Below are 144,179 nucleotides of genomic sequence, written 5' to 3'. Positions count from 1 at the left end.
ATAAGCTAGGTATGAGATTGATGTTTTTTATTGTGTGTTTTTTAATTATGAAGAATTTTGTTTCAAAATCAATGTTTTATCAAACGCATTGTCCTCCAAGTTGCACCTTTTCTCAGTCAACAAAATACGCAAAGCAGAAAATGCTCTTTCAACAGAAAGCCGTTTAGCCGGCAGTGCATAGACAATATGAACTAATTTATTTAAAAATTGCAAAAGTATCCTTTTTCTCTTCCTAATATTGCAACAAATTGGCTTCTACGTCCAGTCTCATAGGTTTAAAGCTCTCTATTTCAGCTATAGCTGCTAATAACTCTCGCGATGTATTGCCTTTGTCATCTTCTGAAGATAAATCCACTTCAAGTTCTCTAATTGATGTTCCGAACAACGATGACGTATTTAGATTCGTCGATTCGTCAATCAGAAAATCGGATATTGGTTGAAGTGGAGATACTTCAGGTGAAGTTAAATCGAAAATAAAAGTTATGAGTAACGAAAAAAAATATTTATTATAAATAACTCTTATTAGGCAACGTAAAAAAATATAAATCAAAAATAAAAGTTATGAGTAACGTAAAAAAAAATATTTATTATGAATAACACTTATTGAAAAGCAAAACTTATTTTCATTCAAAATAACTATTATTTAAAGAAACAAAAAATTATTTCTACAATATAACAGTTATGGCTAAATTTTTTTAGATATTTCTTATAACAGTTATGTCTCTGTTATAAAGGAATGGTGTACAATTGCTCAATTATTTTCCTTAGTTTTATTTGATGTTTTTTGAACTTGACTTTCTCTAAAAGATGCTTAAAGCTCTAAAACAAGTGCAGAATATTCATACAACAAAAAACATTTAACCCAAATAGACTAATAAATTATTCCAAAAACACGTAAATGTTCAGGGCTGTCACAGAATTATATTCCGATCGAAAGTGGATTTATTTTAGTATTTAGCTTTTTCACAAAGAGTAAAACTTTAAATTTCCCGGGATTCCGGGAATACTCGCATAGAACAAATTATTAAATTTTAAGAACGTAGTGCGGGAAACGAAAAACTCTACTAAAAATTTAGAATTTTATTTTAAGAATAATGTTTGTAAAATATTTAGATATCCTAGGATATATAAAATGGGATATCCTTTGTTCAAGGACTATTTTCTATGGTATATCATGAAATCACTTTCGAGAAGAAAACCTTAAAATTAACGATACATTACCAACAGATTCTAAAATGTAACTAACAGTTTATAAGTTATTAAGAGCATCTACTAAGAAATATGAACTTTGAATTTCGAAATTCTGGAGATCTTTACATTTTGTGTGGCAGTGGAAAACATGCTCCTTTATATGAGGAGCCGCAGAACAAAAGGTACTTTTGGTGTTGTACGTTTTGTTAAGCACCAATTTGTTCAGACCCCATTTCCATAGTAAACAAATTTTGCTAAATTGATTGTTTCTAGAAGATTTCAAAACCAATTTGTCAAAAAATGCGAAAAAGTACCTTTTGTTTTGCGGTTCCTCAATATAGAGTTAGTCATTATTAGTATTAATTGCGGACTTTTGCAATGATCTGTTCAAAACAAATTCAAAAATTTTACAACAAATTTATCAGATAAAGCTAATTTTATTTCAAATACAGCAATTAATGCCCCTTAAACTTATTAACTGTGATTTAATTTGCTCTGATAGACTGTCAATTTGAATTTCTTAATTAATTTCTACATTTTTAATTCATGTTTCTAAAATTTTCTACGATTTTCTGCACATCTGCTAATGTGGTAACGAAACAATAAAACACAAATGCCAACAAACTTTAGTATATTTTTTTTGAATTTCATTCAATTTGTGTGCTTTTTTTCTTGTTTGTTGGAAAAAGTAGGTGAAGGTAAGCAGTTGCCAATAGCAGCAGCAGCAGCAGCGGTAGCAGCAACATACAACAGTCATAAAACGCAGCGAAAGCAGTACTCTAAAGAAAAGAAGAGCTGCAAATGAAGGAAGACAAAGTGCCGATGCTCTTGGATAGTTTCACTGCTGCGAGTACTATAGTAATGAAAACAAACGAAAAAAAAATGAAATACAATTTTACACGAAAAACAAAGGTCATTGAGCTTTTATGCAGCAATGTCAGCGAATGACAATGTGTGATATTTCATTCACTCAATGTACGAGCGAGTAGTAGGTACTTACTTGTATCTAAGTCCAAATGTATAATAGTAATATTATGGTTATGGTATGGTCTATGAATGCTTAAATAACCATTGTTAGTTAGCATCTATAGACATGTCCGATGTACATACGTACTAAAATGAAATAAAACATTTAAGTATTCAAACGTACACATTCATATAACTACAACTCGTAAATAACCATAAGGTTCACTGACATTTATAAGCAGATATTTTAGTAGAGCACACATACATAATAAAAACAGCTAACAACTGCACTAGCAGTGGTCTAACAGACTGAGTGACTGACAGCAGCACAAGCAGCGCCAGCAACATGAATAGCACCATCAACAAAGCTGCCGTTTTGGTGTAGTAAAGCTTCAAATTGAGTTTGTTAATGAAAATCATGCAGTATTCAGATATTTGAATTGTTAAATATTATTTTATTGTTTAAATACAAATTATATACATATTTTTATAAGTTTTAGAAATGCTTTTGTTATTGGGAGTCTTTGTAGAAAAGTCATTGTCATTGCTGGCAATGTTGTTTGTATTATTATTGCTGCCTTTGCCGTTGCTGCTGCTGCCATAGTGTTGGCAATTGTTATTGCACGTGATTAGCAGAGAAATTCTTATTTCAATTTTTCATTATGTTTTGAATGTTAATAATAAATTTCTTTTGCAGTGGAAGATTTATTGATATTTGATGGAATATTTTTTTGTCTCAAAAATTTCTCTATGTTTATATTACAGCAAGAAAAGTTTTAAGATGTCAATGCAGCACATTTTATTATTAATGTAATCTGCTACTATTAGTATATAGCGTATTGTTTGGTATATTATTATTATTATCATATTTTCATTAAATTTTATAACTGAAAAATGTATTTGAAGTTCATAAAACAAAAGTCTTAAGCAACAAACTTGTTTTTATGAATTACTGAACGTAATGTTACACGGTCATACAATCGTCCACGCCCATACAATCCAAATCGATTTTTTCGCATAAAATTTTTAGTAGTCTAGAAATTTGGTACTTACATTTTCTGAAACAAAAAAGGAACGCATGCTAAGTTTTATTGAAATCGGCCATGCCCACCGCCCATGAAACCCATACATAGATAAGAATTTGTTGATATTTCGTTTATCATTCGACAAAAATTTTTGAGAACAACTTTTGTTGTTTGAAACAAAACACTCCTTTCACTTTATTAAAACAACCGCTTGGGGGAAGGTGGGGCTACATTATTTTTTTCCATGAAAAATCAAAAGTAAAATAATTTTTAGAGGCTTATAGATTTGGGTATATCTTCTTAACGGTTTATGATATCCCCATAATTTTTTTTATTTATGGAGGAATGCTATTATTTTTGAGATATGTTAAAGGTAAATGGTATTATCAGGAAAATTCTAGATATATAAACCACTGAATTGCGTGAAAATATAAGTAAATTTTTCATCTTTAAAAATTTCTATACAAAACTGCATCATTTGATTTTTTGAAAAATCAATTTTATGGGAAGTAAAATAAAATATTTTTTTAAATGTTTGATTTTTAAAGGCTTTTATGAATATTATTCCAAAAACGATTTAAAAAAATGTTTTTTTTTTAAATCTATTTTTAAATTTTTTCAACAAATTTTTTTTTGTAAAATATTTCAGAAAAAATTTAAATATTTTTTTTTATTTGTTTTTAAATTTTTTGTAAAATACTGCTCACAAAAAAAGAAGGTATATTTAATGGGTTTTCAGGTTATAGTATATCATAAATTGCCCAAAAATTCATGAAAACACATTTTTGGACCATGTATTTTTTAAAATTTGTTGGAAATTTTGGTAAAGAAATAATCAAATAACTTATTTTGAAAATATGACAAATATAGAAATTTTTTTTTTTTTTTTTTTTATTTTCCATCAAAGTTGAGAAATAAGTATTGAAAAAATATTGTATCTGAAAACGGACCAAATTACTTTTACGAGCAGCAGGATTCATCCAAAAATATGGATATGAGGTACCATACGAATTGAAGATTGAACGCTATAAAAGAAATCACGCTATTACGCATTACTAGCGATGAACAATTAATTCATTAATTCGATAACTCGAAGCGAAAGAGATCGTGGGTGAAGGTCGGCCAACCAGCCGACACCAAAACCAAATATTCATGCCGCTAAGGATTTTCTCTGTATTCGGTGAGAGCAAAAGTATCCTATCTACTATGAGCTGCTGAAATCTGATCAGAGCACCAAAGGGAACCACCAAACTGATTGGTTTGAAGCATGAGAAACTCGTCCACATGTTGCAATACCTGTTAAAAATTATTTAGAAAGAAGTGGTTGGGAAATTTTGCCCCACCCGCTTTATAGTCCAAATCGTGCCCCGTAAGACTACTATTTGTTTCGATCGATGCAGAACGCTCTATCTGGAATACGCATCACTTTGGAACAGGGTATCTGATACTGGCTTGATTCGTTCTTGGCCTGTAAATCTGAGCAGTTTTTTTTTAATCGGAATCCATATGTTGCCAAAAAGATGGGAAAAGGTAATAGCTAACAATGACCAATACTTTGAATAAATTTATTTTATATAACTGTTTCAAAATAAATCTAAATATTTGAGAAAATCTCGCGAAGTTTTCTGAACCTCTGTGCGGTCTTGGAGCAGACTAAGAACTTGTGACTTCAGTAATGGTAAAAGCAGATTCCTTCATGTTGTGTTATCGCAGAATATTGCATCTAGACATTGTATATGGTGGCCCATTTAGAGTATTTTTCTTGGAAAGACTCACACAGCAACAGCGTCTACAAATTATTCAGCATTATCTCGTGAAGTAATTGTCAGAGATAAAGATTCCGGCATCCAATTGTATTTTAAGTGTTTTATTTAAAATACTGTAACAAATCTTGTATAACCTTCACTAAATTATATTTTAAAATAATAATGTTCCACTAAATTAAAAAGAAAAATTTAATTTTAAATTTTTTTGTTTAATTTAGTGCAAAAATTTTACGAACCTTTTTTTTAATTTTTTAAAATTTTTTTTTTTTGGAATTAAGTAGTGAAAAAAATTGTATGACAAAAAAATTATTTTGGTGAAAAAAAATCGGGTTAAAAAATATTATTCCCTATTTTGACCCATTGTAGGTCCGACTTATATGGCCTTACATTCGCCGTTGCAAAGGTCTTTGAAAGTATGGTCTATATTAATGACTTTATAATCCAGATATATGTCGATCAAAAATAGGTCAAAAATCTTGGTTGTCCTGGTTTTGGACCGATTTTCTCGATTATAAATATCAACCGCTCCGGGTATATAGCGTATATATAGTAAAGGGTACAAAAACATCTTAATGGATAATCGTTTACATAGAGCATCAATATGTCGTGTTGATTGTGGACTACATTTCAAGAGTATCGTTAGAATACGTTGCATAGTTTATTCAATGAATTTTGATTATATCATAATAGGTAGATTACTAGATCACTGGGTCTTTAAGATTTTGTCAATTAAGGAAATTGTGGTAATTGTGGTTCGGGCGCTATTTGCGCTATTGCGGTTAATATATACTTCTGCATTTAAATTTACTGAAGATCGGTCATTATGAAAAAATTTATCACTTAATAGGAACCAAAATTTGACCAGCGAAATACTGGTGATCCAATAACAAAATACATGAATAAAAAGTTGCTGATGCTAAATAGGAAACAACTTTAATCAGGTGCGGATCCAGAGGGGGTGAAATAGGATTTCCCCCCCAAAATCAAAAAGTTTTCATATAAAAAAATAGAACAAATTTTGATGGATCTGCCAGATTTTAACAGATATATAATGTCATGACCATGAGACATTTAAAATAAACCATAATTTTAAAAAACACTGTACTATGATTTGCACATTATTTTGCAGCTAGAAAACCGAATATAATATTAAACCAATTTCTCCAAAAGAATTTCCTTTCCCAAAATAAAATAAAAAAAAATTTAACAACCGAACCAAAAACTAACAACTGCGTCTACACAAATTCCAGCCATTTTTTATTTTCTTTTTTTCAATTGACTGGCAAAAATAAACTAATAGAAAGGAATTTGTTTGATCAAAATAAATTAAGAACATAGAAACAGACAACAAACACATACTTGTACACACTCTTAGAAGACACAAAAATCCAATTCGATACTCGTACAAAAATACTATTCATTCCAACTGATTTGATGATTTACTTTAGCCAAAACATCAACTTAATTTGTTGGCAATGACTTTTATGGCTGCTATTTTCTCTCCTTCCTCTAGTTCTTCGTTTTCCACTTCTTCCTCATCATCTGCTTTAGCTAGAGATCTTCTAGTGCTGCTGCTGCTGCTGTTGTGGCTGCTCCTAATGCTTTTGACTTTAACATGCTGAGTTTAGCTTGTTAAACAAAAATGGTAACAAGCGTATAATGAATGTTGTACTCTTAGTTATTCATTCGTTACATTCGATAGATATGATGGCAGAATGTACAAAAAAAAAAAACATTTCAAATAACCAAACAAATCCAAAAAAAAAGTAATCAATGAGACACCATAAAATTTATGCAAACACTCTATGTTGTATTCCGAATCTGACTCAACCAAAATCAGAGCCTTAAATCAATGTTTTCATTACAAAACAAAATAAGTCAAATAATTGATTTTTCTTTTAAGGTTAAAACAATTTTTTCCGGAATTAATTTTAAAATTTTGAATGTTTTTCTTAACACTTCAAAATTTTCTTATTACTTTATAGGAAATTTACATTCTTTTAATGTTCTGCTGTAGTCTAATTCGTGTTTTTTTTAGGCGGATGTTGACGTCGCGTCTATATGCAGTTTCTGTTCCATTGCTGTGTGTCAACATTGTCTGTTTGTTTAATAAACTTTAACATTCAATTCAAATTTTAAGTGACTGTAGACGACTCTATACTACGAGTATTTGTTGTCTTATCTTAGTTGAGAGAGAAATTGCAAATAGTTTTTTTTTTTTTTTATTTTTTTGTATATTCTTTAAAAAGTCTATATTTATTTATGTACTTTTTGTTTGGATTTATACACTTACTAATAGTTCTTTTGGAGAAAAATAATTTTAATATTTGTAATACTCACAGTTTGGGAATTTTTATGAAATTGCTATCAGACGTTCTTAACAGCCCATATAATCCTCCGATTAAAAGTTCAGCTACAGTTCCTCTATTATGAAATGGCACCGATATACCAGGCTTTTGACAATTTGTATTATCATTGCCATCCCTTTTTATTTAAATCATGCAAATTATGTTTGCATGACTGTGAAGCCCTCAAGCCAACTCCATTTCCATTCAATAATTTGTTGGAGAAATGATCATTGCAATTGTTGTTCTTTAGAATTTATACGTTGGTGTCTCAAGTTGTAGAGTGTTGTTTTTATAAATATTTCTTTTTTTTTTAGTTATTTTGTATTCTATAAATAATTTGTTGGCTTTCTTTAATGCACAGAGATGGCTTGGACAAAAAAAAATCTAAATAAATAAACTAAACTTTCGCCAATTTGTACAAACTTCATATGTATGTATGTACATTTACAAAAATAACTTGATTTATTTAGGTACATTGTAAAAAAAAACTATAACACATGAAAATGTTTAGTTTAGAAGTGTTAAATCTGGTCCTTTGAATCAGTTTTTTTTTAATTTAATTTAAAATATATTTTTGGGTATTAAGGATTTTTCATATTCACTGAACGTTTGAAAGTAAGAAATTTTATTTATTTCTTTAAGTGTACTTTAACTAAAAATTTGCCTAAATCTATTTTCTTTGGTAAGAAATACAAAGTTAGTTTAAGAAGAAAAAAAAATAGATTAGTTATTTCAAATATAATGAAATTGATTTGGGTTACTTATAAATTAAATAAAAGTGTCACTTATAGTGTCTTTTGAGGCCAAGAAATAATCAAGCAAATATCGGATACTCTGTTCCAAAGTGAAGCGCATCCCAGAGAGAGTGTTCTGCATCGATCGAACAAAATAGTAGACGGACGGGGCATGGTGAGGTAAAACTACACAACCACTTCTTTAGAAATACTTTTTAACAGGTATTACAACATGTGGCAGAGCGTTGTCATGATGGAATAAACTGGAGAATTCCTCTCGACTCTCGAGCTGTCAACATACTAATAAAAGGTAAATCATTGGAGACTACTTTGAATGTGAACAATATACGATGATTGCTTTCCTAGATATACATATAAGATGCATTTAAAAACATAAATCACTGCAAGTCTGGGGAATAACGAGAATTCAAAACAAGTTTGGCTTGGAACAGTCCAAGGTGGAATGATCTGTCCTCTACTAAAACTGATTGTTGTTAATACGATTCATTTTCAACTGATAGTAAAGGCTTAAGAGGACGATTATGTGGTATAGATGGTTCCAGTAATGTTTCTAGATTTCATAAGCGAAATGTCAACTAGTGGATCACAGAGAGTGGGATATGAGTTAATCCATGCTCTGAATACAACACAGTATTAACAGAGCTATGATTGCTTTCTATAGCTGTCGCATAATGTTTAATGCAAAATTTTCCTTTATTATATCCACCTGTAGTGTGATAATACTATTTGTCTCTGGTTGCTGGAGATCTGGAATTTATGATCAAACACCAAGACTACATAACAGATAGTATTCCTGACGGGAGTGGAGATAAAATGAAGAATAAATATGCCATAATGTTGGTTCTAATGGCTTAAAGATGAAGAGTTGCTGTTATGATCTGGTGTCTTTTACGTTGAACTAGCTTAAAGTTCGCAATACGTCTTACTGCGCGAAATATTGACAATCGGGGAGTAACGAAAAGTTCTACGCTAAGTAAATATTCGTGGGAGCACTGGTATATTTGTCGACAGAAGGAAATCTGTCCAGAGTACTACAGAACGAAATCTTCATTATTATCGGAAGGCTGATAATTTTCTGAGCTAATGGGCTTGATCAAGTACTCATATATCATAGCGATCCCACTTGTCATGTGGTCTTCTCAAACTTAAATTATAGCAATTTTAGCGAAATGTACGATTTATTTACAGCACGTATTATGCAACAACCAATCACGAAGTCATCGACAACATTATTCATATCCAAATTCCAAAGGTTAATCACCTGAACATTTTAGAGTCACCTTTGTCGGCCTATTCATACGTATCTTAAATTTTGAGGAGCTAGCAGACATATAAAATAAAAATGCTAGCAGACATCCTTATATTCATCATATTGACGCACAAGTTTCCACTGCTAATTTTATTAAAGATTGCCGCTCAGAACTCTATTTTATTAGATTACTTGAGGGATAATAATAAATGATCCCCCAAACCTACATAATTTAATTTGATAGAATCACATCCACTCAATCAATTATACACGCACACTCAAATTCAAAAAGTGTGATAAATGTCTGCCAGTTAATAATGAAAACGACAAGCCTCTTTAAATAAATTTCCCTAATAAAAAAGTTATTAAAAACTATAAAAAAAAGAGTGACTACTGTTGAGATTTGAAAAATAAAACTACTACTAAGCGGTTGAATTTAATTTTCCATTAACACATTACTATAAACAAAGTCTTGTAATAAAGTCAAATAAAACACAGAAAGGAAAAAAGCAAGCAACAAACATTCAAAGCTCATTATGACCAACAGCATCTTTGTCATCATCGTCAACATTGGATACCATAAACTAACTTTAGCATCATCCGCAGCACGTAATAAATAGTGTATGAAAAAACTGAAACCAGCCAACCAGCCAACCAGCCAGCCAGTCAGCTAACAAACAAACCAAACAAACAGTCAGCTACTAAAAAGTCCACAATAATCAAAATTACTACTCTTTCCTTAGCCATTTCATTTCATAAATATAATATGTGTGTATTCGTATGTGTGTGTATCTGTGAGTCTTTCATTTAGTTGGAAGATTGTGAGTATGTGTGTAAAACATCATCATCATCATCACGATCGTCATCATTTCTTCTACATCTCTTTCACCAACCTACCAACTATCCTACCAAACAACCAACCAACTAACCAACCCATCCATACACTCTAAAAACTCACAAACGAAACTCTAATCGTCAGCAACGACAAAGAAACACATACACAGGCAATCATTTCCGATCAGCTGTCACCCCAGTGTTCCACTTTCATAATGAAAATATGGGTCAAATGGTTGGGGCATTGATTTAAAAAAGTTCAATGACCCATGATCGCGTACAATGAAACAAAAATACAAAAAATATATAAAAAAAAAATTACTACTACGTTCACTATAAAGCATTAGCAGCGTAAAGTTGACGACATCAGCAGCAACAATAACAACAACACTCTAACTAATACAAAACACAACAGCAACAACAGCAACAGCAATAAGCCGAAGAAAAAAAAAGCCGGCTTTGTTTATCGAAGTTTTACGGCTTGAAATTTACTTTTTATTCTGAGCTTAATTTCAATTTGTTTGTAAACAGAGAAATTTTTCCCAAAGCCGAGTGTGAATGCCAGAGAAGTAAAGAGCGTTAGCTTGAGAGAATACGAGATTTATCATTTGAGAGCAGGCAAAGCATTTGAGGAAAAGAGAGTAGTTAACTCAAGTTTGAGCTGAATTTGAAGATTCAACATGTTGTATTGTGTTTTAGGTTGTAGTTGCAATATTTCTCACTCTGTTTGGAGGGTTAAAGGCTTGAGTTTTTTTAACACATCTCTTGCTAAGTTTTGGGGGCCTGTGTTAAAATTTTTATTTTAAAATCTTTAACTTTATTTCATTGCAGACTTCGCTGGAGGAGGTTGTACTGGCAGCAGTAATAAGTGGTTGATTTTATAGTTTTTTTTTTATTGAAAAAAAACAGTTATTTTTTTAAAGTGTAAAGATTAGATTTTGGGCTTGTGCATAGAAATAGATTCAACTTGGTTTAATCAAACATATATTATTATTATTTGTTAATGATATTATGATTTATTTATCATTATTATTCGTGTTTGCTGGTTTTCAAGAATAGTGCTTTTCAATAACTAATTTTTCAATATAATAAAAAATGTCAGTTCTTAAATGTTTATTTATTTAGAGGGTATTTTCTAAAACAATTCACCTCACTTTCAAAATATTTCCATGGAAATAATAATTTACAAAATAATGAAGTTAGTCTTTTTTGGAAAATTGTAAAATAGAAATATAACGCGATCATATAATATTTGAATTTCAAGTATGAGATCAAGGCACTTCTACCGAATTATAAATTAATTTTTTGATTTTTTTTTTGATTCTCGGTTATTTTTTTCCCTCATCAAAAAACTTATGCTGATAATTTAAGTAATATCGAATTTTGGGTCATAGTAAAATATTTAATATTAATTAGAGACGAGATGAAAATTGTTCATTGTTTGAAAATTCGTTTAAAAAAATTTTAAAATATATAATATGGTATTTGAGAATTGAATGAACTATTATGATTATATAAGATATAATGGATTAAAAATGTCTAGCTATTTTATACTTTTAGCGATTTTTGTTAAAAATTTGAATTTTAAAGTAAATTTTTAATTTGGCTCAAGTTCATTTATTATTAATATGTACTCTGTAAGAATACCACTGTAAATTAATTTTAGACAATTGGCAAATTGGAATGCATTTTCTACTCTGCCAAGGGTGGCATCAAGAAACTTTTTGATTATATATTAAAACAACTTTAAATATTTTATATTTAAAGTTGTTTTAATTAGAAAATTTTTCACCTTTGAAATTTGTATTGAATACTGAAAAATTAATAAAAATGAGCAACCTCCAACATTTAGTATTTTGATGACGGAGAATAATTACAGTTTGGTAGTACCGATCAAGCCCATTTTAAGAATCGCTCTAAGTAAGATAGAGAAGATTTTTTCTAAAATTATTCCTTGTCATCTAAAAACCAAGTGCAAAAAAAAAATTTAACAAAGTCGGATAACGTTTAGTGGTGGCAAATTTTGTTTGACGTTTCGAATTTTGGCTTAAAGTGAAAAAATAAATATCTCATTTGCCCATAGATATTTAAATATAAAATATAACAATTTTCTGACATTTTTTTGAAAGAAATTTCAAAAAATTTAAATTTTTTTTTCAATTTAAATAAATGTGGATTAAATATTAATTTTAACGTTGCTACCAATTTTGGGTAAGCGTTGGGAACGATTTGAAAGAGGAAATTTTGAAGAAATTTATATTTTGTAACAAATAGTAGTCTATTTCCTAATATTTAATTTCAGATTATGACATTGGGTTGCTAATAGTGTTTTTAAAAAACCGGTTTTTCGGTTAACCGACATCGAAAAAACCGGTTAACCGGCATATGTGTGTAGAAAACATAAAATGTCCAATAAAGTATATACAGCTTTAAATTTTATAATTTTTATAAATATACAAAAGTGCCAAGTCCATTTATTTTGTAAAAATTTCAAAATTATTATCTCAGCCAAATGGAATTGAGCATAAATATGTTACTAAATACATAATACTTGTTTTATTTTAATTATTGGTTTATTCATTAAATTTCAACCAAAAAATGTAAATCACTTTTTTAATGAAATATTTGATAATTTTCATATTTAAAAAAAATTAAAATAGATAAAATTCATATTATATTTTTCAAATGCTCTAAGTCAACTTTGGCTAAATTTTCTCACGAGAAATACAATTTTAAATTAAATATATAAAATACCATCGTTCCTAAATAATAAAAATTTGATATTTGTTTAAAACTTAGCCATTTAAAAATTAGATTTTTTAGGATGGCTCTAATTAGTATCTAAAGGTAACTGATAATGTACTAAAGTTGTAAAATTGGGTTCAAATTTTGTTTTCATTTCTTTCTAATGTTTGAGAAAATATCCAAGTTATTAGCATTTTCTCACGCCATATATTCAGCAGTAATGGATTTTTTGTATTGTTTGCCCACTTTTTTAAGGGCAGGTATATTGTCTATATAAATTATTGGATAGATTCATTTAATGTAATGTTTTCTATGTTACACTACGTTCAGATTGATGAACTATTTGGTGAAAAATTCGTTATTCATCAAATACAAACCACATCAAGTTTTAATTAAAGATTGTTACATAAATATTTCTCTAAAGGTCTGTCAATGTTTGTTACTCAAAATTTGCATCAACCGGTTACATTTATTTGCATAAATATAATTATTCAGGAACAAAAAACCGTTTCCTTCTTTTTATAGATTTTAGATTTTTGTAGTGACGTCTACAAATTATAACATTAATAATACTGAGCTAGTTGAAAAAACTATCAAGCGGGGCTTTAAGCGGTGGGTTAACTCAATTCGGGCACGCTGGATCCAGTGGTGTTAACCGTTTTTTGAGGTTAGCTTTTGTTTTCGAGATATACCGTTATTACGAAAATGGAGGAGGTTGCACAATATATATTCGCTTAACTCAAAAATACTTCAATTTATTGAATATGCTTACGAAAAACTAAAACTTTTTTATCTGCGCAGTCGCTTTGGAAAAAAAAAATTTTTTAGCAAAATTTCGAAATTGGAAAATGCAGCTATGCTAAATTAACTATTAAACCGTACAACACTCAATATTAGACACGAACCCGATGATATACGTCTGAAACAATAAATTAAATGGAGCAAAACTGCGCTTTCAGTTTTTCATTTCCTTTTAAAAGGACTTCAAATTTTCAGAGGAGTACATTTTTAACAAAATGTTTTAAAACACTTCTGATCATCCTACTATGTCAAATTTAGTGTCAAATGATCAAGAAGAGTTGTAAAATATTTCGTATTATTTTTATTTTATCCTGTAAGTATCAAAATATGTCAAAAATGTCCTTTCAAATTTTTATCCTTGAATATCCTTTTAGATTTCCAATAATTTTTTTTTTAAAAAATAGTGAGTTAAAGATCCAAATATTGAATACCACATGCCAAAATTTCATCCTTCTATCTTAACTACTTAAGTGTTAAAAAATATTTTAAATTTTAATTATTTGATTTTTTATATTTTATTTTAATATTTCATTTGAAAAAAATATAACAAAATCCGTTGTGAAAAGCAACGAAGAAGACTTTTTAATAAACAAGTAAAATGGTATAGTAGGGCAAGCCCGACCTTATGAATCCCTACACCGGGTATATATTATAAAGAGTTTTCTTTTGATAAGAAACTTATTTGTGTTGAATCTTATTTGATTACACACATTTTCGGTAATGGGCCTTATATGGGAGCTATGACTAATTATGGACCAATTGTCACAAAATTTGGTGGGACGAATTGGGAATATATGAAACATATTTGTGTTGAATTTTGTTGGGATACTGACATATTTCAGAGATTTATGTATATTAATGACATATTCGAGAATGTTGCTTATATGGGAGCTATGGAATATTGTTGACCGATCGTCACGAAATTTGGTCGTGAGAGTTCGGCTGACATAAAACTTAATTGTGCTGAATTTTGTTTGAATATGTTTATAATTAAGATATTTATAAGAGCTGGGGGCTAGGATAAATAATGGGCTGATTCTAACCAAATTCAATAGCCTTTGTCCTTGGGGCAATGTAAAGGTTTGTGCCAAATTTTGACCTGTAGTTTGTGTACAAGGTTTACATGGATGGACGGACAGACGGACGGACATCGCTTAGTCGACTCAGAAAGTGATCCTGAGCAGATTGGTATACTTTAAGGATAGTGTTGGGACAATATTTTTGTATGTTGCAAACAACAGCCCTAACCCATTATACCTCCCCCACTATGGTGGTGTAGTTTATAAACATGTACTTTTCTTAATAAAACTTTTTTTAGTAATACATTTTTTTTTTATATTTTAATTTGACCTTTATATATAAAGGATGAAATTTTGACATTTAGTATAGCATATTTGGGTCTTTAACGCACTATTTTTTTAAAAGGAATTTATTGGCAATCTTAAAGGATATTAAAGGATAATCATTTTAAAGCACATTTTTGATATCTTTTGATCTTTACAGGATAAAATAAAGATAATACAAAATATTTTACATCTCTTCTTGTTCATTTGACATACAATTGGTCACTGTTGGAATAGTAGGAGTATTTTTAAATATTTTTTAGAAAATGTACTTCTTCGAAACTTTGAAGTCCTTAAAAAAGGACTCAGGATCACGAAATGAAAAACTGAAAACACAGTTTTTCTCCATTAAATTTATAGTTTCAGACGTATATCATCCGCTTCGTGTCTAACGAATTTTTTCTCTATTTGTCGGACGGTGTTGTAATAATAATAACACTATGCTACAAATATGCTGGGATTCTCACATAGCAATTATCTTATGTCCATAGAGTTCTGAAATACTTTTAGATTTTCTCGATCACTTCAACTACCATAGTGGGGAGGGTATATTGCGTTTGTGCTGATGTTTGTAAATTATTTTCCTGTATCGAAAGTATTTAACCAATACAGACTGACCAATTATATTAATCGTCTGTTATGAAGAAGTTAAAGCCGTAAGATACACTTGCAACTATATTTTACATAAAAAGTCTTTTAATGGTAGCATTGCATCTAAAAAAATCGTTAATGAAATTTCTTCTTTTCTGGCAACTGTCATAAAAATTAAATCATTATTTTTGTAAAAAATGATTACTTTTTATTGACACTATTTATTTATATTTTTATAAATTATTTATACAAAAATTACACATTTGTTTTCGTCTCTGTAGCAACTTAATTTGATTATTGCCAAACTTTTTACACATTACATTCCATCAGTTATGTAGCAGTTTTGTGGCTGTTGTTGTTTTAGCCATTTATTTAAACGATTTCTGACTGTTATAAAAAAATAAAAAAAATTAAAAACTTACAAAAACAAAAAACTCTCTTAAAGCATCTTGTTAAAAATAAGGTGTGTGTAAAAGGCGTGGAATTTTTGGGCTTGTATTAAACAAAAATTTGTTTATAACATTTATCTGTTTTTATTCATACATACATATGTACTACATATATATTGTATATTTATTTATTTATTATTTGTGTGTATTTCGATTTTTTTTTAATAAATGACACTGCATAATTCGTTTTTGTTTAAAATTGTTATAAAATGCAAATTATATGCATTAACTGTATTTTTATTTAAATTATTTATTGTACATACAAACAAACAAACTACATATGGAGAGACAAATTAAATAAACACATTAACAAAATATTTTAACTGCCATGCATGAATTTTATTATGAGAGCATGATAAAATGTAAAATTTAGTCAATTTGAATATCTATTTTTTTTATTTGATTATTTGTAATTAATTTTTACAGTAAATATTTAAATGATTAGGAACATTTGATTGTTAAATGTAAACCTTAGCAATAGCTTTCTAACAAACAGAGAATCTTCCATAAAATGCTGTGTTAGAAAGCATTTAAAATCATGATAATCTTAACTTTTGTACAATGTATAAATCATATGTATTTACACAATTTACTTGAATTTATTTATACATTATTTTATTGCCACGTACTGTAGTATCCGTGCAAATCTTGCATATTTTGTTATTAGATTAAAATCACAATTAAATGAAATTATCACGATAACATTGGGATTGCAACTATTGAAATTGCAAACAAAATAAGTTTCTAATCATGTCGAGAACTCAAAAATTCCAATGTATTACAATCAATCTAATATTTTCACTAATAAAAAAAATTTAAAAAATTTTCTAAAAATAGTCATTTTTTAAATTAATTTTTTAAAATAGTAAAAAAATAAAATTAAAATAATAAACATGTGGAATTATTGCCAACATAAAACATAACTGTTTCATAAAACATAAAAACCATGATTTACATGCAAATGCGGGACATCACATATGTGCAAACTTAACTGTTCGATATTTTGAACTGGCTTTTCTGGGAAAACGAAAAATCGGAAAATTTTTTTGATCAGATATTTGCAATCAGGTCATAATTACCCTAAAAAAGTTTTTTTTTGTTTAAAAAATAAATAAAAATTTTATCTCGGAGCGAAATGGGTTAATTTGAAAAAAAAACACTTCGATTACTTACCAAAGCTTATGACACGGAAGGCAAAGATCACCCTGGCCAGCCAAAAACGTTTGAAGACCAATAATTGGAGGCATTACTCCATGAATATTGTTGTCAAACTTAACAAGAGCTTGCAAAATCATTGGGAGCTACTCAAGCAGCAATTTCAAAATGTTTACCAGCAGCATGATTCATCCAAAAGCTGGGAAATTGGGTAACATACGAATTGAAACCGAGAGACCTTGAAATACGATTTTGCATGTCTGAAGTGATGCTTGAACGCTATAAAAGAACATAATTTTCACACCGAAACATTACTAGCGATGAAAACTGGATCCATTACGACAACCCGAAGCGTAAGAGATCGTATATGTGGCCCGGCCAACCAGCCGAATCGAAAATAAAGCCAAATACCCATGGCGTTAAGGTAATGCGATTTCAGCTGATATCTGACCAGACCATCACAGGCAACCTGTGATGGGAACCTGTTCGACATTGGCCGAAAAATGCCCAGAATGAAACCGTAATATTCCATCATGACAATGCTCGGTCACAAATGCAATACCTGTTAAAAACCTATTTAGAATGAAGTGGTTGGGAAGTTCTGTCTCATACTGCTTATAGTCCAGACCGTGCCCCGTCCGACTACTATTAGTTTCGACCGAAGCTGAACGCTCTCTCTGTGATACGCTTCACTTTGGAAATTGTCTTGATTCGTTTTTGGCCTCAGAAAATGAGCAGTTCTTTTAACTCGGAATATCATCGTATGTGTGGCCCGGCCAACCAGCCGAAACGAAACTAAAGACAAATACCCATGGCGCTAAGGTAAAGCTATGTATTTGATGGGACCAAAGGGGTCCTCTCTATTATGAACTGCTGAAATCTGACCAGACCATCACAGGCAACCTGTGATGGGAACCTGTCAGTCATGAAACCGTAATATTCCATCATGACAACGCTCGGTCACAAATGCAATACCTGTTAAAAGCTATTTAGAATGAAGTGGTTGCGAAGTTTTGCCTCACTTTCCTTATAGTCCAGACCGTGCCCCGTCGTAATACTATTTGTTTCGACTGATGCTGAACGCTCTCTCTGGGATACGCTTCACTTTGGAACAGAGTATCCAAAATTGTTTCGACCAATGCACTTTAGAACAGAGTATCCAAAATGGTTTTGATTCTCACAATCCATATGTTGCTAGAAAAATGGGAAAAAGTCATAGGTAACAATGGCCAAAAATTTTAATAAAATTATATTGCACAAATGTTTCAAAATAAAAGCTAAAAATTTGAAAAAATCACGCATTTTTAGTCATATACACTATAATCAATTTTTATTTAATATTTTCTAAACCGTGATCCCTCACAAAGTAATTCACCCCAAAGGATTTTACACTCTGAAGTAACTACTCCTTTTAATTTCGATGATTTTTGGTGCTCCCATGATTAAAAATAGTTTTGTGTCGTCAATATTACCTATACATATGTGGTCATTAAAGTGGATTTTTCGATTTTTGGTTCTCCCAAGGTCTAAAATTGTTGTCCCACATCTAGAATTACTTTAAACTTTTATTTTTTTTATACATATTTTTACTTTTGACCCAAAACTTGTAAGAAAATTGTAAATTCCAATTTATGAATTCAATATATGAGATTTTCTAAATAATGCATTCGAATATTAAACATAATCTCTCTCACATACTTTTAAGTTAATTAATTATACGATTTAATTAATCTTCTTATTCTAGTTAAGGTTGTAAGTTCTTATTCTTAATGGATAAGATTGAGTCCACTTGGTTAAATTTCGTATGTCTTTCATTTAGTTATAATCACTAACATAGTTAAAAACCAAAATCCACAACATAAGAAATTAAATTAAAAAAAAAATTTGAATACCAAACAGCACTAAAACACTGCCAACAACAGCAGCAGAAGCAGCAGCAGTAGTAGTAATATTATTTACCAGCTTACAACAGCAAGTAGGTGAAATGTCATTGAACTCGCAGCTGAAGTTTGTTTTATTTTTATTCAGTTTTTTTTTTTTGTAAGCAAATGTCGCACAATAGCGTTTCATAGTAGACGCCTTGGCGCAGTAGTGGTGCCACAACAGAACAACACCACACCAAACCATCTAAAGCAGTCAGCAACTCAGCCAGCCAGTCAGCCAGCCAGCGAACGATTAAAACAACATACTCAAGCTCATATTGCTATACGAAATTGTTGTATTATTTAACTTGCAGCAGCAAAAAGTTAACGAAAAATATTTAAAAACCAACAAGTTAATGATTAAAACTACAAATAAATAAAAAGAACATTACATTACAGCGGCCCAGAAAGAAGTGCTATTCTAATTGCCATGAATTAACAAAAACAACAGGAATTGGCTCCCTTGAAGAAATCCACAGCACAATCAATGTGGACAACAAAAAAAAGGTGGCCAACAACATTCAAGAATAAATTATGTTGGGTGAATTTGTGAAATGAATGAATGAATGTTATAAATTTTACATTTCAGCAACTTTGTTTCCTTTTGCCTGTTTCAGTTTTTTGTTTTGCTCTCTTGTGGCCTTAAATGATCGAAAAGGGAAAAAATGCAAAAAGGAAATCTTATCTTAAGCTGTATTTATATTTTACATTTGTTTGTTGTTGTTGTTTATTTGCGATTATTTGGAGTTTATTTATGTATTTTTTAAAAACGAGGGCGATCTGAAAATGTTATTTGTATGATGCAGAACTAAAAAATTCTTGCCTCCAGTGGTATCACCATGAAGTTTATTTAGTAACATCTTCCGTTTCAAACTTGATTCCAGTGATATCACCGTGAACTTCATTTAATAGCATCCTCACAGAAACCAAATAGTTAAAAATTCGATATTAAAAATATTTTAAAATGTTTAGCTTTTATTTTGACACATTTGTACAATATAAATTTATTCAAGGTATTGGCCATTTTAGCTATAATTTCATCTTTTTGGTAACATATGGATTTAGAGCAGTGGTGCCCAAAATCACAATTCCCTAGCACGTGTAATAGGGCAAGAAAATTCTGCTGACGTTACTTTGTTTTCATCTCAGAGAACAAAATCAAATAAAATTCTCCGCTGTTTTACCAACACAACCAAAGCTTCGATGGTATGTGTTTGGGCATCACTGATTTAGAGCCAAAATAACTGCCAAATTCGGATAATCTGTTCCAAAGGGAAGTGTACCTCAGACAGAGCGTTATGATTCGAACGAAACAAATAGTAGTCGGACGGGGCACGGTATGGACTGTAAAGTAAGTGAGGTACCACTTCATTCAAAATACTTTTTTACAGTTATTGCAACATGTGCTCGACTGTTGCCATGATGGAATATTACAGTTTAATGTCCGACCGCATATTCTGGGAGTTTTTCGGCAATGCTCGCTTCCAACGAATCAGTTGTATTCGGTACAGAGCATTACCTAAGCGCCACGCAAATAATGATTCAGTACATAAATTATTTTCTATTATAGCTTTCAAAAATCATTTCGGATATACAAAATAGTCTTTCAAGGTCTCTCGGCATTAATTCGTATGGTACCCAATTGTCCTGCTTTTGGATAAATTCTGCTACTCGCAAACGTCTTGAAATTGCTGATTGAGTAGCTCCCAATGATTTTGCAAGCTCTTGTTGAGCTTGACAACAATCTTCATGGAGTAATGCCTAAAATTCTTGATCTTCAAACTTGTTTGGTTGGCTTGGGCGATCTTTGTCTTCCGTGTCAAAATCGACACCGAAATCACTGAACCGAACAAACCATATCTCGCACGTTGAAACCGATGCACAGTGGTATAGAAAAAAGAGGCAAATAAATCAGTAATTTCTAAACCCTTAGTCCGATTTGAATATACGCAAAGAAGAAGTGTTGTCGAGTTTAAGTTTTGAATTTAAACTATCCTATTTCTTCGTCTGATGAGCCGTTCTTTAGAATCTTGTCATCGTAACTATCAATTATCTCTTAGAACTTAGGAGATATTCGCATTTGAAAATTCAATTTTTAACATCTTTATCCACCCTACTCCAGTTTTTTGATAACAGCGGGTCCATATATTTCCCGATTTTCTCCATTTTTCTTTTATTGGACTAACAAAAAATTTATGTGTTAAACAAAAGAATAATTGTTTTTATAAATCGAGACTGAGTCCAAAGTTATATGCATTTTAATTTAAAAAATGTGATTTTTCTAATTTTTTGGCAAAAAAATACTTTTCTGAAAAATAATTTGAAAATTGTTGATACCGAGGGGACCAGGTCCATCCAAAAAATGCCTATTTTTTATGTAAAATTAAACTTTAGGTCAAACTATACATTTTCGATTCAAGAAAAAACGTTGTTGTGTGAGAATAAATAAGTGAGAATAAATGACAGATATATACTAGGGTATTCAATCGATTAACCGTTAATCGGTTAACCGATTAATTTTGTACGGTTAACTGTTCGAATAATTTGAAATTGCCGATTTTCAAATAACAAATTAACCGATTAATTTGTGTAGATTAACCGATTAATCGAAATTCCTTTTTTTCCGTTTCAATTCAAATACAAATTTCATATTAAAATTAGATTTTTTTTGAAGATTGAACATCGTTTTGAATAAACATGATTAGTGAGTATGTATAATAACTGACATATTTAATTTACATGTATTTGAAACTTTGTATTTACATGTATAGACGAAACTTTTTTTTGAATTAGTCTTTTATCATAACTAAACGAAACTAATTAATTAATCAAAATCTAAAACAATCCAAAAGGAATATTCAGCTCGTATTTTGTAGTACTCAGTTCATAAAACACGGATTTTGGCGATTTTGGCACAAATAGGCGATATGTTTACAAAAATGATCTCAAATACCTTATTTGCTGTTTTTAATGTTTTTGGTACACAAAATTCGTTGTTGTATTTTCTATTTAAAATTAAAATATAAATTATTCGGTTAATCGAATAATTTTAAATTAACCGAATAAATCTAAACCTCGATTAATTATTTGCTCGATTAACCGATTAAACCAGAAACCCGATTAATTGAATACCCTAATATGTACCCTTCAAAATGACATATGAGTTATTCAAAACAAAAACGGCCTTCAAAAGATACGGCATTTATTGTACATCCCGTATTTTTAAGTCATATACCCAATATGTTTTATGGTTGAGCTCTAATCATAATGTGTTTGCGCTCATTAACCATGATATGATTGTACTACAACCACAATATGATCATAATCATATTATGATTGAGCTGCAATCATAATATGGTTAAGATACAATCATACAATATGATCCCAATCATAATATGATTGAGTTACAATCATATTATGGTTGAAATCAATCATATTATGATTGTGCTACAACCATAACATGATCACTCAGTTATTATGATTTTACATGACCATATTATGGTTGAGGTGGGTGGAATCATAATACGGTTGGTCATAATTATATTATGGTTGTGCTATTAACAAGGGATGGAACTATGTTTATACAATTTTGATAGCGCATCGAGCTCAACTATTTGGGTAGGGAACTAATTAAAATTTATTTATTTTAATATAGAAATGTTCGGTTTTGGGCGGGGGATGGAAAATTTAATGTTTCATCCTCCTGGATCCGAACGTGTTACATACCAAATATAATATAATTTGCCATGAACCAACAATCCATTTTAGCGATCCTCTTCTTATCAGCCTACATGTGAATCGCACTTGAACTGTGGTTCCTTCAGAGACGTTGTAACTGAGCCTAGCTGTGAATTCACAGCTTGTGCTCGAAAGTTCTTTGAAAATATATTAGAGTCAATTGAAATATTTTATTTCTTTGGTATGACAAAACAAAAAAGTATAACGAAGATCACTAGAAGAAATGTAATTTATGATTTAATTTAACGAAATATTTATTAAGTTTTCTTTTACTGTAAGTTAATTTTAGGACAGCTCTCGCGCATATTCGTTAAAACTTAAACTGTGTTGCACATGCACTTTGAATGAGACAGAAAATGAAAAAAATAAATAAAAACCAAAGTTGTACTGCAGTTGTATGTTTATTTTATTTATGCGTCCAACTGTGTGTGTGTGTATTGGTGCAGCAGTTGCATGTTTATGAGCGTGTTTGTGTTTTGTTTATGCTGCACTTGGGTTCAATGCACTCAATTTGGCATACATTTGACAATTTTGTTTTTTTTTTCTTGTTTTGTTTTTATTTTTGCATTTGTTTATTTATTTTTTTTTCGTTCATCTCAAGATGATAATATCGTTGTTGTTGTAACCTTTTTTTCTCACTGCTCTCTCGTATTGTTGTTGTTTTTGTTTTTTTTGGTTTGTTGTTGTTGTTTACATTTAATATTTACTTATTAATGTTGTTCGGCTTTGTTGTTTTTGTTACTTTGGCAAGTCGACAATGTGAGTTAATTGTATGACTTGTTTTTGCTGCTGCTGTTGTTGTTGTTGCTCCAATACAAAAACGAGAACGGAAACATAAAAACGTGTGCGATTTTAAGGTGAAAATATCAGATCAGTACAAATAAAATTGATGGTTCAAAGGTTTATTCTCGCTGTTAGGTTATGTTAAATGGATAGTTCACAAATCCACAACACCCTGAACTCCTTAGATTTTTAAGGAGTTTCTAAATATTTAAATAGTTCTTAGTTTGCTAAATATATTTTACTTTTGATTTGATTTTACAACTACAACGACCTCCATTAAACTGCCCATTTACCTATATGAGTTCTCATCTGAATTAAGATGTAAAAAGGATCATTCCTGTACACATCTTAGATTTGGGAAATGTAACTTTAACGCGTTATATATCTAGTGTTCCCCTTAATTACATTTCTGAATTATATTAGCTAGCAAGCAAGGAGGTATTTTTAGAATATTGTTGATTTAACCCTCTAACCCGCAAACTTTAAAAAGCTAAACAAAAAGTTGTCGAATAATTTTGTTTAGGTTATTATGACCCAATAAAATCAGAACAGCCATCAGAAACTAATTTTCAAATTAAGTTTAGGAACCAGGTGCAAAAAGGCCTCAGAGCATTGTTGCGGGTTTATGTGTTAAAAACAATAATTATGATACGATTTTATTCAAAAACTAATGAAAAAGAACTAATACAAAATATTTCGAATAGGTCGGGCAACTAAAGGTTAGTAAAACTTTGATATAAAATAAAATGACACACAAAATTTCACGTGATAAAATTATGACATCATTCACAAAACAGCTGATAGAACAAAAACTGAAAGTCAGAATGCATTTCGACCTTCGAGGGAAATGTTAACAAATCTGTAGCTAAAGTCACAGTTAAATTAAAAAAGAAACAAAAATTATAACTACTTTTTGAGATAATTGGAGTTTTGAGGCACTCTTGCGGGTTAGAGGTTTAACTCTTTATAATAATATTTGTTTAAATGCTCGTCTCAGTTGTTGATGCTGCATGCAAATTACGCATAAAACCTAAATATTTATCTAAAAGTATTATGGATTATAAAATTAAAAATATACTAATGAATGATGCTCTGATCTACTTTTTGGGTGAAATTTCATGTTGATAATTTATTTCTTATTTTTTTTTTCAATAATGTTTTTTCTGCTTGTGTTTAATGAAGTATAGAAAACTGAACAAGCATTAAAGTTCTTTTTCAGAAAGTTTAATTTATTAAAAAAAAGAAAAGAAATGCAAACAGTACTGGAATATTGGTGTTATTTACTTTTTATGTACCTGCAATACATAAGTATTTATGTGGCTTAATTTGAGTCAATATTTATGCTGTAACTGGAGTTTCTTAAAAGGTTTTTAAGTGCTTGACAAATATTGTTTATTTTTGTTTCAGTTGCTTTAAAATTTTGAAATATTTTTCAAGTATTTTCGTAATGTTTTTCTTATACCAGAAAAAAAATGTAGGGCTTGTTTAATGCACTTGTTGTTAATAAGACTAGTTTTTCTTAAAGCTTACACAAATTTATAAGCACATTAACGTGAAAGAATGAAATCATTTAATAAAGATTTATCTTCTTTTTCTCATTTCAGGTAAGGGCTATCAATAGACATTGAAATTTATTTGGCCAAGCTGTAAGTATGAATATTATTTGTAAGATTTGTATACTCCTATAGCAGGCGCGGATCCAGGTCAACCATTTGGGGGGGAATTAAAATTTGTTCTACATTTTTCTTTTTATTCCTTTTTTATATGAAAACGTTTCGGTTTGGGGGGAATTTCCTATTTCACCCCCCTGGATTCGCGCCTGTCCTATAGACTTAACTATGAATCTAGAACTATATATGTAAGTAATTATTCCTTTATGTATAAATGTATGCCTTAGACCTACTCAAACTCTCAGTATGAAATAGTACCTCCTGAAAAATTTGCCAAAGTCTGGCTTCCAAATCGATACTTGGAATTGATATTTTAGCAAAAGCGGTTATTTCTGGAATGATTTAAATTTTTGACATAATGATGATGATGCTGTACTCCTTTTTAACTGAACATTTCTTCCAAGGATGAGTGATATTTTGAAAATAATTTGGTAGCTCCTGAAATATTAGAGATATACATATTAGGGATATAACTATTGACAGTTTTTGAAAATATGCAAATTGGCATAGCATAGTCGAATAGAGCATTCAAAAATATGAAAAACCAAGGTATTATTTGTTCTCGGTTGTTAAAAACGTTCACTCACCAAACGCAATAAAGTTTTTCATTAAATATTTTCAATTATTTTGAAATACAATATATTTAATTTTAATAATAACTACGGACATACTTCAAAAGATAATTTTTAAATGAGGGAAGAATCCTTCACACTTGCAAAAAAAAAAATATGAAATTATTTACATAATTTTTTAGAGAAAAAAAAGTTGGGTTTATTTTAGAAATTGGTGTTGGTGCGTGATGGTTTTTATTCCAAATGACCTAAAAAAATGATTTTCATAACTTATACAACATTGGCCATCAGGTGGTGCTATGCAAAAATTTTCGCCAAAATTAGTTATATGCCTAATACATATATCTGGATGAAGTTTCACGTAGTCAGTACTGAACTGTTTTTGATGTTCGTAGTTGAAATGGGGGCTAGTTGGCGGTTCCCAAAGTTGCTCACCTCAGACCTACAAAATTAAAAAAAAATCACCGAAAATTCAGTTCTTATCCGAATGTCAAGAAATTGTATTGTATATTTAGATGGAACAGAAATGTTTTCTTGATACAATATATGGAAAATGTTTGTGTGTGTTTATTTAAATCAGTTTAAGTTTGAGTTCACAAATTACACAGGGCAACAAAAGCGAAAAAAAAATTTAGAGGCTTTTTAAACCACTACACAATTTTGATGTATTGTGGGTCCAGTAGTACAAATATGGTCCAAATTTAAAATTCTATGGAAAAGATTTTTTTCCGATATTATTAAAGTAAAATAAGAAAATTTTACTTCCTGTTCCACGATGTCGAAAGAAAAATGAGTCAAAAAAATGTTTATGAAAAACACTCAGTTTTTTAAATTCTTTCGAATAGTTTTCGTACAAATTTGTTCGAATCATTTTTCTTTCGACATCGTGAAAAAGGCCTTTAGATTTACATAATCTTTAATCCGTTTATATATTGCGTTTTAAACGGCTCAGTAGTTTTGGAGTTATAATAACAAATTGAAGCAAAAAATATATTTTTTACTTGAAAATAGCAAAATTTTGTCTTTTTGTCCAGATTTATTACTTTATTGCAAAGCCACATGTAATAGGAACAAAATGAGATATCGACCATAAAAATCGATGGATTATTTTCGAATTTATTCACAATTAAGTGAATTCGGTCATTTTCAGAAAATTATATATGCTTACAAGCTTATAATCTACCACGGCTTTTACTACATTCGTGGTAAAATTACTATGTATAGTAAATCTACCACGGATTTTATGTTCGTGGTAAATTTACTATACACTAATACCCCGGTTTGCGGCGCTAATTGGGACTGGAGAAACGCGACGCAAAACGAAGCACGATTTTCCATACATTTGTATTGATGTTAATTTAATTGGTTCCTAGATTCATAATTTTTGCTGAAAAAATAGATTTTTCAATTCATTGTATGTGCTTACAAGCTTGTACTTTGAGTGTAAATTTTACATGTGTTTTGTTTTTGTTAAAATTTTTGTTCCAACTTTTGTAAAATTTACACCAAAGTACACGCTTGTAAGCTTATACAATGAGCGAATTCACTTAATTGAAATTTGAAAGGAATCCATCGATTTTTATGGTCGATATCTGATTTTTTTCGTATTACATGTGGCTTTGCGATAAAGCAATAAATCTGAAAAAATTCTGCCGTTTTCGATTTTTCATGATTTTTTTAAATCACAAAAATTTGTAAATAACACATAAAATATATATATTTTTTGCTTCAATTTATTATTATAACTCAGAAACTACTAAGCCGATTAAAACGGAATATATAAACAGATTAAAGGTTATATAAATTTTAAATTTTCTAAGTTTACTTCATTAATATCGGACTAACCTTTTTTGAGGAGAAAAATCTACAAGAATTCGCAATTGTAGATACAATTTTTTAAAAAAAAAATCAAAAATTTTATCATTTTTGTACTTAGATGCATCAAATCTATATAGTGGTTAGTGAAACCTTTTTTGCTGTTGACCTGTGTTATGTTTTATAACTAGAAACTAGAACATTAAAAATTACAACAGAAGGCAAGTTTGTGAGTCTGCTGTACGATAAATATAAGAAGTATGTAAAAGCATTTGATGTTTTTGAAAACTTTAGGACTAGATGATTAACATTTTAGTGAAACAAATTTATCTTATTTACTTTCAGAATGACATTTACCATAAAAGCCTGAAATTTATAATTAGTGTAAAATTCAAACGGATTAAACGGATATCGTAATATAACATGGAACTTGTACATATAGATCGAATAGTCTTTTTATCAATGAATTGATAACTTTTGCCATTGTCTGCACTTTAATACCGAAATTCCTAAAATGGGAAAAATATGTTCCAAAAAATTAGTATTGTCATAAAAGATGCCGCTCTGTAGTTATTTACCGTGTGATAACTTAATAACTTTTGGTGAATTTAAATTACATATAGAAAACAACATGAAATAAATATTTTTTTTAAGAAATTTTTAGATGAATCTGATTTTTTTTTTTTCAAACTTGTCCATATTTGTCTGAGGTTCTACGCGCATTTACGTTAAGTTTTTTTTCGGAAAGATATACAATATACCGAAAAATATACTCTATTTTTGTTCCGAATAAGTATACAGGCGCAAAACTTTGTATAGGGACTAGGGTATTCAATCGATTGACCGTTAATCGGTTAACCGATTAATTTTTGTCGGTTAACTGTTCGAATAATTTAAAATTGACGATTTTCAAATAACAAATAAACCGATTAATTTGTGTCAATTAACCGATTAACCGAAATTTCGTTTTTTTTGCACTCTATAAGAAATTTAGCTTTAAACACACAAATTTTATTTCTTAACTCATGAACATTCCTAGCAATAGTTTTTTGAAGTATAGTACGAAAATTGAAACTAAGAAATTTGGAAATGACATTTTTTCTAGAATGTTTCTATGATGAACTTCGTCCTAATGAGGACATGATAATAAACGAAACTCAATACTGAAACGAATCTTTTATCAGAACTTAACGAAACTATTAAAGTATTCAAAATATAAAAAAAATCAAAAAGGACTACAAAAGTATGATGGAGGATTTTATATGCTTATCAAAAAATAAAAAAAAGAACTAAGAAATTGGATATTCTTCCTCATGCCTTAATTTCGATTTCTCCAACATCTACAATCAGGGAGAGAGTTTTATCAAGTCAAATTTTATTAAAACTAAAAAAATCGTTTAAAAGGAAAGCATTTAAGTTATAGTCTTTTTTAAAATATTATTTCAGAAGATTCCCTATTTTTTGTTAATTGTTTTGTTGAATTGTTTAGTTTGCTTTTTATGTTTTCTTCTTTTTATTAACAAAATGCTGTACACAAAATTCGTATTTTTCCTTTCAATATAAAATTAAAATACAAATTATTCGGTTAATCGAATAATTTAAAATTAACCGTTTAAATCTAAACCCCGATTAATTATTTGCTCGATTAACCGATTAAACCACAAACCCGATATACCCTAATAGGGACCAGATAACTATTATATTTTATATTCATATTTTTAATAAAATTTAGAGTCATTCGGATAAGAACTGAATTTTTGGAGATTTTCTTTTAAATGTTAGCAACTTTAGGCAGCCGCCCACTAGCCCACATTCCAACTACGACTCCATGTAAATAAAAATCAACTCAAACACCTCAGCATTCGATATGTGAAATTGTATTATGATAACTTCACGAATTATTTCCAAAATAAAAAGTTTCTAAATCGCAGTGCAGCCTATACTATCAGGGAACAATTCGGCGAAGGCTATTGATGAGTAAGTGTTGAATGAGATGGAATGCAGTTGGTTTTGGATTAACGCTAGAATAGATGCTCTCAGAAATGGAACAAAATCAGACCTCTCTTAGCACTTGGTAGCAACTTGATTAGACTTCTTATGAGTAAACTTACTTATTTACTGGTTACTGTATGGATATATGTCGGATCGTATGGGTTATTCATATCATTTGTCTGGATACAGCAGAGAATGAATATAATGAATAGAAATTAAATAATCTATGACCCGTTTTACAGGAATGTAGACTAAGATATCTTGGTACAGGCCTCATTAATGATCTGCACTGTCTCAAAAATATGTTATTGACGGACTTAGTCAAATTTGTCATGGAAACCAAAGGATCCACAATGTCGTCAGGAGGTTAGGAAGGACGATTTATTTTGTACTTTTAACCTACGCACTCCCGAAACTCCCGATTTTTGCAAAAGCAAAAAATCATTTTCGAATAACAGAATTGTTCTTCTAAAATTTTGTTCATCCTTTATTTTATTATTTTTACGTCGTGCACCGAAACCCACGTATGTCATTGTTTTACAGTGAGGCCTCGATTATCCGTGATTCGATTAACCGGCAACATCAATTATCCGGGAAAGAAAAAGAAAATATTTTTGGATCGATTTCAACTTTTTTTCATCGATTAACCGTAATTAACTCTATTATCCGGGATTATAAGCAACATTTTTTTCGATTATTTTTGAACAATCAAACACAATGTGAATAAATCGAAAAGTAGAAGTCCCTCGACTTTTAAAGTTTTGTGTAGAAAGTGATTCCGTTATTGGCTTTCAATGTTTCCTGAAAGAACGAACTCCAATTTCTGGATTAATAGTGAATGAAAAGGCTAAAATATTCCGCTCAAAATTAAACAAAAAAACGATAATGCTGCAGGAGAAAAACCTTAATGTTGCAGGAGAAAAATGATTATATAGCAGCCACAATTTTTGTGGAAAAATTAAATGAATTCATATCAATGGAAAAACTCAACAATAAAACATTATTGTGAAATTTTTCCCACCAAATGTGATGTCTTTGATCTATCCGATGGGTCAGGGTGCAATATATAGCTTTAAATGTCATTATCGAAGAACTCTAGTGTAAAAACTAGTTACATCAATCAACAGAGAAGAATTCAAGAAAGCACTGTTCTCAATTAATAATGCTTGGAATGCTATTACTTCTGCAGTTTTGAGAAATGTGTAGAATAACTTACTTTGTCCAGAAAATGAAGGGGTGTAGGCATATGTCCGAAATTTAATTAAATCCTTAAATAATTTTATTATTACTGATATAATTATGTAATTACAACAATATGTATTAAAAAACTACTCAAAATTGGTACTCAATTAACCGGGAAAATTGATTATACATGGTTCCGGTCGCGACCAATGCGGATAATCGAGGTCCCACTGTATTTGTTAATATTAATAAAAATCATATTTAATTGTAGATTACACTATACAACAAAATAAAATTTTTTCCAAAATTACAAGGTTCGACCAATTAATTTTGATAGAGGAGACAAAAAAAAAGACAAAAAGGTCACTGTTTCCCAACCATTTTTATACTCTGCCCCACTTTCCGTTTGGAAGGTATCACCACTACATTCAACAGAAACTAAGTCCTCGATCTAGTGTCGGCAATATAATACCGATTATCTCCAAGTTTATTAGCAAAACCCTGTCTATGAACTAGAAATATAGTATTTTGTTTTCTTAGAGTAACATCTATTATTTAGACACCCTTTACACCTGTCTTCTCTTCGTTTGGTTAGCTGTCCAGCTGTCTGTCCGGCTTTCAGTTTACATGAGTAGTTGTTGTAAGTAGTTTTGAGAAACTCAGAATTGTAAACGCCTTTAGCATAGTGTTAAACTTCTTTTTTTTATTTTTTATATTTTTTTTATTTTGACTGTCCGCATGTTGGCTTAAAATATTTCTTCTTCTTTTTCTGTGGAGTGTAGAGTTTTATTTTTAACTTTTACAGTTTATTTTACACTTTAGAAAGTTTTATTGATTTTTTTTTGTAGGCTTCTGTTTTTTTTTTTTGGATTTTTAAACTTTTCGTTTTTCTTTATGTATTTCTTATTTTGTGGTGTTAATAAGATTTTTTGATTGATTTTTTGTTGGTGAAATTTCTTTTAAGAGGCCTACTAAAAAATTAAGTGATTAAAATATGCATACATCTCTTTTTTTTAACTTTTTTTGTTGCTGCATTTTTGTGGATGTTGGCGAGTGATGTTGTTTGTTTTGTTTTCTTTATGAAGAGAAAATGGTTTATGGCTGTAGGGGAAGATGATTTAGATCATGGACTGACTTGTTGTGTCTTTGCTGTTTGTATTTAATTAAAAAGCTAGACTAAGCAAATAATCGGATCTTTTGTTAAACTATTTGCTGCTTGAAAAGTATTGATTTCAAACGAATTTCATAGAGAACCGAAGCATTTCAAGTTAAAGCGTTGCTTGTGGGAGAAGTTTTTAGGTAAAGTTAACGAGGTAAGGCAGTTATATGAATGTTTGTGGGATTGTATCAGCATTAGGGTTTTTAATTTCCCGACCTTTTTTGATTCCCGGGAATCGGGAAATTATTTTCTACCTTCCCGGGTACCCGGCTACTCCCGAGATTTATAATGATACTGTAAATTAGGAATATTATAGCCAAATCTTATATAAAAACTTAGTGTTATAAATATTATATATCAGAGCTTCGAATTAATTAATACAATTTGAGCTTAATTCACTAAAATCTTATTCCATAATTAAAAAATGTCAGCCTTTCATTTCATAAATCCATTCCCAATATTTAATTTTTTAGATTCATTCAAAAGCCTTTGTTTAAACTGAATTAATTTTGAAGTTAATTAATAACAGAATTTATTCAAACTTTGAATGATTAAATTTTTGTTAATTCAAATTAAGTTAACATTTTTTTCTTGATTCAGTTTTGTCTTTATCATTTACAAAATTAATTAAAAAAGTGTCTCAAGCCTTTTTGTAATAGATTTGAATGAAAGACAAATTTAATAATTTAATACATTTTTGAAGCTATTTTGTTATGGATTTGAAGAAGAAATTTTAAGAAATTAGAATGATTCAATAAGAAATAAATAATGAATTCTCTTTTTAAATTTTCCTACAAAAAAACTCCAAATAAATAATATTGCAGAGATGTAAGTAAAAAACTATAAAAAAACTTTCACGGTTTTTTTGGTGAAAAAAATTGAGTTCCAATATGTTTTCTTTGTATTTTCATCAGTTTTTTATTCCCGGGATTCCCGACTAAAAATCCTGGGAATCGGGTAGTAAAAAATTGGCAAAATTCCCGGGAAATTTGTACCGGGAATTCCAGGGATAAAAACCCTAATCAGCATGTATATTCCAGGCTTATTACTTCAAGTAAAATGTGGAACCTTTAAACGTTAAACGATTAATAACTTTCTAAAGTTGGAAGCTATTAATTTTTTACCACAAATTTCCACTTTAGGATTAAGCAATAAACCTGTACAATTTCTAAAAAATGTTCTTTCTAAGTTTATTTTAGTAACATCGGTCTAATCCTTTTTGAGTTACCATAAATTATGTGCAGAAATGCCTAACAAAATTATAATTTTATTTAAAAATTTTTTAAAAAAATCTATCCAAATTAAGTAAATTTCCCGAGGGAGTTTTTTCCCTTTTCACATTTATAACATAGAATTTTAATAGGAAAACGAAAAAAATTGCCTCAAATTGACTATTAGTAAATTTCAAACTCTTCAAAGTAATTTACCAAGAATTTGCTTAGCATAGTAAATTTACCATGGATATAGTAAAATTCGTGGTAAATTTACTATGCATAGTGCATCTATCACGGATATAGTAAAACCGTGGTAGATAGTGAATTTACCACGAACATAAAATCCGTGGTAGATTTACTATACTAAGTAATTTTACCACGAACGTAGTAAAATCCGTGGCAGATTATAAGCTTGTAAGCACATATAATTTTCTGAAAATGACCGAATTCACTTAATTGTGAATAAATTCGAAAATAATCCATCGATTTTTATGGTCGATATCTCATTTTGTTCCTATTATATGTGGCTTTGCGATAAAGCAATAAATCTGAAAACTTCATGCCAATTTCGATTTTTAATGATTTTTTTAAAACAAAAAAATGCTATTTTTACGTAAAAAGTATATTTATTGCTTCAATTTGTTATTATAACTCCGAAACTACTGATCCGATTGAAACGCAATAAATAGGTGAAAATTTGTAAATAGCGTGAGGAAAATGTTTACTCAATTTTTTACTCAATTTTATGTATATAAAAAAAAACTTAAATTTTGTGAAAATGAGCGAATTCACTTAATTGTGAATAAATTCGAAAAGAGTCAATCGATTTTTATGATCTATATCACATTTTGTTGCTATTATATGTGGGTTTATGATAAAGCAATAAACCTAAACAATTTCTGCCTTTTTCGATTTTTCATGAATTTTTTAAAACACAAAAATTGTTGTATTTTCATGTAAAAAATATATTGTTTGTTTCAATTTGTTATTATAACTCCGAAACTAATGATCCGATTGAAACACAATATATAGGTGAAAATTTTTACATAGCATGGGGAAAATGTTTTCACAATTCAATTAATCGAATGAAGAACATTATGTACTCAATTTTATGTATATCAAACAAAAAATTGTGAATACTTAATTGTGAATAAATTCGAAAAGGATGAATCGATTTTAATGATCTATATCTCATTTTGCTGCTATTTTATATGTGGGTTTACGATAAAGCAACAATCCTGAACAATTTCTGCCTTTTTCGATTTTTCATGAATTTTTTTAAACACAAAAATTTGCTATTTTCACATAAAAAATATATTTTTTGCTTCAATTTGTTATTATAACTCCGAAACTACTGAGCCGATTAAAACACAATATATAAACGGATTAAAGTTTATGTAAATTTTAACATTTTTAAGTTTACTTCAAAAATATCGGACTAACTATTTTTGAGTTATCATAAATTATGTGGAGAAACATTAAAAAAATTCACAATTTTAGAAAAAAAAATCTATCCATAGAATTTAAAAATTTTACCATAATTGTTCTTAGGTAACCATGATGCATCAAATCTATATAATGGTTAGTGAAGCCTTTTTTTCAAGAAATTTCGTTTTTACTCAAAACTTTGTTAAATTTGTTTCATAAAATAAACTTTTCATAGCCAATTTTCTAATAATTAATATCGATTGATTCTTTGAAGTGTTAATTTTAAATTTTAAATTTCTTGGACATTGTTATCGAAAATCGCAAAATAAGGTCCGCCCGTAATGTACACCCCTGTATTTTAATGTTTTACTTAACAACTGTTCAAAATTAACATTTCTACAAAGTATTAAATAAAAACTTAATTCCTAAAGACTAAAAATACATAAAGTAAAATAATTCATCATAAGTCAGTGGGAAGCAAAAGACACAAAAACAAAAAAGCCTCATAATACTAAAAATTATTTCTTTGGCCGGAATAATAAAAAAAAAATAAGTCTCGGTGACTGTGGCACTAAGTTAGTAGTGCGTTAAGTCAATGAACGCTAAAACAATATGAAGAAAAAAAGAGAAAAAATTAGTGGCAGGCAGCTTTTGCAGAAGCAAAAAAACAACAGCAATATAGTATGAATATGCTGCTGGTAGTGGTGCAGTTTTTGTTAGTGGACTACTGTTGCCACAACAACTTTGGTCAAAAGCAGAAAGCATAACTTTTAAAAGCAATGACCTAAACCACAAGACAACGACAAGAACAACAACATTCAAGCCATTAAAATCCGCCTAACAGTGATCATCACCATTATTATCATTATTCTTAAATACTGCAGCAACAAAACCAACAACACAACAACGACAATGACAACGAGAACAAGAACATCATGACCATCATTAGCGAGTGAAATAAATATCGCCAGAGATATAAATTTTAAGCAGTTAACAAAAGGAGTACTTAGGAGTTGTTAGCTGTTGTGGCAGCAGTTATACACTGACAGTAGCCGAAGAAATAAATCTTAACTCATACACATGGATATAAACATTGTACAAGTATGTATTTAGTACTCATACAGCTACTTTCTGCTAATTAGAAATTATGAAATATTTCATAATTGCACATTTGTATGACATTTATTATAGAACTTGAACAATTTCGATAGCCTAGGTAACGTTACCTTTTATATTTAATACTTGCTGCGTTTGATTTTTCATACATTTGCTTTTTATGCTAAAATAACCGATATACATTTCAAATTCCCTTCTTTCAGAATCTGTCTTCTTGGAAATACATGATTACGACATGGTTGCTGCAAATATGCTATGTTCTTCGCAGTCATAACTTCTTTTTTAATACTTTATGGTTAAATACATTTTATTTAATTAACAAGCTATTAACGGAATCTTATATACTCTTTACCAAATTATACATACTTTAAAAGAAAAATTGTAAATATTAGTCATATAGTCATGGTCTTTATATAATGTAAGAAGAACTGCTGCGAAAATTTAAAAAAATATGCTCCAAAAATGTGTTAAATCTGAAAAAGTATGTTTATTTTCAAATCAAATCAATTTCTTTATTAATAAATTCTGAATATTAAAAATTAAATTTTTCAAGAAATACAGTAAATTTAAAAATTTAGCTGTGATGTATAGTTGTTGTTTACCATAACCATTTCAACATTTTAAAATGTTGTTTAACATTATTAAGGTCACTTTAATTATGTATATGATTATAGATTAAAAAAATGTTTCAAGAAAATTCAAGAAAAATGCAAGAACAAATAGACAACAGTCCAAAATATGCCCTAAAAACGGCGAATATGCTCTAAAACGTCACAATATGACATAAATAAATGTAAAAATATGCTCTTAAGGGCAAAATATGCACTAATAAAGGTACCGTGAAATAGCTCCCAAATGAAATCCAATTTTCCAAATATTGCAAAATTTTACCTTTGACCTTCACAATTTAAGGGTTAACGTTGTGCAGTTTCCGTAAAACTTTCAGAGTATATTTGGAATTATCTGGCCTATAATATTCTGTATATGTTTTACATAAAATTTATAACAGTAAGGAAATTGGTATCATTTGCCAAAATATGTCCAACAAATTAGTTTTTCGCTAAATTTAAGTCGCAGGTACGGAAAAACTATAGGAGGTATGGACATATTTTTTTCAAATTTTTAATCCCTATTATATTCTCAATAAATCCCCATGTGATGATCAAAAAATTCTGAAATTTGTTTAACAAAATTTTTAAAATTTTAAAAATGCATTTTTGAAACTGTCGTTAAAAAAAATTAAATTTGTTTGGTCATACCTGTAAATAGGTTAACGTTATCCTACGATGACAAAAACTCATTTACAAGTAACTTTGGATATATATTTTAATTAAAAATTAGCTCTTATTTTAATATTTCTTAAAATATGTTAATTTTGTTCATCATTTCCTATTCCAGTGGCCTGAGACAATTTTTGTCCAATTTTTGTCTTTTACATCTCATTACACATTTCGATTCTTTAATATTAAATTGCAAAAGTAATTATTTAATGGCAACATTTGTACAAAAACTGAAAAATAGCAATTTTCCCCTTGTAAATGTTCTCACGAACTTTAACCCCTCGTGCGGCACACCAAATTTTAACCGATTGAGCTCAAACTTTTGTCAACATTTTTTTACCCTTACCTAACACAACATGCCCTTCGTTTTTGAAACAGATGAGTTTTAAATTTTTCCATACATTGAGGGTCCATCTTAAGCTCCATAAAGATATGCTCTTAAGGGCAAAATATGCACTAATAAATGCAAAAATTATGAATCGTATGCATAGATCCATAGGAAGTAGAGGCGCGACTCCTTTTTCCCTGGTTATAACAATAGCTTATTAAAAATTCCGATATAATAAATGATTATTGCAAAAGTAAAAATAATAAAATATTATTTGCAAATTAACCAAAGACCAAGATAACAACATTTCTAATTAGTTCGCAGCAGCTGCTCATATCAACAGAATATATTAAAAGTGGTCGTGGTTTATTTCATTTTGTGGGCAGTATATAAAAACATATATAGTTTTTTTTTTATTTTTTATTTTTATTATTGTAGCAAAAATCACCGCCTTTCTTTCATTTTGCTGTTTTGTTGGTAGCTTGCATTCATACAATACATAGTAAATGACACAGTAGGGCTTTCACATACAAGACATACAAGACATATGTAAATACATAGAAACATACATAAATATGAATGTATTCATATATTAATGAATACAAACATACCTACATACATATGTACGAATGTTCATTACGTGTTTTATTACACGACATGTCTGTTTGCATGAAGTACTCCTCTACCTTGTCTAAACTCCATTGAAACGTATGCGTAACATACAATTAACATAAGTTAAAATGGTAAATGTGGGTACGTTAATATGTATTTAATGGTAGAGTATGTGTCATTTTGGTAGCACATATACAAAGAAACCGTTAACGATATAACAGCTGTTTATTGCCACAGTTACATATTGTAAGCCAAAGAAGAAGAAGAAAAAACCAAACTTTACTTCATTGTGAAGTAGACTTTTTTTTTTTTTTTGTTTTTTGGCAAACCTTAAAAAGTTTATTGAACTCTTATTCTGGGGTCTGTTTAATCTGTTTAGTGTGCTGCCAACGTCTTTTTTTTAGGTTTTGCCAAGTCTACCAGTATCTGAGAGCTAAGCAACACTAGCAGACTTTCTCCAGCGTCATTATTACTACTACTACTACTGCTACTTCTTCTACCTACTTCTATGTCAGCTGGATGAATGTGTTTTTTTTTTAAATTTAATTTTTGCGTACAGATGAACAAATAAAACCAAACCAATTCTACATCATCAACAAACATTATCACCATCATCTACAACAGCATCGTTTCCGTCGTGATCTTGGTCGTCTTCGTCATCATTTAGGTCGTCATCGTTATCATCACTAACCAGCCAGAAGAGTAAGCAAAGATCGCCATCAGCTTGATGATGATGATGATCGCCTTTTCACATTTTATGTTTTATGTAAAGCACTTTCATTATAAATATACGTAAAATCAACTAAAGATGGCTTCAGTTTAGATCTTGCAAAAATAAAAAACAAAAAAAAAACAGCCAACCAACCAAAAATTGGGTGTTAAAAAATAAAGTTTAATTTAAAAATTATGCGGTCATAAATAAAATGTTTTTATGAGGGTTAAATTCTTTTTTTAGCAATTAAATTTTATGTAAATTTATGTTTTTATGTTAATTTTTGCATGTTTCTGCAATAATGCTGGTTTCCAAACAGAAATCCATATAAAAGATTAAATGCAAAATTGGATTTTGTTTTCTTTAAGAAAATTAAATAAAATAATGATCATAAATATATTAAAAAGTAAAATTTCCAAGTGCTTTTGCACTCATGCTTGGGGTGGACTATAAATAAATAATTTTTTAAAACTGACCCGGATACTAACACCGCTGCAGCGGTTAGTTGTTAGTGACTAATCATAGTTAACCTCTCAATATCCAGCCAGCCATCTAAACTTTAAAAGTTTGGCAAGGGGAAGAGGTGAAGAGAAAGCTTTTACGAAATATCTTTCAATTTCTCCTCATCCGAGATTTAATCCTCCACTTTTGTTATCTACATTTTCTTGGTTCATTCAGGAAGCAAAGCTTTAATGCTAAGAGGACAATATGACTCTGTTAAGGGCATGGCATGACAAACTCTTCCTCACTTACGATAAATTTAAAATAGCATCCGTACTTAGTTTTCCATAGGACCACGAACCACAATGATTTGTTTCCAATATAGAAAATCGGTAAAAATTGACTAAAAATCCAAGGATTGTTTTCTGTGGATGTTCTCATTTTTTGAGTAGCATTGAGCTATCGGATTGTGCCCTCTGTATGAGATCTATACTGGTATTGCTTGCTTGTTCCCATAATTGGATTCCGTATGTCCAAATTGGTTTTGAGACTGTTTTATACAGGATGACTTTGCAGTTAAGGCATAATTTCGATTGATGGTGGATTAGCCAGTATAAATTTAAAGCTTTTCGTTTCATGTGGAGCTGCTTGGCTGACGCTGATGCCAAGTAAGGCGTCTATCTAAATGAATACCTTTACCATGATCTTATCCTCATTTCCAGGGGGAGGGGTGGTCAGTGGTCTTCTTGGTTGGATTGTTTAGAGGGGGGTTAATTTTAAAAAACTCGAAAACAATGAAGAAAATTTTTCGGCTTCTGCCAGGGATCGGACTTGGGGTGCTTGGTTATGTAGGCAAGCACTTTAACCACTACACCAGGCCGCCACCGTTTTACTAAATCTTTCGCCTTTTGACTATTTGAGAATGTTAAAATTTGTCATTGAATTATTTTCTCAAACAAGTCAATAAGCTAATCGGTCTGTAGAATGATGCCAATGTCAAATCCTTTCCTGGCTTGGTTATCATTATAATTTGGGAGATTTTCCAATAATTCGGAAAAACTCATAGAGGAAAGATAGCATTGAATAATACTGTGAGCACAACAATTGCCACTTCTGGTAGGTTTCTAATTATGGAAGGTGTAATTGAAACATATCCTGAAGATTTGTTTTATGATTTTCGGAAAATCTTCTAGACTAACATTGATTAGTTCAGAGTTTGTTTCTATGCGAACAAAATTGTTTGTTTGGGGGTTTGGTTAGAACACATTACTTAAATGTTCAGCGAAAACTATGGCCTTAACCTTTGCACTACGTGCCCAGGTACCATCAGATTTTCTTAATGAACTTTGATCCTCTATCGGTGGCTTAATGTTCTTAGCTGCCTTTCAAAGGGAGAAACTGCACGCAGAGAAAAAATATAGTTGGGCATGGTTACTGTAACCATTTCAATATTGTTACAAGTTTTTTAAATATATTATAGTCACAGTAACCGTTTACATGATTGTGGTAACCATAATATGGTTAATTTACGATTCACATGATTGTATCAACCATATATATGGTTACAGTAAACATACATATGTTTGTGACAGTAACCATGCCCAATTATATTTTTTCTCTGCGTGTGGTTAAACTTTAAATATAGTTTCCATTTCTGCGATCCTCTTCCGAATGAAAGCCTCTTTTTTGTTTTTTACTTGCTGTGGACAATCTCTGCTTAGCAGCAGGAGATCTGTTATGTTGAAAATATCTTCTCTTCAAAATGATATATAAGTTATTAAAAACAAAACAGCGTTGAAAAGATACGCCATCTATATATATTGCACTAACAACAATTTCCATGTCAAAAACACAAGCTATAAAGTGTCCAAAAACCGTTTTAAAATTTTCATCAAACTAAAATTAAAAGAAATGTTTTATTAATGAGCAGCCACATTTGCCAAAAATAGGCCTAAAAGTTAAGCAAACTCTTTCTGTGTTACCAAGTTTACGAGAAATTTATGTAAAATTCATTTCTTCAATTTACAAAGTTGTCAAAAATTTATTTTTTTCTTTTGTTTAAATCAAATATACAAAATTTGCATGCTAAATTTATTGATATGAAATTCCCACAAAAACAATTTCAGACTTTTTTTCACTGAATAACTAAAATAAAAATTATAGGTCAAAATTTATTTATTAAATGGATTTTTGTTATTTATTTTTCGAATTTCTTCTTACCTAAATGTTTGTACAACCACATGAATAATATTAAAAATTCAGTTATAAAATCCATAAACATTTATTTATTATGTAATTTATACATTTATACATACTACTTGTTTAATATAGTTTTTTTTTTTAATTTTTTGGATTTCAAGTGTTTGTCAAATAAATATAAAACACAACATCCAAACTAAATTTTATAAAAACTAATATACATACATACAGATATTGCAAATAGTTTTATGCAAATTTGTATTTTCAAAAGACTTGTCAAACTAAAAATATCGTTAATTGTGCAGAAGATCGGTACTTATGATATTACTGAAGTGTTTAAACCATAGATAAATACACATAGATCGGAAACTCTACTCAGTTGTCAAAAACGAAAGTAGTGAGAATGTATTAGGAAAAAACGAAAACAACACTCGTATATGTGATAATTTTGAGTAATTATTTTGTTTGGTTTTTTTCTAGTTTCCGCTCTATGTGTGTTTCTCTGTGGAAAATCATTATGTAGCATATTCAAAAAAGAGTGACAAATAATATAATCTTAACTGCAGGGATTTTTAGACAATTTCCTGTTTAAATTGTGTAACACCAGTTTTTAACATTAGCTTCTTAAACTCCAACCACCGACTTAATCCCTTTTTAATTAAAACTGCCCCTTTATTTTCCTCATCATTTATTTTTTCTGTTACAACATACATACATGTCATCATCACCGTATTTTGTCGATATTTAAATATTTAGTTTTATAATTAAACGTACGAATTTTCACCTTGAACTCTTCCCATTCGTATGCCTGATTCCCTCATTCCGGTTATTCAGTAAAAGTTTTCCCCTTCTTTGTTTGCTATAAATACACAAATTTACAAAAACAGCCAAAAGGGTTTACCAAAATTACTATATAAAAATATAATTCATTTATGTAAGTACGTTATTTATTTATAAAAATTTCAATAAAAAATATATTACATGCAACAGCTGCGGTGAAATTTATTTCATTATCGTTTTGAACAAAACAAACAAAAAAAAAAAACAACTCCAAAACTTAACCACGCTAGACACTGGTCAATAATGGGAATTGGTTAAATTATTGTCATTCACTCACTCCGACTCAATCAGACATTCATTTAACACCCCACTAAATCCAGTTTATATGAATTTAAATAAAAGAAAAATAAATTAACATACCAAGAAAATTAATCATAAAATACTAAAGAGGGCCTGTAATGGACATGTTGTAATATAGACAGTAACAGTATGTGGTGATAATATTAGGGATAGAAGTTTGGCTACTTCAACCAGGGGCCTATTTCACTAAACTACAATTCTACAAGTTTACAAGTTACAATTACAAATCTAATTCTTACAAGTGCTGATGAATTGTGTTTCATTAAAATTTTCACATCACTTGTAGCTTTTTGCACTTGTAAACTACAATTTCTACAATTACAAGTTCTTGTACATATATATTGTTATATTAATTTTACAATTCTTATTTATTATTACTCAAAATGCTAAAATATCCTATAAAAACGCAATATAACATATTTCAATAATATTTCTCATATAAAAAATATTTTTTAACCAAAATTTTTTTTCACCAAAAAAAAATTTAAAAAACAAAAAAAAAATTTTAAATTTAAAAAACAAAATCGAAAAATATTTTTTTCCAAAAAATGTGCGGGGACTGATAAAAATAAATACTTTTGCAATTTTCGGTACTAATTTCGAATTGTCTATATATGTTTAGATTTCCAAAGTGGCTATTCCCAAAAGCAAAAAAAAAACAAGTAAGAAAGTATAGTCGTTAAAGCCCGACCATAAGATACCCTACATCAATCGGCATAACTTCTGTATATATGAAACCTATTTAAAAATAAACAAAATAAATAAATCGTTACTTTAATATTGAAAGGCCCTAATTCGTGTTTTTTATAAGCCCACATTTTCGATTATTTTGACAAATGGTCCACTCATACATATATCATATTTAGCAAAAAAAATTTCGACTTAAAAAAACACGAGTTAGGGCCTTTCTATATTAAGATAACTAAATGCTAATTAATATTAAAATTTTTGGATTTTGTGTTTATTTTAAATAATTTTTATTAAAAAATAGTTAAAAATCAAATTTTATTTAAATTTATAATTCACTTGTAACTTGTAAACATTTTTCTGAGGGTCTCTGTCGACCCTAAGCTTTTTTTCTACAATTCTACAAGTTTACAAGTGCAAATTTAGTTTAGTGAAACAAAACCACTTGTAGAAGTATGACTTGTAGACTTGTAACTTGTAAAATTCACTTGTAGCTACAAACTTGTAATTGTATTTTGATGAAACACAATTATTCACAATTTCATAATTTTGCAGGCAAAAACACTTGTAATTGTGAACTTGTAGCTTAGTGAAATAGGCCCCAGACATATGCAGCTAGAATATTACAAAATACTAGTCAATGGATACATACATATCAAGGACCGCCTTTTCATATTCCATTTAAATTGCAAAAGGCTATTAATGTTCCAGAAAGTCCAGAAATTCGTTTAGTAAGACCCCTTTCACAGTAGGCAATTTATTTGCGCAAGTCTCTTGTGTTTGTAGATACCAGAGGTAATGTCAGGTTGAGGATAAGACAATTTTGCATGCTGTTTTGTTGTTGGGCAAGAGACTTGCGCAACTAAATTGCCTAGTTGCGCAAGTCTCTTGCGCAATGGCGAATGGGTTTCTACAAAATAGAAACCCATTCGCCAACGATTTCACTGAAATATGTGAAAATTCAAATGATTTCAGCACATATTAGTAGTTCTAAATGTTTCAGTCATAGAGAAATACACATAGAGCGGAAACTAGAAAAAAACTCAAACAAAAAAAATTTACTCAAAATCATCACACATAAAAGTGTTGTTTTTGGATTCTCATAGTTTTTTTTACCAATACATTCTCACCACTTAGGTTTTTTACAACTGAGTTAGGTTTCAGTTCCTAATAAGTATGAGAGCTATATTAAACAAATTAATATTTTAAATTTGATCAATTTTCTGTTGATCCTATTTGGAAGATTGTGCGATATATGGTATTCATAGGCCAAATCCAATGTGATGGAAATCGATTTCGATAACAAAACTATTTGAAAACTAACAAGTAAGAAAGCTTCACCAAATTATACTTAAAAATATATTTATTTTAAATCAGAGACATAACTGTTATAAGAAATATCTAAAAAAATTTAGCCATAACTGTTATATTGTAGAAATAAATTTTTGTTTCTTTAAATAATAGTTATTCTCAATGAAAATAAGTTTTGCTTTTCAATAAGTGTTATTCATAATAAATATTTTTTTTCGTTGCTCATAACTTTTATTTTTGATTTTTATGTTTTTACGTTGCCAAATAAGAGTTATTTATAATAAATATTTTTTTTGTCGTTACTCATAACATTTATTTTCGATTTAACTTCACCTGAAGTATCTCCACTTCAACCAATATCCGCTTTTCTGATTGACGAATCGACGAATCTAAATACGTCATCGTTGTTCGGAACATCAATTAGAGAACTTGAAGTGGATTTATCTTCAGAATATGACAAAGGCAACTACATCGCGAGAGTTATTAGCAGCTATAGCTGAAATAGAGAGCTTTAAACCTATGAGACTGGACGTAGAAGCCGATTTGTTGCAATATTAGGAAGAGAAAAAGGATACTTTTGCAATTTTTAAATAAATTGGTTCATATTGTCTATGCACTGCCGGCTAAACGGCTTTCTGTTGAAAGAGCATTTCCTGCTTTGCGTATTTTGTTGACTGAGAATAGGTGCAACTTGGCGGACAATGCGTTTGCTAAAACATTGATTGTGAAACAAAATTCTTCATAATTAAAAAACACACAATAAAAAACATCAATCTCATACCAAGCTTATTTTTTGCGACTTTAAAGGTTAAATTCAATGTATGTACTAATAAAATGCAATCAAGGTGGCTAAAGAAACTTCTTTTGAGTTATGAGCAACGAAAAAAATATATTCTTTAGAATAACTCTTATTAGGCAACTTAAAAACATACAAATTGAAAATAAAAGTTATGAGCAACGAAAAAAAATATTTATTATGAATAACTCTTATTTGAAAACGTAAAAATTATTCATTGATTTATGCCTAACTTTTTCAGTCTCAAAAAATTTAATACCAATTATTTTTGGTCTCTGTTTTAAATACATATTATTATTTAAACAATATTATTTTTTTTAAAAAATTGTTTTTAATTTTTTTTTTCAAAATTTTGTTTTAATTTTTCTGGAAAATGAATTTATGACAAAATTGTTTGATGAAAAAAAAAATCTGGTTAAAAAATAATGTTCCCAAATTTGCTCCATTGTAGGTCCAACTTACTATAGCCTTATATACATCGTTGCAATGGACTTTGAAATATCTATCATTAGATATCCATATTGTTTATATTAATCACTTGGTAATCCAGATATAGATAAAAAATAGGGCAAAAATCTAGATTATCCCTAATTCCGCTGCAACACGTGTTATTCTTAGTTCAGTGACCCATTTATCAATGATATGAAATGTATGTATGTACTTTCTAATATGATTTCTATGTGACATTTAATTTGTGCTGCCAAAAAAGGAACTGAAGAAATGAACTTTGCCAATTTAATAATTTATTTCAGAGTATTTATGGTAACGGCAAGAACTTGGGAAATGTCTTTACAATATCAAACAGTTGTTAAATAAATTTGTATACTCTTCACCTTAAGTTTGACATTCCGTTTGGAATTTTAAATTAATTTTCGACACTATAAAAGGATCAAATAAATAATTGCCGAATAAAGAATATGGGCAATTCCATATCATAGTACGTGACATTTGTATGACTATAGAGTGGAATAGATTTTGCAAAAATAAGAGCATCTGAAAAATAATTTGGTCTTTATGTTCCATTCAGAGGGTACTATATTTGAAAATAATAAAAAGTTCTTTTGTAACATTGTTGTCCCAAATATCGAGCGAAATAAGGTTATATCGTACGTGACATAAAACGGAAGTCATTTTGAGGTACATGTAGAAATATGCGAAAATTTTCGAATCGTGAGAGGCGTTATGTTTTCTTTTAATTTCTTACACTAAACGGAATATTTTGCCTTTACAATCCGTTATATTTAAATAAAAACAATCTTTGGATGATTTTATAATAAATAAAATTTAATACCGTACGTGACGAATTTTTGTCTTATAATAAAACAATATATATTCTGTAAATATATGTATACAAAAACTAGTAGTATTGGAAAATATACATTCGGTTTCAATAAACAGTTTTATAATTATAATTTTATATAAATAAACAATCGGAGTCAAATGCATTTCCTACTATATGCTAATTCGGAACTTAGTTTTAACCGCATTTTTAGCCTAAACATGTCAATTAAATTAAAAAATTTAATACAGTCAGTTTAAACTATTATTTTTGCCAATAAAATTTTGTAATAAGCTCTAAATACTTACACATAGTAATATTTTAGTGTTTTCTCCTATTCAAATCATGTTAAAAAAAAGTTTCAATGTTTTTTGGGTTTTCGGTTGTGGTAGTCATTCTCGTGGAATTGCCCATATGATATTAATCCGAAATTATGCTTGAAAGCTACATATAAAAGAAATTTTTGCACCGAATCATTACTTGTGATGAAAGAGATCGTATGTGAAGCTCGGCCAATCAGCCGAATCGACACCAAAGCCAAATATCAATGTCGCTAAGGCCATTCTCTGTATTTGGTGGGCGCAAAAGGGTCCTACTTATTTTGCGCTACCTATCATACGTATGAAGCGAGAATTGACCGAAAAAACACCCAGAATATACGGCCATCATGACATCTTGCAATAAATGTTAAAAAGTATTTGGAATGAATTGGTTGGGAAGTTTAGTCTTAACTGCTTTATAGTCCGACAAATATTTGTTTATTTTTCAAAATAAAAGCTACAAAATTTGAAAAAATCCCCCATTTTTAAGTCAAACACGTCAAGATCTCATAATAATTTTAATTCATTTTCATACTCGTATATTATTCGGATTTTAGGAATTTGTACATTTGCTAAAATCAAAGATACAATAGATAAAATATTTCATTTCACACATTAACGGTTTATTGCTGTTATGCAAAATTCATTTGGGCATTAAATACTTACACTTACTACTGATACACTAAAATACCATTCTCAAACACTATTAAAATATTTCCAAGAATCTCACCTTTTTCATTTCATATTTGTGATGGGAATTAGGTTAAGTTTCCTCCTTTGAACAAACAAAGGTAGCGGATATTTTATGGCAATTTTTGTATGCCTTTTTTTGGAAATTCGATATTTAATAGCTCATTGAAACGCAACCCTTTTTTTGATCTTTACTCAAATGTCAATTGATTTATTAGTTGAGCTTAAAAATAGCTAACTTAAAAATAGGTCAAATCGTTATACACTCTAAAAAATAAGTTTGTTAAATAAGGTATTTTTTTTCTTTTGTGAAAATTATCCCTCAGGCCGGGCAATTTAATTTTTTTTTTTATCTTCAATTCAACAAAACTATTGCGTGTTCTTTAGGTATTGTTCTTAAGCAAAACCAACAAGAAATAAAACAACGAACATAATAAAATTCATATAAATTGTTGTAAACCATGAAAGTTGTCTACAGAACAATATGATTTGGATATGGGCTATTCCATAATACCATCATTGTTTGGCATACCACTGTGAATCACTGCAATCAGCTAATTTTCAATTGTTTGCAAATAGTTTTTTAATCATTAATCATAGAATAACCCATAGTTTTATGTTAAACCTTTTGTTTCTACATTTTAATCATTAAGGTCAGCTTACAATACATTGACCTAACGCTTTCTTTTTATATTTTTTTTTTGCTTGAAGGTTTAGAATTGTTCAACTGTTTAGAATTTAATGCAAAAATTTATGGATTTGAAAAATATGTTGCTATGTAAAATGAAGTTTATATATTTTTGTATTTATTTCATGTTACAATTATATTTTAAATTAGTAACACAAAGCAGAGGTAATAGTAACTATAGAACAAAGAACAAAACTATTTGAAAGATATGCTCAAATTTATGCTTTGATAGTAAATATAACAAAATATTGGGTGTATGACTTAAAAATGAGAGATTAACAATAAAGAGAAATGGCTTGTGCACCGAACCATTAAATTAATCATTAATCAAGTCAAAACAATATAAATTTACTAAAAGTATTGGCCATTGTTAGCCATGATCTTTTCCCATCTTTCTGGCAACATATGGCTTCCGAGCCAAAAGAACTGCTCATGTTTTGAAACCAAGAATGAATCAAGCCAATTTCGGATACTCTGTTCCAAAGTTAAGCGTATCTCAGAGAGATCATTCTGCGTCGATCGAAACAAATAGTAGTCGGACAGGGCACGTTCTGGACTATAAATCGGGCGAGGCAAAACTTCCCAATCATGTTCTTCTAAATAGTTTTTAAAAGGCATTACAAAATGTGGAATTTCGGTCAATTTCCCTGTGACGGTCAGATATCAGCAGCTCATACTATATGAGCTTTTGCTCAAACCAAATACAGGGCATTACCTTACCGCTATGGATATTTGACTTTATTGTCGATTTGGCTGGTCGGCCTGGTTTCATGTATGATTTTTTTTTTCGGCGTGTGAAAATCAAAACGAGAAAGAATTGATTTAAAGTTGCCTGCATTTTATCGTAATGGATCCATTTTTCATCAAATACTTTGTTCCATAGTGAAGAGTATCTCAGAGAGAGCGTTCTGCATCGATCAAAACAAATAGTTGTCGGACGGGGCACGGTCTGTACTACATATAAGGCGGGTGAGGCAAAACTTCCCACTAACATTATCTATATATGTATGTATATAAAAATGGATGCTTCAAAAACTGCTGAAGCGATTGTGATGAAATTTTCACGGAATCTTCAGAAAAGCGGGTAACACTATTAAGTTAGATTTTTGAATTTCGATCTGTGGGCGGAGGGGCGTATAAAAATCGGATCGATCAAGAGAAAGAATCGATTTAAAGTTGCCAGCATTTTATTACAATAAGTATGATGACTACAGGAATCACTGATTGGAGCAATGAACAAACATTGCTTATATTGACGCGTTTTGAAGTTCTCTAAGGAATCCCCGGGTAAAGTTATTCTGGCACCATTTATTGAGCCGCCTGAGCTGCTTTTAAGTTACATTTCCGGCGCCAATCCTAGCACTTCCTTCAAAACAGCCAAAAGTGCAAATCATGCTTTGAAATGACATCGTCTTCATGCCCACCTTTAAAGTTCAAGACCAACAAAATTGGATTATTGTTCCCGCTTCCCACTGATGATGCGAAGTTCCTTCAAATTTATTTCACCTGAAATGAAACTACAGAAGCCGAACTCTACCAACGAACATGCGTGTGCAGTTGCTGCAATACCCTTCTGCCGAAACATTCTCAAAACAATTGTTGGATATTCCAATGAATTTTTTCGTTCCCGAACTTCTGCCAAATTCTAATGAATATTCAAGCTGTTGTCGACAAGATATTCCCAAGTCTTACAACCAACTACAAAAATTCGGATTTTCTTTGGGAACATGCAATTTTGGCACCAAACAAATTATGATTTTAATAAGCTCAATTTGACCAAATTCAATTGAAACTGTCTGGCTGGTTAATGAATCCTACTGAATTTTTGAATTCATTGGAATCAGCCGGAATCAGCCACCCACCACATGTATTAACATTGAAGGTTGGATCACCGACTTTGTCCGAACAGATGTTTTCTAAGGGTCAGTAACGTGGACCGGGTTCAGGTAGTTTTTAACAAGTATTGCAACATGTGACCGAGCGTTGTCTTGATGGAATATTACGGTTTCATATTCTGGGCGTTTTTCGGCCAATGCTCGCTTCAAACGAAACAGTTGCGTTTGGTACAGGTTCCCTGTGATGGTTTGGTCAGATTTCAGAAGCCCAAATACAGAGAAGCGCTTTGGTGATGATTCGGCTGGTTGAATTAGTAGGCACTCAATTTCCCTGCTGTTGGATGAAACCTGCTACTCACAAACGTTTTAAGTAACTCCTAATGATTGTGCAAGCTCTTGTTGAGATTAGCAACAATCTTCATGGAGTAATGCCTCCCATTCATGGCCTTTAAACTTTTTTTGCTGGTCTTCTAGTTTTGCACGTAGAAACTGATGATAGACATTCACCATAGGCTTTGGTGAGCATTCCTTTTTGGAAATCCCCTTTACAGCCATTAACTGCTATTTGACAGGAAGTAAATATAAGTTTTTGACTCTTTGGAAAACAAAAAAAAAAAACGTTAACCCTACTTATTCATGATTTTTAAACAAGTTTTCTATTTCCTTTTTTCATCTTAACATATTTGCAATATGTTTTGTGATAATCTTATCAAATAATATCAGCAGTCATAAACAAGTTACAAATAATCTGATGACGTTGCCAAGTCGTTACCTTTCTCGTCCATACAGTTGATCAGCAAAGAAAAAGTTGAATACACTTTAGAATATAAAATGAATCTTTTCATTTCATTTATTTTTTTATTTTTTGTTTAATAAAATTACTAAATTGTCATTTTGAAGGCCATTGAGACGACGGTATCAAAGAATAGAATGGTTGGGTGAGTGACACGTAGAGTATAAGTAAGTAGTTGTTGCTGCAACAGCCACATAACAATGTTGTAAAGGGGGGACTGACTGACTGACTGATCGCTTAGTGATTGTGTTTAACAAGTGAATGAAATCTAGAGTGATCGTGAAGTTGAATAAACTTAAAGTGATGCTATTTTGCAATGGAAATAAAACAAGAACTTATTAACTGCTATATGTTGCTCATAATCGTTTATACAGAGTACAGCTCAATCAAGTGCATACAATCGTATTTCTTGAAATTTTGATTTCAGAAAATTAAAGAAAAAAAAAACAGTAATTCCATTCAACAGTTGTGAATGTTCATCATGGTTTTTCCCATTAACAGTGCAGATGATACAATTTTTATATTATTGTATAAAAAATTAAACAATTAAGGCTTGTTTCTTTACCCTGGCATTGTCATTGGAAGTAATGTCAACAATATAAAGTTATGTTGCCATGGTGTGTCACTGCTCTGGGCGGCTTGCTAACCGACCTTTGAAATTTGAGTTTTGTATATAACTGGGAACAATTATTGCCACTTATTATTTTAAATTATTTCTCAAATTCAGTTATTAAAATCTCTAAACATTTGGATTTGCATTGTATCTATCGCTTGCCTCTTTTGTTTTCCTAATAACCAACTTGATCACGGCCTAGACATTGTTATAAATATTTTTTTAATTACCTCTTAAATATCATTAAATTAACTAATTTTTCTTATAACGTATTTTTGCTTTTCACTTTTCAATATGAATAAATTAATCAAATCTCTTTAAGTTTGACAATAGAAATGTTTTTTAAACATTTTGTTGGGTTTGTACATGTTTTATCAAACCATGTTTCGTAACATTTGTGTTTGAAAGTTCAAAATTCCATGATATTCATGATTATGATTACACACTTACATCCATAGTAATAAAGTGCCTATTTGCATAAGACAAAAAAAAAAAAAAAAAAAAAAACGAAAAAAGGCACCAGCCTAAAATTTTAATTATTAACAATTTAAATCAAACGTGTGGTGTACACTGCCCACCACCATAAGAAAGTAGCCAATGTCTGGCACGTGAAACTAAAAATGCTTATCATGTTAAATTTATAGGCATAATTTAATAATACAATATAATTGGTATGTAATAAAATTATAAAAAGCTCTGCTTCTGGAATTATAATTAAAAATTTCCCGCCAAATTTAAATTCGTTTCAAAATCGAGTTTTTCAAATTGGGAAGTACTATGTATGTAATTAGGAAATAAGTTAAACTAATAAAATCAAATTGGAAAAATTAAACATACTAGATCGTTAAGGGACATAGTGTGAGATAAAAAACTAGTTTGGCTTTGGAAATGATTTATAGAGCATGAAAAAGAATTGATTAATAGTGTGGCGGGTATTACACGTTTGTGCTGATGTTTGTAACGCCCAAAAATATTAGTCTAACACCCACCTTAAAGTATACCTATCGTCCCGGAATCACTTTCTAAATCGACAAAATTATGTCCGTTCGTCAGTCTGGCTACCCATGTAAACCTTGTTCTTCTGAATTATATGTATACAAATTTCGTACAAAATACATTTTATATATAGGAAAATCATGTCACCTAATTGTATGATGTTCAGTCCATGATTAGTCATAGCTGCCAAATAATGCCCACTTCCGAAAATCAGTCACGAATATAAATTATTGAAATTTTAAAACAAAATCATTTTTTTGCTTATTTACTCAATGTAATACCCTCCCTCTATGGCATTTAATTTTCTTCTTATTTATCCTAATTTTTCTTGTTCTTTGACCAGCAACCGTAGTCATTTAATTTGAATTTTTCTACGTTGAAAGTGACAGGAAAGACATATGCAGAAAATTTATTCCACATACGGACAGTGTGTATAAATAATGCATTTTTATACCCTATAAAGTATGTATAATAGGGTGGCCCTTAATAAACGAAAGTTGGATTTTGGCCATTCTCACCCTCCAGTTTGGTGAACATTAGTAAAAAAATCATCCTGAAAATTTTTTAGGTAAATCGGTTGGGGTTAAGACGTGCCGCAAGCCCTCTGAAGTTTTGAGATGCATTTACAAGGGGAAAAAATGCATTTTTTTAAGTTTTTGTAAAAATTTTGCCATTAAAAAATTACTTTTGTAATTTAATTTAAAAGAATCGAAATGTGTACGTAATTGTCGTTCTAATGAGATATAAAAAACAGAAATCGGTCGATAAATGTTAAAGTTATTAAAAATTCGCCAGGCCTTTAACGTGTCTCAGGCCACTAGAACAAGAAATGTAGGAACAAAATTAACATATTTTGATAAATATTAAAATAAAAGCTCATTTTTACTTAAAATATGTCCATATATACTTGTATATGAGTTTTTGTCTTCGTAGGATACCGTTAACCTATTCTTAGGTTTGATCAAAAAAATAAAAATTTTTTAACGGCAGTTTCAAAACTCCATTTTCAAATTTTTAAAAATTTTGTTAAACAAATTTCAGAATTTTTTGATCATCTCATTGGGATTTATTAAGAGTATAATAGGGAATAAAAATGTGAAAAAATTATGAAAATATCTCTTATAGTTTTTCCGTACCTGCGATTTAAATTTTGAAATTTTCGAGAAAAACCAATTATTTGGCAATTTTTAGGTCAATGAGCTCTATTTCCTTACTCTTATGAATTTTAAGCAAAACTTATACAGAATATTATAGTCGATATAATTTTAAATATACTCTGAAACTTTTACTAAAATCGGAAAACGTTAACCCTTAAATCGTGAAGGTCAAAGGTAAAATTTTTCAATATTTGGAATTTTTCATAGAGAGATAGCGAAATGTTCGAAATTTTGTATATTTTTGGGCCGATTTTGATGAAATTTAACAAAACTATAACATAAACTCTGGGGTTTATAGTAACAGCACAAGAATGGAAATTAACGCTTAATGGCACTTGGGGTTAAAATGACACCAAACTTTTAAAATCATAATTTTTTATGGTTTTAGAAGTTTGGGGTCATTTTAACACCAAGAGCTATATAGGGTTAATTTTAAGTTTTCTGCTGTTTTTGTAAATACTAGGCTTTGTGTTATATTTTTGTTAAATTTCATCAAAATCGGCCCAAAAATATACAAAATTTCGAACATTTCGCTATCTCTCTATGAAAAATTCCAAATATTGAAAAATTTTACCTTTGACCTTCACGATTTAAGGGTTAACGTTTTCCGATTTTAGTAAAAGTTTCAGAGTATATTTAAAATTATCTGGACTATAATATTCTGTATAAATTTTGCTTAAAATTCATAAGAGTAAGGAAATAGAGCTCATTGGCCTAAAAATTGCCAAATAATTGGTTTTTCTCGAAAATTTCAAAATTTAAATCGCAGGTACGGAAAAACAATAAGAGATATTTTCATAATTTTTTCACATTTTTATTCCCTATTATACTCTTAATAAATCCCAATGAGATGATCAAAAAATTCTGAAAGTTGTTTAACAAAATTTTTAAAAATTTGAAAATGGAGTTTTGAAACTGCCGTTAAAAAAATTTAATTTTTTTGATCATACCTAAGAATAGGTTAACGGTATCCTACGAAGACAAAAACTCATACACAAGTATATATGGACATATTTTAAGTAAAAATGAGCTTTTATTTTAATATTTATCAAAATATGTTAATTTTGTTCCTAGAGGGCTTGCGGCACGTCTTAACCCCAACCGATTTACCTAAAATTTTTTCAGGATGATTTTTTTACTAATGTTCACCAAACTGAGGGGTGAGAATGGCCAAAATCCAACTTTCGTTTATTAAGGGCCACCCTAATGTATATATATTCTGGATCCTTATAGATAGCGGAGTCGATTAAACCATGTGCGTCTGTCTGCAGTCTGTCTGTTGAAACAACTTATATACACGATTCATACATCAATATATCCGGAATTCTTCCCGCTCAGTTGATATTTAAAATCGAGAAAAACGGAACAACCTCGATTTTTGGCTATATATCTGGATTACTAAGTCATTAATATAGACAATATGGATATCTAATGATAGATATTTCAAAGTCCATTGCAACGATGTATAATATGGCTATAGTAATTTAGAACTACAATGGGTCAAAATCGGGAAAAAAATTATAACCCGATTTTTTTTTACCAACAAAATTTTTTGTCGTAAATTTGTTTTCATTAATTAATTGAAAAAAAAAAATTGGAAAAAACTTAAAAAAAATTTCGAAAAAACTTTAAAAATTTTTTTTTATAAATTTTTATATTTTTTTTAATTTTCAAAAACATTTTTGAAAAAAAAAAATTAAATTCTGTTTACCTAAAAATATTTAAAATTTGTGTTTTAAAGTATAATTGGTGATGGGTATATAAGGTTCGGCACAGAAGAATATAGCTCTTTTACTTGTTTTATCTGTAATGTTACGGAGAATATTTTTGTAGAATATGTTAACCCTCTAAATCTTCAATGCATGGGTCTTTTTTGTCCTTCTTTTAAAAAAGGACAAAATCCCATTAAAACTGGGATTTAAGGGGTTAAAATGTTACGCAAAAATATTATCCGTGAAATTTTACTATAAGTCCCTGAATACACCAAAGCGGAAAATTCAACCAGAAAGACAAAAATAAGACACAACAAAAGACGGCTTAGGGTTAATTTCGCACTTATTAATTATTTTATTTTAAAGTACCCCAAAAATTTAACATGCGCACCCATTGAAGAACGCTTATAGCTGAAATATGCTGGACATCGTATGGTAAAGAAGTGAAATTGCCTAGAGCTAAAAAAAATGTAATTAATGAAGGCTTCCTATCCAAATTCTTAATAAATACGAAATTAACCGTAAGCTCTCTTTTGTTGTGTCTTATTTCTGACTTTCTGGTTGAATTTTCCGTTTTGGTGTACTTTGAGTAAAATTTCACGGATAATATTTTTGCGGAACATTTTAACCCCTTAAATCCGTGTTTTAATGGTGGTTTTTGTACTTTTTTAAAAGAAGGACAAAAAAGACCCATGTCTTGAGGATTTAGAGGATTAACATATTCTACAAAAATATTCTCCGTAACATTTTAAATAACTTTGCATTTTATACCTAAAATGTAAGGATCACATGATTTTTTATGAAGATTTACAATAAGAATGTGCCAAAGTTAAGAAATTCAGATGTAAACTTTCAAGACGCCGATACACGTGTCTTTTTTTTGTCTCTATCAAAATTTATTGGTCGGACCTTGTAATTTTGGAAAAAATTTGATTTTGTTGTATAGTGTTATCTTTAAAATTCCCTTTTTTCCAGATAAAATGTAGGTTTAAAGTAGTGTTGAACCTACAATAAATATTTCAGATTTATGAATGGTTTATAACAGACTTAAAACACTATAAAACGTTTATGAATACTGTTAAAGCTGTTTTAAGTTATTATGAATTAGACCATTAAAAATTCAACTTAAAAACTATATTCGCTTAGCCATAAGAAATATCATAAAAACCTCTTAAAATAAAAAAATAAAAACGCATTTAATTTTCTCCCCTTTCCTGGTTTGTAAACCAACAAATTTAAACTTAAAGTCTTGAATATTCACAATATGATGCAGAATTTTGTTGTCTATCGAACTGCATATTAAATTTTTTGTAAATTTCTTTAAATGAATGTTTGCCTTTTTGGCCAGGTTTTCTGGTTAAATGCTTCTCATTTTAACCTAGTATGACGGTCAGTCGTTCGTCTTTTAATCGGCTTACCTACCTATAAGATTTATATACTTTATAGGGTCGCAAATGAATGTTGCTACATATAGAATCACAAGTTTGTCGAAATATTTTGATTTATGTTACCGTATGAGTAATATGTATTAAAAATAACTCATACGTTATTTTTGCTCTATTTTCTATTGAGTACATGGGAGTACATTCGTAAGACTTTTTTCTGTTCTGCTTGTAGCTTATATCTCTAATTGACTGATTTTAAAATTTTTTAAGGTAAATATTATTCTGATTTTTAATAGCAAAATTGTTTATTAGATTTTCTTCACCCGATTTTTTATAGCAAAATTTTCGAGACCCTACCCATTATATTGATTTTTGATTCATCTTCGTAAGTTATTTGGTAGCTTCAGAAAGTTGAAGTTCAGATTCGTATCATGGAAAACTGTGAAACTTTTAAAAGTTGTTATTTAAAAACATACGAAAATTAAAAGAAAAAAACTGCTCCAAACGGTTTCTTTCTGCTTTAACAACGATTGCGTATTTTAACTTTTGTGGTACTTTGTGTACTTAAGTAATTTAAGGAATCATTAGTAACCATAATGCATTATTATTACTTATTTTTTTTTTGTTTAAATTGTTTGTGTGATTACTTCACAACTCCAAAAACACTCACGTAAAGAGAAAATATTCATAATTTAATTTCTTGTTCATGTTGTTATTGTGGGATTTGGTTAAAGTTAACTTACATAAGTCTTCCATTTAGTAGATCAACAATATAAACAAACAAATACTCAGCTCAAAGTACTCGTACCCAAAATCCAACAAACAAACAAACATCTCTGCAGTCAATGGGCATGTAATTTGAATTAAAATAAAAATGTTTAGTTTAACGATTGGTTTATATTTTTATTTCTTTATTTATGGATGGTTTGTGTTTGTCTGGTCTGCTGGAATGGGCTGGGCTCGCATACAAACTCCCAAAAATTAAAAAAAAAGAAAAAAACAACAACAGCAAATAAGATTATTTATTTAAATAATGTCGCCAATATATGCGCTATGCCACCATCACCACCTTCATTTCTTCTTCAGTATTTTTAATTGTTTAATATCGAAATTATAATAAAATAAAACTTAAGCATACAATCGAGACTGACAGACATTATTGTTGTAGAAACCACAGCAACCCAACCTGCATTGTTGTTGCAGCTAAAAAGGCCACAAATAACAGATACAATAAACAACAACAAAACGTGATATCAACCGTCAACAAAATAAATAAATCGATGATATACGAACTTTGAACACCAACAATTTTGTAGTTTTAAATTTTTGTTTAACAAAAGCCAGCCAGCCACATAAACAAACCAACCAACCAACCAACTAAGAAATACTCGTAACCCGAAAATAAATATTGAAAAATTTAATAAACAAAAAAAAAACAGAAAGAAATGCTACGACGAGATATTCACTCGCACGTTACATATCTACTTCACATGTACTTTCACCAACTAAAAAAAAGTTGAATGATTTCGGATGTTTTTCGATACTGTGCAATGCAGCACTTGATAATTTGTCTGCTAATCATTCACTACGACGGTTATTATTTTAGATAAAACTATGAAAACTTAAAAAGTGAAGCAAACAAATTGTTGCATTTTAATTTTGAAAAGTTCTTTTTATTATTATTATGGATTATCTAAAACAGGGGTTCTCACAAGCTAATGCTTCACGGACCCACTGACTCATTTCACTGAAAGCATGGCCCACTTTTTTTTATTTTCTTATATATGTATAATCTTATATATAATCTCTTCAATTGCAACTTCGATTTCATTTTTCAACGCTTCAATTGTCCCTGGATGGTTTGCGTAACATTTATCCTTAATGGCTCCCCACAGAAAATAATTAAATTACATCGAAAATTAATAAAATATCGATGGTTGCGTTGATGAGGTACTGTTCCATTATTAAATGACAAAGTACAAACTTTCCAATAAAAACAGAAAATTGAAGGAAATTCAGTACTTTTTTTAATAGAGCTGATTTAAATTTTAATTCTTTTAAAAAATTAAGAAATTTCAAAATTTCTATTTCCCTAACTTACAAAAGTAAGAAAAATTAAAATAAAATTTTATCGACTTTGATAATTTTTTTAAGAAATTTCATACAATATGAACTAATATCAACATCTAAATAGATTTTCTTTTCAAATTGTTCAATATTTCAAAATAAAAAATTTTCGATTTTTTCAAAAATTTTATTATTTTATGAAATATTTCCTTAAATTGTAAAAATTTGTATGAAAAATATACTTTTCTTTATTATTTTTGGGATTTTGTATGAAAATCATTATAGATTTTAGTCCACATTTTTTTCCATTTATAACATTTAACTAATAAATAGTATTATTTTCATAAATTTAACAAATTTGTATAAAAATTTAACTTTCTTTATTGAGAAAATATAAATTGAAATAAAGAAATTCAAAAACAAAATTTAAAATTTTTTTTAATTAATTTATTTAATTTAATTATTTAATTTTTTTTTTTAATACTTTAAATTTTTTTTTTTTTAAGTTATTAGTGATTAAAACAAAAAAATTATGACAAAAATATTTGGAATAAAAAATATTATTCCCGATTTTGACCCATTGTAGGTCCAAAAATGTTTTCCATTTTTTTATACTTTAAAATACAAATTTAAATTAGGAAGGTATTAGTAATAAAAAAAATCTGGTTAAAAAAATATTTTTCCCGACTTTGACAAATTGTAGGTCCAAACATTTTTCATTTGAATATGAACATGTAAAAGAGCTAAATTCGGCTGTGCCGAATCTTATATACCCTTCACCAAATTATACTTTAAAACACAAATTTTAATTAATTTTAAGCAAACAAAATTTAAAAAAAAATTTTTTTACTAAGTTTTTCCAAATTTATTTTTTAAAATTTTTTTAAATTTATTAGTGACAAAAAATTTATGACAAAAAAAATTTTTTGGGTGGAAAAAAAATTCGATTTAAAAAATATTTTTCCCGACTTTGACCCATTTTCGGTCCAGCCTTATATAATCGTTGCAATGGACTTCGATATTTATCATTAGATATCGACATTGGCTAGTAGTATCTAGATATAGATAAAAAATAGGGCAAAAATCGAGGTTGTCCCGGTTGCTATTTAAAATCGAGAAAATCGGCCCACAAATGGCTGAGATATAAGGAAAAAAGCAGGAAAACTTCGATTATCACCTATTTTTTATCTACATATGTCTGGATTACTAAGTCATTAATATAGACAATACGGATATTTAATGATAAACGACATAATAATTTGGGTCAAAATCGGGAAAAATATTTTTTAACCCGAATTTTTTTTCACCAAATTTTGTTCACTTATAAATTTAAAAAAAAATATTTTTTCACTCTGAGCCGGTTAAGCAGTGTAAATTTTGCACATACTTTTATATTACCCCAAGGGCGAAGTCTATTGAATTTATTTAGAATTGGTCCATTATTTCTCCTAGCACCCATACAACTGCCATATCTGAAAATAGTTAAGTTCTCATAAATATCTTAATTATATACTTATCCAAATTAAATTCAGTATTGGTCCAAATATTTTCCATAGCTCCCATATAAGCCACTCAAAAATTTCATTAATGTGCATAAATCTCTTAAATATGTTAGTATCCGCATAAAATTTAACACATTTAACAATTTAACGCAAATCATTTCACCAAATTTTGTGACGATTTGTTCATAAGTAGTCATATCTCCTATATATGGCCCATTTCTGAAAATCACTTAAACGAGCATAAATATGTTAACATTTTTCATATTCAGATACAATTCAATACAAATAAGTTTTATATATGGGGGATTTCATGTCAAGTTTTTTTTAATTACTATTGGATAGTAATCCAGACACAATTTTTCAACAAGATCGGTCAAAAACTCTCTGAATTAGAGGGTGTCAAAATTTGTCATTTTGCACAAACAGGTGTTTTATCTCATCCATGTAACTTATTACCTATTGTTTTTAGCAAACAGTTTATATATATGCAATTTTTCAATGCCAATTTCAATCTTTCGATTTCAAATGTCAGTTCACATGAAATCCCCCGTACATGTACAAAAGCCATGTCACCAAATTGTATAACGATTGGTTTATAATTAGTCATAGATCCCATAAAAGGCCCACTTTCGAAAATCATTTTAAAAAGTATAGATTTTTCAAAAATTTTGGTATCCAAATAAAATTCAACATAAATAATTTTATGGCGACCATAATTAGTCCATTAGTCCATAATGAGCCATAACTCCCATATAAATTTTAAAACAAAACTGTTTATAATCATATACTCGGCTGGTCGGTTGGCTGACAGTCCATGTAAGCGCAGAGTACAGATCGCAATTTTGAATATATTTCGATTAAATTTGGTACATATAGTTTTTTTGGCTCAAGGACCAAGCCTATTGAAACTGGCTGATATCGGTCCATTATTTCACCTAACCCCCATACAAATGTCCTTCCGAAATTGAACTTTATCGGTCATAAATGTTTAATTTATATATGTATCTCCACAAATTCCGCTTTATATATACAAAATTCATGTCACCAAATTTTGTTACGATCGGTCCATAATTAGTCATAGCTCCCATAAATCGCTTAAAAATGTTGGTATACACACATAGTTAACTTTCATATAGACATAAATTACCCGACCAAATTTCATGGTGATCGGTCCATAATTGGTCATAGCTCCATATAAGGCCCCCTTCCGAAAATCACTCAAAAATATAAATTATTGAAAATTTTAATGAAAAATGTTTTTGCTCTTTTCTTAGTGTAGGGTATTATATGGTCGGGCTTGACCGACCATACTTTCTTATTTGTTTTTTTTTTAAATTTAACTGTGACTTTAGTTTCAGATTTGTTAACATTTCCCTCGAAGGTCGAAATGCTTTCTGACTTTTAGTTTTTGTTCTGTCAGCTGTTTTGTGAGTGAAGTCATAATTTTAGCACGTGAAATTTTGTGTGTAATTTTTTTTTTTTAAATCAAAGTTTTACCAATTTTTAGTCGCTCGATCTATTCGAGATATTTTTTATTAGTTCCTTTTCATTATTTTTTCAATAAAATCGTATCATTGTTATTTACACCTAAACCGGCAACAATGCCCTGAGGCACTCTTCAGCTGTTTGCACCTGGTTCCTAAACTAAATTTGAAAATTAGTTTCTGATGGCTGTTCTGAGTTTATTTTATTTATTTTTATTAAATTATCCGACAACTTTATTTTAACTAGATATCTAGTTGTTGATATTACGGGCATTAAAAGTAAAACCACCACAATCATGTTTTTTCTTTGCGTGTAATGTTTCCAAGTTTCGTCTACAAGTCCTGCTTATAAAATTATCAGATAATAAAAATAAAATTTCAATTCATGCAAGTGATTGATTCAATAAATAATTTAATTGAGAATTTTTCAAATAATAAAAAATGAATGCACCATTTAATGCTCTAAATCAGTGATGTTCAAAAATAAAAATGAAGATGTATTGGTGAGAGAGCTACCCAGCAAACATAATGTCAAACACTTAAAATAAGAACAAAATAAAGAATGTTTAGATTTAGAATTTTTGCCAGATATAAACAATTTATTAAATGAATGTAATTTAAATTTTAAGGATATAAAAGAATATACATTATACGGCCGAAATTCTCTCAATTTTTTTATTTATTTCTGACTTTGTTGTTTTGTGTTCAATTGTAATTGAAACGCGTGTGTTTGCTATGCTTCGTCCAAAAACCAACCAACAACAATGCTTAATGAATTTCTGAAAAAATGAGATATTTGTTACGCTCTTTTAAAGAGAATAAGAATATGTGTGTTGTTACTCAGCGCGAAAGCACAATGAAATGAACATCATTGCTCTAAATATAAATAAAATATCATTATAATTTTGAGGCAATTGAGATGAGTTATTCTTTTTTTAAGTACAAAGAATTGATATTTATTCAATTAGTGCCTTTGACTTCTAAATGAACTGGAATGTATTGTAATTATTAAACTCCTTAATAATAATAATAATAATTTAAAGCCATGTAAAGCCCAGTTATCATCCATCATCATGTAAAATTAAGCACCAAGTTTTGTTTATTAAAGTAAGAGAAAAATGTAAAAGCGCGGAAGTAATCCTTTTTGTTTTCTTGTTATTTGTCTTTTAAGTTTTTAGTTAAGATCTACAGCAAAAAAGCCGCCTTTACTAAAAATAAAACAAACAAACAAATAAATAAATAAAATACTTAAATACAAGTGAGTAAATAAAGAAAACCTGAAGCAAATAATAAACATACAAACAAACAATTTGGCATTATGTTGTTGGCTTTTTTATGCAACACTGTTGCAGTTGTTGGTTTTGCGAGATCCGCCGCCGCTGTGTAGTTCGCGGTTGCGGCTGTTATTGTGTTTATTGTTATTGTTTTCATTTCTGTTAATGTTTTTTTTTGTTATTATTATTGTGTTACGTCGAAAAAGAAAGGTGAAATGAGTTTGTTTTGTAATTAAACATGATCGTATTTAGTTTTTTTTGGTTTTATTTTCTTTCCATTTTGTTACTTTTTTTGTTGCTGATGGTGGGGGTTTTGACTTGATCTTTTCTTTTAAGAAACATTTTTGGCTAAAATGCAAAAAAGCCCAATTTTGTATGCCGTCATTTTTTTTTTATATTTGCAGTTGTAAAAAGACAAAAAGAAACGTGTTTGTGAAAAATAAAACGGCGGAAGTATTTTGAAAATTATAAATGTTCGGTGCAATGGGGAGTGCTGCAGTCTGGTGGTTGCCGCAAGATCTTATCGTTTCAGGAAAGTTTTCGTTAAGGAAAAGTTTATTTGTTATAATAACATAAAATGGTTTTTAAATGAAGCATCATCGCAAAGTCTATTACAATTGCATATTATAAAATAAAAGGGATGCTTTTAATACCTTAAAATGCAAAAAGACTTGGCTCAATTTAGAGTTTTTTATATATTTATAGCAACTGAACGTGAAGATGGTTAACATTTTCACGAAAATTCATAACAAATTGAATTATGCAATGGATTTAAAGGTAGAAAATTCATTTATGTTTGAGTTCTCTTTCAGTAGATTTAATGTTAATTTGAGCACTCAATTGTGTCCCATTTTTAACAATATTATGGGCACTTTAATTATGTATATGATTGCGGTAACCATAATATGGTAAAGTTTCGATTCACATGATTGCAGCAATCATATATATGATTGTAGTAAATACATATACATATGTATGTTTGAATTATATAATAATATGTTGTTCTCAGATTATGATATCCATAGGTAAATCCTTCATCATAAAAATGGTTGTCACAAACATATCTTTAATTACTACAATCATATATGTGATTACTACAATGATGTGAATCGTATATTTACCATATTATGGTTACCACAAACATATACATAATTATAGTGGCCATAATATTGTTAAAAAATTTTAAATGTAAGTCAATTGAGTGCTAAAATTAACCTTAAATCTACATTTAAAAATCAGTGTGAACTCGACTGAAAGAGAACTTTAAATCCGTTGCATAATTCAAAAATCTTGATCTACTTTTTCATACCAAAAATCGATTTTTATCAAGTTTTCATATGATCTCAGACTAAAAATATCTCCTCAAACACAGTAGCTAAAGAATTGTATAGGTTTGAGTTTTTAATAAGAGTTTTAACCGTTATTCTAACCGTTACTTAAATGACATAAAATACCGTTACCGAAGTAGCGCAAAGAATCGGTTGCCAAGCTTTATCATCCAACTCAGATAATGAAAATATTAGCGTAAATTACTCAGTGTTAATGTTCTTTTAAAATCAAACTACATATTTTAAAATGTCATAATTTACTTCATCAAATTTTCAAGCTTTCCTAATTCAAAATTTTGTATTAATAAATTCTATACGAATATTTATGAATTTCAAGATTTCTTTTCAAACAGTATGTTAATCAACTGCATTGGCTGTAAAGACAGTAAAATCAATATATATGTATAACAAAAGAATTTATTTAAATTTAAAATCTTTAATGTCATTGTTTGTGACAATAAAACGATGGTCAACGTTGTTACGGCTTTCTACACTAGACGCCACAAACACAAAATACAGCGATGGTCAATAAAACGATGGTCACAAACCACAAAAAAAATTTAAAATTTATTCAAAAATATTTCGACAACAAACTGATTTAAATGATAATTTTTGTAAAAATTATTTAAATTAAGATCTATCATCTATTTTTTGTACTTTTCTACTATCAAAGAAATTTCAAAAAAGAGGTTGAAAACCCGAAGAAGAAAAAAAGAAGAGTAAATGTTTGAACCAAAAACCAAATTGTATGTGAATTTAATGTTACGGTCAATGACCGTATGACCGCGTTCATTTCAATATGCCAAATATGCAACCAGGAACTTAAAATAAACTTAAAAACTAAAAATTATAAAAAATACTCTACTCGTAACACACAAAAATTATTTGGTTGTATCAATTTAGAGCCACCAATTTAAATAATCAATTCATATTAAAGCCAAAACTAAATAAATTTTTCTGTTTAAATTATTGTGTGATTTTTTCGCTCTCTTTTTTTTTGGGTTCGAACAGCAACACCGCTACCACGAAGAAAATAAAATATTTTCTTTCAAAATTTTATTCTTTTTAGCAATTATTGGACTGAGTGAGTGAGTGTATGAGTTGTATTGGCAAGAAAGCGTGTTTTTTTGGTAGATGATTTTGTTTTTTGCAGCTAAAGAAAAAACAAAACAATTTAATCACGTTTAAAACGTGATTAAATTGTGTTTCACATTTCAGTTCGCCTTTTTGTTAACTTCTTTTTCTTTCAGTTGCTTTGCAAAAGACACAAAAATTTAAATAAACTCGCCGTACTTGTAAACACAAAGCTAAACGAAGAAATTTCATTTATAAGATTAAAAAAACAACAACAACATAAATAAATTCAGAATTAACTCGAATAATCATTAAAAAAAACTACTTAATTCGTGATTGTATGCAAACAATGTACAAAAGTTAATGCTCCAACAACGCACAATAATGCAACGCAATCTAAATGACCATTTATTAATTTTTTTTATGTATTTCTTAGCCATAAGTAGTGGGATTCTTTGTGCACTTTTAACCCTACTGGGAGCTAAGTTTTATAGAAAACCATATTGTGAGCATTAACGTTTGTGTTAAAAATATAATTTATATTGAAGTCTGAGTAAAAAATACCATACGTAGTTTTCGCCCTGCTGGTTATATTTATCGTAAATCAACTGCTAAGGCTCAGGACTCTACGATTTACGGATTTGCCGGGAATACTAATTTTCAAGCAAACATTTAGATAAGGCCGCTTGTCGAACTTTACTAACATTAGAATCGTTCATCTAAGGAAATTTGTTTCGCTTTGGATAGCTCGGCATTTCACCAATTTGTTAATTAGTAGATATATGGGCATTTCCAAGGTTAAGAATGCGACATTTTTTAAGTGCAAAGAGTATAACAAGCGTCAGTTCAGGTCCCTAGAGGCAAAATTTTTCACAATTATCACAAATTGCTGGGATTTGCGGGTAAAAATTTAGATGAGGTTTTGCTTTGGAAATGTCGTGTCAAGATTCTTTAAATTGTTAGTGCAAAAGCTAGAATTTATTGTTTTATTCTTTCCAATACATATGTATATTATCAAAGACGCGACAAAAGGGAATATACAATATTATTTTTCATAGAAGAAATACATTGAAGGGCATGACAGAGAAATGTCAATGAAAATAATTTATTGGGTGTATGAATTTAAAATATATTGGTCATTGTTAGCTATGACCTTTTCCAATCATTCTGGTAATATATGGATTCCGAGCCGAAAGAACTGATCATCTTTTGAGGCCAAGAACGATTCCAATATCGGATAATCTGTTTCAAAGTGAAGCATATCCCAGAAAGAGCATTCTTCACCGATCGAGGCAAAACTTCCAAAACTTCGTCTTTAAAGGTCGGCTTCAATTCCGCTGCTTTTGATTGAATCCTGCTGCTCGCAAACTGGAGCGATTTGATGAAATTTCCAGAGAATCTTCAGAATAGCTTAGCGGTAACACTGTATAGTCAGATTTTTGATATTCGGTCTGTGGGCGGAGGGGTGTGTAAAAACCAAATTTTCACATTATACCGCTAATGCCATATACTGGACCATTTTTATGAAATTTTCTCGGAATCTTCAGAAAAGTCTTGTGGGTAACAGTGTAAAGTCAGATGAAATTTGCACCAAGGATAGACCTAGTGGATAGTAATTCAGACACAATTTTTCAACAAGATCGTCAAAATTTTACATTTTGGCCAAACATGTGATTTTTCTCATCCATGTAACTTATTACCTATTGTTCTTAGCAAAATGTGTCCCAAATAGTTTAGATAGCTATTTCTTCAATCTTTCGAGAAAAAAATATTTAAAAAAAAATAAAAAAATTTTAATATTTTTTTCCGAAATCAAAACTTTTTTTCACTCCGAGAGTTCTTGACGATCTTGTTGAAAAATTGTGTCTGAATTACTATCCAATAGGTCTAACCTTGGTGCAAATTTCATCCCGATCGGAAGACATCGATTCACTTGTCGTGAAATCCCCAATATACAAAATTCATGTCACTAAATTTTATTATGATCGGTCCATAATTAGTCATAGCTCCCATATAAGACCCGCTTCCGAAAATCACTTAAAAGTGCATAAATCTCTTAAAAATGTTGGTATAATAGATTTCATATGGAAATTTCTTATTCATGCATCTAATATGCAACAGTAAACAAAATTGTTTATCAAGGACCGAAAATCAAAAATCTGACTTTACACTGATTACATACCCTAATCCGGATTATCAAATTATCCGGACTACCGAATTTAAAAGCATTTATCTTGTATTAAAAATGGGTTTAAAACTCATATCTAATGATATATTATAGACCTCGAATAGTAAATCTCTTATAAACGGTACTTTTCTATGTTTTAGAAAAACATGGAATTGCGTAAAAAAAAACACTATGTTTTTGTAGTAAAAATTAATAGAGATTAACAAACACTACACAAAAAAACTTTGTACATATGCAATCCGGATTATTACGTTATAAAGATGCAATCAAATTGGATTATAGAGTACACACTGTAATGAAAACTGATGTCCCGATTACCGAATAATCCTGATTAACGGCGTCAGGATTATCAAGGTTTTACTGTATATTTATCCCTGACGTAACAGTCTGTGACATAAATACTATAATGCAATTATGTATTTGGATTTTTCATATGAAACTCCTAGATTTAACTATTTTTAGTTATTTCGATGGCCTCATGGTTCTGAAAAGACTTACGCTTAAAACGAAGCACCTTGGCTTGATGGCCATTGAAACCATATTAGATTACAGCAAATATATAAAACTAATCAATTGGCAATCAAAATTTGAACTCAATAGTCTAAACTGAACCAAAACCTACAATAATTAACCAACATTTTAGTACAGTTTAGTTCCAACAAATCCATTTAAATACATAAAATTGAGATTTACTATAGAAGAAATTTATCTCACTCAACATTTAAATTAATATTTATAATCATATGAATACGACTTCAGTAAACATTTTTATTTTTACAAATCTCAATCATTTCCTACTTTCTTAATTTCTCCAAACACTTCAAACTTTCTTAACGGTTTTACAAAAAAAAAAAAGCTGAAACATTTATAAAAAAGCCGCTACAACAAATAAAATTCATATATTAATTTACACCTCACAATCAACCAGCAACAACAAAAGCAACGAAGGCATTATGAAATGATAAATCAACACAAAAAGAAAAAAAATTATAATAACCATTACCCACCCTAACAAAGCCAGATTTAACAAAAAGTCAATGATCTCCAGAAATAAAAAAATATTGTATATGAAAAAGAAAGAAAAAAAAATACTTTCAAGTTTCACAACAATAACAACGAAAACGCTGTTGCAAGGGTCACAAAACTTTCAAAAAAAAAAAATCACACACAAAAAGTCAATCAACTTTAAAAAATAAACACATACATACACATTTACACACACACAGATACTCAGCCACGCACTCATATCCATATGTATTCATGAATACACAGTTACACAAACGAACAAACAATTTATGATGATCTACATCTTCAACATAATTATTAAGTATGTATGTATTTGTTTAACCAAAAAACTATAAACTTCCAAAAAATCAGCTGAAATAAAATACATACCACTAGTTGTTGCTGTTGTTGTTGGTGGTGGTGGTGGTGGTGTTCGTCATAAGCTCATTTACTTATGTTATGTAATAAGGAGTGAGATCGAAAAATTCTTAACATACATATATGTTTATAAAAAAGAAACCACTAAACTTACAGCTTTAATTTTTTTTTTATTTGATTGAAATTATTATTACAATTTACAAAAAAAATTATTTTTATAGTTTTAATCACTAGTGATGAAATTTTGAACCTTTTTCGGAAACCCTTCCATTAACGTTTTTATAGTGCTTTCTGTCACTTTGCTCGAACATGTAGTCCATCTCCGTTTAAAATCTACCACACTTTTGGACACCTTTTTTGTACTCTTCAATTCTCTTTTAACAAGAGCCCAATATCTCTCCACTGGCCTTAGCTCCGGGCAGTTTGGAGGATTTGCCTCTCTTGGTACAAATACCACATTATTGTTCTTGTACCACTCAAGGGCTTGTTTGCCATAGTGACAGGATGCCAAGTCAGGCCAAAAATAAGTGGACACATTATGAAGTCTTATGAATGGAAGCAGCCTTTTTTGTAAACATTCCTTGATGTAAATTTCGGTATTTATAGAGCCCGTTGTAACAAATGAGTGGCTTCTTTTGCCGCAACTGCATATTGCTTGCCATACCAAGAACTTTCTGGGAAATTTTGTCTGCTTTTGGGTCCTAAACTTTTCTTCAACATTCCCTCGAGCATCAGCAACATAAAATTTTTGACCTGGAAGTTGCGAAAAATCTGCCAGAACATACGTTTCGTCATCCATTATGCAGCAAGAATATTTTTTTATAAAACTTGACTTCAATTTCCGTGCTCTGTTTTTGGCCTCTAAATTTTTAGTAGCGTTCCTGTCAGGAACTTTTTGAGCCTTGTATGTTTTTAAACCTGCATTAGCTTTAACTTTTCGTACCAAATAGTCCGAGCACTGAGCTAACCGGGCTGCTTTCCTACCGGATGTGTTGGGAGCTCTTTTGAAAATGCGTTCTATTTTTTTGGCTTTAGAAACATCATGTGGACCATTCCTTCTACCTGAACCAGGTTTTCTATCAACTGACAAGTTCTCCCGGTACTGTTTAATAACATTGGAAACAGTTTGACGGCAGACCTTTGTATGCTTGGCCAACTTTTTGTAAGACCAAGTTGGGTTTTGTTGAAAATATTTAATAATTTCAGTACGCACTTTTTTCTGGTCACTCATTTTAATCAGATTAACAAAAAAATTAATATAATTGACATTACACATAATAACTGACATGTTTTTCAAAGGTAACTTGATCAAAAAAAAATTCAAATAATACTTGGGTTAAAAAATGTAATGAAAAACGTGTGTTAAGAATTTTTCGATCTCACTCCTTAATAACGCTCCTCATGACGAACGGAAAACATTCACACAAATACAGCAAAAACGGCGACGACATCAACAAAATATGCGAAAAAAAACCCTCAACTACATACGATCACAACTCAAAACAGCTGATCGCTAAAAACCGCCTCGCCGTACAATTGATTTAAGTTTGTCAACCCCACTTAACTTGACGATCATACCACAACATACCTACCTACCAGCCATACCGGCCAACCAACAAATAACCACAACAACAAAAAGAATTCACTCAGAATTCCATCACAGGCAGTAGTCATTCAGGCAGGCAGGCACAACTTGAATGGCAAAGATATTCTTGAGAATCTCAATAAAACGGTCATTGATTCATTTTTTTTATTTTATTATTATTATTATTTATTTTTTTTTTGTTTTGTTTCGTTTGTTGTGTTTCAATTTCATTTCGTTACCGGACATTGATCGTATTTTAAGAGCTGCTTAATAAATTCCGGAAGAGTTATTTCTTTTTGACTTTATCGCTGACAAAAATATCTTCATGATGATTGTTCATGTATTAAATTTAGAATAACCAGCGACCAGACCCAACCAACAATCACACTGATCAGACCAGACCAGACACGTTTTTCGAATGAAAACAAACCAAACCAAATGTAAACAAATCGCTGACAGCGTTCATTGATCTTTGACAGTTAATCGAGTTTGGGAGGCAAAAATAATACTAAAACAAAAATTACAATATAATATAATATCGATGAGAAAACAATTCGAGCACATGCAATTATTATTTTTTATTATCAAAACATCTTAATAAATCTGTAAATGACAAGTGATAATTTTGTTAAAAATATCTTGAGCATATCCAGGAAATATGTTTTTGAGGGAATCCCTCATGAGATTGTCGTTATCAGGGAAAACATAAAAATCGTCATAACATTTGACATATGCAGATCTAAAATGATTAATTCTTGCAATATTTATGTCCTTCAAAATATTTTATTGTAAATGGACTCAAATTTAGAAATATTTGGTCAATTCACAAGGTCTCTTATCATGTCATAATGTCCTAATATGTGAAATATTTTTATTGTTTTTCAAGCAAAAAATGTCCTAAAATAATACTATTCTGTATGCTATGTTTATTTTGTTATCGTAACCAACCAGCTGAGACCTGTGCCGAATGCCTAAGAGTCGGTTAAGCCGAGCTGCCGAGTCATGATATATTAGGACATTATGACAATATGACTGATAAGAGACCTTGTGAATTGACCAATTGTATAAATATACGATCGACTAACGTCTATGCAGTTGAGTAAAGGCATCTTTATAACGTTGCATTATTCATGTCTTAATCAATAATATCCATGTAACATGCTCTCTTTATTTATGAAATAAAAAATTATTCTACATTAGTTTTTTTGATTAAAATGCTCAAAAATATTAGTCCAACACCCACCTAAAATTATATGTATTACGCCGTCCGACAAATAGAGAAAAAATTCGTTAGACACGAACCGGATGATATACGTCTGAAACTATAAATGGAGAAAAACTGTGTTTTCAGTTTTTCATTTCGTGATCCTGTGTCATTTTTTAAGGACTTCAAGTACATTTTTCTAAAAAATATTTGAAAATACTCCTGCTATTCCAACAATGACAAATTGTATGTCAAAAGAACAAGAAGAGTTGTAAAATATTTTGTATTATCTTTATTTTATCCTGTAAGGATCAGAAGATGTCAAAAATGTCCTTTAAAATGTTTATCATTTAATATCCTTTAAGATTGCCAATAAATTCCTTTTAAGAAAATAGTGCGTTAAAGACCCAAATATTCTATACTAAATGTCAAAATTTCATCCTTTATATATATAAAGATCAACAATATAAATTTATAAGTATTGGCCATTTTTAGCTCTAACCTTTTCCCCTTTTTCTGACAACATATGGACTCCGAGCCAAAATAACTGCTCATCTTTTGAGGCCAAGAACGAATCAAGCCAATATCGGATACTCCAAAGTGAAGCGTATCCCAGAGAGAGCGTTCTGCATTGATTGAATAGTCGGGACTAAATACTTTCCAACAGGTATTGCAACATATGGTCGATTGTTGTCATATTACGGTTTCATGTCTGGCAACATATTCGGGTCATTTTTTGGCCAATGGTCTTTTCAGATTTCAGCAGCTCACCTTAGTGCTTTGGATATTTGGCTTTGGTGTCGATTCGGCTATATTGCTGGGCTTCACGTACGATCTCTTATGCTTCGGGTAATCGTAATGGATCCATTTTCAATCGCATGTAATGATTCGGTGCAAAAATGATTTTCTTTTATTGGTTCTAACATCATCTCGGGAATGCAAACTCCTCTTTCAATGTCTGTGTGGTACCCAATTTCCTCGATTTCGGATGAAACCTGCAGCTCAATAAAAGTTTGACAACAATCTTCATGGAGTTATGCCTCCAATTCTTGGTCTTTACATATTTTTGGCTGGCCTGGGCGTTCTTTGTCTTCCATGTCATAAGTATCTTTCGCCAATGAAATCGATGAAACGCATTGGTGACCAATCGGCGTGCTTCAGCGACACATTTTTCAAATTAAAGAAGTAACCTAGCGTTTGCACATGCAAGTAACAGTTGCAAAAACTCAACACATTCATACTTTTGCACTAACACAATTGTGTAAGTGCAAACGTATAAATGTGTTCAGTTACTTGCATATACCCTTCATCAATTGTAAATCCCGCATTTTTAAGTCCAACCTAAGTTCGGCGAAATATCGATGAAGACAAATCTTTAACAAATAAAGCATTATTTAAACTCAAGTAAAAGAGATATATTAATCTAATTATACTCTAAAATAAAAATTAATTTTTTTTTCAAAATTTTTTTTTTAAATTTTTCAAAATTTTTTTTTTAAATTTTTTTTTTCAAAATTTCATTTTGTTTAATTTTTTATTTTTAAATTTATTAGTGAAAAATATTTTATGATCAAATTTTTTTTGGTGAAAAAATCAGGTTAAAAAATAAATTTCCTGATTTTGAGCCATTGTAAGTCGGACTTACTTTGGCCTTTTATACGACATTACAAAGGTCTTGGAAATATCTTTAATTGGATATCCATATTGTCTTTATTAATGACTTAGTAATCCAGATATAGATAAAAAATTGGTCAAAAACCGAGGTTGTCCTGGTTTTTTTGTTATATATCAGCCATTTGTGGGTCGATTGTGTCGATTTTAAATAGCAACCGAGTCGGAAGAATTTCCGATATATTGATGTGTATATCAAGTATGAAAGTTATTTGGGCCCTACGGAAATTTGATTCTGATCAATATGCAGACGGACAAAAGGACATGACTATATCGAATCCGCTATATACATATAACGATCCAATACATATACTTTGCGGGGTCGCAAATGAAAAATGTAGAAATTACAAACGGAATGAAGGTGCTCGAAACTTCAAACAAAATTTGCAACCTCTAAACGTTATCAGATTTTGGTGAAATTTTCAACATTTGGCTTACGGAGACGGATTGTAGACCTTGGGAGACCGAAAAGTTAGGGCCACCCTAGTGTAAACCTTAAAGTATTTCAAAATAAATATAAGATTATAATAATTTTTTATATGATACTCAATAATTCCCATTTTAAAGCCACTCTTGGAAAACATCAAAATAATAAAAATCAAAGAACATTAAATGTGCGAGTAACAAGAAAATACATACATATACTATGTATATGGTTTAAGCTTCTGACGTAGCAAATTTAAACAAGTTAAGGCGAACGAACGAATCTTCAGCCATCCAGCCTGCCTGCCAGCCAGAATTAGAAGAAATAATGAAAGAAGCAGAAGAGAAATGTACAGAAAAGAAGAATCATTTGAAAGGTAAATAAATAAATAAATGTTCAAATGAATGGCGTATAAAAGTATAAAAATACAAAAAGTTCGTAAACCTTTGAAAGTGAAAGTAAATACGGACCTACATATACAAACAAAGAATTAAAATACTGAAACACATGTACTTGGAAGCACAAACCCGACTAAAATTGAAATGAGAGAAGAACGATTATGGCCAACACGTACACACACTCTTGCAAAATGCTGTAAAATACACCAACACCAGCTGCGATTTATTGTATGTGTGAATACATGAGAGAGAGATTAAGAGAGAATTAAGAATACAAAGCACATTGATTGTTGTTATTATTTATGGAGGGGGTTTTGTTAAGAAAATATACAGTTAACAGAGGTGTGTTTCACACAATAACCACACAGATACTCACAAATATACATACAATGTTGCAGCCAAGGTAGTGTAAATATAAGAATTTTAAGTTTTTCTGTGTGTGAATTTTTATTTTTATTTTTTTCTTCTTTTTTTGTCTTTTCTTATTAAAGAACAACGAACCTTGCTGGTATTTTCTTGCTTTTATTTCGAATTTAAGATTTTACAATATTTCTGTTGTTTTAAATCTTTTGAAATAAAGCTTCAAACTGATTGTTCTCTTGATTTGTGTGTTTGATTGAAATCCAAATAATTGTTTGTTTGGTCAAGAATGCTTGATTGGCATTATGGGTTTTTGTAACTGCTATTGTTTTATTTTACAACAAAAAAAAACTTCAACATTTGTATCGTGTTGAAAAAGAATTGAAAAACTGATTGCCGTTAAGTACAGAAATCACGTTTTTCTATTTATTGTTTAAATTATTATAGTTTGAAATGTTTGTTCATTAAAGGCATATTGAGCAGAATGCTTTAGTTTTTTTATGTTGTTAAACTTTGATATACATAATTTTATTGTTGTGATCTTTGTTACCGTTAGATGTCAAATAATTTTCAAATGTTTGAAAATTTAAATAAAAAATGGTATGTTATTCAGAATAGCTTTATTGACTGTAAAATATGTTGGCTTAAACGTTGAATATATATATGAACTGTTTATATTTAAACTACAAAATCGGAAAGGATTATAAGGAAAAGATATCTGGTACTGGTACGGAATTTCTAAAATTTTGTAGCCACAACTTTAAAATTCGGCTATAAAGGCGGAATAGTTCCATTGACAACACATTCATGAATCTGTTTTCACTGTGTACAATTAAATTATGAAATCAATGCCCCTGATCAAGAGTGTAAAAAAACGGAAAATTTAAGAAACCGGTTTCCGGTTTAACCGTTGTTTTTGAAAAAAACCGGTTTTGATTATTCTCTTTTAAAAAAACCGGTGAACCGGTTCTTAAATTTATTTTCATTTGTGGACGATAATAAGAAACATGTAAAGAATTGTGTATTAAATCTTCGGATTTAACATTTTTGTATTCTTAAGGCTCTATCTTTATGCAATTATTGTATATCTTTTACGAAATATTGTCAAATGCTATTATAACTTTCTATAAAATACAAAAATATTTTTAAAAATGGTTTCAACGTTTTTCATAAATATGTTTGAATGAGCTTTAGAAAATATATTTCATTAAAACCAGTATGTCAAAAAACCGAAAACTTAAAAAAAAAACCGAAACCGGTGGAGTTTACAAAGATGAAAAAACCGGTTAAACGCTTTTCGGTTTTGGATACTCTACCCTGATCAGAACTCGTATATAGAATATAAGTTCTAGATGTCCCAACAATTTTTCATAAAAATTTTTATTTCGATTTTTTCCACTTTCCGGGAAATACATCAATTACATATCGTTATGAAATTATACCCTTTTTTTGGTTAAAAGCCTCAGAGGAGCGGGAATTTCATGTCTGGCCGCATATTCTGTTAATTTTTCGGCCAATGTTCGATACAAACGAATCAGTTGCTTTCGATACAGGTTCTGGCTAGATTTTAGCAGCTCATAATAAATATAACCCTTTCGGTCTCACCAAGTACAGACTATAAATTTAGCTCCACGGATATTTGGCTTTGGTGTCGATTAGGCTGCTCGGCCGGGCTTCATATACAATTAGAGTCAAACCGGTTTTCGAATTATTCGAAAAACCGTTTTTTTTTTCCAATTTTCCGGTTTTTTTAAACCGGTTTTTACAGAGGGACGGTTTTCGAGGTATTCGACAAACCGATTTTTTTGTCTCGAATTATTCGACAAAATCGAATATTTTTAAAATTTATTTTAAAATTTTTTTTTTTTAAAGTTTTTTGCAATTTTTTTTTAATTTTTTATTTTTAAAAAATCTTTTTTGGGGAAAAATAATTTATGACAAAAAAAAAATTTTTTGGATGAAAAAAAATTCCAAAAAAAATGTTTCCTGATTTTGACCCATTGTAGCTCCATCTTACTATAGCCTTATATTAATCGTTGCAATGGAATTTGAAATATGTATCATAAGATATCCACACGCAGAGAAAAAATATAATTGGATGGTTACTGTAACCATTTATATAGTGTTACAAGTTTTTTAACGATATTATAGTCACAGTAACCATTTACATGATTGTGGTAACCATAATATGGTTAACTTACGATTCACATGATTGTCTCAACCATATATATGGTTACAGTAAACATATATATGTTTGTGGCAACCATATTTATGATGAATAATTTTATCATAATATGTTGTTCTCAGATTATGATAAGCCTTAAGCCGAGAGCACCATAATATGATAAGTCCTTCATCATATAAATGGTTGTCACAAACATATATATGTTTACTGTAACCATATATATGGTTGAGACAATCATGTGAATCGTAAGTTAACCATATTATGGTTACCACAATCATGTAAATGGTTACTGTGACTATAATATAGTTAAAAAACTTGTAACAATATTGAAATGGTTACAGTAACCATGCCCAACTATATTTTTTCTCTGCGTGCATATTGTCTATTTTAATGACTTAGTAATCCAGATATATAGATGAAAAATAGGACAAAAATCTAGGTTGTCCCGGTTTTTTCCTTATATCTCAGCCATTTGTGGGCCGATTTTTCGATTTTCAATAGCAACCGAGCCGGAAGAATTCCCGATATATTGATGTATGAATCATGTATGTAAGTTATTTGGGGGCCACGGAAAGTTGATTTCAACATACAGGCTGACAGACGGACATGTAGAAATTACAAACGGAATGACAAACTTATATATACACTTGCCACTCAATTCTTAAATTGACAAAAAAGGCTAAAAACCGGTTATTCAAACCGGTTTTTGATAGAAAAAACCGAAAACAGGTTTTTAGAAATTACGCTTTTTCGAATTATTCGAAAACCGGTTTTTAGAATATGTCGAATATTTGACAACTCTATATACAATCTCTTACGCTTCGGTTTATTGTAATGGATACATTTTGCATTGCAAGTAATGATTCGTTGCAAAAATAATCTTCTTTTGTAACTTTGAAGCAGCATTTCAGACATACAAAATCATCTTTCAAGGTCTTTCGGATTCAATTCAAAATGGTACCAATTTCTCTGCTTTTGGATGAATCCTGTTGCTTGAAAACGTTTTGAAAATGCTGCTTGAGTAGCTCCCAATGATTTTGCAAGCTATTGTTGAGTTTTTAGCTGGCCTGTGAGATCTTTGTCTTTCCACATATGGCGCTTTGTACAAAATTCGACATTTTCGAAACACAAAAGTAATTGTTGTTTACACTGTAGGGTCCAATGACTAAGTGAGAATAAATGACAGATATGTCCCCTTCAGAATAACACGCCATCTATTGCAAATCCCTAATTTTTAAGTAATTGGAAATGTTTAGTATTGGAAAAAGGCAAAATCGGTCCAACCAAAAGTTAAGAAATTGTTGAACAAAATGTCTATCCTAGCTATGTGCGTCAATCTGTCCTTCTGTCTGTTAAATTCGTAAAAGAAAATTTCCTACGTCCGAAGTTTTGATATACCCTTCACCATGAGTGGCAAGGGTATATATAAGTTTGTCATTCCGTTTGTAATTTCTACATTTTTCATTTGGGACCCCACAAAGTATATATATTCTGAATCGTTATAAATAGCGGAGTCGATATAGCCATGTCCGTCTGTGTGTTGAAATCAACTTTCTGAAGCCCCCAAATAACTTACATACACGAATGATACATCAATATCTCCACAAATTCTTCCGGCTTGGTTGCTATTTAAAATCGAGAAAATCGGTCCACAAATGGCTGAGATATCTGGATTACTAAATCATTATTATAGACAATATGGATATCTAATGATAGATATTTCAAAGACCTGTGCAACGACGTATATAAGACCATAGTAAGTTGGACCTACAATGGGTCAAAATCGGAAAAAATATTTTTTAATCCGAATTTTTTTTTCACCAACATTTTTTTTCACTAAATATTAAAAAAAATTTAAAAACTAAAAAATTTTTTTTTTAAATTAAAAAAAAAATTATAAAATTTAAAAAAAAAATTTAAGAAACAATTTCGAAAAAACAACTGGAAAAAAATTTAAGTTTTGTTTACCTAAAAATATTTAAATTTGTTATTTTAAAGTATAATTTGGTGAAGGGTATATAAGATTCGGCACAGCCGAATATAGCTCTCTTACTTGTTTTTTTTGCAAATAGTTACTGATAAAAAGTAACTTAAGTGTTTGGATCAATAACTTAACACTAAACATATTTTGTTCTCGATAGCACTTAAATGCTTTAATCTAGCATGAAAATTAAATTTAAATTCATAAATTTACCAAATCGATTGAACCAGATGTTTTTATACAAATTGGTGGTGGGTATATAAGGATTGTGACAGCCAAATATAACATTCTTACTTCCTCATTTTTGTTTCCGATTGTAAGATACTGCAGTCTGTATTAAAACTGTAGGAATTTTCATATTTTAGAGCCTTGCTTCTTTTTGAAGAACTGATTAGAATTATTTCACTTCACATTTAAAATACTGAGGCCGTATGTATTTAGCTTTCTGAAGGTAAACTATCAACAAACCGGATAATAAGCTTTTTGATCTATTCTAGTCTGTATCAGCATATTTTAACAAGGTTGGCAAAGGGAAAATGATCACCTTCTTGTTTTATTTGCAATATGTTTTTTGTATTAAGTACAAATAACATATATTGAAATCTTAGATTGTAAATCAATGATAAAATTTGAAAAGCATGTAGCATGAAAATCATTGTTTTGTATTATTTTGTAATCAATTACATTAAAAATAGAAACACTCATATGAAAAATTCCAACGACAATCTCATATATCATTGATTGTTTACAAAAATTGAAACTTTAAATCAAAAAAATACAAAAACCAAAAATCAATTTGCCTGCCTACACCATACAAATACTTGCGAGTATCAACAGCATGGCACGCGCATCATCATCAACGCAAAATCATTATTTTCATCTAACAAGTGACTGCTCTAATGCTCTAATGCCATATTGAATGTTGTATTTTGCTGTGTTTGATATTATGTGCATCTACTATGCAACATGCAACTGCCACACATTCACGTTTATTTTACTAGATTACTGTTGTTGTTGTTGTTTGTAAATTTCTATGCGTCTTCACTTTGTGAAGTAGTTAGAGGCAGTGGCAGTGGAGAAGAAGAACGAAGGAAAGAAAATGGAAAATAAAAACAAACAAACAAAATCCAGCGATACAACTTTGTCATCTATTCATGCCAAAAAGTCAGTCATTAAGTCACTAAGTTTCCCGGCCACTGTGCCAACAACATTTTATTGAAGATTATGTTCGTACATGATCAACTAAAACGTGATGATCATGTTGATGACGATGACGATGTCGATGATAATGGCTGTTGCTGTTGAAGTCAATAAACTCTTTTGCGCATCATAAACAAACAAAAATAAAAAAGAAAAACTATATAATATGGCATATTACAAGACAGCCAGCCTGCCTGCCGCTTTATAAGTATTACAGCAGTGGAAGCACCAGCTGCAGCAGCAGCAGAGACTTAACTGAAGCAGCATTTTTACTACGTCCATGAAGCCGCCGAAGAAGTAGATGTAGCTCATGACAAAGAAATGTTAGAAAACGCCTTAGGCAGCCAGCCAGTTACTAGCTGGTATGTTTTGGTACGTTACATGTTGGTTGTTGTTAGTTGCCTGATAATTGCACTTAGATGTTGTCGTTTACATTTGTTGTGCATTTTTTTGTGCGTTTGTTTGTTGGTTTGTTTTTGGTTTTTGCTGATGTTGTCTCCATTTACTAAAACGATAGATAGATTCTTAGAGTGGGTTACTTACTTACACAGATTCTAAAATGTGTAGGAAAAACTAACACAACACAACATAAAAAAAAATAAACCAAAACCGAAAATGGAGTTGCAACAATCAAAACATCAACAAACAGTCAACATTCAGCACACTATAAACCAGACTGTCAGTTGGCCAATGTGCCAGTATATAGGGTTTGCCGATCCACATGTGTTACATGGCTGGGATATACCTTTAGTTAGCTGTAGACGAAAATGACAATAAACGAATTATCCAATATCTATCGGAGTTAAATTATGTGTCATATCTACATTAACTATTTTGCTTTTATGGTTGCCTAGAATTTTTTGAGCTGCAGTTCACATTCCACCAACATGCTTCCATCAGCCATTTACTGGTTACTTAATGGCTGCATGCCAAACTCCAAATTTTATTATGTTTTTTTACAAATTCTGGAGAATATTTCTGTTTCATGTTATGTTATTTGTCGTTTAAAAAAAAAATAACAACAAGAACATCGCTATACAAATATATTTAATAAGCGAGTCCAGAAGAAGAAACCCTTCCCCACGGCTTAAGGCCTGCTCTCCTGATAGAATGCCGACTGAAAATATTTCTATAAAAATGCTTTGGTAATCTTTCTACGTTTTTGGAGAAATGTCGATTTTTTCTTTTTGAAACATTTTTAATTAATTGTTTCCTCTTGGAAGAACCAGAAATATAGTATCCATTTTATTTCCTATCATATTATGAGAAATGTCATAGTCCGTTACAGAATTTCTCTCCATATCCGATATAGAGTTTTTTGAAACCTAACATCATGGACATCTAAAATTATTTTGCAGTGTTTCGAGTCTTGTAAAGACTATACATCTGCTATATATAATATATTTTATAAGAGAAAAAAGATTCAGCTCAATCCATGACATATAATTTAACTTTAGACCCTAAATAATACTTTTGGAGGCTAGGCTGCGAAAATAGTACACTTTCCTGTATTAAATGGATCCACGCTAAATAAAAATCCAGTTAACTACCACGAAGACAACAATCAAAGGCAAGAAAATCTCATGGTATGGTTAAAATTACTGAGAATTTCCGATCGAATGGAAAGTATAAGTAGAAATAACCCGAAAAAGGAGTTAGTCAGGTGACGTAATACCGTGTAAAAATCCGTGACAATATCGTAAAACTAATTGCATTATTGCAGACCATCATTTTGGTTTCTGAGAGATATACAAAAATTTGTCCAATTAAGATCTAAAAACCCTGGCTTCATAGAATATTTACGCTCTGTTTCTCTCTCAACCATGTTCCGGCTAACATGAAAAAGTCATGAAAATGCGAAGGACATTCAAATAATGAAAATATCTAGGTACATATTGAACTGAATAACTGAATACTCAACAAAGGGTTAAGAGGGTAACTGTGGCCAATTACACATGACGTAAGTACGTCGAATTATTACTTATGGATCTCTTGTATGGTGGACTGCAACTAGAAGAAACTATGTTATAGACCAGGGAAAGGCAAAACATGGGCGCCGCGTTTTTCATTTATTCTTCTCTTACGTACGTGTGCACTCGCATTGTAGAGAAATAAACAACTTTTAATCAGTCTAGCTTGAGAACTCAAACAAGCAGGTTGTGTATCGTTTTTTTTTCGCACAATTTAAGAATGAGCGTTGCCAGTGGAAAAATAAAATGTCCCAACTTTTAAAAATGTATGATGAACAATATGAGATTTTACATTTTTAATTGGGGAAAAGAGACGAACGTTTACTGGCAACACCGATTCGTGGAGAGAGTGTATAACTCATACAATCGTAAAATGCAATAGTATAGGTTGCCTTTCCCTGTTATAGACCAAGTATATACAGTCCAGAGATCAACCTGCATTGGATTATATTACTTCATATACAGCTTTTGATAGAGTGTTGAAGGTCTTAATTCCCTCCAGGATTGAATGGTGTAGGGGTAATCTCATGTACTAATGTGACACCAGGATATATACAGAGATTATAAAATGAGCTGTGGTGTTGGTTTTGGTGTTTCCTGTGACGAACTTGGAATAGGCATCTCATACCATCTTCCGAATGAGTGGAGCTTTTTTTGAGGCTGATATTTTTGTGATTATGATAGCTAATACACTGCTTGACTACTCGTGCAATATTGGCATTTTTGTCGACAGTCAGGTGGCACTTCTCTCACTGAATGCGTATACAACTTCATCTTCATTAGTTAGGAAATGTAGTAATGCTCTGTCAAGGCTAGGTCATCTATCTGAGATTACTCTAGTTTGGGTTTGTGCGCACAGAGCCTACCCGTAGACGAATTACCCAGAATGGGATCTACTTTGGATATCTTCAATGCGGTTTCAGTAGCAATTTCACTGGGGACTATTAAAAGTATTAAGGGTCCTCATGTAAACGCTTAAAAGCCTCGCAAACTGTGCAATCTGTGCATTTTTACACTCTCGCAAATGAAATGTCACAAAATGTATGGAAATTCGTTTGCACAACTCCGATAAGTTTGCGCGACAATTTAGACTCGCAAACTTGAATTTATTGTGCATTTGATGAATCAGCTGTTTTTGTTTACTTTTATTTATAAGAAATAAAAATCAAATAAAATATAAAAATTTTGTGCATGTGAAAATTGTGTAACTTTGGAACAGAATGATTGTATTAAATGACATTGTGTATGAAAACATTAACCAACAGCTAGAACATAAACAAAGTCCTCCAAACTATGTATACCACCGTTTGTTCCAAAGATTTAACTTTCATTCAACATTTTAAAATTAAAATTTATACAATTTGAAAAAAAATTATTTATTATTTGACAAATATAAATTTTCTGTATAAACTTGCACAAAATTGAAAAGGTGGGTTCATGAAACATGTCGCGCAAATTTTCCCATTTGCACAAATGGGAAACTTAAGCGTTTAAATGAGTACCCTTATTATCTTCATACACATTCTTGAATAGATGAGAATAGATGGCGCAACTTGGATATATGTATGTAGGATAGGCAAGTTAATGTAGCCTTCTTTTAACGAAAAATTAAGTATATACGCTATCAAGCATGCTAGTCGCCTTGGACTCCCTTTTAACGACCATTGTCGTAGCTCTAAGGAGATGAGGTGACACGAGTTTCCACCTTCTCTGCGTATGCCTAGCCATGAGTGTCAAAATGCTTAAATTCCTGGACAAAAACTTAATAACCTACTGAGATATCTCACGGTTGCAGGTTGGGTTTAATAACTTTGACATTCTAATATACGATGTAAATGACTCTATATCTGACGAGTGGTGTGGTCTTGTTTGGGATCATTTCGACTCTAGTTGAAAATTCGCGCTCGATGTGAACTACCACGTAAACCAAGATCTAAAAATGTGAACTCCTCAAAGTAACTTATATCCGCAGATGTACCTACAAGTATTCCAGGACCGTTCCTATATCAATAATAACCAAATACAATCATAACATTTTCATTTGAAGCATTTCTACTTTTAGTTGGCACTTTCCTTTATAATTTCGAATGCACTATGAATGGATTTCATATAGACATATTAGTTTTATATTTGGTAAGATCCATGTCAAAGCGAACAGCAGTCCACATACATAATATATCCAATATGTTTCTCATATCAGTGTCATTTTCAATGGAAACTCATTCCGATGTAAAAATATAGCGAATTGAAAATTGAAAAATTTTTTAAAATTGACTAAATTTATATACACATAATTGCCCATAATTTTGAAGCTACTCAAAGTCCAACATAATTTTTTATTCCATTTTATAGGCAAAGATATTGTCCTTAAAATTGTGTGAATAAAATTGTTTACTTCCAAAATGTTAAAGGTCAATTTTCACAGTATATATTTCAATGTAAAAAATATCAAAGATCGCGGTGTTAAAAATTCAAAAAAAAATGGTAAACTCCCAACTATATTCATGCAAACAAAATTTCGATTGAGACTCGATTAGTTCAGGAGTTATAAAGAAAAACGTTATTAAAAATACGTTTTTTCATATAAATTCATATACAAATTTAAGCACCTGTGTTTTACAACATAAATTGAAATTGATTCAACTGTGTTCTGATTTCTATTTGCTTGAATTTTTTTTATGAATTTATATGAAAAAACGTACTTTTAATAACGTTTTTCTTTATAACTCCTGAACTAATTGAGTCTCCATCGCTGTCCTCATACTATTTTCTTTTTGAATTTTAACACCGCGATCTTTGAAATTTTTTACATTGAAATATATACTTTGAAAATTTACCTTTAACCTTTTGGAAGTAAACAATTCTATTGACACCATTTTAAGGATAATATATTTGCCTTTAAAATGGAATCAAAAATTATGTTGGACTTTGAGTAGCTTCAAAGTTATGGGCAATTATGTGTATGTATATAATTTTAACAAATTTTTCAATTTTCAAAACGCGGTATTTTTGAAATGGAAAGATTCTCCGATGAAATAGTCATAGATTTGAGAAACCTTTTGGAACCGTAATATGTGTGATAAATTTGATTAAAATCGAAGATGTCAAATCCTAAAATAGCAGTTTTCTGTCCGTTTCGATATGGATTCTCCCAACTGTCTTGTACTGGAGAACTTTATAGTCGATGTTTAGGGCTGTTCGTGCACCAATTATATTACTTTAGATTCAATATTATACTATTTATTTGTATAGGAGGACAACTATTTGGTAGCATTATCATTTATTTTCCATTTCTGTAAAAATTTCTCCTCGGAGCCATCGAGGTATATGTATGCTTACAAAAGCGGTATCGTACGTCAGTGCGCTCTATCATATCAAACACTCCAGTTTCAACTACATGACAACATTACTAGGTCATCCGCTTATTTGTTGGATATCCCAGTGGCAATAACAATTTATATATTAAGGATATATGATCTATGAACGTAAATTTAAGCCTGCAAAACTGATCTCTGATCTAGATGCCGAAGTTACTTGACTATATCATACAGAAACAGAAATTGTTCTATCAAATTATTTTCAGTCAAGTTTCTTATGATTAACTAACTGAATTAATCACATGATTAGATAACTCTGAATCTTGTTATGATTCGCTGTCTTATACATAATTAATTTCCAAGGATAAATAATACAAATATGGATTACGTTACACCGAAAATTGCTCCATTAAAACTCAAATCAAAGTCATTTAATTTAAAACCCTCTATATGAGAGTATGCATGTGCAGACAGACATTAATGTAACGTCAGTTGGTAAGTCGTAGTGTATAAGTTCCTTTCTACTTATTTAAGTTTAAAGCAAAATATACTTCGCACCGAGTTCATTGACTTTAAGTCTGTAAACAGCAGCGCTTGTTAGCCACTTGTTAGTAGTGGCAGCAGCAGTGATAGTCAATGGTAGTAGCAGCAGCACAGCAACAGCAGAGTAACTCGTAAAGTTGTAGCTAATTTGGTTTCAAAAGCAACTGGCTTTACAGCTTTGTTTTAATAAAGTCTTAGAAAATATGTATAAATTTACTACAATTCAAAAGCGATGTGTTGCAAGCAATTCTGTTTTACTACGAGTTCATATCTACACTATTCTACTGAACACATATTTCTTTTTGTGAAAGATTGTGCTTCATTTAATCAATCAATCAGACTGCATTTCTTTTTTCATTCATAAATTGTCTTGTTAAAGCTAGAATCTCTATCCTTCTTTGCTAAAGCATTTAGTATTAAGTGCGAATGCATTCAGGCAACAATAGAGTAATAAATATTTAGTCTTGTAATTGTATTTTTCTACTAGAATAGAATGTTTTTTTTTTCTTTTTGTATATATGTAGCTTGATCTAAGTTGACGGATTTAAATGTCATTAATATATGAGTAGGTTTTCAAATCCGGCTGATTTTACAGATTTTTTTTCTTTTTTTTTTCATTTATTAAGTTGATGGCAACAATTTGCAAAGAAAAACTGCGACTCGCACACACACGAGAAATACACAATTCCCACAATGTAAATAAATATTTGTTTGAAAATCTACATGTGAGTTCAACAACCCGAAAGTCAACAAGTGGACCAAGTGGTTTAAAAATAAAAGGTTGCATAAGTTACACACATAACAAAGACATAATGGTATTTTTTATTTTATTATTATTATTATTTTTATTTCATTTTCAAAATTGTAAGCGCTTTGTGGGAAGTTAGCGAAGTTTGATTAAAAGTTTTCTTTGAACTGGAATTTTTTTTTCTCTTTATTTCTTAAATCTAAATTGATTTATTTCTCTTCAATAAAGTTAGCTGGTATTAGAACTAAGTAGTTGCTACAATTGTACTTTTTTGATACAATTCGATTCAGAAAATTTCAATGGTAAACAAATGACTCATTTGGGACTTAAAAATTCGGTATTTAAAATAGATGGCATATATTTTGAACGCGGTTTTTGTTTTGAATAAATTATATTTCATTTTGAAGAGTACATATCTGTTATTTATTCACACTCAAAGTTTTCTTGCTTCGAAAATGTCGAATTTTGTACCTATGGATCGTCGTATGCGGGATTTTTTGATCACCAAAGTCTTATGGTGAATTTCTTCCATCGGCTTCAAAGTGCGAGATATGGTTTGTGCGGTCCAGAAGTACTGATTTTGACACTGAAGACAAAGATCGCCCAGGACAGCCAAAAAAGTTTGAAGACCAAGAATTGGAGGCTACTCAAACAGCAATTTAAAAACATTTGTAAGTAGTAGGGAATAAGGGAAATTGGATACCATACGAATTGAAGCCGAGAGACCTTTTTAATTTTCGAAACGATGTTTGAACGCTATAAAAGACACGATAACTCGAAGCGTAAGAGATCGGCTCTCCATCCTAATCGACTCTAAAGCCAAATATCGATGGCGTTAAGGTAATTGTTTGTATATGGTGATACCAAAACGGTCCTATCTATTATGAGCTGCTGAAATCTAACCAGACCATCACAGGGAACCTGTTTTCAGCATTAGTCGAAAAACGCCCTTCATGACAACGCTCGGCCACATGTTGCAAAACTTTGGAATGTATTTAGAATTAAGTGATTGGGAAGTTTTGCCTCAGCCGCTTTATAGTCCAGACCGTGCCCGACCGACTACTATTTGTTTCGATCTATTCAGAAAGCTCTCTCTGAGAAACACTTAACTTTGAAACAGTGTAAAATGTCCGGGCAATTAGGAAGCCTATAGTCTTAAATATATATGTAATAATATTATCAACTTCTTGGGATTGTTTTTCAAGGCCGCTCTCTAATTCGGGCACCTTGTTCTCAATATCATCCACTCTGCTCTTTATGACTTCCGAAATTTGCTGAAGTTTTTCGTCTGTCGCTCTAGAAGTTTCTTGAAATTTCGCTTCCACATTGGCTAAAAGCTTCTCGTTGTTGACTATAGAAGTTTCTGGCAATTTTATTTCCGTATCGGCTAACAGCTTTTCGTTGTTTACTTTAGAAGTTTCTTGAAATCCAACAAGAAGTTTCTCGTTGTTTACTTTAGAAGTTTCTTGAACTTTAGCTAACAGCTTCTCGTTGTTAGCTCTGGAATTTTCTTGAAATTCTTCTTTGACTTCTTTAAATTGTGCCATCATAGAAGCAAACATTGCGCTTAAATCCATGCTGTTTGTTGTTGCACGGGTAGGAACTTCCATTTCTTACTTATACTCGAATTCGCAATTCCGCTTTATTTCCAGAAGTAGGTAACTCGATCTTACTCAATTATTTCTTGAGTTCTTCAAACTATATGCTTATTATTTTGCAATCCCACTTCTGACACGAATTTTTACGTTTTAACCATTTAAAAACGGTGGTTTATTTCCTTTAAATAAACCGGATACTTTTTATTGCAAATAAAAGCAGTTTATAAGTTTATTTAAAATGAATTAGAATAAATTTATATATTATCAGCATTTTATGACTAATTATGGGTTGTCGTCAACTGTCATTATTTTTATCTATTTTTTCTTTCCAATATGTTGGCAATAGAACGTGATAAAAAAGAGTTTAAAAATATAATGTTTTTGCCGCAAAATTGGGAAATTCTGCATATTGCAATGTTCAAATAATACCCACAGTTATGTTAAAGTTTGAGGAGCACTGCTGTTTGAGAGGCATTACACAACTTTAAACCAGCCGTTAAAACAGTTATGTATATTTAAATTCAAGTACAATTTCGTAACAATATCATTTTGATACATTGCAACTAGTCTCAGTTGAAAATGATTGCGCCTAACGGAGAGTTATTTTGTTTAGATGCAGGATATTAAAGTTAGCCACTCCATTGGTTACGTTGTGATACCTGATCAAACTAAATATTAAACCAAATCATCTCGTTGCACGTATAAAGGTATCCAGCCTTCTAATCATGGTATCCAACCGATCCTTGAGGTAGTGCAGAAAGAAGTTCCCCAGAATTGCCAATCTCTGGTCAGCGGCGTATATTACGACTAAAAATTTGGATCTGCAATTGTCAGTTTCGGAAAAAGTCCGATTTGTTTTTAAGGTTTAAATTTTAACGAATTTTTAGTGTATCACTTGGCCATCATTCCCCAATAATAATTTGAGCCAAACAATAAAGACCACCTTATAATCTCTCACAGCAATAAACATTGTACCAAATACATGCAACAATATTTACACTTAAAACACATATAAAAAACCATTCAAAAAACGATCAACCATCAAATGCATATTTCTCTTCTATTCAACAACAAATAAACCTACAAACAATTCCATTCATTGTACCAGTGAATAGAAAGAAGAAAAAAAAATACGAAAAAATAAACCTTATGAATCACATTGAATACAAAATGTGCAACATTGTGATTCGATTTGTATGAAACTTAGTTACTTCTACGATTAAAGCTAAGCAAAGAAATCTGAGTTACAACAAATGCCAGCATGTATGAGAGTAAGTACCTACATACATGTATACATACATTATTAATACGTGTGGCAAGTAAGTAATAAAGTGATCACTTTAGATACCAGCAACCAAAACTCTCAAAAGACAACTTGTTGTAAATGTTGTTAACATACAAAAGCACAAACTAAATATAAAATGTTGTTAACTTTGCGTTGGCGTTTTGCAGTCAACAGCTATAGCAGCAGCAGCAGTAGGGTAAGCTGCATTGAAAAGCATTAACATTTGGAGACGTTACGTCTACGCTTTTACGGTCAATGACCGACCGACTAAAGCAAGAGCAAACCATACAAAAACAAAACAAAATCCAATAACAACAACTATCAACTAACTAATACATACAAATACATACATACATGCACAAAATACCCCACCTTCAGATACAACTCCATGCTAATACTGGTAACGAGCTTATGAATGAATAGCAAAATGAAAAACACAACAACAACAACAAAAACACTAACATAACAACAAATGCTATAACATAGTGTGCTTTATCGGAGCTTAGTGCAACATCAACCACTTGAACATTAAAGTTTTGCACCACTCTGTCCAACGAGCACAATTTCCTTAAACAACGTTTTAATATTTTTTTTAAATTTGTTTATGTTTTATTTTGAGGTCTTGCAACCCACCCTCTTTATGAAGGCTCGATGGTAAAAATGGAAAGGATTTTAAATATGTAACTTGTAAACTACCGTTGGAAAGAATTGCTATTTGAAATAAATCTTTCAATGATTTGACGATTTAGTTCTGTTTAAAAAGAGTTCACTAGCTGAAGAAATTCTAAAATTCTTGTATAAAGTAGATAAAGATTAATTTATAATGTTCATTTGTTGCTGAGTTGCAACTCTAGCTATTCTTGGTACAAATTCTCTAACTAGGGCATAATCTATCCAGAATAGGAAGTCTAATTTCCCGGACTTTTTCCGTTCCAGGAGCCATATGCCCATATGCCCTTATTACCTATGGCCTTATTTTACGGCACCATATCGAATGAATAACCTCAAATAAGAATATCACGTTCAATTTTACTCAATATCGAATGCGGTAATTCGGAAAATATAGTAATTTGTTTTAAAATATAACTTTTTCAAATCAGAATATATATAAACAAATTTAAACCAGTTACACAGAAAAAGTAGTTTTGGTTGTGATAAACAACTTATTTTTCATCAAATGATTCGGTCTATATAATCGAATTCTTTAGTGTGGCTGAAAAATTTTAGTTGGGATGAGAAAAATGTGTTTATTGATATCGTAACTCTTCTATGCCCACTGATTTTATAAAGATATTCCCGAAATTTTCCGCTTCTAAGTATATTTTATTCTATGCCCTTAGACGGAATGATTTGTCTACTAATACAGGTATGACAAACCATTTCAACGGATGAATTATCTTAAAAAATTTAAGGTTCCTAGGCTGTAAAAATTCAAATTTCAGATCGATAAAGCCAGTCATCGTCGTGCATCGTCGTGCATCTCATTATCTCCCTCGTAACAGAAATCATTGGAATATGAAGTCAGAATATCACCAGTCTGTGCAATAAGACTGGTACAACATCCACCAACAGGAAAATGAGATCTCCTGGAGGGAATGTAGTAAATGTTGTCCGAGATTCCATCAAGACAGCCGAATATGGTTGTATGGTCGAAGTTATGATAGTGTTGAGAGCAACGCTTTTGGCTTAAATTGGCTGGATCTGCCGAGAGCTATTCGCCTTAAAAAACATATTCTAATAAATATTTAGGTTTTTTGTGCAAAAAACAAGCGATAAGAGATTTTAATTGTTTTATATTTATGTTAGTGTTTCTATTTTCCCGGTCACCAGAATCATCAGACATGATACAATACATCAGAAATATGTCAAATGAGGGATTTTTTCAAATTTATAGCTTTTATTTTGCACCATTTGCACAATATAAATTTATTCAAAGTATTTACCGTTATTATCAATTACCTTTTCGCATCTTTCTGGAAACATATGGATTCCGAGCCAAAAGAACTACTCATCTTTTGAGACCAATAACGAATCAAGCCAATCTCGGATACTCTGTTACAAAGTGAAGCCTATCCCAGAGAGAGCGCTCTGCATTGATCGAAACAAATAGTAATCGGACGGGGAGAGGTCTGGTCTACAAAGCGGGTGAGACAAAACTTCCCAACCACTTCAATCTAAATACAGGTATTACAACCACATAGCGTTGTCATGATGAAATATAAAGATTTCTAAATTCCAAAAACCGAAGAATTTCAAAACCGCGGTTTCGGTTTTAAAAAGTTCAAAACCGATCGGTTTCGGTTTTATTAAGTTTTATAGAAACAAAATCAGTTAATAATTTAAGAAATCCTATATAGTTTTCTAGAGGAAAATTGGAAAATTTTTTTCTTAATGGTACTTTTTTAATCTACTAAATTAGCTAGCTTATATACATTCAAGTTAGCTAATATGCTTCTCAGTAAAGATGGTATTATGATACCAGAAATGGATAACCAACCAAACTAAGGAATACTTTTTCTTTCTTGAAAATGTACTTTTGGAATTTTCAATAATATTGAAACTAGAATCAGGAAATTACGTAACCAAGCGCAACGGGTCAGCAACTAATCCACACTTTTATCGGATATTTGAAAATAACTAATTCTTTGTTACAAAAATGTTGCATTCTTTTTTTTAATTAATTAAATAAACAGTCATTTGAAGTTTAATTGTCAGGAAATACTCGTGTGGTCAATATTTTTAAATGAGTTTGTGTCATTCTTTATTAACAGTTTTCTTTGACTAGCCTGTTACATCTAAAGCAATTATTGAAATACAATTTAAAAAAAATTAAGAAGTCTTAAGATATTTTTATATCGATTTGTCTTTAGAGAAAATGAATGAATCATTGGATGAAAAAGTTTGTTATTCATTTTTAAATTCTAAATTTTTCTACTGAAAATTGATTAAAAGTAAAAACCGAAGAATAATTGTCGGTTTCGGTTTTAGGTCTTGAAAAACCGCGGTTTCGGTTAAAATCGAACACGAAACTTTAGAATATTACAGTTTTATGTCTGGCCGCATATTCTGGTCATTTTACGGTCAATGATCGCTTTCCTATGACCAGATTTCAACATCTCATAATAGATAAGATTCTTTTGCTCCTACCAAATACAGAGCATTTTTTTAACGCCTTGGATATTTATTTGTCTTTGGCGTCTATTCGGCTGGTTATCGTAATGGATTCATTTTTCATCGCAAGTATTGATTCGGTGCAAACATTATTTTGTTTTATATCGTTCAAGCATCATTTCGAACATGCAAAATCGTCTTTCAAGATCTCTCGGCTTCAATTCGTATGGTAGCCAATGATTATGCAAGCTCATTCATGGAGTAATGCCTCCAATTCTTTAAACTTGTTTGGCTCGCCCTGTCGATCTTTGTCTTCCGTTTCGAAATCTCCACCATCTATCGCGCATTGAATCCTATGGAACACATTCACCACAAGCTTTGGTGAGCAATCGGTGTGCTTCAGCGGCACCTTTTTTCAAATTAAAGATGTAAAGCAGAACTTCCCACATATGACGCTTTGTTTGTACAAAATTCGACATTTTCGAAGCAAAAAGAACTATGTTGTTTACACAATAATGTTCAGTAACTAACTGAGAAGAAATGACAGATATGTACCCTTCAAAATGATTTATAAGTTATTAAAAACAAAAACCGCGTTCATATTATACACCCAATATATTTAGTAAATTTAAAGAACTTATTAAATTTATCCTCATATAATTTCAAGTGATACCTTTTATATAAATTTCTATATGTGAACGCAACATTAATGGAAGATGCCCTCTTCGGGGACTATAGTCAATTAAGGACTGATTATCACGGAATATTATATATAGCAATTTGGGCTTTAACATAACTTGGTGTAATTTGTTAGAGTAGAGCTTTGTTTAGACGTTTGTCAGATCTAACATGTATCGACTGCTAGAGCAACTGCATGACGTTCTGCTCACTATGGCGATGTAGGGAATACAAAGGAATCGGCAAAAGGATTCAGAACTCATAAAGAATTACGAAAATTTAGTAATTTCCTCTAACAATTTTTGCCTTCGCATAATTTGTTTAGACGGTTGTCAGATCATTATTCTTTAAGGTGGATGTTGGACATTCTACTCACAATGGCGATGTAAGGCATACAAAGAAATCAGAAGAAGGATTCAGAACTCACAAAGGATTACGAGAATATACTAATTCCCTCTAACAGCTTATCCCCTCCCTAATTAATTTTAATATAGTATATTTAACACAATTTAACACAAAAACCAGTTACACGTTGTATCCTACGATGGAGGTTTTTACTAAAAGACAACATCTTAGGCAACGATCATTGTAATTCAATGACGAGGACGTAACAAACAAACAACAGCTATGACGACAACATGCGACAGCAACATTGATTTCATGAATCACGGAAAATCATGGCTAAACTACTGTTTGTTTTATTTTTTCATTTTATATATTTTTTTTTGTTAAAAAACATTAAATACAACAGATGTTTGTTGTTGCCACTAGACTCCTAGTTGTTGTTGTTGCTATTATTGCTATTGTTAGTGGTGGTTGTGGCAAATGTTTTGTATTCGTGTGGTATGTGCGACATGGTCATTGTCACAGTTCAATACTTTGTGCAACTATAAAGTTGCAACATTCAATAAGTAGTAGATAAGTTTTATTAAGTAATTGCCTAGATATTGTTGTTGCTGTTTATGAATGGAAATTGTTGCAGTAAAAGTCATAATAAGATCAGAGGTAACTGAACTATCCTCGCTCTCATAATAACCAACAACTGCCATTGCAACTACAACTGCATCTGCAGTCAGCAGCGACATTGAGAGACAGGAAGGAAGTGTGCTGTAGATTTGCATTTTATTTCTTTTTGTGTTTAAGACAGACTAAACGGAAATGAAATAATATTATATTACAGTGTCATAATTGCCTATTACAATAAAAGCGTGGGTGTTACTTTCTTTATATAAAATAAATGATTATTTTTTGTGTGAATAGGAGAAAAATGCAAAAGACAAAACAATTTCCTAATTTTTTGGGCAACTGTGATCTGTTGAGAGTTTAAAATTACTTTTCCTGTAGTGATAAAGCCTTAAAAATGTCGTTGTTAAAATAAAATTAAAAGAAATCTATAGTAAGCTATAACTGCTAGTCATTAAAATGGTATGTTTTCTCAGGTAACCAGTCATATGATTTGTTTGGTGTTACTTCCATCTTCTGTCATTTTAAAAGTATGCAAACAAATCACGAATAATTAATTTCAGTGATAAATATTTTTTTAAACACTTCGGTTTCTTAATGTACGTATTTATGAAATTCTGCAATTTAGCAATTTAGCTATGACAGGTTTTTACTGCAACATTGTGTGCGACCAATAAGTATTTAATTTATTTAAAAGAAACAGCGAGAGTTGTCAAATATGATGGCTACAAATTATTTGCCAGTTTTTAGAATATTGAAAATGTTCTTTTCTATACAACGAAATAATCAATTGGGGGATTCAATTGTTCTGATATTAGGTCATAATGTCCTGATATATTGTGATAGTTTAAACAAATGTTTGTTGTGTTTCATGAGATTTTTCAGTTTTTATACCCTTCACCTTCGTGAAATGGTATATATGAGTTTTTCATTCCGTTTGTAATTTCCACAATATAATTTTCCAACCCTATAAAGTATATATATTCTGGATCCTTATAGATAGCGGAGTCGATTAAGCCATGTCCATCTGTCTGTTGAAATCAACTTTCCGAAGCCCCCAAATAATTTACGTACACGTTTCATACATCAATATATCCAGAATTCTTCCAGTCCACAATGGCTGAGAAGAAAAGTACTTATTTTTTCCAAAATAAATCGCTTGTTTGGAATTTTTTAAATTAAAATGCTTATAACTTTTTGCATAACAATTCTTCCTCTGTTTAACATGTACATTTGATTCCAATAAAATAAAAATGGAGTAAATCGGGAAATATTTGGACCCGCTATTATCAAAAAACTGTAGTAGGGTGGGTAAAAATGTTGAACATTCAATTTTAAAATGTAAATATCTTCTAAGACATAAGAGATAATTAACAGCCACGACGAGGTTTTTATAGTGGTTGTGAAATATTTTTGCAATCAAACGAAAAATAGGATCGTTTTGAAAATGTCTCGGTATTATCATTTTCTAGTTATTAATAATTTCGCCGAACATTAGGTGTATTAGGTGGAACATGTAACAGAAAATGTTGGAATATTTGCTCCTTTTGAAATGAATCTTATTGGAAAAGACTTAAGAATAATGCTATAATTTCTTACATTAATTAGAGATTTCCGGTTCGATTCTCAAATGTATCGAATCTTATTAATGCTGCATATAACTGAAAATAAACTCTTCATAAAAAATTTTAAATTTGATTCTAAAACGTTGTTTAAATTTAAAATTTGTTTATGAATACGGCCTTTGATATTTAAATTATTAAATTAAACACGTCCCTCGTATTTCTGTTTTGGGGTCAACATTAATTACACCGAAAACTGAAAAAAGGAAATAACCTTGTAAAAAATGAGCAAAAGACTGAAAGAAATTTTAGAGAACGAAATAAAGTTTCTTTTCTTGTCTGTTTTGGAGGAAATAATTTTTGAGGTCTATAAAATAAACAAAATAAAAATTCACAGCTGCAGTGTGTAACTCTTTTTTTTTTTTTTTTTGGTGCAAAAAGACATTAAGAGTGACCATTTGTTTGGGTTGCGGATGTTGGATTTAAAGTTGCATGATGCGTTGCTGGCAATGTGTTACAATTTTTATGGTTTTGGGATCTAAAAATAACTTTTTATTTTACATTTGTAACCCATTTTGAAATGATTATGCTTTTTTTTTGTTTGGGAAAATAATAAAAAACTTTAAGTTTTGTAAACATAAAAGAACTTTTTCCATTCGTAGTTGAGTTGATCTTTATCGCCATCATCAGCATTGAAGCAAATGTTGTATGCAGCATGCTGCATGCATTGTGGGTCACAGCATGAAATGATAAATTGGTGAAATGCAATTATGTTCACATTTGCGTTGCCACCAGTTTTTAGTTGCTTTAACGTCTGCACGAATTATGTACACAGTATTTATTTCTGTTGTAAAATGTTTCATTCACAATCCAAAAGATGACAAACAAAAGGTTCATTTATTTTTTAATGAAGCCTACTAAATATTGTAATTGCTTTGTAGCGGTAATTTTGTTAAAATTTACCACGAATATTTAACATAAAAACTTAAAAGAAAATTACAAAAATTTAAAAAAAATCTTACAAAATTTAATAACGATGAAATGACACATGATTGTCCCTTCTGATTACTTTTGTTCAAAGTGCGTTTTTCGTTACACTTTTACATTATATTAAAGATAATTGTTGACATGTATTCAACAGTTTTTATATTTCTCAAAATTAATTTTTAAGAAAACCATTTTATTTTGAGCTAAAATTATTCTTGTAAAGTTCTTTACTCTTGATAGAGATTTCAAATAGAGGTAACAACAAAATATAGAAGTAGTAAATAGAATAGGGTTGTGATTTTTAATTGTGATTCTGTATTATATCTTCTATCATAGTGTAGAGGGTACTTTGCACTTTCTGACAATATCCGTATGCGCGTCCATGTAAACCTTGTAATGCTTAAACCCCATATAAGGCCATTACCGTAACTTACTTTTGTACTCATAAATCTGTTAAAAATATTGATATCGATATAAAATTCGACACAATAAGTTTTATTAAAACATAAATCATTTTACTAAACTTTGTTAGAATCGGTATTTAATTAATCGTAGCCCCCAAAAAAAGTTTTCAAAAGCTTTCAGTTTTCATATACATTTTGTTATCACTCCATAAAATTAGAAAATACTCTTTCTATTTTTATGCAGTTCGGTATGTTATTGATGTATTTATTCGTTTTTCAGTGCTGCAAAGAGTGATCGAAAAGTGGAACTTCATTAAAAAATGTCAGAGTTTATTCTCTGACTTATTCTATTTTAAATTAAGCCTCTGAATAGTTGCATTTAGTAAATTCAGAAAGGACATGTTGATAATATTCCTTAACCTTCATATAAGGCATCTTACCGATCAGAGCTCCGATATAAACCGAAAATTACTTTAATTTTAATAAGTCGATATAAAATTCTGCATAAATATTTGTATGAAAATATTCTAGTGAATTTAAAAGGATTAGTGTTCAAAGTCTTGAATGTTATATCCATAACTGCTGTGAATATCTATTCTGATGGTGGAGCTGTCGTTGAGCGCCATAAAATCCGTGTTATCTCTCAATAAAATGAGTCAAGTGTGAGACCAAACAGGACACAGCCTTTCAATAAATTCGGAATAACACGCAGAGACTGGGTGTTGAGTACATTATGAAAATGAGGTAACAGTTTTCTTCAATTAAAACTCAGACATTGAACCGTAGAACCAACTATAGTACAGATACTTTTAATGCCGCTTCCCACAATAGATCACTGGGTCTTTGAGTGGAAAATTTTGTTCAGCTTCTAACTTGTACAAATATAGACATATTTCAATGAATAAAACTTTGTTGTTAAGAACGTGTCATCCTTTATCTCACCTAGAATTCTTACAGGGTGGTCACAAATTTCTTAAAGTCCATGTTACCCTCTACGATTCGTTCATATATCACTTTGCAATCGGACCACTAGTTCAGAAGATTTAAATTTACTGGGTGTATGACTTAAAAATGCGGGTTTACTGAATGCAACTGATTCGTTTGAAGCTAGCATTGGCCAATGCTGAATCCATAATATTCCATCACGACAACGTTCGGCCACATGTTGCAATACCTGTTAAAAAGTATTTAAAATGAAGTGGTTGGGAAGTTTTGAATCAGCCGCCTTATTATTTCGATCGATGCAGATCGTTCTCTCTGGCTTGATTTGTTCTTGGCCTCAAAAGATGAACCAGAAAGACGGCAAAAGGTCATAACTAGGGGATGGATTTTCATGCATATATTATTGGAAAATATGCGCCTAAAATACGCTTCAAAAAAGTCAAAATATGATCTAAAAATTTCCAAAAAATACACAAGAGTATTCCCAGAAGTTAAGACTTTTTAAATTAAACCAGGAATGAAATAGTTAAAGTTTTAAAATTATACTTGTTATTCCGAGAAAACGATGGCAATATTAATTATAATATATTGGTATGAATACTTGTTTAAAGTCATAATCTTTAGAGCATCTATCTTGCGATTTGACTTTTAAAATCGTTAATATTTTGATCGCGCTGTAAAGTAGCATCCAACCATAATTTTCATCTCCTAATAACCCAGCAGTTAAGCAAGTAGTAAACGTATTAGAGTATCCAAAACCGAAATCCGGTCAACCGGTTTTTTCATCTTTGTAAACTCCACCGGTTACAGTTTTTTTTAACTTTTCGGTTTTTTGACAAACCGGTTTTTATAAGACGGTTAACCGGTTTTAATGAAATATATTTTCTAAAGCATATTTATGAAAAACTTTGATACAATTTTTAAAATTATAGATTTTTTTATAGAAAATTATAGCATTTGACAATATTTCTTAAAAGATATAAAATAATTGCATAAAAATAAAGTTTTAAAAATTCAAAAATGCAAAATTAAAATTTAATATAAACCGGTTCACCGGTTTTTTGAAGACAAAAACCGAAACCCTTTAACTGGTTTTTTTAAAAAAAATAATCAAAACCGGTTTTTTCAAAAACACACTTTTTCGGTTAAACCGGAAACCGGTTTTTCAAATTTGCCGGTTTTTTGGACACTCTAAAACGTATCCCTTATAGACAGTAAATGTCACTAATGTTTGATCAGTTGGCTGACTCCATTTGTAATACAGAGAGAAGTCAATTGGTTACTTTATATGTATATCCTACTCTAGTAAAGACAATTGTCATTTAATTGTCACTAAGTAATCTATAGTGTAGTCACTTTATTTTGTCGATAATATGTTGCCCATTGACGACAAATATATTAAAAACTTGAACAATATTCATAAAAATATGCATTTTGAAGTTAAATATAACAAAAGTCGTTGCCATTTTACAACAAAATGTGACATTCGGATAGATAATTATAATTAGTCTACATTGTATTTGGAGATTAAAAAAACGTTAGGCTTTCCTTAAAGGTAATTTTATTGGGGAATTACGGTTTTTTCAGTTTATTCAATAAACTAACCCGTTTTTGAGTTAACCGCATATATGTTGTTGAATCTCCTCCACTTTCTAAATCAAACTTGTATGAAAAATGTGGCGAAAACATTAAACATTTTTCAATTGGGGACGATAATGGATTAAATTCCTTGCATTGTATTACAATTTCAAAACACAAACTATGTAGAAGAAATTTTAAATCAGAAAACAGCATTGTTGGATCCTGATGATTTATTTACTTTTTGTACTTTACCCAATACTGGTTTCAAAAAAAGAAGATACGCCAAATTACAATCAGTATATTAATGACTTTAATGTTTGGCTTTATATCATTGCTGGTTTGACGAAATTAAATCAAAATGGGATTTTAAGTCGAAGCATAGATCCACAATACGTTTAACGGCTATTGACAGCCATCGAGTATCACAAGCCTTCAAGAGTTTATGGGGCTCTTGTCCATTATACAAATATGAAAATAATGTGTAATAACAATTTTTTACTTGAAAGAGAATTTTTTTAGACCTTTTAGCTTTCATTACAATGAAAATGACTCACAAATATTTTATTTTATTTATTCTATAGTCTCGAAATTTTGGTTTTAGCCTTTTTTAATTTCTAAAAAGGCTATTTGAAATTAAAGAAATGCTAGAAAAAAGCCACGAAGCTAAAACAAAAGTTTCGAGGCCAAAAAGTAAATAAAAAGGCTAAATTTAGCCTCAAAAAGGCTAAACTGGCATTACTGGTCATAACTAACAATGACCAATATTTTGAATATATTTATATTATACAAATATTTCCAAAAAAAAAATCTCGCATTTTTAAGTCAATAACTTCAAAAACCAAAAACATAAAAAATTAAACTTCAATATCATTTAAACTGTAAGAGATATCTTAATAAAATAAACTGGAATTTCTTTACTTTCCCACTTTTTGGTTAAACCCTGTATCTCACTTTGTATTCTAATTTTCTTAAAGCCTATCTCCTCATACTATCGGGCCACTAGTTTATAAGATGCAGATTTATTACTTTTTTGCGATTGACCCTACTGTGCAAAGGTAGGATGCAGTCAAATGTCTTAATTTCAGGAAAAAAAAAAGAATTATTTTAACATAATATGCACTACATAGTAAGTTGCATGCAATGCAGTTAATGCCGGGTGTCATTTGTACGTTTTTGATCAATTATTAATATTTTGTTTTTATTTATTTCTCGAATTTCCCACCAACTTACCTTCTCAGTTACCTTGACATATATACAGTTTTGTATGTTCTTCTTTTGTTGTCGTTTTGACAAAATAATAATAATAATAATAAACAAAACTTAAACAGAAATATGTCACATCGTTAGCAGAATTGTAAATAAATAATTGCTGCCACAACTAAATATTTTGTTCATGTTTGTTGTTGCAGTTGTTGTGTACGATTGCAGCGCGTATTAGTTTACGAAATAAACAATGATGTGATAAGCAAAATATTTTAACTTGCAATAAAACTATGTAAATATTCGAAAAGACATCAAAAAAATATTGTACATTGAGAGAAATTCATTGTTGAATAGATATTTTAAATTTAGAAGAAAACATATTCTAGTAATTCCGGCTTTTGTAAATATTTACTTTCTCTATAGTATGCCATATATATAGTTTATTTTCATCAGATATGGTGTATGATTCACTCTAGTTTTTCAATTGCTTTCAGTGTACCCAATGGTAAATATTTAATTTACCATTGGGTAAATGATTCTGGTTCTGCTTTTGTTGCATTGTAAGTTTATTTTCCAATATTTGTATTATAATGAGTTGTAGTTTGAAATTAACTGCAATAACAATTCGATCATCTGAAATCACTGGACAAAATTATTTGTTTGCATTTAAATTTTAATAAAAAGCTTTCTTTCTATTACATCAGCTAAATTGTTTATGGTCGCAATTTAATATTTATAAATTTGAGTATGTTAAACAACATTTGTTAGTTAGTTTTCATTTCAATTTTAACCTCTATAAATAGTGTGATTTAATATTTTGAATACAATTAAGTTGTTGTCTATGACTTGTCAAGTGCTGTTTTATATTTCACTTTTTATCTGAATTATACTTATGTATATTAAAAATGCGGTCACCTAAATACTTGTGCACTTACAAAATTAACCCAGTTTTTATTGAAATTCAATTTCAAATAAGCGCCATCATATAACAAACAACATAACAACATAATATTATTTTATGAGATTTGAAAGTAAATTTTTAATTAGGCTTAAGTTCATTTATATTATAATTTATTTGTAATAATTCAAAGAATATCACTGAATACTAAAATTTTAGACAATTGGCAAATTGGAATGCATTTTCTACCCTGCCAAGGGCGTCATCAACAATCTTAATTGTCAAGGTCTATTTGTAAATATCATCTATTTAACTTACTATTATTAGGAATTAGAATATGGGAAGCCTAATTCATATTTATATTATTTGTAAATTAGACAATTTGCCAATTGTCTAAAATTTTAGTATTCAGTGATATTCTTTGAATTATTACAAATAAATTATAATATAAATGAACTTAAGCCTAATTAAAAATTTACTTTCAAATTATATATATAAAAAGTTCGAATAATTACCAAAAATCTATTATTTTATGAGTTTTATTTATCAGTTTAACTAAATAAAACGAGCACGAGAAAGCTTTCGAAATTAGTTTTATACAATATTTATATGTATAAATGAGAATATAATTGAAAAAATTAAATAAATCTTTAAATTATACTTAATATGGCAATTAAACAAGGATAATTATTAAAACGGTTAATTATTAGAACATTACTAGTATTGATCATGACTTGATGAGAGATATGAAAGAAACATTTTCGGTTTTCCTGTTTTCCACAAAAAACTTTAATTAAATCTTATGACCTGATAATTAATTAAATATTTCAATCATTGTATTTTTTTTAATGCTAAATTAGACAATACAAACTGATCGCTTCGCATAACATTTCAATAGTTGAATGTTAGTAAAACATATTGAAATCAGCAAATTAATGAAATTTGTTTGTTGACAAACTCAATGTTTAGCAATAGAGTCTTTAAAAACAAATATTTAACCAACAGTCAATAGCATATTAGATATGCAGGCGAACAGTGAAGTTTACAAGAAAGTGTTAACGTTTAACTTTGTTTATATTAATTTTAATTAAATGAAAACAAACCATCCTATTGGCTTTATGTAACAAAAGGTTGGGTTAAAAAGTCTGGCATGGTTGGTAGATCTTGGTGAAAACTCACAAAGGTGAAACCGGGATCCCGAGTTGCACGGACCTCATTCCTGGTAAGAATTTATTTTTTTTTAAATTCGGATCACTCCATCGGATCTCCTTACTATTTACACAACTTACATCCGATCCAAAATGGAATACATTTTGGTGCTTCGAATCCTATTTTGGAATTACACGATCGCATACAGAATCCAGCTTTATTGACTTACTGGATCACCATCGTAATATGGATTGTGTTCTACCGATACTGTTCCGGAAACCCGTAGTATTTTACGCAATACGCGTTCTTCGGCAAGGGCTCAGCAATTCGTCGTCGACTGAATATTGGATCGCACAACACATTACAGGGAAAATCCGTTCTTTAGCTGTACTGACTGTATGTGGAATAAGCTTCCTGCTCAAATCTTTCCTGTTACTTTCAATATAGAAAAATTCAAATCAAATGTCCACTAACACTACTCCCTCTATCTTCCCTCCCGTAACCTATTTTCCTAGTTTCAACACAATGCATTGCATGAGTAATTTTTAGACATGTATTTGTAGCTGTCAGAGGTAAGGTCGGGTTATGAAAAGAAAATTATGCATGTTGATTTGTTGCTGGGCAAGAGCCTTTCGCAACTAAATTGCCTAATGTGAAAGGGGTCTTAGGAAGCATCCTAACTTTAAACTACATTAACTCAGCCATTTTGCTAAAGCAATACTAAAAGCATCAGAAGTTTCTCTTGTGAAACATACTATCTGAACATACACAAAAAGTACAACAGAGCTCTGATGTTTTATGTTAATTTCAAGGTTCTTTTGTTATGAATTGATTTGAAAACTTTAGGTCAAAACCTACATAAACATAAACTAGCGAACATTATAATACATACATTTATGCAATCATACATTATTGGTATGTATTCATGTACGTAAACATAGATTCGTATGTTTATACATTCATAGATTTATTCCACAGATACGAGTGCAAACATTTTTTGTTCAGATTTTCTTGTTTGAATACCAATTGATCCAATGTATGGATGGATGGATGTAGTAGAGATACATACATGTTTTAGTTTTTATTTTATAATCTTAAGTTTATTGAACTTTATTTTATGCATTCATTTGAGTGACTTGCTTTTGATTTAAATTTAATTATTTGTTTTGTGTTTTAATCATATTTATGGATTTCTTTATTTTATTTTGTTATCATTTCAGTATCTGTCTGCATTTATGTACCAACAAATGTGTCACGTGCTGGTTGAGTGGGTCTCCTCTCCTCATAAATACGACACATCTGGTTTTTCTTTATCGGTGTGTTAAGCAACTGTGTAAATATGTAAATCACTAATTAAGGGCTTAAAGTTTCCACTGAACACACTTTTAAAATCCATACATAGTTATTCAACAATATTCAGATACAAAAATTTCCACATATATTGTTAGGAAATCCTTGGCTATGTGATGATCCATTTCATACGTTTTTTATGGTTTGTTTTGAAATACGATGAGAAAAAAAACTAACAAAAACACTGACCAGATCACCCTTGATTTTGAATACCAAAAAAATACAAGTATGTAGAGTGAGGTATGTTTCATGTTGTTAGAGATGATAAAGTTGTACTGCTGTGCCAACTCTGTGTTTTAGGCTGCCATTATTGAGCTGGTTAGTCATTTTGGTGTGTTTAGTTGGTGTATTTCCTACGATCCATTACAACATTTATCGATTTTATATGCAGTTTAAATATTGTTTGGGGTATTTACATATTTTTCGTTTCTTATAGATACCAATTTGATATTTGTTGTTTGCTATGGAGTTCCCCTGAGATTTATAATTTATTTCTATATCTATTTTTGTTTGTTTAGCTCAATTCAATTTGTTTAATTACATGATTTTTATTTCTATGAGAAATAAATGCCTTCAAAAAGTTCAATCAACTTTTTGTTTTTGCTTATTTGTATGTAACAAATGATGTGGAAAATTACTCTTGATTTAGTTATTTAAAAATAACAAAAAAAAAAACTGTTGAAAACCGCAATTTAACCTGTTTCCGTTAATGGGTTAATAAGCTATTTTCTAGCTAGACAAAGTTGATCGTACTGCTTAAGAGTTGAGTTATAGTTGGGGGCTGTTGCTACTTATACAATCTCAGGCGATTAAATTAACTAATACAAATGTTTATTTTATCTATTGTAGGAATATAAGATAAAACTATAAAGTATTCTTAAATTAAGCTAAGTTTATATCAGCCCTACGCTGCTCTAATCACGTAGGCCACTTTTTTTTGGGAAATTTTAATTTAGGTACTTATCATACGTCCTCGGCGTTAAAATATGTAATTCTTAAATTACAAAATTTCCGTGTAACTTGGTACTTGTTTGAAATACGTTTTTAAAATCTATTTATATAGTTATGTTTTTAAATTTTGTACCAAACAATGCCTCATATGCTGGAAGTTTTGATTTACTTCTTCTTAATTTAAAAAAAGTGTCGCTGAAGCAAATCGATTGTGCTGAATGTGCTTTATCGGTTTCAACGTGGGAGAGATGATTTGTGTGGTTCAGAAGGGGTGATTTTGACACGGAAGACAAACATCACCCAGGTCAGCCAAAAAAGTTTGAAGACCATGAATAGGAGGCTTTACTCTATGAAGATTGTTGGCGAGCAGCATTATTCATCCAAAAGAAGGGAAATTTGGTACCATACTAATTGAAGCCGAGCGACCTTGAGAGATGTTTTGCATGTCCAAAATGATGCTTGAATGCTATAAAAGTAAATGATTTTTGCAACTAATCATTGCTAATCAAATTTACGATGAAAAATGGATTCGTTGCGATAACCGGAAGCGTAATAGATCGTATGTGAAGCCCAGCAAACCAGCCGAATCGACACCAAAGCCAAATATCCTTGGCGCTAAGGTAATATTTGGTTGGAAGTCATATCCTAAAGGATCCTATCTATTATGAGCTGTTAAGATCTGGCCAGACATGGAACCTGTGCCAAACGCATCTGATTCGTTTGAAGCGAGCATTGACCGAAATGCGCTCTGAATATACGGCCTGATATGAAACCGTAATATTACATCATGATAACGCTACACCACATGTTGCAAAATCTGTTGTCCCCTCTCTGGGATACACTTCACTTTGGCACAGAGTATCCGATATTGACTTGATTCGTTCTTGACCTCAAAAGATGAGCAGTTATTTTGTCTCGCAATCCATATGTTGCAAGAAAGATGTGAAAATGTCAAAGCTAATAATGACCAATACTTTGAATAAATTTATATTGTAGAAAAAAAATGCCGCATTTTTAAGTCATACACCTAATACAGTATATCCTCTAAGTAGTCATTTAACTCTCACAGGCTGATTAATATCTATTATGGCCACTTGAAGCACCTATTTGTATGGCTCATGATTTCTACCGCTTCTCTGTAGACTGTAAGACCCTGTCTGTTTGTAAGACTTTTAATAGATGTCTCATACCCTCGAATTGCGGAAATCGCAAGCGTAATCTTGGGATAATCGTCCCTCATTGGTGCTGAAGTGACCCAAATTAGATATGATTGAGCATACATCGCAACTCTCGGATCTAGGGATTGTGATCGGTCCAGTGCTGACATGATGCACAGTTTAGTCGTGTTCAGATGACAACCCATGTTTTGTGCAGTTTTTTTCCAAGGTGAGCTGACATCCACAACAGTACTATTGAATGATCTCCTACTTGTAGAACGTTTGCTTCTCAAACGTTTTCTATGGCTGGCAAGAACTCTTGATCTCTTGCCTTTAGTCGTTTATCCTGCTTCTTGTCTTTTCGTGCAGAGACTCCCTTTTGCGTCTGTGATTTTCCGCGTTTAGCGACTCGTAGCCTGCCTAGCAGGTCCTTATCGGTCACATAAAAGTTTAACACATTTAATACCAAAGTGGTTGTCATCTGAGTCGTTGCTTGAGTCTACTTTGTCCTGTCTGCTCTGAAATCCGTCTGATCATTCCAGTTCACAGTCGCTCCAGTTAAACTTAAACATTTGACAACCGCCTTAATACTCACGTTATCCTTGAAGATTTCCATCTAGACATTTTGATTTTTTTTAAATTTTTGTTAAATCAAAAAAGTTGGTCAGACGCAGACTAGCTAACCAAAAAGCTCCTCTAAACGTTGTATAGTGCGGTAATTAGACCAATGACACATTCTCGGACATACATACTCAAAAGTGCAGTCAGAGTATCAGTAGTCTCCTTTTATATTTTGCCTTTGGAATAGACATTACTAAGTTGAGTTCATGACTGCAATAAGGCTACCGAAGAAGGGGAAATGTTCGTCGCACCTTCACTTAACACAGAGATCAGAAGCTGTGGGACGATGTAGTAATACAGGAGATCTATTAGTTCCTACTATAAATCTCTTGGTCTCTGTCTGGCAGTCATGTTCACAGTATACAAGATTATTCGTGTTACCCTTGGAGATTTAAGAAGTCTGGATCAAGTCGACATTTTTTTGGAAAATAAAATAAAATGTTTCTAAACCACTGAGATGTGAGATATAGAAATTCATTGATTGATCTGCATTATAAATAATAATAACAAATTTTAAGATTTGCAATATATTTTCCAACTTAAAAGACAAACATTCATGTCAGTGAGAAAAAATTCAAGAATTTAAATAAGTAATTTATTAAGTTCCAGCCAAAATAACTAATGCCTAATATTTCACTCCAAAAATGTTTGATTATAAAAACCATTAAACCACATTTTATAACGTTCGCTAAAATGTATAAAAAAAAATCCCCGAATACAGAAAATCTGCTTTAAAATCTAGTTTAAATATTTTACCAAGAGCCAAATTCTTATCATCACGTTGTGTTGCACATGCGTCTTGAAATAAATATTACTTATTTATTTCTGCTGTTTTTTTTTTTTTTTGATTATTTTATTAGACTTACATTTTCAATTTGAAATGGTTGTCGTTACTACTAACCCAGTCGTTTGATAAAACTTGCACATTTACACACAAAGATACGTTTGTTTGTCTGTATATATATGTATGTATGTACGTATACATATACACTCTCAAGGATTACATGCTTTTGACATATTGCGCGGTTATTGTCAATGTAATGTGATTGCAATTGAATCGAATACAGTGAATAGAAAAAAATTAAATAAATACAAAAAAAAAACTAATAAAAACGTCAACATTAACAGACCACAATCGTAAGAAGTTTATTCAATTTGCATACAAACTTATACATACAGTTTACACTCGAAAATTTAATCTTAAGTGACAAATGTTTGATAAAGTGATTTTTTTAAGATTTTGAAGGTATAATATACTTGACTACAGATACCTATGTCGGTTTGCAGGACATTTGGTAACAGTCATTGATCCTTAAATTTAGGATCGTGACTTTGGCTTTGTCTGTTTAATATTTTGCTTAAATTTTACCCATTATATAAGATTTGAGTTTTTTCGTGGCAAAAATCAAAACTTTTTGAAAAGGCATATGATAGATAATTGTGTTTAAAAAGGTTTCTACGCCTTTTAGGTGCCTACTTATGGGTTAGCAAAATTTAAATTTGTAGAAAAATTTTATGGGAAGTAAAATAAAATATTTTTTAAAATTTTTGATTTTTTAGGTATCTTTTTATAGTTTAAAATTTTTTCAGAAGAGATTTAAAATTTCTTTTTGAAATATTCCAGAAAAGATTTTTTTTTAATTTTTTTGTAAATATTGCTATGAACCATAAAAAATGTATGTCTAATGGGTTTTCACGGTTATATGTCTTAAATTGCACATCTTTGGAACCATGTTCTTTTGCTTAATTTTACCTCTAGCAAAAAATGGGACAAGGACGAGCAGCTGGACATTTTTGCATTAGGTAAAGGAATAATCAAAAAACTTATTTTGAGAATATGGTAAATTTACCTAAACAAGTACAAAGCAAACAGTACAATTTTCTTTTATTATTTTCTTAATAAATAGATCTATCAATGACGATCCGTTACCTAGTTTTCGAGATATTGTATCTGAAAGCGCACCAAATTTCCCAAAAATTATATGTTTTTTTGAAAACTGAAAATCAGTCAACTTTGAACAGCTATATCTTCTGAACCAAAAATCTGATTGTAATAAGAAATCGTTGGACAATTTTCTGCAAAATAGATTTATTCAATATTTTTTTGGGGGCACATACAATTTTTGATTTTTGCAACTTCATTTCTTCTACGGGCGCCACTGTGAGATGTTTTGATCATCCGACTTAGGGTGGGTGAAAACTAGCTAAGCAGGGGGGAAATTTACCCTTTTGGATTACAATGAGAATGTCTGATAACTGGTCCAAAGTAGTCAACTTGGCTGACTCCAATTTATATATTTAGGGTTATTTGACACGTCAGCGTTGTTTGTAGAGCAGAGAGAAGTCAATTGGTTACTTTATGCATCCCAGGTAATCTAGAGTGAATACAATTGTCACTTAAGTGTCTCAAAGTAACCTAATCCTATGTTGTACTACTCTTTAGAAAGTAGTTATTTTACCCAACAGAAGTAATCTATTGGATACTTTACAGATACTTTAAAACACAGATTATGTAAATCAGTTTTACACTTTTACTAACATATTTTCTTCGGCTGTATCTGTACATGTGTTCGTACAACTAAGCAAACAATGAACGCTCATATAAGTCTGTACGTACATATATCTACTGGCAATTGGCAATGCATTTTGTTTTACTATTTGTTTTGCCTTTTTCACATTTTTTTTGTTTTAATTTTTCAAACAAACTTTGCAAAAAAAAAAAAAAAATAAGAGTAAAATGTCGGTGACTTTTATAGTAAATGACATTGAATAAGAAGTAGCAAAACAAACAAAACAAAAAAAAAAAAAATATTAAATAAGTGTGAATTGTAAACGATACTAAATGTTCAAAATGTGTATAAAGTTAGAATAGTTCTTACAGAAATACACAACAACTATTTAATTTTTGTATGTTGAAATTTTGTAAATTTCTTGTAACTAGAATAGATTTCTAAACAACTTCTAAGCTCACAAAACAAAAACTACTACTAACACTACTACTCTTAAGTCGTACAGGCAACTTCTACTTTTACAAATTGTGATATTTATTAATTACAACACCTCGATAAGTCAAATACAACATTTTAAATTGTACATTCGAATGTGCTTGAATGCATTTGTATGGCAGGTGTCACACAAACAACAAACGACTAGAAAAAAAATCACAAACCAAAAAAAAAAAAATTTAAAAATGCAAAAACAAATTGGCAAACCAGACAATTTCTTAACTTCAATGCAAACATTTTATTTTTTTAGATTTTTTTTTTGTAAAAGGGGATTTTTTATTTCACGTTCGTGCTGCATATTTTGTGCGATTTATTTTTGGAAAAAAATCTTAATTTCAATTATCGCAAATGACTTCTAAAACCCTCCACTATATATGCTGGTGATTTTATTTAAATTGATTACATCATTTGAAACACCAATTGAAAATATCATTGTATAAATATTAAAAGAGAATATTGGCCACTTGCTTTTATACCTAGAGCTTTATAGGTTTGTGTTTTAGGTTGATGATGTAGATGATACTACTTAATTTTCCATATTCATCTTCCACACACATTACCTCTAAGAAATATTCTATTTATAGCGCTTATGAAGTTGGAATTATACTGCAGGATGTCAACTCCTGCATTATTATCAGCTGTTTCTTATCGATCTCTAAAAAATTTTCGATTTTTGTGATATGGTCCTCTCTCGGATATCATCTTGCACTGCGTTAGATCTCCGAAGGATCTTCTTGTGCACAATGGGTTGAAATTGTGCTAGGCAGCTGATAATGAGGGCCAGGTTTTTAATGAACGAACCGATTGTTTGATCAACAGTGTTTTGAGATTTTTAAAACAATGCTGTTCAGAGAAAAATTCCCAAAGTAGCTATTGCTCAGAAAGAGCGATCTGAGAATACTTACGCCATCATATTTACCACCAATTAGAATTGCGACAAAAAACTGCAGTTTTAGCCAGACACACGATTAGAACTCTCAGCAAGTGTTTTGTGACTGTCCATTATTGTGATCCTGCAGACCGAAGTAGTTCAGAAGGGCCTCAATGGCCCAGGTGAATGTTTTGAGTCTCTAATTTAACTGGATAATGCAATTTTGCACTGCACAAAAGATCCTATAGGTCGATGTGAATAGATCCTTACTAATCCATGATTTGAGAAAATCTTATGTACTGGGGTTGGCATTTGAATAATTGAGGAGAATTATATTTTTTATTAGAATATTATGAAACTCAACTTTATAATGAAAACCTTGTAGCTATTGGGTGTATGAAACATTTGTACAATATACAGTGAGTACAAAAGTGAGTATACACCAACATATATTTGATTTTTTTAAGATAATGAAAATCCTAAAATTTATTTATCGATTAAAATTTTAATGTTTCGGTTTGTTGGAGATTGAGTTGAATAATAGATTCCGTTGTGAAAAAAAAGATTTAAGTCGGACTATAATGATTTTCATGATCCTAAAAAAATCAAATAATTCGCGGGTGTTTACTCACTTTTGAGGCTGTGTGTAAATTTATTCAAAATATTGGCCATTGTTAGCTGTGACCTTTAACCCAGAAGAATCAAGAGGGAATCATGCCAATATCGGATACTCTGTTCCTAAGTGAAGCCTATCCAGAGATAGCTTTTTGCATCGATCGAAACAAATTGTAGTCAGCCTGGGCAAGGTCAGGACTATAACGCGAGTGAGGCAAAACATCTCAAGCACTTCTTTCTAAATAGTTTTTAACAGGTATTGAAATATGTGGACGAGCTTTGCACAGTGGGGCATAATTTAATTTTTTTGGAAATAAATCTGGCATTTCTAAACGGCTGATCCGATCAGAATAAAATTTGATGTGGGCGTAGCCAAAGAGTATTTTGAAGGACTGAGATTTAAAAGCGGCATATTTTTTAATCTACTTGAGATATTGACTTGAAATTTTTTTGGTAAATGTGGATCAAATTGGTCCTAATACATATTTGCAATCCTATTACAATTTTGATACAAATTTTAGTTTTAGAAACTCAAAAATAGTAATATGTAATAAAATCGTTATGAAATTTTCAATGTAAATAAATAACAAAGTGTAAAAAAACTTGTCAAAAGGTCAAAGGGAATCCCGCATTTCCTAAAAAATTGTATATTAACAATTTGCCCATAGGATCCACATTTCTTTCGCTGCTGGGAAAATGCTTTGGGGATAAATAGGGAACATAAAATGGTTTCCAAAGCTGCTTTCCGTTTTCTGATCCCAGCTTTGGGATTTAGAACATGTGGCCCAATGTTGAAATTTTGATAAAAAATAGGTCAAATTCCGAAGGGCGTAAGGCCGACATATTCGAAAAATAGAACATATTTTTTATACCAAAACGTTCTCCGTAATGATACCTTGCAGAAAAACATAAAATTGTTATATGTTCTTAAAAAAGTTTTTTTTTTAATAAAAAAAGAGTCAACTTTTCACCAAAACACAGCAAAAATTTACTATTTTTTTTAAATTGAAAACTTTAAAATTTAATTTTTTAAATGCCTATAACTTAAAAATTATAAGAGATAAATAGCACACGCTTTCCAAAAATATAAAAATCTTTGAAATCGGATGAGAAAGAAAAAAATGGTACGTGTTTAAAAATTTTACATTTCAAAGGTACTCTACTTTGGATCATTCGGACCAGCCGTTTAGAAATGCCAGATTTATTTCTAAAAAAAGTTCTGCTCCACTGTGCATTGTCATGATGGAATATTACATTTTCAATTCTGGCCGCATTTATGTTTTTCGGCCAATGCTTCAAACGAATCAGTTGCATTCGGTACAAGTTCCCTGTGATGGTCTGCTGAGATATCAGCAGCCATTTTGCTCCAGAATTACCTTAGCGCCATGGATATATTGCTTTGTTGTCGATTCGGCTGTTTGGCCGGTCTTCACATAGGTACTCTCTTACGCATCGGGTTATGGTAATCGATCATTTTTTCATCGCAAGTTATGATTCGGTGCAAAAATTATTTTCTTTTATAGCATTCAAGCTAGTTTCGGACATGCGAAATCGTTTCACAAAGTATCTCGGCTTCAATTAGTATGGTATCCAATTGCTTTGGTTTTGGATGAATCCAGCTACTCGCAAACGTTTTGAAATTGCTGCCAATCATTTTGCAAATCTTCATGGAGCAATGCCTCCATTTCTTGGTCTTCAAACGTTTTTGGCTGGCCTGGGCGATTATTATCTTCCGTGTTATAATGTTAAATAACTAAGTTAGAATAAATGACAGTTATGAACCCAGCTCCATCTGGTGTTGATTCTAGAGTGTTGTTCTGGAACAAATCTGTTCATTGGAACAGTCAGATCAACATCAACCATCTATCTTACTTACCTAAGATCTCTCACTTTGAATAGTTTCCAGAACATTTTATTTGAATAAAATTATGACTCTTGATTTGAATGATAATGCAATGAAGTGTTTCCAAAATTCGTCAACAACCAAACTTCTATATATTTTTTTGTATTGATTTTTGTTAATACCGTTAAGTTGAAAGTAATTTTTTGAAAAATTAAACAGCATTTTTGTAAAACTTGATTTGATTTTTTAATAACGACAAAAATTCCTACCCACACTTGGCACAAACGGACCATTTGAAAACATATAAATACTTAAGTATTATATTTAAGTATTATTTGAATGACTGTTTCTGAAAGCAGATGTTTCTCAAATATAGTTAGCAGTAACAAAATCATATCAAAATAATACTTCTAATTGGCATCCTTAAACGTGAATTAAAATTACTAACTAATTCTTAACTCGGTTCATTAGAGAATAAGCAGAGTTATTAAGAATCTAACGAAATTATTTTCCTCATACAACTACATAATAACAAAACAATATGTGTGTGAGAACTTAAATAAACTAAATCACAAACTGTGCAATTAGTGTAAATGAAATACAACTAGATCCGGCAGTATTAGTAAAACATTGGGCCTTGAAACACTTCTACGCCTTTCTCTATGCAAAAGCACAAAGTCAGTACGGCCCTGTACAAAACCGAATTCACAAGTATTCACAATAACCATCGAAATGTCCATGGATTCGTTCATGCGCAAGGTTTTTTACAACACGATCTCGATTTCAATTCACTAATGCTGCGTCTCATTTCATGCAACAACAATAAATAAATAAAAACCGACAACAACAACAACAACAAAAACCATAGCTAGCTGCCTTCAATAAGAAACTGCTGCTTATTGCAGTTTCATTGTTATTATTGTAATTGTTGTTGTACGATTCTTTAGCGGCTGTTGCTGCTGCCACAACTACTTGCTGCACAATAAAATAAAAACAAAAACTGAAAAAGATCTTAAGAAGAAACCAACAACAACAACAACAGCAAAGCATAACTAGATTATGTTTGTGAATTTATTTATGGCTGGCTGCTGGTGCAACACACTGCATTTGCACATACATGTATGTATGTAGAGGTAGGTATATGCAATATGACAGTATGAGTGCGAATCTGATCATATTTGTTTGTTTAAGTGTGTGTCAGTCTCTCAGAATGTGTGTTTGTATGATCATTTATTGGTATCTCTTGTATGTGTGTCTGTAAGTTAGTTGAGCTCGCTCAGGTGCATTGATCTCAAAATGGCTCAAAAGCCATTGAACTACGTAGTATAGTAAATTGTAAAACTACAACTACAACAAAACCAACAGTCACATTGCAACTGCTGCAACAACAACTAAATATAAATAAATAAAATAAATTGTTGTCTTTTGCGATGCAGAATTATTTGTTTGTTGAACATGTTTTTGGTTGATTTTTTTTTCTTACATTTTTTTGCTGTAGAGACGACGAAAAATAAATGTGTTTTACTAATTAAGTTCTGCTTTTTTTTTTTATTTAATCTTTAAGCCGGTATTAAATTATGTGATTTTTGTCTAAATTATTTTTAATCTCAATAATACTTGGTGTTTGTGTTTTTTTTTTTCTTCGTCGTACTGCAAATAAATATTAAAGTATTTTTCAATTAAAATCAAGTAATGAATGTTCTTAAATTGTTAAAAGTTTTGAGGTGCTGAATTCCCAAGACACTGTGTGGGAACTTGGCAGGGGTATGAATGTTGGGTGTAGATCTTATAATTATTTTTGAGGAATTGAGGAAATTTTGCTCATCAACACATACAATAGAAAAAAGATATGGATAATCTGAAGGACGAGTTTCCATTACAAATAATCTAAAATCAACAATCTTGCATAATTTTAAAAATGTGAAGTTATAACTGGCTTAACAAAATAAGCTATTGAACTAGTATTTTTTGGGGTCAGTCATACATTTTTGTGCTGAGCTCTTTTCTGTTTACATGATAGACTTTTCTGTAGAATCTGGTGATTTATGGACTCCTGGAAAACATAGGCCTCCATACAAATGGTTATGTTGACATATCTGTGACTGAGTAATAGTAAGAAAGGATAAAACTTGCTCTGAATCTAAACTCTAATTGACATACTCCACTGGACATACCATTCTAAAACTCATTGAACCCACTTTGAATATCTCAACCGCCACTACATTGGAACAAGTGAATGCGAGCATTCTGCTTGCTAATTTCAATCGCCTCATTTTTGTATCTATTTCTTAGGCTACTAGCACCTGCCCTTATTCTCAAGGAGATATCCTATACAGATAAAATAGATTCGTAGTAGCAACCAAATTTGTAGCCAATCGAATGATTGGTCCGAATTTTACAGTTGTGGCTACCAAATTTTAGAGGAAGTAACAAAAGTTTGATTGCTTTAACCGAAATTCTTCTTTATAAAGTGATTTTCAGTTGATACAACCGAAAATGTCTATGTGTACAAACGAATTATTCGATTAGCAACAAATTCGGCTGCTGTTTTCTCTCTCTGTACACATTCCTTCTTATAGGTAGAGTGTAGCTGGTTCGAAATCAGTCAACCTAGTTGCGCACATGCGAATTCTTGCATATTAGTATCACACTATACTGCTACTTCACTGGAGTTACACTAAAATTTGTAAGTCTTATACCTGAATTAAAATGTCGAAGAGGTTTGGTTGGCTTTCAGTTCTAATGGTGAGCAAAGGACTCAATTTTTAAATGGATATTCCCTTCATTTAGTTGGAGATTTATGCCATCTTCTCTGAACGAATTTAAACAATGTGCTAGTTATCTGATCATGAGGGGTAACGAACGGGTCAATTGCTTACCCAACAGAAAGCCGGGTGCTCATTAATAATATCGGAACCGCGTGGTTATTCTGAATAGTGTAGTCACTGGCTGGCGAAGTTTTAAATATCTAAAGCTTTTATCCCTTAATAAGAGCCGAATTAGAGTACTTATGGGACTATTTACTGGGTATTGTGGTCATTTAACAGTGACCCAGTTAAGGCATAACTGTACAGATTTCCATAAACTCTAAAAGCAGCTCATTTGGGAATGTATAGAACAAATAGTAGACGGTCTATCTGGACTATAAAGCGGATGAGGCAAAACTTCCCAACCACTTATTTCTAAATAGTTTTTAATAGGTATTGCAACATGTGGTCGAGCGTTGTCATGATGGAATATTACAGTTTAATTCTGGGTGTTTTTCGGCAAATGCTTGCTTCAAACGAGTATGTTGCCTTTTGTGTATGTTCCCTGTGATGGTCTGGCCAGATGTCAGCAGCTCATAATAGATAGGACCCTATTGGTCACACCAAATATTGATATTTAGCTATATATTATCTCTTAAGCTTCGAGTTATCGTAATGGATTCATTTTTCATCACCAGTAATGAATCGGTGCAAACATGATTTTCTTTTATTGCGTTCAAGCATCATTTCGGAGATGTAAAATCGTCTTTCAAGGTATCTCGGATTCTATTTGTATTGTACCCAATCCCCGCTTTTGGATAAATCCTGCTGCTTACAAATATTTTGAAATTACTGCTCCCAATGATTTAGCAAGCTGTTGTTGAGTGTGACAACAGTTTTCATGGAGTACTGCCTCCAATTCTTGGCCTTCAAACCATCTCTCTCACGTTGAATCCGATATATCACTTTTACATTGAAGCTTCGGTGTGCTTCATCGTCACTTTTTTTTCAAATTAAAGATGCAAAGTAAAACTTCCCGCATATGTCGCTTTGTTGGTATAGAATTCCACATTTTGGAACAAAAACAACTTTGTTGTTTACACAATAATGTTCAATAACTAAGTGAGAAAAATGACAGAGATGTACCCTTCAAAATGACATTTGAGTTATTAAACACAATAACCGCGTTCAAAAGATACACCATTTATTGTAACAATTATGATAATAATTCGTAGAATCTATTATTATGTTTTTTAATACAAATGTATTTTCCTAAAGCTTAGAAGCTGCTTTATAATAATTCAACAATATACCCATTGTTTGTATTCAGTATATATATCAGAGTTTATATTTTTATGTTCATAAGTATACGCGCATTTATAACAAACGTCTTTAAATGATTTTATAGCCTGTAACCGCATCCTTTTCATATTTAGCACAACTTAATCATATGTTTAGCGTTTGTACCCCCTTCAAAACGTATTGTCTTGTTCTTTTAAGTTTTGTTCGTTGCTTAATTTAGTTTTCTTTTAGCCACCATAATAAAATCTGTAAGTTTCTTTTAATAAACAGGACATTGATCTGAAGTTTAGCTTAAACAAGTTGATTGAACTTAAAGCATTTCAAGAACGTTCACTGAACCCAATTTGTAACAGAAGTAAGAAACAAAAAAATAAGAATTGATTTGTATTTTACAACTTTAAAATAATTTTATTTTACACCAATATAAATGCAAACAATGTTGAAAATACTCGTGCATTAATGTGAACACATATGTAGTTGGCATGTAAATTGTTAGCAGCCACCTTTCAAGTGGCTATTAATGAGATTAGAAGTTTTTAATGTGGCTGTGTCTTAACCCAATACATTGTATGTAGCAAGTAGATGTTTAGATTTAGAGAAACTGACTGGTGGTGGTGCATTGTGTTTCTTTCATCGATTAGGAAACTGATCGATCATTTGTCTAATAATAGCAAACAAGGCCAATGGTCTTTAAAAGGATCATTGATCTTGTGTAGTTTATTGACCGTCTGTCTGTGTATCTTACTTACATGAACAAAAATTCACTTATTTATTCTATTTCTCTCTATAGCTCGCTATGTCCCGTCCCATCTTCCTTGTTGTTCTAATATTGATTGTCCAAGACATTGAACCTTTTGTATTTCGCAAAGGATCTACAATGATACACACAACGATCAAAGTCTACAGGCTGCCGCATCCAGTCAACCAGCCAACCCGATCGGCCGGCCTGCCATTGTATAGACTTGTGTAGACTTGAAAGTCAATGAACGCATAAGAAAGTAACGAATGCTGTTCAGTTTGCTGCTCCTAGTAGAGGGCTATTGACTTTATGCCATATTAATTGCACATTGCTGTAGATTATTTTTCCGTAGTTCTTCTTTTTTTCTAAAATGGTCTACATGCGTGTATACTTACTTACTAACTTACGGCCGCTGACGGTTGTTGTTCATTTAGTTTTATTTTAGTTTTGTAGATTTTGTTTTTTTTTTTTTGTTTTTTGTATAGAGTTGGTTGATCTGTTTTGTTGTCGGTCGGTCAATCGTCTTCTATTTCTCAGAAGGGTCATTGTTTCCCTCACCGTCTTTTTTATTGCTCAGTTCTTTTTTATTTGTTCCTGAATTTCCAGGCAGCAGTTTATTTTTTGCACATTCTTTAAGGTTTTATGGCAGCAACAACCGCAACAGCTAAACACACAAGTCATGAAAATATTTGTGCTGTTCATTCTTGTTTAATGCTTCATTAAATCCTCAAAGGGGCTTAAAGCCTCAATACTAGTTACCAACGCACAGAGACGACCAAAGGTTCCTTTTTTTTATTATTATTTTTCTGCTGCATTGAGCTAAAAATATATCGAACAGTCATTGTTTTATTTTAGCCCTACAACAGATTTTTAGCCAGAACTTGTGAGTCAGATGGGAAATGGCTGGTGTAATTGTTATTCGTTGTAGTTGGCAACATGGAGGTTCTACATACATACCTTCATATGTCTATAAAAATAATTATAGGATTATATTTTCCAGATGATCACTTTATTGGAATGAATGAGTTACATTGTGATTACATCTTCTGATTACATACATATGTATGTATACTAGGGTGCCCATTGTTATGAAATTTATTGATGCTCCCTCCCGACTGTTATGTGTCGAAAAACTAAATGTTGAAAATTTCAGCAAAATCCGATAACATTTCGTCCTCTCAATAAATCAATAGTGTATAAGCATATACACCATAACTGATTCTATATGTGATCAAAATGTGGTGAAATTCTACTTCCACAAAGTGGGTCAAAAGATCAATTGAAATACTACTTTTGTTCTAGATGTCTACTAACACAAACATTTTAAACATAATTATTTCGAAATGGCAAACAAATTATACACTATTGTTTTATGAAGGGGACGATTTAGGGGTTAGACATTTTATTTGAAGTTTAAATTTACGGTTAAAAGGTAACGGTAATGCTAATTTCGATTATTTCGGTAACGGTATTTTAATGATAACGATAATTTCATCCTAAATTATATTAAGTATTAATTAAATTTACAATAATTAAAACTAAGTTAACAAATAATCAAAAATTAGAATTTGTATAAATTAAATTATTATTATTTGGTAATGGTATTTACGATTATATCAGTAACGGTATTTTAGCGGCTACGGCATTTACAGTTATTTCCGTAACGGTATCTTAGCGGTAATTAACGGTAGCTAAGTTGAACAAATTGAAATAAAGAATCCAATTTAAAACTGTTTTAATATTTTATTTCATTTACAAATATTCTGTATATCTAAAACTATTGGAGATATTCTTAGGAAAATTCACATAATTCGAGCTGAGGTGTTTTCGAGTTGATTTACATTCCTTCAGCTTCCTAGCGCTAATGGGAGCCAGCCCCCCTAAGTTGGTCACCTGGGGTCTAAAATTAAAAAAAAATCTCCAAAAATTCATTTATAATCCGAAAAATCTGAAATAGTCCTTGAGATAATCTACAAAAAATACGCTTACACGTGTAACTAAAAAAATAAATAAAACAATTTTCACCGAAGAAAAATATAAAAATTGGATTAATGTAAAATGTTAACGGTTAAACATATCATAACAATATTTTGATCTAATATAGACTCAAATGTCCTTAAATCAATGGCATTATCATTTTAGACTTTTTTTATTTTTTAATAATAGGAATAAAACGGGGAAAATGTGTCCCTAAGTGCCTACAGTGACATTATTTACTGTGTGATAGTAAAACAACTTTGTAGAATTTTTTACTCAAACCGAAAATTTTTCTTTAAAATTGGCCAAGTTTTGATAGGTCTGGGGGGTGTTAAGGGACATGAGCCAAATTTTACTTTACACGCTTTTGCATAAAATTATCTTTCCGGATCATATGAAAATTGTATATAGTCCCGAAGAAAATTTTTGTATACAAAAGAAAATACATATGGGCTATTTTGGGAAAAAATGTGTTCCAACTTTGGATGCGTATAACTTTTTATAGGGGCGAGATAACGAGTTCTTTTATTTTATTTAGAATTTTATCGCTAATACAGCTGATATTTTAAAAATAAATTTCGAGATTTTTTCTGAAGCGGGTGACTAACTTTGAGGGGCTTTTTTGCTTTGAAAATATAAAATTTTGTGTCATCAAAGCGTCATATGCGGGAAGTTTTGCTTTCCATCTTTTATTTGAAAAAAGTGCGGCTGAAGCACAACTATTGCTCAACAAAGCTTATGGTAAATGTCTTCCATCGGTTTAAAATTGCGAGCTATGATTTGTGCAGTTCAAAAGTGTTGATTTTGACTCGGAATACGAAGATCGCTCAGGCCAGAAAAAAAAGTTTAAAGACCAAGAATTTGAGGTATTACTCTATGAAGATGGTTTTAAAACTCAACAAGAGTTTGCAAAATCATTTGGGAGCTACTCAAGCAGCAATTTTAAAACATTTTCAGGATTTGTCCAAAAGCAGAGAAATTGGGAACGATATGAATTGAAGCCGAAAGCCCTTGAAGGCGATTTTGCATGATGCTTGAACGCAATAAAAGAAAATAGTTTGGATATAATGGATATTAGAATATTGGATTGATTCGTTCTTGCCCTTAAAAGATGAGCAATTCTTTTAGCTCGGAATCCATATATTGCCATATAAATGTGAAAAGGCCAATACTTGTACAAATGTTTCAAAATAAAAGTTAAGAATTTGAAAATATCCCGCATTTTTAAGTCATACACCCAATATAATTTAAAGTGCTCAAGAAATGCTGTTGTGTGTGTTTTTGGCATTGACCTATCCATACTTAATTCTTTTATATTTTCGGAGTCGATTAGACGATGTCCGTCCGTCTGGCTGTCCATGTAAACTTTGTGCCCAAAGTACAGGTTGCAATTTTCAAAATATTTCGATAAAATTTAGTATATACAATTATTTTGGACCAAGAACGAAGCATATTGAAACTGGCTGAAATCACTGCATTATTTCACAAAGCCCCCATACAAATGTCCTTCCGAAATTGGACTTTATCGGTCATAAATGCTTAATTCATATAGGTAACTAAACAAATTTCGCTTCTAATTAGTTATATATATGTTAACCATGTCACCTAATTTGATGATGATCGGTCCATAATTAGTCATAGCTCCCATACAGACCCGCTTCCAAAAATCACTTTAACTTACATAAATCTCTTAAAAATTTTGGTATACACACAAAATTCACCATAAATATTTTTCATATATACATAAATCACACGACCTAATTTTATTGTGATCGGTCCTTAATTGGTCATATCTCCCATATAAGGCCCACTTCCGAAAATCACTCACGAATATAAATTATTGATATTTTAAAAGAAAAATATTTACTTGGTGTAGGGTATTATATGCTCGGGCGTGACCAACCATACTTTCTTACTTGTTTTTTTATATTTTTCACATAAATATAAATACATTTTTTGAATTTGTTTGCTTATTTTGCCATTTAGCTCAATATAAATTTTATAAATGACAAAGATTTTTGCTTTTCACTATCCTTTAAAACATCCCATTTGAATTTTTTTAACTGCTTAATCTGCGATATGGTGAAATAGTGTTAAGATTTTCCATTTTTTTTTGCCAGCCAGCAATGCTATTGAACTTGATCTTGAAATATTAAATAAACTATTAACATTCATAGACACAGTAAGGATAAAGAACTTTATTGTTGAAAATACAAATTTTACAGTTGAAGGAAGATAATAAATGTTATTTTATTAAACTAGAAATCGTTAACGCCATTCTAAAACATGCTAAGTCGACTTTGTTAAAAACATGTTGTTAATAATCTTCTATATATATAAAAATGAAATGGTACAAGTATGTATTGTCATCACGTGAGAACGGTTGGAGCGACTTGGCTGATTTAAAGATAAAGAAAAAAAATTTTAAAATTCCGGGTAAAATTCGGAAATTCTTTTTTTTTTGAGGCCAGTCAACTGTAATAAAAAAGCTCCCTAAAGTATTCAGTACAAATTTAGATATTGTATTTGCAAATAAATAAGAACAGGCTGGTGTGTGAGGGTTGGAGAAACTTGAGGAACTACCATTAGTAAATGGTACCGGGCGAAGCCGGGCGATCAACTAGTTTATTAATAAAATCGAGAGCATTATTAGTATACTCTAGAATGAAGGTCTCGACTTTTCATGTTTTTATTATTTTGAAGGAATATATATTGTTTGGTTTTTTATTAAACTTAAAATTGTTGCCTTCTTTCTAAAACATACTAAATCGAGTTATAATTTGTTGTTCATTTGAAATAAGTTTTGTTTTTTGAATAAAATACAATTCCAAGTTTCTCCCTTATATTCCTGTAATTTGTAGAATGATATTCAGTTTGTATAATAAACCAACAATATTAGAAATTATGTACCTTTGAATTTCCGGTACTCCTAATATGAGTTTCTTATGACTTATTGACCCATTTTCTGAAAAATGCAAAAAAAAAAAAAAAACAATAAAGACGATGCAGCATTTCCGTTTAAGAAACATACATTTCTATTTTTCGGGTTGTCTTGTTCGATGAAAAATATTCCGTACAGATAAATTCATAACAAATTGTCAAATTTATGCTTCATCTACAATTCATGAGTTGGCAATAAAAAAAAATAAATAAGACACAATAATAAAATGCGCATTTTATATGACACTTAAGTAATTCATACGATAATTGTAAAATACAAAACGACTTATTGGCACACTTTCTTTAATCTTGGGACATTTTGATTTAAAGCTGTTATACACATAAATGTGGTTAGTTTCCGATTTCTGGCTTATTGTGATTAGGTAAATTAAGTTTGAAATATGTAGACAAATTACAATTGAAATATGTATGTATACACGCAGAGAAAAAACATGGATGTGGTAAACTTAATTTAAGATCATCATATTATGATAAGATTGAACAATCAAAAGTCGTAATATAATTGTCTTGATTCAAAGCAATCATAATATGATACAAAGTATGAGCCATGAACATACAAATGTTTCCAGTAGCTAAAATATTGTTGAAATTAAGTTAAAGTATGTAACTATTATTTGTGTAAGACAACAATATATTGTTACAAATAACAAAGTATAGTTGTCGTAACCATGTCGAAGCATGTTTTTTTTTCGCTAAAATATTTAAAATATGAATGTACAATTATACATTCGGTTATTTATTTATAGTGTGCATTTATTCGTATCGAAAGCTGTAAACAATTATTCGATACGCAGAATAATTTTAAATACACTGAAAAGAAAACATATTTGATTGGTTTTTCCACTCTGTAAAAGAAATTGCTAATTCAAAAATCGTTTTAACGACTTCAAGTCTTTCTGTTTCTGTTTCAGTTTTTGTTTTTTCCCACTGCCCTTATCTATGTCTTTTTCTACCTAAATTTGAAACTTACTTTGTGTTTTCCCTAAGTGTATTTATGTAGTACATACCTATTTACATTCCTGCTGTTATTGTCGTTGTAGTCGTCGACATTGTGGAATAACATATTAAGTCCACACTCGTTGTGAATTTGTAAGTCACATCAGTCTGTTGGTCAGTCAGTGAGTGGACGTGTGTAGCAACTGAAGTTGCCAGTTTAAGTACTTTGATTGTTCAAGTATTCAAAGAGAGTTTTAAAGAAAATTACTGCAACTAAGTATTTTTACAGTGTCTTTTATGAAATATTAAACAAATTAGAAATGTGAGTATTAAAAATAAAAACAATTTATAATGTAAACTTAATTATAACAGTACGATTATGTTTTATTCATTTTTAGCAACATCTAGTATGAGGGATTATAAGAAATGTTTGGATTTCCTTAACGAAATGGATGTCTCTCTATTGGTAAGATAATAAAATTGATATTATGTTTTCAGAAAGATTTAAGTGGAAATATACAAAACCCTAGCTTAAGCAAATCCAGCGGAATTTTCTGAATTAAATTTCGAAATAAATTTTTTGCACGCCCTTTTAAGTTAATATATTCTTGGATTATTATTTGAGTTGTCCTTGAGAAACATTGTTCTCTTTTCTTCGTGCAATTTTATCACGCTTAGCAGTTGCTTCGGGGTCGAGCAGAATGAAAATATTTTGGAAAAAACAGTATTTTTCAAATAATCCTAGACAATTTTTCAACAAATTCCTCAACATCATTTTCTTTAGTTTAGAAAATTATATTTTCGATCATATAAACAAATTTCCAACAAACAGATTTCCAGGTTAAAAAATAGGTAATTAAAAAAAGTTTGAATTTTTGTTATTTTTAGTGAAAAACTCACATTTGGCTAGATTCATGTCAAAGCGGACAGCAGTCGGATGTACAATCTCTAATTTTAATGATGTACATAACATATCCAATATGTTTCTCATATTAGTGACTTTTTTAATGGAAATATCAAAGATCTCGGTGTTAAAAATTCAAAAAGAAAATGGTATAAGGACACCTAAACTCTCTACTATATTCGTGCATAAAATTTTAGCACCTGTGTTTTACAACATAAATTGAAATTGATTCAACTGTGTTCTGTTTTCTATTTGCTTAATTTTGTATATGAATTTAAATGAAAAAACTTACTTTTAATATTTGAATTTTCAATGGAATACAATTCTGGATGTGTGTCTAAAATTCTCTAAAAATTTCTCATTTTTGTTTATTATTTGATATAGGATTTGAATACTCGAAAACTGATTCTGCCCACTGGGCATTGTTGAATACCGGATTAACTTTATCCGATTTCTGAGAAATTCATAAATCAGTATAAATAGAGTCAACATGATTATACGATAAAAACCTCCTACCTTATTTCCATGATTACATGGGAGGCTCTAATATGGTCTTTTTCGATTTTTGGTGGTTATAAGATCTGAAATAGTTTTCTGTCATCTAAAAATCAAATGCAAAATCGGATAACGTTCAGAAGTTGCACATTTGATACATTATCTAGTAGCATGGGTTTCAAAATAATGCAAACATTTTTAAAATATAAAAAAAATTAAATTTATTCTGCACAAACGTTTGGCCTATTTATATATTAGATGACATTTCATAGCATATTTGCTAAAATATAATTTCAGATTGTTTCTTTGTGTTGCTAATTTACGCTATTGTATTTTTTTATTTTTAGAATTTGTATATCTGAGGTCAAATTTTGCAGGATATCATTAAAAATTATTAGAAATATAAATTGAATGAAATGTATTCATTAAGATCAATTTTTATATATATAATCCATTTTAACCAGAAGTCAAAAATAATGTTCAATGCAATTTCAAGTACATATAAATTAGACGATAAATATTGTAAAATTATGCGATTTGAAATAAATTCCAAAACAATCTTTATACCCTACACCACCATAGTGGGGAGGGTATAATGCGTTTGTGCAGATGTTTGTATAAAGTAGACCGATCGACTTAGAATCATTTTCTGAGTCGATTAAACGATGTCCGTCCGTGCGCAGAGTACAGGTCGAAATTTTGAAGATATTTCGATCAAATTTAGTACATATAAGTTTTTCGGCCCAAGGACAAAGCCTATTGAAACTGGCTGAACTCGGTCCATTATTTCACCTAGCCCCCATACAAATGTCTCCCCGTAATTGAACTTTATCGGTCATAAATGTTAAATTATATATGTATCTACATCAGTCCATAATCAGTCATAGCTCCCATATAAAACCCGCTTCAGAAAATCACTTTAATGTGCATAAATCTCTTAAAAATGTTGATAACACAAAATTCACCATAAATAACTTTCATATAGACATAAATAACACGACCTAATTTCATCGTGATCGGTCCATATTTGGTCATAGCTTCACATAGGACCACTTTTAAAAATCACTCACGAATATAAATTATTGATATTTTCCTTTAAAAGTTGTATTTCAGACTTCCGTTTATTATTGGTTAATTAAGAATATGTGAAGGTGGTTCAAAATTTATCTTAACAAATAAACTTTATCTATTTTATATTGACATTATGCTCAATCAATGGCTCTCTACTGAAACAGTTTTTGTCTTTATTAATTATATAATTATACCATGAGTGGCAAGGTTATACATAAGTTTGTCATTCCATTTGCAATTTCTAAATTTTTCATTTGCAACTCCATATATGTATATATTCTGGATCGTTATAGATAGAGGAGTCGATATAGCCATGTCCGTCTGTCCGTCTGTATGTTGAAATCAACTTTCCGTAGCCCCTAATAATTCATACATCAATATATCAGCTATAGTCCCAGTTCGATTGTTATTTCAAATCGTGCACAGAGAAAACAGATTCGTGATAGCAACCGAATTTGTTGCCAATCGAATGATTCTGTCTTAGTGACCGAATTTTGCAGTTGTGGCTACAATATTTAGGAAGGGGCAACTAAAGTTTGTTTGCATCAACTGAAATTCTGTTGTTAGAACTGAAAAATTCTATGTGTGCAACCGAATCATTCGATTGGCAACAAATTCGGTTGCTATTACGAATCTGTTTTCTCTGTGAGAAAATCGGCACACAAATGGCTGAGATATAAGTAATAAACCACGACTACCTCGATTTTTACTTATTTTTTTATCTATATCTGGATCATTAAGTCATTAATATAGACATTATTAATATCTAATGATAGATTCCAAATACCTTCTCAAGGACGTACATAACGTAATTCGGACCTACAAGTCAAAATCGGGAAAAATATTTGATATTCTGCCATCGATATTTCAATAGCTTTTGGCATGAGGAAAAAAATGTCTAATGTCCACTGACAGATTTATTTTTTTTTTAATTTTTAAGGCAATATTAAAAAAAATTAAATCAGGCGATTTTTTCATTACCTACTAAAACTAAAAAATAAAAGTTAAAGAAGAAGGCAATTTTTCTGAAATTTGGGGGCCATGAAAAACATTTTTTTTCCTCATGCCGAAAGCTATCGAAAAATAAATGGCACAATATCGATTGCTAACTCGATCTACCCTAATATACATACTTAAAATGGCTAAATTGGTTAAATTTAAATTTATGCGCAAAGTTTTTCTACGAAAACTAATTCGAAACTAAATAGTTATGCGTTAACAAAAACTTTGAAAAATTAAAGGTTTTAACATTGAAGAAAATAATATTTTTCATAGAAGTTGAACAAAACATACATAAATAAAAAAAAATAATTTATGAATCTTCAACATATTTTTACACACAGTAAACCGTACGAGTTAAACAGTAAAAACAATGAAATTTCCACCTTTCAATCTTTCTACCTAACTAGGAATACCACTTAATTGAAATAATAAAAGTAAAAAAACTTTTCGTTATTTCACAAAAAATTGGCATTTCCTGTATTCACAACAAGCATTTTGCTGTATATTTTTAGCATGTTTTCGTCATCTGTTTTGTTGGCCTGATCATTTTCATATCGTTGCAAAATTTCATTCGTATGCGTCATCAGCCTCCGGGTCCTGTTGGTTGGCCCATACTTGGCTATTTAGCATTCCTTAATGTAAAGGCACCATACAAAACATTGCAGCAATTATCCTTTAAATATGGACCAATATATTCGCTGAAGATGGGCAAAATCAATACAATCGTGTTGACAGATGCAGCCTTGGTGCGTGATTTCCTGAGACGTGAAGAGTTTACAGCAAGAGCACCGCTCTATGTAACACATGGCATAATGGGTGGTTATGGTAGGTTTTTGGGAATAAAAGAGAAAACAACTTTATGCAAAACAAAAGACTTAAGTAAGATACTTACAATGAGCAGGCTGTCGCCTGTCTATTGCCCAGACAAATTGTTTTATTTCCGTTTTCAGTTGTTGTTATTTCTTATTTCTGTGAATTCTTTTCTCTTTGGAAAAAGGTCTAATATGTGCCGAAGGTGCTTTGTGGAAGGATCAAAGACGTCACACTATTGATTGGCTGAAATGTTTGGGCATGTCTAAGAAATTCAGTGAAATACGCTGTGGTTTAGAACAGCGCATTGTTCAAGGCATTAGAGAATGCATACAGGTATGTGTGGATATCATAAATATATAAAATAACAAACATAATGGCATATCCATATATTACTACAGTATATTGTATGTCTTTTCTTTGTTATTTCTGTCTAATAAATGTTGATTAGCTTTTGTTTGTTCTCATCTTTAAACTGTCTATCCTTCCGTCTGAGTCATAAACATGAATGAATGATTTCGCCAAATTAAAACAAAACCATATTTCAGAAAACTTAAAATATTCCTAAGTAATTTGTTGGGTTTTTTCCCTGTTGTTGCTGCAATGTCTGGAAGAAGCAAAAGTGTATGTACAGTGTCGGTCAAAATACACTGAACAAAAATTGCTGATATAGTATTTATATAGGGAAAATAAATTTGATTGTTTTTTAAATCAAAAAAATATGATACAAAAACTTCCGACCAGGGATGAAAAATTTGATACAATCGTACTTTTGTTGGTACTATTGAAAAGTACCGCTACTATTTGTACTACTATTTTAAAAAGTAGTATTTCTACCACTATTTTAAAAAGTAGTATTTCCACTACTATTTTAAAATAGTAGTAGAAATACACCTTTTTACGAAAGTATTTGTACTACTATATTAAAAAGTAGTATTTCTACTACTATTTTATTAAAAAAGTAGTATTTCTATTACTGTTTTGAAAAAAGTACTTTTTAAAAATTATACTTCCAATACTTTCGTAAAAAGGTGTATTTCTACTACTATTTTAAAAAAGAAGTATTTTTGCTATTTTAAAAAGTAGTATTTTTACTACTATTTTAAAAAGTACTATTTCTACTGCTATTTTAAAAAAGTAGTATTTCTACTACTATTTTGTAAAAAATTGTACTTCTACTACTATTTTAAAAAAGTAGTATTTTTACTAAAAAAAATAGTATTTCTAATACTATTTTAAAAAAAGTAACATTTCTACTACTTTAAAAAAAATACTATTTTTAATACTACATATTTTAAAAAGTAGTATTTCTACTACTATTTTATAAAGTAGTATTTTTACTACTATTTTAAAAAGGTAGTATTTTTACTACTATTACATTAGAAAAGTAGTATTTCTACTACTATTTTAAAAAAAGTTGTATATCTATTACTATTTTAATATTAGTATTTCTACTACTTTTTAAAAAAAATAGTGTTTCTACTACAATTTTAAAAAAGTAGTATTTCTGCTACTATTTTAAATTGAAAAAAAAAATTAATTAAAAAAAGTAGAATTTTTACTACGATTTAAAAAAAAGTTGTATTTCTACTACTATTTTAAAAAGTAGTATTTCTACTACATTTTAAAAAAAGTAGTATTTCTACCACTATTTTAAAAAAGTAGTATTTCTCCTACTTTTTTAAGTAGGTGGTATTTCTCCAACTTTTTTAAGAAGGTGGTATTTCTACTACTACTTTATTAAAAAAGTGGTATTTCTACTACTATTTTTAAAAAAGTAGTATTTTTACTACTATTTTAATAAAGAATTTTTTATTAAAAAAATTGTATTTCTAACACTTTTCTAAATAGTTTGTAACTCCTGCAGACAAGCCAAAAGGCTTCGCAGGACTAGATTTTAGAACAAATGTCTTCTACATTGTTTATGTAACAAAAATTTAATTTAAAAAAAGTGTATTTCTACTACTATTTTAAAAAAGTAGTATTATTACTACTATTTTATTAAAAAAGTAGTATTTCTACTACTATTTTGAAAAGTAGTCTTTTTACCAAAATTGTTACTACTATTTTAAAAAAGTAGTATATCTATTACTATTTTAATTAAAAATAGTATTTCTACTACTCTTTTATTAGTATTTCTTGTATTAGTGTTTCTACTACTTTTTTTAAAAAATAGTGTTTCTACTATTATATTAAAAAAGTAGTATTTTTACTACTATTTGAAAAAGAAGTATTTCTACTACTATTTTAAAAAGTAGTATTTCTACTACTATTTTAAAAAAGTAGTATTTTTACTTCAATTTAAAAAAAATAGTATTTCTATCACAGTTTTAAAATAAGTAGTATTACTACTACTATTTTAAAAATAGTATTTGTACTACTAGAAAATAGGTTTCGAAAATTTACGAATTCGCCGGTAAACTAAAAAAAACAATTCGGTGAATTTATATGCGATTTAATAGCAATTTAAACTGATAATTTTTAAGTAATTCAGAATTAAAATTTTTTATTTTTTTATACAGTAGTTTTGAATTACCTGCCTTTCACTTAAGAGCATTTTGCATATAAGTGCACAAAACTTATGTTTTGTATATTTATTTACCAAACTCCATATAAATTAGTTAATTTAAGTGCATTGTTCATACCTGCACATTTAAGATAAGTGCATAATACTTTTGGAATCTATAACTGGTTTTCATGAAAAAAATATCATTTAGCGGCCTAATACAAAATTAAATCAAAACAAAATAAGAAAAATAGGATTTTGAATAAAAAGATATGTTGTAAACTTCTTAATAATTTTAAAAGTAGCTAAAATAGCAATTTGATGTTATTTTTAGTCGGAAAAATCAAAAAGCTTCACATAAATTATTTGTCGTTAGCTGCTTTTTTGGGCAGTAAACGGTAAATGCACTTACCAGCATCAATGAGCAGGTAAGTGCATTAAGGTTAACTGCATTTTTAACTTATCTGCACAAAATATCGTGCAAAGTTGGTTGTGCAGGTAAGTCAAAATTAATGTATTACAAAATTTTAAATTTTTTGGAAAAATTTCCTTTCAAAGAACATACATGATACCAATATTTCATATTTATCCTTTGCGTGTAATATAAAAAAAACCTTAAAAAATACTCCAGCTCAACAAATACTCAACCCAGGAAAAATATTTTGAGCAATTGTCTCCTCAAACAAAATAAACTTTAATTATAGTTAGGAACATCTTCTGTACAAATAGGGCCACCCTAATGTACGTGTTTAAAAGATGGCAATTATGTTTGTTTGGGACAATCAGTTCTTTTATTCATTACTATATGAAGAATGAATAAATGAAAATATAATGCGTTGTAAATATGTGATTTCTAAACTGTTCAAATACGTTCAAATTGGTGAAGGGGTTAATGTCATGAAGTGGCCATCACTGTCACCCGACCTTAATGTAAATCGGGAATTGGCACATCGAGATCCAAACAAATTATATCAAGCTATTCTAATGACAATAATAGAAAATCTTATTAGCTATATGCCTAAAAGATGTGCGGCTATTTTGAAAAACGGCGGTTATGTAACAAAATATTAGTATGTGTTGTATAACTCGATTTTTGTCCAATAAGTTTTTACCGATACTGTATGTCCTTGTACACATTGAGCTGAAGTTTAGCTACAGTAAATTGTATAAATTTCGCCTTAACTCATTCATTCATTCCATTTTGTTCTAAACTCAATTATTTGTTGCTAGGCTGCCATCATTATAACAGTTGGTTGGCTGAACGGCTGCCAGAGAAACAGTCAGGTTGGCAGGTTGACTGGATACCTGTCTGGCTCTGAGTCCGTGTGTCTGTTTGTTTGATAATTTATCTGTATAAATGTCTTTCCGTCCAACCGTTTTTGTCAGTTTTGCCTTTGTCTGTTTTGCGGCTGCTGCTGCTATGTTTGATCATTTTACTTTCCATTTTGTTTTCGCTTTTGCTTTTTAAACATATTTTTTTTTTCAAGTGCAAAAAAATAAACAACTAAATAAATAAATAAAATGTGCACATTTTTTTCTTCTTATACATACATTTTTCTCGTCCGCTCGTTTGTTCTTCATTTCTGCCATGTTAGTGTTTTTGTGTTTTTTTTTTCTGTTTTAACTGATTTCTTGTGGTTTCTCGTTTATGAAGTGGCTCCATGATGATTCTACGAATTTATTAGATGGCGAAGTGAATCCTCTGCCCGCATTGCAACATACTTTGGGTAACATTATTAACGACCTAGTGTTTGGCATCACATATGCACGCGATGATGTCACTTGGCATTATTTGCAAGAGCTACAGGAAGAGGGTTTAAAACTAATTGGCGTTTCAGGTGTTGTGAATTTTTTGCCATTTTTGAGGTGAGTAAATGTAGACTTTTGTACTGGTAAGTATTCATTCTTTTGAATTGTATGATCGCAAAACCACAAAGTAAGAAAAATTAGTTCTTTATTAGTCATCATTCAATTTTTAAATTTTCATATAGCCAAATTTTCGACAAAAGTGGAAATAATTTTTAACACATGATAAAGTTTATATACATACGTTTGGAACTACACACTTCCAATAGTCGTCATACTGCATTTTCAGCTTTTCATCCCTTTGCTTTTTTTCCAAAGAAGTGAAATTTACACTTCCCTTAGTACGGCGAATGGTAGAATGTTATCTTGACATCTCTAGAGAAAAAATTGTTTTAACGAATTAAAATAAAACTGTGCAAAATGTCCTTTAGAATGTTAATACTTTAATATCCTTGAAAGTAAGTAAAATCATATAGATAAAAGGACGAAATTACAGAACTATTCAACGGTTTCGCTGTGGTTTTGACTCTATGACACCAAACAGTGGAATAGGCAATTAAGCTTTATATGGTTTAGATAAAAATGGGCTGGATCACAATTGTGGGCATGGCATCTATCATGTAAATATTAATTGTCCAATATCTAGAGGACTATCAAAATGGCAATCTCGAAACTTTTCACAAGTTATTGTATTGTTACGGTCTGTAACGATTGCCAGCAACATTCATAATGTTTATAAACAAAGTTGATAGCATTGTTTGTAAGTATAGCAATACTAAATCGAAAGCTGTAAAATTCGAATATACTAGAGTTGTCCGAAAGATGGCAGAAGTTGCAGTCGTTAATCAGTTTATTATACGCGCGGTTAGAGTTAACATCAACTACATTCTTGTATATTATAAAGTGTAATTTAAGTGTGTGTATTAACAATACATGGTGACTATTTAAACTGTTGTTTCAGTACATTTGAATAATTAAAGTGATGTTACAATTTTAAACTACTAAACTGCTTTTACTTGTAATAAAAGTATCCGGTTTATTTAAAGGAAATAAACCACCGTTTTTAAAAGGTAAAAACGTAACGTACATAGCTGAGGTAAAATTGAGCAGTATTATGATAATGGAAGTGGCACCACAACTTGGAAGTTGTTGTTAGTTACGGTTATTAAGTTTTGTAAATTTAAAAATTACCCAGTCAAATTTTAATAAGGCCTACTTCAGTACCATTAGCATTTCGGTCCAGAATTAGTGAGGCTGCCACATAAAACTCATTTCATAATTGATCCTAAATTGACTAATACAAATCCTTATACATATTAGAATATAAAAACTCGATGTAGAGTATTAAATGGGCGACCTTGACCTTCCTATACTAGAATTTGTATAGAATTCGATGGATATTTAAATATTCAAACTATATTCAAACTCTTTAGTAATTAATTTATTTACTCCTCAGATTTTTGCCCTCTAACAAAAGAAGCATACAATTCCTACTCAATGGCAAACAGAAGACACATCAAATCTATGATGACATCATCCAGAAATGTGAAGAGAAGTTATTGAAACGTCAGCAGCAACAAAACACACAACCTAATGAAGATGAGGATAAAGTTAAGCTACAAAGAAACACCTGTATTCTGGAGTATTTCCTGGAGGAAAGAAAAAAGCTGCAAAACTCTGACGATAGTAAGCAACAAGAAATTGCTAAAGAATTCTTTTGTCCCCAGCAACTAAGGCATTTGCTGGCGGATCTTTTTGGTGCTGGTGTGGACACCACATTGACTACTTTGAGATGGTTCTTCTTGTACATGGCCAAGGATCAAGGCATACAGGAGGAGTTGAGAAAAGTATAATATAATTTTTAAGCATACAACGCCACAGTGGGACAAAGTTGGACTTGCTAATGTTTTGCCAATTTTCAAAATGTCATTTCAAAAGCTGATTAGATTTAATTTATCATGTTGTTCTAAAATGTTCCTGTCGCTTTTCTCGACACACTTTGGGACAGTAACAAAATTCAAATCGAACTCGCTTAGAATGGTATTTTGAAAACTTTAAAAAGGGAACAGTCCATATTTCAAACATATAAATCAGTGGTCGGCAATCATAGCCATCGACTATTCGGATGTACTTAAATTTCTATAGCTGAAACAAAAAGTCGAATTTTCGATTTTGAAAATTCGACTTTTCGAAAGTTCGACTTTTTTACAATTGCTGTTTATGAAAAGTGAATTTTTTCGTATTTGGGACAGTAACAAAATTTAAATCGAAATCGCTTGTTGAATGGTATTTAGAAAACTGTAAAACTGTTCATATTTCAAATAATCTGCCACCATTTGCCGAATGCCATCTATAGTTGAAACTTTTCGACTTTTTTAATTTTTTAAAAGTCGACTTTTTTACATTATTGATTTATGAAAAGTTGACTTTTTCGTGTTTTCTCGTCTTTTCATTATATTTTAATGTAAAACATATTTGGCTGCTAGATTTATAGATGAGAAAATCGCATTTTATAAAATTTTTACAACAAAATTTAGAAATAAAAAAAAATTCTATTGACTATTCGACGAAGTTCGACTCCTTAATTTTTCCGAATGTTCGAACAATCGACTTATAAAATTCTGAAAAGGGATACAAATTGGAGATTCTGCGCCGAAAACATGCTAACCTAACAGGTTCTCCTTTTGCCGACCACTGATATAAACATAACATATTGCTATTTTCTTATATTAAAGCAGTTTACTGTCCCAAAACTGTGATAGTGTAAATGGGCATTTACTAATATCATTTATTTGCTTTATTATATAGCACTTGTTGAAACTGAATCGGGAGAATATAACCTTAAACGATCTAGAACACATAGATTACTTGAGAGCTTGCCTAGCTGAAGCTCAGCGCATAAGATCGGTGGTGCCGTTGGGCATACCTCATGGCTGTGTGAGAGAGGTGCAGATAAATGGTTTTACCATACCTGAGAACAGTATGATTATACCGCTACAGTGGGCCATACATATGGATCCTAAAGTATGGCCCGAGCCAGAGCAATACAAACCACAAAGATTTCTCAACGAGGAGGGGCAGTACATTCAGCCTCAAAACTTCATACCCTTTCAAACGGGCAAGCGCATGTGCCTGGGTGATGAATTGGCCAAAATGCTGTTACTCTTGTATAGTGGCTTAATATTGAGAAACTTTAAAATTTCTTTAAGTCCTCAGAGTCAAGACATAGATATGCAGGGAGAATGCGGCATTACCTTGGCTCCTTTTAAGTATAAATTAAAATTCACAAATCTGGAGTAAAACGCAAAATGTGTAATTTTTTTTTTTTTTTGAAAAAATATTGTATATTTTTAAATATAGATTTTTTGAATTTGTTTTCTTAATAAAATATTGTATGTTTTTTTTTATTAATTCTTACATTTTTGTTTCTGTTATTTTATGGTGTAGAGGGGGTAGGGGTGAACTTAAATTAAACAACTAATTACTATTTAACAAACAAAACAACATAAATTAAATACTAAATGTTTACATGAAAGACTTATAAAAATAATTTGTTAAAAAAATTAACATATTTACAAAATGTGTTTAAATTGTTTTTGTTGTGTGTTTAAATGTGGGTGTTTTTTTTTTATTGATGGTTTTTGAATTTTTTTGTGCATGTTAACTTAGACTTATTGGTAAATGAAAAATGTTAAGGGAATAATTACAATTATGCTTAAATGTTGGCACTATGAATCTTAAAGATTGTTTTTCTTTTCATCTAAAATGAAAATAGTTATGAACAAAAAATGAGAGTTTAAATACTAAAAATGTAGGTATAACACAAAATATTAATTAATTAATTTATTAATTAAATTAATGATGATGTATGAAAAATATTTACAGGGCAAAAATTACAACATTAAAATGAGAGTGAGCTCAAAAAGCTGCTTCAAAGCACAGCTTTCATAAATTAACTTATGGCTTCTCGCTCCCAATTTAAGTTTTACTTTTTTTCTAATTTCTTTAATTCTCATTTTTTATATTGTTATAAAAACTAAACCACAGATTTTTTAAATTATTATAATTATGTTTTATAAATATATTTTTTGTTTGTTTGTTTGTTTTTTACATGTGTTTAAATAAAAATTAAACACATGTTTGTTATTGAACACAGCTTCTAGGGGGTCAAAGAATAGAATTTGTTTTTTTTATATATTATTATTTTTTTTTTGTTGTATAAAATTTGTTAATAGATATTTTGAACTAAGTTGAGGATTTACAAAAAAAAAAAAATATTAATTAAACTATTTTCTTTTCTTTCATTTCTTGGCTATAAAATCTCTTTTATAAATTATGTTTTTTACATCGTTGGATATATTATGGGAATAATATTTAATATTGCCATTTCATGGAAAAACTCTTGAAGTTAGACTCTGTTTTTCTGGTTTGTGTTTGATATATGTACTCTATTCTTGCTTCTTTGTTTTATTTTTTTATTTTCTTCATTTAAATGTTGTTTGGATGTGAAGTTTTCTGAATTGCTTTCAAAATTGTACTCCTTTTACAGTTTCTTAGCGACTACAAAGAGTTATTGGTTGATGTTGGAACAAAAAACGTCTTTCAGGAACAAAACCGTGCTCTGCATATTCTATTGTTGAAATGCTCTCTCTCTCATATGCAACAGCTTCTTTTTAAACTTATTCATTAAGGCCTAGTGTAGGGGGGGGGGGAATAAACAGCTTTCAAGCTTTGAGTTTTCACGGAAAGCTTACAGCAGCTTTCTTGTTGTTTTTATATCATTTTTTTCTAATTTCCCGGTTCCCATTGTATAGTGTTTGGAAATGGCCTTAATGTTCTTTCTAATTTGCTTACGTCTGATGTAAGGATCTCTTCGCTTTACCTTTTAGTTGAATGTTTTGCTACATGTTCATCTAATTTGATCCTACATTGCGCATATGATGAGGCTCTATCGTTGTCGTATTCAGCTGTAAGGGTCTGGGTGTTAAACACACTTTAAAAGTTTCTGGTGTTATGGTGGCACCCACATTACCCTTCAAACTGGGCAGAGGCTGTCCCACGGGCAGTGTTATGTTGAAGGAGTGCATGAACGAGGCAAAGAATAAGAATAATTCCATTCGGGCCAAAACATCACCCAAACACATGCGCCTTCCCACACCAAAGGGTATAAAGTATTCGGGTTTACGTACTTTGCCCTCAGAGTCCAAGAAACGTCGGGGATTGAATTCTTCTGGTTTTTCCCAGAGATTGGGATCCATGTGCACGCTGTTGATGAGGGGTATAACATGGGAGCCGGCGGGAATTTTATAACCATTCACTTCAACATCTCTGTAAAGATAGAAAGAAGGGAAAGGGAAATTAATAAATAAGCTTTTTAATACATATATTTTTTTAATGTATAAGATGAAAGTTTATAGTTTTGTGGGAATGTTTAAAATCTAAAAAGATATTTATGGTAAAAGCTTTCAAAAGTTGTTTTTTTACGAATCATGTTTTTCTTGTACGTAATACCCAAAATTTTCCTTACAAATGTTCTATTTAAAATATAAATTTTCTATAAAAAATACTGTTATACATTAAATTTTCTATAGAAAATATTGTTATACAGAAAATTTTCTCTAAAAAAAACTTTTATACACAAAATTTTCTATAGAAAAAAACTGTTATACAGACAATTTTCTGCAGAAAAAACTGTTATACACACAATTTTCTATAGAAAAACTATTATATATTAAATTTTCTATGGGAAAAACTTTTATACACAAAAATTTCTGTAGCAAATTTACAGCAAATGTTCTCTGTTATACACCAAATTTTCTATAGAAAAACTGTTATACAGAAAATTGTCTGCAGAAAAAACTATTATACATAAACATATCAATAGAAAATACTGTTATACAGAAAATTTTCTATAAAAAACTGTTATACACCAAATTTTCTATAGAAAAAACTGTTATACACACAATGTCTATAGAAAATAATGTTATACACAAAATTTTCTTTTGAAAAAACTGTTATACAGAAAATGTTTTGCAAAAAAAAACTGTTATACATAAAAATTTCTATGGAAAATATTGTTATACAGAAATTTTCTATAAAAAAAATGGTTATACACTAAAATTTTCTATAGAAAAAACTGTTATACAGAAAATTTATAGACAATTTTATCCAGTATTTTGAAATTCTAACTAATTCTCTTCTCAGCCTTTAGGATGAGCTGTAATATTGTCTTGACACTCATGATCGTTAAAAATGTATTCAGCTTTTCTTTATGAAATAGTTTTTATTGTCAAATGGCACTTAAGTTCAATAAACTTGACTTGTATGATAAAAAAAAATAAATACAAATAATTGAGCCATAATTTATAGACAAAAATGTTTGTATTGTGTATATAATTTAAAAGCCGGCCGGTATAAACTTGTTGAAATATAAATGAAGGCAAAAAAGTGCAAAAAAAAAACAGAAAAAAATAATAAATTAGCAAATGTTTATTGAAAAATTGCAACCTCACGTGTTGTTTCTACAATTCAACATATAAAGATTTGAAAATGTTCATGCTATATTTTTTTACTGTTTGTGTTTTTTGTTGTTGATGTTGTTTCTGTTCAAAATGCATACAAAACAATTGAAAAATGCATCAAGTGCATTAAAGGCCTGGCTTTGTGGCTGGATTGCCTTGCTTTGGCTCGAGTTGCCTTGCCTTGCCTGGCTAGTGAGTGTATGAATGCATGCATGTGTGTTTGGGGGTCTGTGAATGTGTGCGAGTGTGTGAAAAATAAAGCTTTTAATCTTAGAAACCATCTAAAAGCAAAACTGGGACAAATTACGACGCATCTTATAAATGCCAGCAAATTGCATAGAGATTGTTGAAACATGTGCGCTCCATGTACGACGCACTGGCTAAAGACTATCACAGAATTTGTATACCACACTCATACAGTTAATTGAAAATACTTAGTTTTTCTAATTCTATTGCGCTCTCTATACAACACAATACAACACAACTGACATTAGAATACATAGTGTTGTTGTACAATAAAGTTAATTAACAATGACTTTTTTTGTTTGCCATTGCTGCTGCTGCTTTTGTGTTGTTGTTCTAAGATTAATTTGAAAGACAACTGTGATGATGATAAAGTAAAGCAGCAGCAAGTTTAATGAACTATTCCCACAAATCAAAACAAAGTGAAGGCAATTTTACACAGATTGCCAAGATTTTGAAAACAAAAAAAAGTATATAAAGCTTACCTTGTGGGTGAGTGAGTGGTGGCCAAGGGAACAATACTGGAACGGCGCATAGATTCCAAAATAGTGGATTCGGTGACAGGTAAATATTGCAAGTCCTCAATGGAAGGTAATCTGTGACGGCCTACAACTTGATCTAGTTCATCCTGTACCCGCTTCATGGCATCGGGATTGCGCAACATGAACACATTAATCCACAACAAAGTAGTCTTAATAGTTTCCATGCCAGCCGAGAATAAATCAATTATCACTTGCACAATTTGCTCCTCTAAAAAGAGTAAGAAAAAAATAAAACAAAAATTAAGAATCTAATAATTTAACTATAATTAATTCTAATTAATTATTTAAAACAGAGTTATGACAACTTACCATGATTTTTGCCATCGAACAACTCCGCGTCGGTGCCCTCCTGTTTGGCCTTTTCAATTTCAGCCAAATAAAAGTCAACCAAATCTCTAATATTCGAGCCATCATATGACTTCTTGTGATCATCTATGACATCCTGATAGAATTTCTGCATTTCTTCGCGATTTTTCGCAATCTTATTTTTGGCCGTCAATATGCTGGGAAAGTATTGCACAGTGGGTATATAGTCCACAGTGTGGATTTCGCCAAAAAGTCGCATGCCTTCTTCAATGAGAAAATTGAAACGTCTGAATTTGGGATCATCTATGGAGAAGCGCACCGACATCATAATGCTGCAAATGACATTGCTAACGGCCACAGAAATGGCGGGTGCCATATCCATAGGTTGACCCTCGGAAACGTTCAAGTTGTGTATGTATTCATGGACTTCAGTCTGCAAGTGAGAAAAATTGTAAACTTTGTGATTAGTGGCTGATTTCTTGGGAAAGATGGTTGTATGTTTAACTTACCATTATTCTTTTTTCCATGACATGCTTGCCATTGCCCATATAAGTCATGCCAAATTGACGTAGTTTTTCGTGCAAAAAACGTCTTTGGTCTTTCCACAATTTGCCAGTACTGTTGATAATGCCTAAAAGTAAATAGAAGTAATTTATTAATAAATATTTTGTATTACAAAAACAATTAAATATAATTTTTATATTTGTTAAAATTAGGTATGATCATAGATAAAGACCTAACTCAGTTGTTAAAAACCTTAGTTTTGGGAATGTATTAGCAAATAAAAGTATGTGTTTTCGCTCTATGTTTATTCTCTATATTTATGTAATTCCTATACAGAATTTACTTCACAAATGTTTGCCAAAAATACAAATTTCATTATACAATAGGTAAGGGAGTTAGTTCTCTTTCTAAAACAACTGTTTCAGGCTGAGTTTATTAAATGTTTATATTTTTAAAATATTTAGAAATAATCTTTTTATGGTGCAAGAAATGTATATAAACAATGTGGCAGTATTAAATATGACAGCTTTTTTCACTTGTTATATTTCATTTGTAAAATATTGCATAGAATTTAATTTTGTTGCAAATTTATTTAAACAATGAGTCTAGATAATGTTTTTTATGACATATTGCTAATAATAAAAGTTTTTAAAGATTGATTTGTGAAAATACTGTTACCCTGGCAACAATGTTGCCATTCATTAAGGCGAAACTTTGTTTATAAACAATGTTGCTAAGAAAATAAATGTTTTATAAACCTTAAAAATCATGGCAGATGGATTTTGTGGTAAAAAAAAATCTGGCAAACTTTTAATATTGAAACATATTTAGTCATTCGTTACTGCCTGTGCATTTTTATATATTATTCATTTACAACACTGAATTTTTAAAAAGTTTATTTCGTTTTTGCACATTTAAATTTTAATTGAGGTAGGCTTCTTATGAACAAAAACCTTTCCTTATAATAATTTTGTATGTCCAGCAAATTTCAACGAATTTTTTTTGCCTCAACAAAAGACAGAAAACAAAAATATTCCAACAATTATTTATTGACCACAAAAATACATAAAATAAAAGTATTTTATTAAGTCTCAAAATTAACCTACTTATACCACAATTAAACAAAATAAAAAAGAAGAAAAAATTCCTTACTTTTTTATTAAAAAAAAACTTTATCACAGTGCAAAATACAAAAAATGTGAAAGAAATTAATTGTTTTTAAAACAACATTACAATAACATCTACAGAAAAAAAACGTGATTATTTTCTGTTATTTATTTAAGTTTTGTTTTTAAATTTTTCATTTTTTTTTTTGCTTTCTGGTCAAGGAAAAAAACCAAAAACTTGTGCATTATTATGGTTATTTCTTGCGGTGTATGTGGAAGAGTTAAAGACAAATTGTTGTATTTTTTTCTTGGTTTAAAATTTTTTAAATATTTTAAATGAAATTATTTCAAGCAGTTAATTGGTTTAAAGATAAAGTGTTTGTGTTTAAATGTTGGTTAAATGTTTTTACCTCAAAATTTGTTAAATGTGCAATAGTAATTAATTTTTTTTTGTTTGTTTTTGTAACAGCTGCAATTTTGTTTTGGGTTTTTATTGTTTAAACAAAAATTGTGTAAAAATATAAACAGAAACAATAGCTTAAAGAGTTGGTTAAAGAAGACGCAATAAAGTTTTGAAAAATAAAATATTTTTTAGCTACACAGACAAAATAGATTCATTTTGGTAACCGAATTTTATACATAGTTCATAGATATGAAAGTCAGATGAACTGCTTTTGAAACAACAAAATTTGACATTTTGCAGTCACATCTGAAAATCTTGGTCTTTAGGAATAAAAAAATTTAACTCTAGTCAAGAAAGTTGATAGGAGCTTTTAGGCATGCTAGGAGTAAAAGCTTTCAAACTTCAACATTCCGTTAATTAAAAGCTCAATTTGTAGTTATAAATAGAAAATATGGATATATTGAGAGTTTTTAAAAAAAAATTGGTTTTAATAAAATTGTGGAAATATTTTTGAGATTTTAATAGGAAATTAAAATTTTTTTCTAAAAAATTTTTCAATCATTAGATATTTCAGTTAATTTTAAATTAATTTTTTTAAAGCATTTGTCAAAATTGAACAGAATTGTGATAAGCAATCACAAATTTAAATTTTTTTTTAATTTATTAAAATCTTAAATATATTTTGCTAAAATTCTGAAAAAATGTTTTGTGTAGCAGCTTTTTATGATTTTCTAGCTTAAAATTTCATATTTTAAAATTTTTTCAAGTTTAAACAAAAATCTCTGCCAAAAAATAAAACTTTTTAAATATGAGTATAATTCTTATTTTGAAGCAAAGATTTTTGTTTTAATTTCAAAAATTTTAAAAATATGAAATTTAAATTTTTTTCAAAATTTTTCCAAAAAAAAAAAAAATATTTAAAATTTTAATAAATTACAAAAAAAAAACTCAAAATTATATATTTCTATCCAAAAAAAAATTACACTTATTTATTTGCAAAACTTACCAAATCCATTTAAGGTCTGCATAAATGGTGTATCTGGACGACCGGTAAACTCTTCCCGGCGGAAACATTCACGTATCATTTTATAATCACTCATTACCACCGTCAATTGGCTGCCCAAACGGGTGGAAAACAGAGAGCCATATGTCTTGGCCAGTTCCATGAAACGAGTGTGTTTCTCATTGCCCATAAACAGTAAATAACCGATGACGGGAAAGCCCCAAGGGCCTGGTGGCAGTTTGCGCAATTCACGATATAAATTCACCAGCCATTGCAGGAAACTAATGGCCGTCAGAATGGTTATGAAAACCATGAGTAAATGCTGCATGTCATTGGTTTTAAATTGGCGCACCAAAAGTTTTATTATATATGAATCTGTCATCATTTTGTAGCAGTTAAAATTTAAGTTTTCTTTTTGGATAAAAATGTATTTTTGTTGGTTTAAAAATTTATCTTAATTTTTTTTTTCAATAATTTGTAAAAGTTTTCATTATTTTTAAAGGCTTTTTGTTAAAATTTTTTTTAAAGAAAACAATATTTTTGTTTGAATATGCTTTTTATTTATTTTTAAATGTATTTTTAGTATTCTTAAAACTTTGCACTTTATTCATTTGTAGTTAAAAATAGTGTTTATAGTAGTTTGAAACTTTGTTTAAATATATTTATTATTTTTTAATATAAATTTTTCTTGAAATTCTTTATTTATGTGTAAATATTTCACGCAAATATTATATTTATTTTTGGTTTGTAAAAATTAAAAAATTTTATTTTTTTTACGCAGTGTAGAGAGTAGACGACTTCGCGCGTTGCGTTTATAGATTTCGACTAATGTCTCGTCGTTATGTCCTTGCG

The 144,179-nt window shown here is 30.3% G+C and overlaps 3 protein-coding genes across 3 annotated transcripts; 1 reads left to right on the top strand and 2 right to left on the bottom strand.

Moving 5' to 3' along the window:
• Positions 1-38,404: 38,404 nt before the first annotated feature.
• On the bottom strand, positions 38,405-88,279 carry LOC135956703 (uncharacterized). Its single transcript, XM_065507256.1, has 4 exons — positions 87,854-88,279; positions 40,453-40,564; positions 38,639-38,773; positions 38,405-38,544 (listed from the first exon to the last, which is right to left on the bottom strand). Exons 1-4 carry the CDS (start codon positions 88,277-88,279, stop codon positions 38,405-38,407), a joined length of 813 nt encoding a protein of 270 aa, XP_065363328.1.
• Positions 88,280-124,323: 36,044 nt separating this feature from the next.
• Positions 124,324-135,999, top strand: phtm (phantom). Its single transcript, XM_065510384.1, has 7 exons — positions 124,324-124,427; positions 124,504-124,571; positions 128,090-128,402; positions 128,575-128,723; positions 132,548-132,759; positions 134,156-134,546; positions 135,508-135,999. The coding sequence occupies exons 2-7, from the start codon at positions 124,515-124,517 to the stop codon at positions 135,997-135,999; spliced, it is 1,614 nt and encodes a 537-aa protein (XP_065366456.1). The 5' UTR covers positions 124,324-124,427; positions 124,504-124,514.
• Positions 136,000-136,007: 8 nt separating this feature from the next.
• On the bottom strand, positions 136,008-143,763 carry LOC135959265 (cytochrome P450 18a1). The gene is made up of 5 exons (XM_065510383.1): positions 143,331-143,763; positions 140,821-140,942; positions 140,315-140,744; positions 139,949-140,213; positions 136,008-138,027 (listed from the first exon to the last, which is right to left on the bottom strand). Exons 1-5 carry the CDS (start codon positions 143,710-143,712, stop codon positions 137,613-137,615), a joined length of 1,614 nt encoding a protein of 537 aa, XP_065366455.1. The 5' UTR covers positions 143,713-143,763; the 3' UTR covers positions 136,008-137,612.
• Between the last annotated feature and the right edge of the window lie 416 nt (positions 143,764-144,179).

Source organism: Calliphora vicina, chromosome 4, assembly GCF_958450345.1.
Source record: "Calliphora vicina chromosome 4, idCalVici1.1, whole genome shotgun sequence".
In the NCBI taxonomy this organism is placed as follows: domain Eukaryota; kingdom Metazoa; phylum Arthropoda; class Insecta; order Diptera; family Calliphoridae; genus Calliphora; species Calliphora vicina.
This window is presented reverse-complemented; position numbering and strand designations above follow the sequence as displayed.

Bases quoted from the DNA above. Each gene is read 5' to 3' on its own strand.
- phtm (XM_065510384.1), top strand. From the start codon at position 124,515: ATGAGGGATTATAAGAAATGTTTGGATTTCCTTAACGAAATGGATGTC. The intron at 128,724-132,547 runs GTATGTGTGGAT...TCGTTTATGAAG, and splicing joins GCATTAGAGAATGCATACAG to TGGCTCCATGATGATTCTAC. The intron at 134,547-135,507 runs GTATAATATAAT...TTTATTATATAG, and splicing joins TACAGGAGGAGTTGAGAAAA to CACTTGTTGAAACTGAATCG.
- LOC135956703 (XM_065507256.1), bottom strand. From the start codon at position 88,279: ATGGAAGTTCCTACCCGTGCAACAACAAACAGCATGGATTTAAGCGCA. The intron at 40,565-87,853 runs GTTGATAATATT...TCCCTTTGAAAG, and splicing joins TTGAAAAACAATCCCAAGAA to GCAGCTAAGAACATTAAGCC. The intron at 38,545-38,638 runs GTGATAATGTTT...ACATTCATCCAG, and splicing joins CGATGCTGTTGTAGATGATG to CTGACATAGAAGTAGGTAGA.
- LOC135959265 (XM_065510383.1), bottom strand. From the start codon at position 143,712: ATGATGACAGATTCATATATAATAAAACTTTTGGTGCGCCAATTTAAA. The intron at 140,943-143,330 runs GTAAGTTTTGCA...ATTTACTTTTAG, and splicing joins GCAGACCTTAAATGGATTTG to GCATTATCAACAGTACTGGC. The intron at 140,214-140,314 runs GTAAGTTGTCAT...TACTCTTTTTAG, and splicing joins GTTCGATGGCAAAAATCATG to AGGAGCAAATTGTGCAAGTG.